Source organism: Lissotriton vulgaris, chromosome 7, assembly GCF_964263255.1.
Source record: "Lissotriton vulgaris chromosome 7, aLisVul1.2, whole genome shotgun sequence".
Lineage (NCBI taxonomy): Eukaryota > Metazoa > Chordata > Amphibia > Caudata > Salamandridae > Lissotriton > Lissotriton vulgaris.
In genome coordinates, this window is record NC_141695.1 from 597,904,841 (window position 1) to 598,049,019 (window position 144,179).

Consider the following 144,179-nt stretch of genomic DNA (forward strand, 5'->3'; position numbering starts at 1 on the left):
CCCAAGCCCTAGACCTGGGGTTCGAGTCGTTTCTTCATTCTCTAGTGCAGCCCAATCAATCTTATGCTCTCCCACCTCCCAGTCTTTTTCTTTGAGTTTCTCGTAAATACCGGCAGGCAGTAATACTTTCAATATTTTCATAATGTCGGGATAGGTATAGTCTCCCATAAGTAACATGTCTTTTATTTCACGGTGAAACCCTGCTGGATCTTTATCATGACTAGGTACTATTTTCTTCATTTCCAATAATTCCATCTTAGTTAGCGGAGTGTATACGAATACACGTCTAAGGGTGTCATCGGCATTCTGGACTGGATGTACTTCTCGTAAGGGATTCTGTCTGTCGAAGTAAAACATTTTCCTTTCCGGGGGTGGGGCTGAAACAAACTGTGGATTCAAGAAAGCACTATATCTGTGTCGCTGTTCTAGAATTACTTTAATTAGATCGGTACCTAGACCTCTCCATTTATTCATGAGTAGTTCTATTAGTACATCAGATAAGGGACCTGGATCAGAACGTTGGCATTTATACAACAAAAGAAGGTGTTGTATCATGTACATACCAGCTAGTCGCTGTTCGTCTGGGGACAGATTCAAAAAGGTTTGCGCTACTGTGTCATCATTATACATACTAGAATTGTCAGCCCATTGTAGTGCTGATCTGGCTAATTCTTGTTCATCCATAGAATTGAGTACATGGTACCCCATCTGATGTTGAAGTACTTTATCGGTAGCCTGAAATAGATGTTCAGGCGTTTTCGGATTTGACATAGCAGAGTGAAAAAGTCGCTTGCTTTCTGGGCGTAACGTTTTATCAAAGGATCTACCCTTACCTACATAGGCTAGCATGTCTCGACTTGCTAGTTGCGAAGTCTCTATTGTTTTCTCTGTTTCATCCTCTTCCTGGGAGGAGGCTAGATCGTCTGATTCGAGTGGCTCATCGGTTTCTCGACGAGCATGTATATCTATGATTTCTTTACGGATCTTTCTAACCATAGCATGTATACTTTTCTCTCTATCATGTTTACCCTCAGCCATGTTCTGACTCCATCTGTTCAATCTATCCATCTCACTTTGTGGGAATCCTGCCTGATCTTGTTCTCTTATCAAACAATTAACCAAAAATCGCATAATTAAACCTTTGTTCTCAACTTTCTGACGTGACATGCCGTCACCAACACTCTCGGGTCCTTCTCCTGTTCTAATAAAGTGATACATTTTGTCTAGATGTTCTGGCATTTCTGGTAACATTATCAGATAATCTGTAACTCGTCTTAAGCGTAAGGACGCTAACAACATGGGTCCTGACGTACCAGGCACAGTGTCATACCTACAATCTGTAAGCTGTTGTCTAAGCTGTTCTGCTGTGGCACCCTTAGGTGTCCGTGCCATTGCGAAATCTCTCATTGTCACTCGATGTAACTGCGGCGGGGTTCGAAAACCTCCTGATGCGCCTCCTGAGCCGGAGGCTTGACCATAACCTGTCGGTAACTGGGTTGGGACCTGAACTATGCCAGTCCCAAAAGGATTAAGCGGATTAATAGGGGGTGCAGGAAGCTGTGTAGGATTCGGGACAGGAGCCAAGGAGGGAATCTGCTGTTGCGGACCCGGGGGCTGCTGATTATGGGGTACAGGTACAGGTACATGTGGGACGGGTACACGAGCAAGTGCATTAGTATAAGCTGGAGCTACATCATCCAAATAGGAAGAAAGGAAAATCTCTGCAGCGGTCTTGTGACGTAATTTAGTCGGAACCAATGGTGAGGGCAGATCTTTCGGTACTTCCGGGGTCGCCTTAGGCAGGCCCTCGGCCCGAACTGGATACATGCCATTATTAAGCGTACTTAGTTGTCGGTCTACTTGTTCTGTTCGAACTCGTATACCTTCCTTGACTAATTCGTTTTCTCGAGTCTTTTCTGAATCTTCTCTATGTTTCTCTGCTTTTCTGAATTCTTTTTCTGTACGTCTATGTGATTCTTTACGCCATAATTCTATGGCGTCTTTCTGTGACTGTCGGGCTTTCTTTTTCAATAATGCTTCCTCTACTCTCATGATGCACTCGGCATCCCATGTTCCTGAAACAGGCCATCTATATTTCTCTTCTAAGTGTTTGGTATAATCGACCCACAAGTCTAAGTACAGTATGGCATCTAAGCCATGCTTGTGGTACATAAAGTGCCCTGGAGTGTCCCTAGGTGGAACAGGCACTGCTTCTTCTAGAATCCCTTTTCTAGTTCCTATCTGTCGTAACTTACTAAACAGCGGCATTTTCGGACTTAATTCTCAACACTTTATACTTACTCGAACTTGAACACAATGATTACAATATACACAGTAATGCGGATCAAACAATCACTCATACCACGATATTAAAACACATTTAAACATTTCGAACAGAAAACCACATATTAACTAGTAACATTTACTTGATGTACTGCTAAACAGCACAGATACACTGCTAAACAGTGCAGACCGGGTCTGTGTACCCAAACTCGTCTTGACCGGGGCAAACTAATGCACCCGTCTAGATGCGTCCCCAGCAACGGTACTCACCGGGAAGCACGGAATCGGAAGGCCTCGGAAAACTCGACACTGGACTGGACCCTGGACTGGACTCGACTCGCGACGTAGATACTTCGGAACTTCGGAACTGGTGGGCCTCAAGACACCTCGGACCTTGCACTCTCGGCTGGACTCAGGTTGGGATCCTCCGCACTCCTCACCGCCTCGTCTGGGTGTCGATCGCAGTCTCAGTCACCTCCGTTGGCCTGAGGGAGATACAGGAAATCCTGCGGATGCGCATGAGTGTCCGTCCGGCTGTGACAGGGGACTAGGCCTGCAACGCACCGCCGGCGCGTAAGGTGGGGGAGGGTCCCATCTGGGGTGCCAATTTATGTGGTAAATAAAATTACCTGGTACTTAATTTCTATGTGGTAAAGTTCAATAAAATAGCTTAATCAAAATAAGAGACACAGAGTCCGTGGCATCTGAGGTTTAAGGGGTTTTATTCCATAAAATGGAATTGGTTAACCAGGTAGCATGATCCATCACCACGAGGGTTCAGGAAGGGAATCATGGACATGTACAATGATTTATTAACAGTACACAGTATATATAGTCAACGTATTACAGTGGTGATGGGTGCAGAAGGCGTAACAGCTGAAAGAAACAAGATAAGAAACATGTGCGTAACAATATGTAATCAGAAGGCGTGCACAAGGGTGTACACGGAGGTGGGTGCCAGAAACGTCACATAGAAGAAAAAACATTTCAGCATTTCAGTCATAGAAGTGACGCAAGTGGGTGGATCCCTAGAAGAATCCTGCAGTGTCAACAGAAATATATGGCAGAGATGCGTGCGCAGCAGCATGACGTGTGACTGACGTGGAACTGGAGGGTGAAGGGGACTTGACATTTAGCGCTAGGATTAGAGACAGAAGTCTGGTGGGTCAGATCGACTTGTTCCTAAATCATATCTGGTATTTTGTGTTTGGAGAACTGTATTATCTAGAAGGAAAGGTCTCTCGGGCAGAGGCTATTCTATACTGATTGCTAATGCGTGCATATGTGTCTATGTGAAATGCGAGGGGCCATGGGCCTACCATGGTAACAGGAGCTATGAATTATTTACATGGAGACAGAAAGGCCGGGCCCTTTACTCTGCAGCTGGGGGAATGATTACCTAAACTACTGGACAAGAATGTATTTTCGAGGAGCGGAGCAGATAACTTGAAGGCTGAATACAGTTTTGGCAGGCAGTCAGGCAGAGCCGGGCATCACTTGCCACGCAGGAAGTAAGTCAAAGTTCAGGGATACAGATGCAGGTCCAGGCTGCAGTTTTTCAGAGGCAGAAGTCAGGAAAAGGCTCGATGGCAGAAATCAGGGCCTTCGCCAGAGCCATGAAAACATGAAAGTGCACCATGTAAAGACGGTGGCACGGCATACTTAGGAACTGAATTATTGATCCATTCATGGCGGATCTGAAAGAGGACATGTTAACGTTGGACGCAAATGTATTTGCGTCTTCATAGCGGGTTGTGGAGGGAACTCACATGCACTTTAAGCATGTACATGGAGCCGTTGGGGTATGTAGTAGGGGACACAATTGAGCATAAAAATTTATATTACCTCACGTCGCTTCTGATTCAGCGATCACTGTGCTGAGTAAAGGGGCAAATGAGGTATCAGCAGAATCCTCCATGCCATGCGCTTCAGTCGGTGAGAAGTGCAGCAGGAAAATATGCCTGAGGAGGGTCTTAACGGATGATTCCCTGCTCGGAAGGGCTGGAGCCTCACTCGTGCGCGGCCATCTTGGTCCAGCGCCACCTAGCGCCCCCATAAGGACATTCTTTTCAGGTGAATTTGTTTCCAGTCAGTTACGCGTTCATGGAACCTCTTTCTGTTTGTGTAATTATGCTTCATGTTGAGTGCACTCAAATGAACTCGATCTCTAATTTGTCTACCTGGTGATATTCCTTTCTCGTTGGCATGTAAGACGTTTATTAGCCATCTTCGAAATAAATTAATTCGGGATTTATTATTTAATATTTGGTCTTGAATACAAACAGAAGGAAAGAAAATAGGAATACATATTCTAAAAAACCTGTTCATACATTCTCTGTTGAAGAAAACTGATTTTCAAGTCCAATTGGGATCAAGGATTTAATTTTGTGATGTTTTTTATTCTTTTTTTTTGTTATCTCGTTTTTGTGTTTAGGAATAACGCGCTGAGTGGTTGGAATTGCAATTTATTTGATGACTGTCATAAAAACTCACATTTTGTTTTTCAATTGCTATCAGTCACCTACTTTGTGGATCTTGTATTTCTTAGGGTGACTCCAGCTAATATTGTTGTGCATGTTCTTTTTTATTGTGCTCCTTTTGCAGGTCTTCCTCCCTGCTGTGCCTAGCCTAAATCCCTTCCCCCCGTTTGGACACTCATTTTACTCGGGTATATATTAAGAAAGCCAGAGATGCCAAAAGGTGGGTCTCAGGGAAGGTACTGTTCCTGAGGACCCCATTTAGTTAAGACTTGACAGACCTAGCAACAACACATATTAAAAAATATCACACAATCCGATAGGAGGAGCACCATTAAAAAATTGATAAACGTAGTCGTGGTGGTGAAGGTGAAGGTGAGGAGAACTGGAGAACATCATCTACACTACAAGTCCAATCACTGTGGGAGGTGATGAGGAAGAAGAGGATGGCAACCTCATGCAAAGCAACCCTGTCCCCAAAAGTGTGCCAGCAGAATCATTCGCCTCTCTGACTTCACAATGGCACAAGAAGACTCAGAGTCAGACGGAGACACCACAGCATACAGTGACTGCCCCACCATGAGGCACACTGAGTCTACCACCACCTGCTTCTTAAAAGTTGCCTGTGTCAGTGGCCCCAGAAAAGAAGAAAAAACAGGGTACTGTTATAGGCATGTTTAGGTAGGAGGATCCTTATGACAGCAATCACCCAATGGCACGTTTGTACAATAGAAAGCTGGCAAAAATGTTACCATTGGACTGCCTCTTTTACTTTTGGGGAAGAATTGGAATTCTTAGAATTAGTGACAGCCATCTGCTCAAAATGGAAGGTTCCAATTGGACTTATTTTGCCAGAGTTGCTGTTCCAGCACTGAATCACGATGTGAAGCAATTGGTTGGCCAAGCTTTACAGCAAAGTGTTGTTCACACTATCCACCTGACGGCAGACATGTGTACCAGTTGTCAGGCGATAGATGATATGTGCATCACTGTACAGTGGATCTCTTTTGTAGGGGTAAAGCAAAAGCTATCTGCAGGTCTTGGCCCTGAAGAACTTTTTAAGAGTGTTTGGCAGCATGCAACAGTAGCCATGTTTGCCATGGAAAAATTGCATACAGCTGCAAACACACTGGACAAAGTTTACAGCAAGGTTTCTGAATGGCTGTCACCCAGAGGTCTCAGGATCGGATTTGTTGCTAGGAATAATGGCAATAAAATAGGCAATGCCATGGCAGACGGTGACTAGTTCAGGGTCCTGTGTTTGGCGCAGGGCATCAACCTGGTTGTGTAAGACTTTCACTAAAATGAAGACATTGTCGGCAACATACTGACCATCTGTAGAAGAATCTGCACTCATTTCAGCCACCCTTTTAAAGTTTGGAAACAGCTGTGGATTATTAATAGAGTGCCAGCTAAAGCCCTGATAAGGAGGTACCAACACGTTGGAACTCGACCTATTACATGTTGCAACATCTGTTTGAGCAATATAGACAGATCAATGACTATGTCATTCAAAGAAGAGGGGATGCAATTAGGAAAGATAAGATCATGAATGCAGACAAATGAGCCCTAGTCAAATGCCTGACATAGATGCCACTCCCTTTTGAGGTATTCACACAGGAAGTTAACAAAGAGGACAGTACAATGGGCCAACCTACCCCATTGTTGCATCTGCTACAGGAACAGCTAAAGAAGGTTTCTGAAAGGTTCGTACTCGCAAGTATGAACAAAAATACAGAAGCACACGCCTTGGTTGAGAGCTTAATCTTTCGCTTGAGCTTTCGCTTGTCTTGTCTTGTAATGCAAGGCTGCAAAATCACATCATCTTGTCCAAAAAGTACATCTGTGCCAGACTACTTGATCCATGGTCCAAAACAATTTTGCCCAATTTCATTCCCTTTTCTGAAGGGAATTCTTCAAAATACAAGAGGTGGATTGATGAGCAATCCGGGGAACTGGAAGAAGAAAGGCTGGAAGTTAGAGTCCCACTCTGCAGTTCTGGGGTGCCACCTTCAAATTCCAGCGAAGGCAGTCTTGTATCACAGCAGCCAAAACCAACAATCAAAACACTGGCAACAACAGCAACAGAAGAATTGGACCCAACCTCTGCATTGGCTTGGTTTGAAGCTGCAGGTCTTAAGTCCAGTGCAGAGGCAAAGGCAAAAGAGGGTGAGCAAGTGGCAGTATTAATGACCATTCAGATGATGTTCCAGGAGTATCTGGATGATCCAAAAGAGATCTATGTGGAACAAAACCCATTGATGTATTGGTATGGAAGTATGCGCCAATGGCCAGAGCTCAGCAGGCTGGCAATACAGTATCTGGTTCATCCTGTAGCCAGTGTGTCTGCTCAGCGTGTGTTCAGTGCAGCTGCTGCAGTTGTTCCAGTGAGAAGGACCAGTCTCTCAACTCAAAACGTGGAGAGATTGACCATGATCAAACGTAACCAACATTTCATGCCACACAATTACACCATTACTGAAACAGCGCCGAAGGAGGAGGATAATTAGTCAGAATCAACTGTGTTAGATGACCAATTTCTGGGTGAACCACTTGAGTTGATCTCGTAGCACATTCTCTATGATGGGAATCACTCACCTGCATTAGTTAGGCATGTGACCCATCTGTCCTTAGCAATTTGCCTAAGGTGCAAACGCAGCTCCAACATGTTAGGTAAAGGTTGTAGCATTAGACACAATTCTGAGATGTCATGATAGTGACAAGCACCTATCCCTTTATGGTGTGCACGCGTGCACCTCTCTGCCTGCAAGCACGCACTGATGTTTGGAGCGCGCGCACACACCATACATCCCGAGAGAGTTTGCGCAGTTGCTTTAAAAAAAGCGAACGGTGCGAAAAACTTCCTGGATGCGGCCGGCGTTTGAACTCCGGAGTGCAGGTAAGGCTGGCTGTCTGGCTGTCTGGCTTGGGGCTGGGGTTTGATGCTTGGGGCTGTTAGGAAAGCGCGGCACGGGGCATATTGTGCGCTTTGGTTTAAGTATTTATGTTAATCACAGCCCCTCACGAGCTGTGATTAACATGAATACTTAGACAAAGGCACACAATGTGCCCCACACTGCGCTTTACTTACAAGAGTACCACAAGTTTAAAAACACAGTGTGTCCTTTCAATTTATTCTGAAAGTACACACTGTTTTTTTTAAACTTGCTGTCCTCTTGTTAGAAAAGCGCTGTTCGGGCATATTGTGCGCTTTGGTTTAAGTATTTATGTTAATCACAGCCCCTCACGAGCTGTGATTAACATGAATACTTAGACAAAGGCACACAATGTGCCCCACACTGCGCTTTACTTACAAGAGTACCACAAGTTTAAAAACACAGTGTGTCCTTTCAATTTATTCTGAAAGTACACACTGTTTTTTTTAAACTTGCTGTCCTCTTGTTAGAAAAGCGCTGTTCGGGCATATTGTGCGCTTTAGTTTAAGTATTCATGTTAATCACAGCCCCTCACAAGCTGTGATTAACATTAATACTTAGACAAAGGCACACACAATGTGCCCCACAAACAATTGTTATTAATAATAGAAATTCTACACCACATGGTACAATATATTTCTAAATTATATTTAAGACTCCATATTTATGTCCGGCGATATTGCTGTGTATGATATTTTGCCAGACAACCCCCCCCCCCAAGCTCCACTTTCCTCAAAGCACTTTAAAAAAAAGGGACATTTATTTGTCTATCTAATTTTATGCGACGCAAGTGGTAGCCATTCTTAATGGACGGGAATGTGTGAGTCTGTCATCCTCAATGACAGTGTTACTGCACGCCGTGTACACAAGAGCGTTCCCTTTTCTTACATTCTTAAATGTCTGTGTCACTTATTTAAAATGTCTGTGGATCCAACATGAGTGGTAATATCATGTTTTCACTCTTGTCTCTAACTAAAAGCTTTTGTCTAAAGAGGTTACAGTAACCCATCATTTTTAAACAGTTTCTAAAGACTTACTCTGATTTTTCCCCTCCCTGCTACTTGAGGCAAACCCTCTCTCGACTCACTTTTCAACAACACTTACTCCAATCTCGACAGCCAATATCCTCTGCCTAGACATCTCTCACATTGCCAATGAACTTGCTTCATAATTGTTGTCTGCCCAGATAGGTCACCTCACATGTACACATTAGCAAACTCGTTTTCAAACTTCAGGTATAAATGATTGCCAAAATAATGTATTATCTCTGTTAATTGGATTGTTAAATACAACATAGATAGAAGTTTTACTGTCAAAGGGACTGCAGAGGGGACACACACCACATTTAACTATTAACTCAATCCAAACACATCACCTATTACTGTAAGTAATATCAAATATTCTGGGACTCTATATTTTAGGTGCTAGTACAAACGCTTCTTCAAAATATTGCCATGCGTGTGATAGGCCCAAACTCGCCATATTGCTGTGACAGTGCTGCTAATAATAAATCCCCTCGGAATAACATACCGAGCATGTCAGATTCGTCCATTTAAGCTTACTGCAGATTTTTTTTCTTCAGAAAAATCCGCTGTCAGTCTAGCCCTAGCTCGAAAAGCCCACAAACAGACAAAACAGTGACCTGACCTGCCACCTCTAGATCTGAAAGCATTGGTGGCAGAACAGCAACAAAAGAGATAGCTGCAACCTCATAACAGGGGGAATATCGCCATGGTCTCAGCTCTACCCTTCGTGCGCTAACAAAAAGCTTGAGGACAGTGTAGGCTTCATTAAAGCTCCGGGCAAACCACCCGTCCCGCGGCAAGTTAGCTATTGATTCTCTCATTGTGGCCGGTCCAGACACAACTCCTTTCACCCTCCAGCGCACAGGCTTCAGGAGGAGCGATCTGCTGCTCTCAGTGCTTGAATGTCTGCTGCAATTTTGTAGTGCAGGACATTGTGGTGAGGGTGGTCCCCAGGCGGCACCCGCTGGCAGCTTCAGTTTAAGCGGGGCCTAGGGAAGTAAGGGAATAGTGCGGCCCTCCAGCCATCTCAGGTCGCATCATCCGGGTGTGCACACTGTACTGCAGCCATGTCAGAAGTCTTGCGCAGTCTTGCCAGTCAGAAGCAGGCTAAACTTCACAGGCTGCTGCATTAGTCCAGGGGGCAGGGAGATTCACATGTGCCAGCCTGCAGGGTGGTAGGGCGCAAAAGAAATGCAGCCATGCCAAAAAGTTTGCTACCATTAGCAAGAAATTAGATGGGGAAGAAATACTTTGTTGCCAGCCTGCAGGGACAGCATTCCAGCTAGTTTCATTCAGCAGAGAAGCGCTACGGCTTAACTGCAGAGCCAAGCGCTATACCTAAAATTCGTGACTTTCCATTTCAGTGCGCAATGTGGATCACCACACTGAAATGCATTAGTCCCATACTTTCAATTTATTCTGAAAGTACACGCTGTGTTTTTAAACTTGCTGTACTCGTTTGTTTTGTTAGTAAAGCGCAGTGCGGGACACATTGTGTTGCTTTTGTCTAAGTATTCATGTTAATCACAGCTCATGAAGGGGCTGTGATTCAGCAGTGAACAATCAGGGTTATGGGTGGCAGAACGGAGCGGAGAAAGGTGGCGTTTCTGACGTAGTAAAATCTTATGATGCTACCACCGTTGGCGTCTTGTGCTTTTCTAAACCCGAAGTGTACATGTCTGTGTAACCAATTCATGTCATGGCGTGTTTATCCAATTTGCAAACCTGCTTTAAGACCCTTAATGTGGCGCTGCATGTGTGGAAATGCACCATCTTTTCACTTTTTTAAGTACACGTTTAGTGACATTTGGTGCTGCACACACACGCGGTTTAGTTCGAGGCGCACATAGCCATGGTTGCAGCGCACACAGACCCCCCACTGCCGCACACAGAGGAAAAAAATTAGAGGGAACATTGGTGACAAGCATAACATGGAAGCAGAGACCAGTTCAACTCAGTGTGAGATGCAACGTAAAAACTGTTTTCCCTCGTTGGTCTTCCAAATCTCCTCAGGCCCCCTTTGTGTATATATATATATATATATATGAGGTACGTAGCGCTCCCGTAGACTAACACAGCAAAATCAGCCGATCAGCAGTGCAGGAACCAGCAAGACCCAAGAGGTGGTGCAAATATTTTTTATTTAAATTTTAGCCCAGCACCAGCCCGCCATGACGCGTTTCGGCTAGAGATAGCCTTGATCACATCACGATATATATATATATATATATATATATATATATATATATATATATATATATATATATATATATATATATATATATATATATATCGTGATCAAATGCCACGGTTTCAGGATCATGTATTATGCTGATGATCCTCAGCTGATCATCACACTGGCCCAAGATGATAGTAGTGCTGCAGCTAATTTCAAGGTCCTTCTGGTGGACCTCCCGGCTTGGATTGACTCCAGCTGCCTGAGACTAAATGAGGGCAAAACAAATGTCTTGGTGATTGGGAAACAGCCGTCAATATATTGGTCCTCTGCCTGGTAGCCTAGTGAACTGGGACCACTCCGATTCCCAAACCTATAGGTAAAAATCTGGGTTTCACGTTTGACTCTTCACTATCTTTTGACAGTCAGATTTCTGCCACTGTTTTCACCTGTTTTGGAGTACTGAAGATGCTCCAAAGGATTCTGAGGCCCCTACATAGTCAGCCAAGAAGACGGTAATCCAGGCCCTGGCGGTATCCCGTCTAGATTATTGTAATTAACTTTACCTAGGGGTCTCCAAAGGCCAGCTGGGGATGCTTCAAAGGGTGAAAAATGCTGCAGCCCGTATGCTACAGAAAATCCTAAACACTCTTCAATAAGTTTAGGACTTGCCCAACTACACTGGCTCCCGATCAAGCACAGATTATGTTTTGAAAGTGTTCTGCTTTGCTCACAGAATACTCAACCAAAGAGGCTCAAGATATCTTTGTCATCTGATCGAAGCTTACATTCCTAACAGGCATCTCAGTCCCTCTGGGGCTGTGCTTACTGTGATGCCCAGAATTAACATTACAGAATGCGCTTTGGGGACAGCCCGTTCGGATTCCTTGCTGACAACCTCTGGAACGTCATGCCATTAGATCTGAGAATTGAGCCACCCGAAATTCGGTTCTGGAAAAATCTAAACACCTGGCTATTCAGGCAAAAGTAAGTATTGTTGTAGGCCCCGGTATATGAACACAACCTGAACAGGACAACAGGCCCTAGTGATGAAATCCTGTAATGTGGACACTCCATATGGAGTAACCAACGCTTTCCAAACTCCCTTTCAAAACAGAACATCCTGCCCCTGATCATCTTTCGAAAGTCGCATTCCTTGTTAGATTCCTTGTTTAGGTTATCAACATTTGTATTACCCCCTTATGTCATTAGTTTGGCTTTCCACTGCTGTGAGCTGGTGTAGTGTGTGTTTTTATTCTTCAGGCTGGAGTCTGGATTTCACTGTATTGCTGTGTCTAGTATGCTGTTGTGGTGGCACTCACACTTGTCAAGTATCTCGATGTTTGCACAGTTGTGTTACTGCCACTTATTCCAAATCTTGCATATTTCAAGAAGAGGGGTTGCTAAGCAAGGAAGAGGCACACCATATCTTGTATTCTTCACTCGCCACTTCCCGTTCTCGTTTTAAAGAGGGCTTCTTCTATTCCTTACACCACACTGCTTTGGCATTCGAAGAAAGTATGGCATACCCATTCTTTTGTGCCAATCAATGCTGGGCCCAGCTGGGGAAAGGAGCTCCTAGTTCGGGGCTGACCGAGAAGGTTGTGCCTCCTCCCAGCTACATTTCCAGGTCTGCTCGGTCCTGGTCTCATACACATTATCTGCAACAAGCACTTAAGTGTTCTCAGCTCTGCCAACTTTTGCTGTTTACCACCAGCAAACCACTGTCTGTGAGCTACTGCGGCAGAAGCAAATGGGCACAGCGAGAACTTCCAAGACATTCAACCTCCACAGACTAAATCGGTCCAAAGCTCAGCACCAGCAAGGAATTGTGTTTCGTGCTTTTTGTGCGCACTAAAGGTGAGAGAGAGCCTGCAGTCTTTATATTGTAGTAGTAGTATGACAGCATGCATTCTGTCCTATTATATATGTCCTAGAGCACGCCTGCTCATTGTGTTGGGGGCATACGGTATTATGGGCATGGGAGTTAAGGGTGCATTCATTACTGCACTTGTCGCTGCTTGACCCCTTTGCTTTCAGAAGATGGATAGCCTGGGAGGGTCCACCTGGAATTTTATTTTCCCTGTCTAATCTGTCCATGCTAGAAACCTTCCTTTAAGGCCTTTGTGCTAGTACAACAAAAATTACAACCTAATTCAAGGGAATCCCAGAATCTACATTTGCTGTGTATATAGCTTCACGAAACACACACAATCTGCAGTGGTGGCTCGTCGTGGGAGTGCGTCGGGCGGTGAGGCGGTGCGGGGGAGGGGCAGGGTGGTGGGGTAGTGGAGTCCGACAACCGATGGACAGGATTAAGGTAAGTAATTAAATAAATAAAACAATTTACCTTACGCAGGCTGTATCGCTGAGTTGTTTTCTTTAATACGGATCAAGGTCAGCCTGTCCTATAGGACAATCAGTTAGTGAGTGAAAGGCTGTCATACATTCCCTGATTGCATCTCTCCTGAGGCGGAAGCCGGGAGGCCAAACCCACGAATTTAAAAATTACTACCTGAATCTCACAAGCGCCGCTTTTTAATAGCGCTTTGCGCCTTTTAAAACACTCTCACTTGTTGTTTTAGCGTGTCACTGCTTACACTGTTTATAACTTGTGGCAGAAGTCAAATTTCACTTTTTGACCGTAGCGAGCCGCTTTCTCATGCAGAATAATTGCATGACTTGAAGCTTCTCAGGGCTCCCGGTCTCCCTTAGCAACACCCCTCGAGGCACTGACTCCACAGGCGCCATCTTTGAAGGGGGATTGGACAGCGCTCTAGTGGCTGGGCGACTTGGCCCCAACCACTACAAAAGAGCTTCCAACCAGTTCCTCTCCATTCCCTGATTGCATCTCTCCTGAGGCGGAAGCCGGGAGGCCAAACCCACAAATTTAAAAATTACTACCTGAATCTCACAAGCGCCGCTTTTTAATAGCGCTTTGCGCCTTTTAAAGCACTCTCACTTGTTGTTTTAGCGTGTCACTGCTTATACTGTTTATAACTTGTGGCAGAAGTCAAATTTCACTTTTTGACCGTAGCGAGCCGCTTTCTCATGCAGAATAATTGCATGACTTGAAGCTTCTCATGGCTCCCGGTCTCCCTTAGCAACACCCCTCGAGGCACTGACTCCACAGGCGCCATCTTTGTAGGGGGATTGGACAGCGCTCTAGTGGCTGGGCGACTTGGCCCCAACCACTACAAAAGAGCTTCCAACCAGTTCCTCTCCATTCCCTGATTGCATCTCTCCTGAGGCGGAAGCCGGGAGGCCAAACCCACGAATTTAAAAATTACTACCTGAATCTCACAAGCGCCGCTTTTTAATAGCGCTTTGCGCCTTTTAAAACACTCTCACTTGTTGTTTTAGCGTGTCACTGCTTATACTGTTTATAACTTGTGGCAGAAGTCAAATTTCACTTTTTGACCGTAGCGAGCCGCTTTCTCATGCAGAATAATTGCATGACTTGAAGCTTCTCAGGGCTCCCGGTCTCCCTTAGCAACACCCCTCGAGGCACTGACTCCACAGGCGCCATCTTTGAAGGGGGATTGGACAGCGCTCTAGTGGCTGGGCGACTTCGCCCCAACCACTACAAAATGAAGTCCTCATCTCGTCCGCGCAGCGGGCGCGCCGATGGCGCGCCGGAGGCGCGCCAGAGGCAAGCCCGTCTGGGCCCGTCCGGGCCAGGCCGGGCACAGGGCCATCCACTATGCCCAATTTCCATAATCAGCGAATCATCCATTCCCGGGACTACCTCCTACAATTTGACACAGCCTCACCTACCGTTACCCTTTCACCCCCGCCGCCGGGCCAACCCCCCCAGACAGCCACTTGCCACTCACCTTACCTTGTTAGCCTTGCCCTTCTCAACTGTAGATCCGCTTGCAAACACTCCCTAGAAATTAAAATCTTAATCCAAGATACCAATCTGGACATACTTTTCCTTACGGAAACCTGGTTTACACCCCATTCAGAAGCTGACATGGTGAATATGTTACCAAATGGTTACCTGATACAACATCTCAACAGACCAAAGGGAAAAGGAGGCGGTATAGCGATTGTTTACCGTAACTCCATTAATTGCAGGATACAAGAAGGAGGAATCGATGACTGCGAAAGCGCCCTCTTTTCCCTCCAAATTACTCCTAACAAATCCCTCTCGGGTACCCTCGTATACCGTCCACCTGGCAACTTAGGAAATTTTGCTGGGTCACTTCTTGACTTCACGACCTCATCCTGCACCACATCCTCCAATTTTATCTTGCTGGGAGACCTGAATCTCCACTTTGAGGACAGATCAGACAGCACCGTTAAGGACATTATCTCTGAACTAAAATCACTGGATTTACACCTCTTAAATTCGGAGGTAACCCACACCAAGGGCCATCTGCTAGACCCTACCTTCTCCAACCTGTCTAAAATAGAAACACGACCAACCCTCCCATTACCATGGTCGGATCACTTCCTCATCCCTTTTATTTGGCAAATTGACCCTAACACCCCCCTAACGTCATCTGCAAGAGAACACGACAGAATCTGGTCCAAACTCTCACTTGAGCGCTGGACCCAAGAATTGATAAGCTCTGCCCCCTCTGCTCTCTCTGACCCCATAAAAGCAGACGAAAATTTCACCAAATGGCTCACATCTACTCTGGATACAGTTGCTCCCAAAAAAAATATAACTAAGAAAAATACCACCTTCAAATCCCCATGGTACTCCCAAGAATTGAAGAACCTTAGGAAAATATGTAAGATCAAAGAGCGAAACTGGAGGAAAAATTGGGACCCCATCATTAAAGATGAATATAAAAAAGCAATGAGAACTTACAAATTAGCACGTAAATCAGCACAATCATCCTTCTTCAATGAAAAAATAAAAAATGCTTCCAACTCATCCAGAGAGACCTATAAAATCTTCAAAGAGCTACTCAAAATCCCTAATCCACCCTCCTCTGAGCAACCCACAATTTCCAGATGCAATCAAATTGCATCCTTTTTTCAGAACAAAATCATCAATATTTTACAAACCCTCCCACCCATAACGGATAATGAACCCCCTGAGGAACAGGTGCCTTTTACAACTGGCCCGACCTTAGATAGCTTTCACCAACTGTCCAACGAAGACTTCCTAAAAACTCTCTCAGGCATGAAAAGTGGCTCACCCATCGATCCTGCCCCTATCCGTATCCTCAAACAAATTGGCCCTGTCATTTCACACCTAGCAACAAATCTTATCAACGCCTCCCTTACTCAAGGAGTAGTCCCCCCAAACTGGAAACATGCGATCGTCAAAGCCCTTCAAAAAAAGCCAGGCCAGGACCCCTTAGACTTTTCGAACCTGCGCCCAATCTCTCTCTTACCAGGTATGAGTAAGATTGCAGAGAAACTAGTTAACCAGCAACTATCTAACTTTCTTGAAAGTAATAATCTCCTACGCCCATCACAAACAGGTTTTCGCCCCGGGCAGGGGACAGAGACCGCCCTGGTAAAGGTAGTCGAGGAAGCCAGATGCATCTTGGATTCAGGGGGATCGGTGTTACTGATCCTCCTGGATCTAAGCGCTGCATTTGACACGGTGGACCATAAGATCTTGATCCAGCGACTACTCAACCTGGGAGTGAGAGACAAGGCACTCAGCTGGCTTTCATCGTTCCTGAAGGACAGAACCTTCCAGGTCTGTGAAGGGAATATAAGATCAGACCCATTCCACCTCCAGTGTGGGGTTCCACAGGGCTCTTCATTGAGCCCCACACTATTTAACACCTACATGGCCCCCCTGGAGGATGTGGTAATTCCCTTTGGGATAACAGCTGTAACATACGCCGACGACACCCAAATGGTTGTGTCCTTTTCCCTTGAAGGTGAAAAAATAAAAAACCTCCATGATTGCCTTGAGGGAATCTACAAGTGGATGTCTAAATCAAGGCTGAAACTCAATGGCTCCAAGACCGAGCTCATGTTGCTGGGTCACCAATTATCACCTCTCCCGTCCGCCATGTGGCCCTCTTGCCTAGGTCCCCTTCCTCAGCCCAAGACGGAACTCAAGAGCTTAGGCTTCTGGATAGAACAGGATTTATCCATGAAGACACAGGCCCAAAAAACTGCCGGCACTTGTGTCGGCCTACTCCGCTCAGCCAGGAAGATTCTCCCTTTGCTCCCCGCACAATCTCAAAAACTGCTGATACAGGGACTAATACTATCGAGGTTAGATTATAGTAACGCCCTCTTCCTGGCAGCCCCAGAAGCTACCTTTAATGTTCTCCAAAGGACACAGAATGCCGCTGCTCGGATTCTGACAGGAACACCCCGGAGACTCTCTGCCAAACCAGCACTCCATTGGCTGCCGATTCGAGAAAGAGTCATATTCAAGGCCCTATGCACCACCCATAGGGCCCTGCAAAACCTAGGGCCACCAATGCTTAAGACCATGATCTACCCCTACAAACCCAATAGGCCCCTCCGCTCCTCTCAAAGGAACCTGGCTACGGTCCACAGAGTAAAGAAAGCCCGCACTGGAGGACGCCGCTTCTCGGTCACAGCCGCTACTCTTTGGAACGCGCTTCCAACGCAGCTCCGGGCCGAACCCAACTACATGAAGTTCCGAAAACTACTCAAAACGCACCTCTTCCCACAATAAACTCCTCTCCCTTCTTTTACCCTTTGTCCCCCCCCTCTTCCTCCCCTCAGCTGTATATGCAATCTCAGCGCTGGGACGCTCTCGGGCAGCCATGCGCTATACAAATCCTGTTTTCATTTCATTTCATTTCATTTCATTACTGACAGGTCAGTGTGTGGGTAATTTTTTGCGCTGTTTGTGGGACTGTTTTATGATCCACCAGGTGGATTTTGCTGTTGGTTTCCATGATATTACTACAAGCATTGATTGCAGCAAGCACACATGCATGCAGTTGTCCATATCTAATAATAGTATATTTTCGAGTGCTGTGTCTCAGCACATAATAGAACAGGACTGTCCTATCATTTTATGTGGGGAGACTTCGCACTAGTAAAGATACTACTAGTAGGTCCCTTTGTGAATATCAAATATTTGTAAACTTAGACAAAAGTGTACGTTTACCTTTGTGAATCAGGCCCTTGTCTATATAGGTTAAAAACGTCCCCAATTTGCAAACATGGGCCACTTTTTTAGCTTTGCATCACTGATGGGCAGGACTTTTATTTTGGTACCGAGCCCTCTTCTCTATCCCAGTCAATACTGATTAAGACATTTGTGCATGGAGTTATGTCATTGCAGCCTATATGCAAATTGTTTCTGGTAAATAAAAGAGCAAACAGCCTGCACACATCATGTCGAGGATCAACATCTAAGTAATAATTTTGCTATTATATGACAGCCCTAGCTTGGGATTGGGTCTGTGCATATGTTGGTTTTGCCAATTCACTCAGAGATTTTTTTTTGTCTTTTGGGGCAGTATTCGTTCATTTGAAACTGTCTAGGTACATTATGCTTTGCTGAGGCAAATGATAGTTGTGCTCATTTGAACCTTTTATGGGAGTTTGATTACTGTAGCTGGTCAATGATAGCTGTGATCCTAGACTCTCATAGATGTGCTCCTTTATTTTCATTACTGCCCCTGACATTGCACATCAGAAGACTAGTTAATATATGATTGTTATAACAAAGTTACTTTCATCTACTGAAATGTTCTTTTTCATTCATTTTGACCTATGGTAGTTTTTCTTTAACTTCAGTAGTGTCATTTCCTGTAATGCTGTCAGGGTCACTACAGGTGATGTAATCAGGGTCAATGGTCATAGGATCTCAATATCTGTGATGTCATTATATGGGGCATAGGGCATGTGATGTCACTTCTGCTACCCCTGGCATTTTGATTAACCATTATTCAATGCACACCCTAGAAAGATGAAAGGGTTGCTTAGCAAGAATGAGTTTTCCCAGCCCACCTCAGGCATTTGTATGATTTTTCTAGAATAAAGGTTCATCCCTGTCTGGCACATGATGTGGACTCAGGCCATACCAAGTGGCCAGTACATGTATTGGGCACGTTGCAAATTTTAATTAAATGAGCAGTGACTAAGGCCATTGATCAAGTAGAAGAATTTAGCTAAAATAAATGCCATCATTTACACTAGGCATTAACACGAAAATGCTTAATAGAAGGAAACATGGGAATTGTGCCTTTTCTTAAACATGCAAAATGAACGTGTAGCCAGATTTTTGCAACAGGCGTTGATTCCTATTGTAATTTCACTACTGGGCAGACGAGGCCTCTTCCATTCTCTTCCTTTGAGCTAATATTCTTCATTAATAAATAAATGCTTTTAGGAAATGCTGAACTATTCAACATGATTTGATCAATGATTCACATTTGACTTGTTTAACTGTGTCTTCTCTGTAGAATGTGCTGACTTCAAAAAAAATGTTATTCTCTTCCTAAACGACATGTTCTTATCATATTTAGTTAGTTTTCTAGCTTCCACATTTTCATTATGCTGAATGCTGAAAACAGTAATGCTTACATGAAGACATGAATGTCATGACTTAATCTCATAGGTTACAATTAGAATGTTTCTGCCTGAAGAATAATTCATTGTTATGCAGTGGAATACTGAATAGCTAATAGTATAGACTGCAGGGTTCTCGTGGAAACTCAGAGTGAAGTTAACGCACATGAATGGTTAGCAACTAAGTTGACACTTGTAGATAGCAACTTGCAGACTTTGTATGTTTACTGTGGGAATGAAGGGAGAAGCAGCAGACCATCAGACAAACTTTCTTCATTTGCTCAACACCAGCATGGATTGTTGCATATGTTTTTGTGTTTTATAATATATGTGTTCCTAGAATTAAGTCAGTCCAGGCAGTGCAGTCCAGTCCAGGCCAGGCCATTCTTCTGTGAACATCCCCTTTTTGCCATATATAGTATATATAGTTAGGATTTTTTCTCTATGGGATTTTTGAAAATTCTATGTCTAATAACTTTGGCGTTTGTGGACGGAATTGGCTGAAATTTTCAGGAAAATGGAACATTTTGTTTCTGAGCAGCCCCTGACAATTTGGGGGGGTTTCATCAAGGGGGGGCCGAGAAAAAAGGGGGGTCCCAAAACGCATTTTTCCCATGTTAATTTCCATAGGGCGGTTGGCCTCACTTTTAGCTCGAACGGCTGAATGGATTTGCACGAAACTTGGCAAAATTGTAGGGACTGTTAGCCCGATGTGCCTTTGCTAGGTCTCAATATATGTGCTCCAGTGGATTTTGAGTAATTTAGGTTCAAAAAAAGATATATATCTGGGCGGAGCCGAACCACACATCTGATCTGATTGGCTGTCAGCACTTCATCCAAGAAGTGTTGGCAGCCATCTTGGGACCAATATACATGATAGCACCTCATTAAAAAGCATTGTAGTTAATAGAGGGTTTTAGGACTTTAGTTACATTATAAATCATTTGTTGATGGTACCATACTCGTTTTAGGAATTGTGGTGGGTTCTAAGGTGATTTTACCATGTGAAAAAACCTTCTGCTGTGATATCATGAATATTGTTTGAAAGAAAACTAATATCTCATGATTTTCCCACAGTGGTTTGGAAGGGGATCTATAAGCTAAACTGAAAGCATATTTTCTGTAAATTCACATTATCTTTCTCAGTCATGTGAAAATGAAGTCTGACATTCTCAGTAAAACATGTACATCCAACAAGGACAGAGACTGTCAGTTGATTCCTTTGTGTTCTATTGCAGCCTCCTAGAGTGTTCTAAAGAACAACTAGAGCGCTAACAGTCCTACTTATTACAAAGGTATGGCACACCTGAAGCCATCTTGATTGGAATAAAGTGGTAACTCTTAAAACATTTAATTTAAAAAGAAACAACATGAGGGGGTATATTTTGCCATAGAAAGTATGATTAGTGCTGCAGAATGAAAAATTAGGGCACATTTTGAGTGACTTCTCAAATCCTTTTCTATTTCATTAAAACATTCTGACATGCAGTCTCCCAAAATGGCCACCAGAGACAAAAGAGCCCAAATGTAGCCCAAATATCACCCAGATGTAGCCCAAGTATAGCCCAATGACAGAATGTCCCAGAGTGTTCTAAAGAACAACTAGAGCGCTAACAGTCCTACTTATTACAAAGGTATGGCACACCTGAAGCCATCTTGATTGGAATAAAGTGGTAACTCTTAAAACATTTAATTTAAAAAGAAACAACATGAGGGGGTATATTTTGCCATAGAAAGTATGATTAGTGCTGCAGAATGAAAAATTAGGGCACATTTTGAGTGACTTCTCAAATCCTTTTCTATTTCATTAAAACATTCTGACATGCAGTCTCCCAAAATGGCCACCAGAGACAAAAGAGCCCAAATGTAGCCCAAATATCACCCAGATGTAGCCCAAGTATAGCCCAATGACAGAATGTCCCAGAGTGTTCTAAAGAACAACTAGAGCGCTAACAGTCCTACTTATTCCAAAGGTATAGCACACCTGGAGCCATCGTGATGGGAATAAAGTGGTAACGCTTAAAACATTTAATTTAAAAAGGAACAAAATGAGGGGTTATATTATGCAATAGAAGGTATTATTAGTGCTGCAGAAAGAAAAATTAGGGCACATTTTGAGTGACTTTTCAAATCCTCTTCTATTTCATTAAAAAATTCTGACATGCAGTCTCCCAAAATGGCCACCAGAGACAAAAGAGCCCAAATGTAGCCCAAATATCACCCAGATGTAGCCCAAGTATAGCCCAATGACAGAATGTCCCAGAGTGTTCTAAAGAACAACTAGAGCGCTAACAGTCCTACTTATTACAAAGGTATGGCACACCTGAAGCCATCTTGATTGGAATAAAGTGGTAACTCTTAAAACATTTAATTTAAAAAGAAACAACATGAGGGGGTATATTTTGCCATAGAAAGTATGATTAGTGCTGCAGAATGAAAAATTAGGGCACATTTTGAGTGACTTCTCAAATCCTTTTCTATTTCATTAAAACATTCTGACATGCAGTCTCCCAAAATGGCCACCAGAGACAAAAGAGCCCAAATGTAGCCCAAATATCACCCAGATGTAGCCCAAGTATAGCCCAATGACAGAATGTCCCAGAGTGTTCTAAAGAACAACTAGAGCGCTAACAGTCCTACTTATTCCAAAGGTATAGCACACCTGGAGCCATCGTGATGGGAATAAAGTGGTAACTCTTAAAACATTTAATTTAAAAAGGAACAAAATGAGGGGTTATAATATGCAATAGAAGGTATTATTAGTGCTGCAGAAAGAAAAATTAGGGCACATTTTGAGTGACTTTTCAAATCCTCTTCTATTTCATTAAAAAATTCTGACATGCAGTCTCCCAAAATGGCCACCAGAGACAAAAGAGCCCAAATGTAGCCCAAATATCACCCAGATGTAGCCCAAGTATAGCCCAATGACAGAATGTCCCAGAGTGTTCTAAAGAACAACTAGAGCGCTAACAGTCCTACTTATTACAAAGGTATGGCACACCTGAAGCCATCTTGATTGGAATAAAGTGGTAACTCTTAAAACATTTAATTTAAAAAGGAACAAAATGAGGGGGTATATTTTGCCATATGAATTATGATTAGTGCTGCAGAAAGAAAAATTAGGGCACATTTTGAGTGACTTCTCAAACCCTCTTCAATTTCATTAAAAAATTCTGACATACAGTCTCCCAAGATGGCCACCAGAGACAAAAGAGCCTAACTGTAGCCCAAATATCACCCAGATGTACCCCAAGTATAGCCCAATGACAGAATGTCCCAGAGTGTTCTAAAGAACAACTAGAGCGCTAACAGTCTTACTTATGACAAAAGTATGGCACACCAGAAGCCATCTTGATTGGAATGAAGTGGTAAGTCTGAAAACACTCAATTTAAAAAGGAACAACATGAGGGGGTTAATTTCGCCATAGAAAGTATGATTAGGGCTTCAGAAAGAAAAATTAGGGATCATTTTGAGTGACTTCTCAAATCCTCTTCTATTTCATTAAAAAAATTCTGACATGCAGACTGAAACATGCACTTTGAATACCAGCAGCAGACGTCCCTGGTGAGCAGTAGCTTTACTACAGTGATCTAATGTGCAACTAGAGTGCTAACATTCAGAATTTATAGCAAATGTGTGACACATCTGAATGCCTTCTTGATGGAACCAAAGTAAACAAGCATTGAAAATGCAATAGATCTCGCCCTCGTTTAAGTTAAAGCCATTCTGTTTGTAATGAGGTGGCTTTTTAGCTTTGCTTTTATTAGTGTTTTTTCAACTTTCATGTAAATAACATGCATCTGTATGCATATAAGTATATGTATGCATGCATTTATGTTTGTATTTATATAGATATACAGATGATATATGTTTATATATGTATGTATATATATATATATTCACTGAAAAAACCATAGGTTATAGACCATATATAGTTAGGAATTAGCATTTACAAAACCTTGAAAATTCACTGAAAAAACCATAGGTTATAGGCCATATATAGTTAGGAATTAGCATTTACAAAACTTTGAAAATTCACTGAAAAAACCATAGGTTATAGACCATATATAGTTAGGAATTCGCATTTACAAAACCTTATTTTACTCACACAAAACCATTGAAATTCCATATATAGTTAGTTGCACTAACTATATATCGCGCACCCGCAATCCACTGCTGATGATGTCACATATTACATCATTCATGACATGGTCAGTGACATCACTGATGACATCACTGATGACATCTCAAATGACATCACTGATGACATCACTGATGACAACATCCAGTGACTGTATGTTTCTGTAAAGTTAAAATATGTCTTACATATTGAAGAATGAGTGGATGTATAAGTGTCTGGATGAAGGATTTAGTAGGTGCATGACTGACTGTATGAGTGAGTGATTAAATGTGTCTCACTGAGTGCATGGGTTAGTGACTAAACTGTCTTAATTTGTGCATCATTATGTCTGTTGTTCTGTAAACTGTTGCATGTGTTGATAAGTAGCTATATGAGTAACTATATGGGTTATTGATTGGTTGCCCAAGTATTTGTATGGGAGACTGAGTGTGTGTGTGGGTGGCTGGGAGGTGTATGACTCTGTGCATAGATGTGTGAGCAGTTGATTCACTAGATGTATGGTTTCAAAAGTGCATGTGGAAACACTGTATGGGCGGTTGACTGTGTGCATGAGTGTATTGGTGAGTGAATGGATATCTCAGTGCTACATGTCAAAGTAAGTACATATGTAAAACACAGTACATGTGAGAGTTGACATATATAATTACTGTGCATAAGAGCCAGTGAATGTGTGAGTGGCTGTATGGATCATTGTGAACTTGTATCAGGGATTGTATAAGAGAGTAAATATGTGTTAGTATATGTTTGAATAAGTAAAGTTTGTATAACTGTATAGTTGAGGAAATGGAGGTGTGATTGATTCTTTGCATGACTGACTAGGTGTGTGAGTAACTCCATGGATGAGTGACAGTCTGTGAGTGTCTGTTTACACTGATTGTATCTAAGGTTATATTAGAGTCTGAAGAGGTTCATCGTATTATCACATGAATGATATCATCAGTGATGTGATCAGTAATGTCAATAAAAAATGGAAACAAGAAAATGAGGAGTTCGGCTTCAATTTGATTCTATTTCAATGCTCCTTTATATCTTGCTCTTTTCCAGAACGACTCTTTATGGGTTCTGGTAGGTAAGAATCTGCTTAGCGTAGAATAAGGATTCATTTCCGTTATGAAACAAGCTGTAATTTACTTGATTGATTCTAACTATGACTTTTATCGATATTTCTGAAAAATAATACTAAACTCTTATCGATAAATAGTGGTTTTCAAACTGTTCAGAAGTTCTCATCATTGACTGAACTAAATGACTAAATTTATGATGTCTAATAGATTTTTTTTATTGATGCTCCATTCTAAAACAGTGACAAAGGTCCATCACAGAGAAGAAGATTTGGTGCAGAGTTGGAGACTCCTATTGTACATTATGGGTTGAATTGAAATTATTAAAGAAAAAACGTTTCTACTGCAGCAATTTCTGGTAGCAGAGATATGGTTCACACCCTGAATGGAATTCTAAAATAAATCCAAAGTGAAAATAAAACTCAAGATTCCCGAATCCAGTGTCCAGACTTGAAAATCTGTCTGGCCCCGTCAAGCGGGAAGGTGGTTCTAGAAGGCCATTGCAGTTTGAAGGTGAGAGTATTAATAGGGCGATGCGTTGTACATGGTAGTTGTGTTTTGATTTAGTTAGTGGTGTTGTAAAAATGGATGAGTGAGAGACAAGAAGTGTTAAGAAGCTGTTGAAGAAAAGAGTTTGAAGAATTCAGGCTTTCTGTAGTCGAAAGGTCCTGGGATATATATATAGATACATACATACATAAAATCGAATAGAAGACTTGCTTGCAGGGTTTAAGGTGAAGTGTGTGAGGTACCTTCACCTAAACCATTGACATAGAGAAATTAAGCATTGTTGAAATTGATTAACATTGATCAGTGTTAGTGGAACCTAATAGCGCAAATGGGTGAAGCTGCATTGATATGGGTGATTTCATGCTGGTTGAGATTTCACTTGTGGTTGTGGAAAATACTTGAATGATTGTAATACTGTTTTTTCAGTAGTAGAAGCAAACAAGAAGGAGTTTAAAGCTTTATTGTTAAAGTTGTGTGAATGTGAGAGAGATTGTAAAGGAGGGTGAGCTGCTACAAGGAGTGATATCATACATCATATTGTTTAGCATAGAGATCAGTCGGTTGGTGTGCTTTCACCCTAGGATTGGTTGATGACATCAATGTGTCGTGCTGGGATTGGATTACAACAGTGTGAATAGCGTGTTTTGATTGATTTGATTTGACAAACATAAATTTGAAATATAGTAGTTTTAATTGGATTGGTTTAATGAAATTTGACGTACCCAGAACAAAACAATAACATTTGATTGAAATTTGCCTTGTCTCTCGTTGCACTGAAAATATTAAATGTTTTAAAGAAATTAAGAGTTTAGTAAGAGGGGATGCTATTATTCTGGTATGGAAAGGTGAAGAAGCACCTCCCAAAGGTATGCCTGAACATTTTATGACAACTGAGTATGGGTTGCCTACTTGTTTTTGGCTTCGCCAAGACGCCTCGGCAGTAGTGCGCTATACAAATACCGTCAGTCAGTCAACAGAATCACTGAGAAAGAAGAGGCATTGGGCTTTCCTAGATGCAGACATGTAATACCAGAATTCTTGATCATTTGAAGGAAAGTTGTGCAAGATGTAGCTACTACATAGACTCACTTAATGTGAATCTCTGAGTGTACGGGAAAAGGTTGCAAGGGTGAAGGAAAGGGAAAAATATCAGAGATGGACAAAACAAGTGGTGCAGAATGTAGTATTCTATACTGTGTCTTTAATTCATTAGTTCTTTCTCTTCCTCATTCTATCAGAATGTTTGGTATTCTCTGTTCTAACCCTGCCTTGTCAGACGGCTGTTGGTGATTGCTGCACTTGCGTCCTCTGTCTTGGGCTCCCTTTAAGGATACTTATAATACCAAGAATAAATACGGAAGCTTATTGATCTACGCTGTTTCCTGGACTCGTTCTTCGTCATTTCACTCCCACTACACAGAATTATGTGGATGCTCAATTGGATGAAGAACAGCATAAGTGGAGAAAGGCTAACAAGAACAAGATTATAATCAACTATTACTACAGATGCAGCTAAGAAGGTAAGTGAGAACGATCACCAAAAGAAAGATGAGATGGATACTGATTAAGGGGAGGAGTTTCTAGAGCAGATGCTAGCTTCAAGACCTCCTCCAAATACAACCCTTACTGACCACACAGAATCAAGTGCTGGTACGAGGGCCACAGTGGCAAATGCTCCTGAAGATCTAGATTTAGCACAAATTAAAAGACCCGTACAGATACTCCAAATTATCCCACCAGTTGTGGCTCGACCATAGGCTGAAGGTCCGACTAAAATTAATGCAATTGGAGTGCATACCATAGCCCATATAATGCCTGTAAATGCCCCAATATGGCCCAGAGTCATTGCAAATGCTCCTCCAAATGTGGATTTAAGGCCGGACGTTCATCAAGTCGCAGAGTTTGTTCTGACTTTACAAAATTCTTAGATTGTTGTGTGGAGACCCCCACAGAAAGTACAAGCACTAATTGATGGAGGGACATTAGTCTTCACAGCCCCTATTACTCCTAGTGACTTAAATGTTACTAAAGAGGGTTATATGCCAGGTTGGTTAGAAGAAACAGCGGGAATTAGAAAGACAGACGGTATAGAGGTGCAGGAGAGGTCAGACACGGAAAGGGAAAAACCTTTAAATGTTACTTAGTTGAAGGTGGAATTAGAAAAAAAATAAGGTGATGCTTAGAATTTGAACATATCGGGCAATCCCAAGGAAAGTAATTAATTTTCCTTTGTAAGGAAATTACACAAAGAGCAGCTTTATGGCATGACAAATTAACAGAATTGGTTTTAAAATACAGGATTGATATCACCAAAAAACTTTCACTTGCAGAAAAGTTATAGGGTCAAATTAGATAACCCAGCATTAGAGAACAAGAGAGTTTCAGGAATGCGTTTAAACATTAGGAAGTTAGTCAAATGCATTCGCAAATGGAGTGAGACTGAGAAACTAGAAATTAAATGGGCAAAGAAGCATGAAAAGAAAAAGAGATAAGCAAAATTATGGAAGCGAGGATGAACTGACAGCATACCCGCTCAGAGAATTAGCAGGAGGAATGTACGTACATGTTCCTTGGAGTAGAGATGATTTGGCTGCATTGACGAACAATTTCCCGATGAAATGGTATGAACAAGTGGAACGATTCATAAAGATTTCAAAGGTGTTTTGGACAGATTTTAATAAGTTCTTTGACATTGTAGAACCTGCTGATTTATGCGCTGGATGCGATACATGGCTGAAAGACGAACCTGTGAGGGAGACTAGGACAAATGCACCATCTCTTACAGTGATGGAGCAATATGAGGCAGTGATTACTTTCCTGAAAGGCAGAGTGCCACCGAGAGATTTGGCCTGGATTAAAATCAAAGGACCTACCAAAGAGCCAAAAGAAACAGTGTATACATATTATGAATGATTGTCACAGTTGTTTCAGCAGCACAGTGGAAAGAGTATCCTGAAGAAAAGAATATGGGGATTTTTGTGTCACAGTTTGTTTTAGGACTGAAACTGGAGATCTGTACATTTATTATTTAAAGTGAGATCTGATGGTAGAAGAAGTCGCTTGATGAAATCTTGAGATATGCCAACTACAGTAGTGACGAGCTAGACATGAAGCAGAAAAAGATTAAAGAGACGTTTATGTTGGCACTAACAAGTTTGGATCATAAAGGTTTTCAGAATCCTTCTTTTGCAGGACATCAATGGAACATGCAAGAAGTTGCAGTTCCAGAGGTTGGGTTTCAGAGAAATCAAGGAGGATTCATCGTGTCTCATGGTAGAGATAGAGGTGGTCCTGTGGGTAAAGGCTCTGTAGCAGATGTTGCAGCCATGAAAAAATTACTCCCTGTCACATCTGTCATAAAATTGGATCCTGAAAAGAGAATGTAGATGCAAATACAAAATGTGTCTACACAGCAAATGCAAATGCCTGTGCAAGATCAGGTCCCAATGATGCCTGCTCCACTGGTCCAAATGAAGTACCAAAATATGGAAAACCCTTGGTTATATTTAAATCAAATGCCAAAAATGAATACAACCTCTCTCCAAAATTCCATGCCATAATTCCAAAATACGAACCGAATTATTTACAGCAGTATCCCTTTTTCAAAATTGATAGTTCAGGTTCTGATAATTCCCAATGAAGGTTTCTGAGAGGGGAGGAAGAATGTGTGTTTGGCGCAGTCTTAGAGGTAGACCAGAGTGGTCCAAATGGGGACGCTGAAGTATATGCCACCCTGTATCATTTTTTATGGAAACAGGCGCTACCAGATCTGCAGTTAGAACAGTGGAAGTTCTAGATCTACCTCTCTCGGGGAAAACTTTCCAAGTTGCTGGAGTTACAAATAAACAGTTCATGAATCCTGTTTCAGAAAAGGTCCCAGTAAAGATGAGTTCATTTTAAGAAAAACGGCAGCTCGCTGTCTGTGACTCTAGCCCTATGAATCTACTAGAGAGAGATTAGCTGTGCAGGTTAAATTGCACCATTTACTAAACAACAGATGGTGTTGCTTTTCAGAACCCATGATGAGGATGTAGATTTTAAACTGATCAGACAACAAAACGAGAAAGGAACGTTCCCTTTATTTAGGATTACCTGATGATTTAAAAGAAGCTGTGAATGCTGACGTTCGGGATCTCACAGGGAAGTATATCAGAATTATATAAGGTGTAGAACCTGTCTGACTTACTGTAAAGGCCAACATGGTGTTTCCCAGATCACCCCCATTTTTATTTGATGCCAGAGGCTATTGCAGGAATAACACCAGTCATGGAAGACATGTTACAGAAGGAATTTTGAGGAACTTGATTGGAAGTCCATGTCACTCTCCAATTATGGGCTTGCAGAAGGCCATTGGAAAGTACAGAATAGTGCAGGACCTGAGTAAAATGTATGAAATCGTTTTCCCCTGTTGTCCTGTGGTACTGAATCCGGCTACAATATTTTTACAGATCCTGTGTACTGCAGAGTGGTTTACAATCATTTATTTATGTCAGGCTTTCTTCTCAGTGCCTTTGAACGAAGAAAGTAAATATCTTTTTTTCCTTCATGTTCCAACAGAAAGTATTAGCATGGTGTCATGTCCCACAAGGGTATACAAAGAGTCCGTCCCTTTTCAACCAAATCCTGAAAAGAAATCAGGAGACCATTACAACGTCCAAGTAAATCAACCCTTGTGCAAAATATTGATGAGTTGCTTGTGGCATAAGAAACACAAGACGCTTACACACTAGACACCGTTGCCTTATTGAATCACCTGGTGGAAATGGAAACAAAGGGTCTCCAGGAAAGCTACGGTACTGTCAGAAAGAAGTTTAAGATCTGGAACACATAAGTGTGAAAGGACTAGAAAGGTGTCACCAGATAGAGTGGAAGCAATCTTTCTCAAGATACATCGAGGATAACGAACTGTTGGACGAAGCCCAATTTGGGTTTCGCCCTGCACATGGAACCAAAACTGCCTTAGTTGCAGTTTTGGATGACCTAAGAATGCGGGCTGACCGTGGTCAGGCAGCCTAGCTAGTGCTGCTTGACATGTCAGCTGCGTTCGATACAGTCAACCATCAGATCCTGATTGAGGGCTGGAGAAATTGGGTGTTGTGGTGGGGGGCAAGAGATTGGCTGCTTTCTTATCTTTCCAACAGACAGCAGGCAGTGACGCTATCACCGTTTACCTCTCAATTTAGGGATGTTAAACAAGGAGCTCCCCAGGGTTCGGCCATCAGCCCAATTTTGTTTAAGGCCTATCTCTGCCCGCTCATCGGCTTAATAAAATCTTTTGGCATTGATGTCATCAATTACGCAGATGACACACATCTTGTCTTTGGGGTGGATGGCGATAATGCAGTCTCTTTGGAAAACTTTCATAACTGCCTGCATAGAACAGCAGCTTGGCTGAAGGAAAACTCCCTACAATTTAATGGGGAAAAAACTGAAGTAATGTGCTGTACGTCAGGCAAAATTCAACGCCCTCTTCCAGCAGACTTCTGGCCAGATCTGTCCAATAATCCCTGTGTACCTGCCAATAGAGTACGTAACCTGGGAGTGATGTTGGACAGTAATCTACAATTAGACTCGCAGGTGAGCAAAACAGTGAGTACATGTCTCTATTTGCTTAGAGCCCTACGGAAGATCCTCGAATTTTTGCCCACTTAGACCTTTAGTGGTACGGAGTATTGTCCTAGGCATGATAGACTATTGTAATGCACTCCTTCTGGGTGCCCCAGGCTCTTTGTTAAAGAAATGACAAAGAATACAGACTATGGCGGCTAAACTGGCATTGACCCAGCCATGTGGAGCCTCTTTGGCCTTAAAAGATCTCCACTGGCTGCCTGTTGTACAGAGAGTACACTTTAAGGCTCTCTGTATTGTCCACAGGGCTTTACACAAAACTGGGCCTTAAAAATCCTACAAAGAAAATTTGTATGGTATGCCCCCGCTAGATCCCTGCGATCTACCTCTGCGAACCTGGTCTATGTCCCCCGGGCAAAAAAAGTTCGAACGGGTGGAAGATCTTTGAGCTTTACAGCAGCCAAGCTGTGGAATGTACCACCCCTGCAACTGATCGCCTTGTCTCGGTTCAGGAAAGGAACTGAAAACGAGACTATTCCCCAGATAAGTGATCTTTTTAAGCGCCAGGATACCCATGAAGTGACAGTTGCGCTATATAAGTGCACATTACATTACATTACATCTTGCAGATGAATACACCATGAACTCATGTGTCAGATCCAATTCCATGGGACAATGATTGTTGAAAAGCGTTTCTAGAGTTGAAAGACAAATTGTGTTGTGCCTTGGCACTCGGAATGCCTGATTATTCATAATAATTCCCACTTTTTTGCAGTGAGTGAGATGGGTGCGCTCTCTCAGTGAGAGAGAGCACCCATCTCACAGAATTGCCCGAAAGCCTGTGTCATACTTCTCTACTACACTTGATCTCATAGCTGCAGGTCTTCCCATTTACCTAAAAGCGGTTGCCACGGTGAGTACTAGTCTGGAAATAGAGCGAGAATATAGTGATGTGTTACCCCTTAACTGTTAAGGTCCCACACTATATGGAGCTATTATTGACAAAAAATAATTCTTAGACCCTAGCCCATCATTTTTTGGACGCAATAGGAGCAGACTATTCTGTCCTGTGACAGTGTAGTTCTCAAGAGATGTCATGTACTTAAACCTTCAACTTTGTTACCTGTAAATGATGCTGATTGTCATGAAATTGAACATGATTGCCTAGATCAGGGGTCTCCATGCTTTTCTGTAATAAGTGATACTTCTGATCAGTTAAAATTGTCGTGAGCTACTGAAGACCAAGTAACTCGCAGATTGTTACCAGCCACCCCCTCGCTTAGCTTCATTGACTTTAAACCTAATGTCCATGGAGCCCAATACTTTAGTTTGAACAAAACACTGTGATTAGGAGGTAGCATGATAGGGCTGCCATGTGTGTCAGTGAGTGCATGGCCATTGGGGATGTATGAACATGTTTGTAAATGAATGGGATATATGTGTATGGGTGCCAGAGAGCTTGTGCCATGTGTACTTGTGGCATAGGACCTACCATTAATCATATGTGGTACCATTACATGCACAACACAAACATATAACCATTTTTTTAAATGGGAAAAATTGAAAGTGCTGAAAAGTTTTCTTAATAGGATCAATTTTCTGCACTTGAGGAATCATTTTTCAGCACATTTATAAATATGGTAGCGTGTCTGGGAGCAAGATGCCGGCTCTGTGTAAATGCAACACTTTGAAATGGGAGAAAATGCAACTGAAGGGTTATCTTTATGTTTATATGTATTACATAAAACTGATCAGTTGAATTGTCACCCATGTCAAAGTGCCTTTACAAACAGCAGGCGTATTACTTCCAGTGGCCTATAGACTTGGTGCCATATTACGAACAGGAAAATACACTCACTGGTTTAAATGTGAGGAATTTAAAGAGAAGAAGCATCCTTCATAAAACATTGGGACTTAATTGGATTAATTTAAAGTAGAGAAAGACGTTAAGACAATGTTTCATAGAAACACATGTCTTCACTTTAAATTTCTCCCATTTAAAAGAAAATTACTTTATTTTTCAGTTAAAACTATGGCACTGTATCTACCAAACACTGGGAACAAGATTCCTGCTGTTTGTAAATGTGACACTTTGAAAAGGCGGAAAATTAAAATGAAGAGTTAACTTAATCATTAAGTTAACTCTTCATTTTTATTTTTCTCTCATTTAAAAGCATTCAGAAATATCATTTTGTTCTCATGCTTCAATATTGAATAGAAAACAACTTTATTTTGTTTGAGTTAAATACCTCAGTGCGACTGTTCTGAACCTCTGAAACCAATATGGGTCATACATCTGAGTGGATCACTGCTCATTACCAGGCTCTGCTATCTGCAGCTTGATAATAATACAAAAAAATAGCTTTTCCTTAACTTGAAAGGAAAACGCAATACTTATTTATTGCAGTTCTTAGTTAAAAATGAGCTCAAGACTGAGTGCTACTATGTAGTTTTCTGCGAGCTACTGGTAGCTCGCAATCCACTGGTTAGAGACACCTGGTTTAGATGCGTTACCAATTATAACATCATAGAGACAGAAATGAAATGCTGAAACTGGAACAGGGTCAGTTGGAGACATATTTGGAGCAGTAATTCCACCTGTAGGCATAATTAGAAATGACAAGAAGCATCACAAAGTTGGCTACCGTTTTTGACAAGAAGGCAACAAACTTGCTTATAATTAACACTGAGTTAATTGCTATATGATCTATGGTACTTTAAGACCGACTTGCACTAGACATTTTACGCGCAGAGAAAGGCGGAGTAGTCAAAATGCTTAAATTAACTCACTGCTGTTCATACATACCTGATGTAAGTTAGGAAATAAAAAGCTATGCAAAAAACATTTCAGGTTTAGAACCTGAATTACATGAATGGGAAACACAAAGTGTTTTAAAAAACACTGGGAAAGGAGTTTACACAATTGGAAAATGATTTTTAATGGTGGGAAAGGGTATTTTGAAAGCTATTATAATGCCAATAATAATTATAGGGCTTTTTCTAATATTTCTTAATGGTTTGTTTGTGAGCTGTAGATGTATTTTATGCAAAAGGCAGGAAAGGATGCAACAAAAGTTATATGAAAAGAATTTAGGTTTGAAGGGAATCATTAATGATGATCACATGTAATCACTAAAATTTATAGGTCAGAAAAGGAAGAGATAAGAATCAACAAATGATGAGTATGCAACAAACTCACATGGGAAATCCATTTATGTGATGGTTACGATAACCATCAGATGTATGGGATTGATACAGTAGAAGATTTTAGGCAGAGGTCAGAACCCTTCTAAAGTAGGTCAGCCGACCCCTGTGACCTCAAAAACTACTGACCGATCTCCCTACTCTCCTACACAGCCAAATTACTCAAGAAAGCCATCACCTAAATGCTCACTGAATACCTGGAAATAAGCCATCTACTTGATGCCTCACAATCAGGATTCTGAGCCAACCACAGCAGTGAAACCACGCTGATTACCGCCACAGACATCAAAGCAATCCTCCTTGACCATTAGGAAACTGAGCCCTGATCCTCCTTGACCTCTTCTTTGCATTTGACACCATCTCACACCACACCCTCATCAACAGACTCCACAATATTGGCCTACAGAAAAATGACCTCAAGTGGGTTGCTTCTTCTCTTTCAGAATGCACACAGAGCATCCATCTACCTCCCTTTACCTCTGCACCCAGATGCCGAGTATCCCAAGGATCCATCCTCTGCCCTACCCTGTTCAACATCTACATGACCCCTCTCGCAGATGTTGTCAGATCCCACGGACTCAACATAATCTCCTATGCTGGCGGCACTCAACTCATCCTCTCGCTCACCAAGGACCCGCCCAACGCCAAAACCAACTTCTGCAACGCCATGACCGACGCAGCCTAATAAATGAAAGGTGGGGCGAAGCTTGCCTGGCTGCAAGATGGCCACCTTGTGAGGAGGCTCTGCCAGTCAGAACAGACATCCGACATTAATTTGCAGCTGGATGCGACATCGAGGCAAATATATACTTGCAACCCCTACCTAATGCCCTGGTGATCCCACTGTGGCTGCCCACTGGTTGGTTCACTGCCAGAGTATCTACATTGCTGCTACCACTGTGTGGAGGCATGTAGCCCATTTTGTTGGACAGCAGATGCTGCTGTGGGCGCGGGGGAGGGGACTACTGCTACTGTACATTACCCTGAGGATGCCCATGAGTGGTGTACTCACTGACGGCTCCTCTGCAGAGGTGGGACACTTTCCCTGGTGAGTGAATCCTCACTGGCCGCCGAACCGCCCCAGGATGTGATCGGCAGGGCAGGGTGAGAGGCTGTGTGTCTGTGCGGAGGTCGAGGGGGGCTCGGATCCGAAGCCAGATGTTCGCTCCATGTTTCTGGACCTCAAGCAAAGCTTGCATACTATTGACTCCAAAATAGGCTTACTGGCAGACCAATTTGATTGACATAAGGAAAACATGGATCAGCATGATGACAGACTGGACCAACTGGAACACTGCACCTTGGAGGTTACGGATGTGCACTCCTCGATGGTGAATGCCTACTTCAGATGGAGAAAGTCCTCAAAGTTATCCGGAACAAGAATGAAGATTTAGAGTCGCACTCTCGGTGCAACAATTTGAGGATTATGGGTGTGCCCGAGTCAACTGCCATGGGATGCATGGAGGATTTTGTGGAGGGGATGGTATGAACCCTCTTTGGTGACGGTCTACCCCCATGCTGTTCTTCGAGATAGTGCACCGGTCGCTTGGGCCACAAACTCCTCCAGGTACCCCAGGTTGCCCGATTATAGCAAAGCTCCTGAATATTGGAGACAGGGACAATGCCCTTTGTCGTGTCAGTGAGCGCAGACCGCTTCAGTTCCAGGGCAGCTAGATCTCTTTCTTCCCAGATTTCGCCATTGCGATCCAAGCTGCCAAATAGGATTTTATCCCGGTGAAACACACCCTTCAGAAAACAGCTGCCAAATACTCCTTGCTATACACTGCTAAACCATCACTCTGGTAAAACCCACTTCTTCAGTTTGCTAGGGGATTGCTACCAGCAGAGGAGTTCCCCCCACCTTCTCCTGTGGCTTTGGGCTGAAATCGACTCAGGGACAATGACTAAAAATGCGTGACTAACCAGGTTTCATGTGAGGAGTTCCTAATGTTGCTGGGTTCACACTTGCTTTCACATTGGCCACGCTGACCCCAGGGATCTCTAGTGATACACAGGAACCACTAGATAAAACGAAGCAGGTGCTGCTTTATTTTATCTCAGTGCTTCCTGTGCAAGCTAACTTTGTAACTATTTTACAACGGCGCTGGCAGCTTGCTGGCGCCATTGTAAAATAGTTGCATGGCTGGGCACAGGTCAGGTCTGCAGCTCACTCAAGGGACCCCTGCGCCCTTCGGGGCGATTGCATAGTAACACACACATGGTCGCTCGAACTAGTTGATGCTCAAATTCAGTGACTCATTCATTAGCCCAAAAACAATCGTGAGCGTCGTCGAGGCTGGACAGGTGTGCCTTCTTCCCAAATCTACCGCGGAAAATCAGCTGTGATGCTGGATAGGCTTTGCATCCTTGACTTTCACGAGCGCAATACCCGAGCTTCTTTCTCTTCATCTGCTGAACTGATCTTTCTCTGACCTTTTATTCACACAAGAGGCACATACCCTACTGGGCACATTGTGTTCGCACAGGTTTCTGCAAGTTCGCACGCCTTTTGTACAATTTCGCAATTTGCGAAATTGTACAAAACCCTCGCGAACTTGCAGAAACCCGTGCGAACATAAAAAAAAAATCCACAAATTCGCGGGAATTCGCGGATTTTGCGGATTGCGAAATCCGCAAAATTCGCGAACGCGAGATTCGCAAAATTCGCCCATACCTAACCTGATTTACTGGGTCTGAAGTTGGAACTTGTTAGGCATGCCCTTTTGTTGCCACTTCTGGCCAAATAATCTTCTCCTTCCGACCACTCACTCTTAATGTGCTGGGAGAGTGCAAGGTAATCTCCTCGCCCCCCTCGGGATGAGTCCCTATGTGATTCACTGGTTTGTGATTGTGGGCTTGTTGGGTGGGTGGGCTGATTATATTTGGCCGGATTTGGGGGGGTCAAAGTGGGTGGGTGTACTGTGTTGCAATTATGATTGCATCTGTTTCTTTGACTTTCCATCTCTTTGTCATGCTGCTCAGCCTCATGCAGCTCTCTTCTCCATGTTCTTTTCCTCTGACCCTACAGCAGTGCTGTTTACACCACATTTGATCCCAAATAGCCTCTGTTAAATCCCTGACCTGTAATATCAGGGGTATGAATAATAGGTGTAAGGCTAGGAGGGTCTTGTTTTATCTGCAGTGCCACAATGCAGAAAAATGTCTGCTGTAGGTGTTAGACCTGACAAATGTGACAATGTCACGCTTCGGTGGGAATGGGTGGGGGAGAAGCATGTAGCCTTCAAACTACACTAGGGGAGGGGCTGTGATTCTCCATGAGGGATTACATCTGGTGCACACGCTCTGTGCTTTGCAACCTGCAGGGTCTGTCCGACCTGCTAGCTGGACTCTTGCAGGGCCATCCACTGATACTGACATCTGGCGCACCCATCACATGAATGACACAGGAGGGACCTGCATCACCTCCTCTCACAATACGTGGTCTAGAATAGATTTTTGGCTTGACACCAGGGACGTCGTTTCCTGGACCCTCGAGGTTAGACACCTATCTGACCATGCCCCTGTGCTCGTGGAGATGCATACACCTGACGCTGCTCTTCGCACCTTCTCTTAGAGGCTCCCCTCAGGCGCTCTCTATGATCAGGTTTTCTGTCATGAAGTTAGGGAAGCAGTTGTTGGATACTTTAGCCCGAACCCGCAGTCAGTGGACTCCAGTTCGATCCTTTGGTAGGCACTCAAGGTGATTATACATGGGGTCTGTTTCGCTAAGCAGGCGGGGTGTTGAAGACAATTCAGGCAACCTTGTCTCACATAGAGGCAGTTATCCGTGCCCTAGAACTTCAGTACTTTGACTCTGGTTCACTGAACCTGCTTGCGTCCATCCACGACACACTTGCTATGTATGAGGAGTAGGCCCTGCGCAAGACCCACTTTGTGAGCCGGGAGCCCTGTGCTCAGCACTATGGGGAGGAAGAGAGGGTGGGTAGGACTTTGACGAGGTTGCTGCGCAGGCCTTGGGCGAGCCATTATATAGTTGACTTGCAGGACGACCACCACAATATACAGGCTGGGACTGAAGCTGTCCAAAGCACCATGAACGATTTCTATACCAACCGGTACTCATCTTCTCAGCAATTTGTCCCCCAGATCTGATCACCTACCTGAACTCCGTGATTTGATTTGATTTGAGTTTTCAATTTATATAGCGCGCGAATGCCCGAAGGCGTCTTGGCAACGCCTTTTCCTGAATGACCGTTTCACGATAGAAGAGATTGTACAGGTCATATCGGGGGGCACTGGGGATGGAGCCCCTGGCCTGGCCTGGCCTGGCTCTGCTGACAGGGGCCATCTACAAGGAGTTTGCGCCTTTCCTAGCTCCCCATCTTCTGGACATGTATGAGGAGTGTGTGTGCACGGGCGTACGGCACACCTCTGTGCAGGAAGCGCTCATAGTGACCATCCTAAATCCTGACAAGGACACAACCCATTGTGAGTCTTGTAGGCCACTCTCCATGATTAATATTGACAATAAAGTATTGGCTAAATTAATTGCTTTGCTACTTCTTTCTCTTCTTCCTCATATAATCCATCAGGATATATCAGGATAAATCAGGATAAATCTGGCTTTGTGCCAGTACGCTCAATGGCACATAACCTGAGCACCTACTTCGGCCTCCTCCACAATAGATCCAAATTTGCAGGCTGCCGAGGCATTTCTCGATGCCTCCAAGACCTTTGATTTGCTTGAGTGGCCCTATCGTTCCACCTTCTTGAACAGCTTGGTATGAGGCATAAATTCCTTCACTTAATCAGATTACTCTATACCTTACCTGTTGCATGGCTGCGAATAATAGGCATGATCGTGCCTCTCTTTGCGCCAGCTCGTGGTACACATCAGGGGTGCCTGCTCTCTCCTAATCTCTTTGCAGTGGCAATGGAGCTACTCATGGCTTGCCTGCGACAGCACCACTTGCATCGTGGACTGACCTTTCGGTCTCCATGTATGTGGACATGTCACCCTGTAGATCTGAAGTCCATCTGAAAATCTAGACCCTCTCCTTAGGGAGTTCATTTGGTTTGGGAGCACATGCATCATCATGAACTGGTCAAAGTCCATTTTATTCCCACTGACTGACCCCACACAGACTTTTACTTCCAACTTTCCCCTGACGTGGGCAACCGATTCTGTCCAATACCTGGGGATATGGCTTAATTGTAATTCGTAGGAGCTCTGGCATGACGACATTGGTAAGTTGATGACCTGGTTTGAGGAGCGTGCGGTGACATGGTCGAGGCTGCCTTATCCCTATCAGGTAGATTGGCTATCGCCAAAATGATTATACTCCCTAAACTTCTGTATCAATTTCTCAATTTATCTCTCTCCCTTCTGACTTGATTTCACCTGAAGTTGGGATCCAACCTTGTTTTGCTGGCCTGGGCTGGCAGACAACCCAGTGTTGCATGGGAAATACTCACACTTGTGGCTCTGGGACCCATTCAGACTGCGATTCATGGTCCTCCTCGTACGGTGCGTCGACAGGTCGATACGGTGGCATGTGTGGTCTTGGTGTGCAATGAGCTGCGCAAGAGAGCACGATTGGCGCACATCTTTGCACCTTCTGTAACGATTCACTGTCACCCACAGCTCCCTGGTGTCTGGAGCCAGAGTGCAGGCTTGCTTGCGCCGACTAAAGCTTAACTCCTTCGGAGCGAAGTACCCTGAAATTAAATCCATTAGCTACCAACAGGTATTACAGAACTCTCCGACTTCTCTTCTGGATGCCATGGCCTATTACCAGCTCAGAGAGTCCATGCGCACTCTCAATGATACCTCTCAAGCGGCCCCCCTGATATTTGTGGTGTTGCAAGAAATGCTTACCAACCCTTCGCCACGCAGACTTATTACACAACTTTAAGAATGCATGCAGCGGACAGATCCGATCCGTGCAGCCTCACCCCAGCAGACTTGGTCGGGTGACATCAATGTGTAAATTAACGAGGAACAGTGATCTTTTTGCTACACCCAATTTCGAGCTCTCTCTCCCAATTATAGGCTGTGTTGAATTTATTTTAAGTTTTTACACAAAATCTACCATACGCCGGCGTGGCTGTGATGGTTGGGCCTGGTGGAGGATGCATGCTGTCTGCGCTGCCTCGTGTGTGGACCTCCTGCATCTGGCTTGGAAGTGCCCTGAGGTCCGGGATTATTAGATGGAGGTATTCAGTGACATCGACAACATTACTGGCCATGTCCCGGCCATCATGCTCACTGTTGCCCCACTAGGCTATATCAAGGAGACCCATTCGTAGTCCTGTAGAATGATGGCAATGCTACTATTGCTTGCTAAGCGCAGGATTGCGATGCACTGGGGCAGATGTAGAGCCCCCACGAGAAATGACTGGTTGCGTGATGCAGCTCTGTGCCAGGAGATGTGAATGCATATTGGGAGCTGATGTCCGCTCGTTCTAGACCCAGAGATATCTGGACCCCTTTGACACACTATCTTAGGTAGCTAGACAATGATCTACAGCAGAGGCCTGACCCAATTTCCTCTCCATTAGACAGCATGAGGTTCTCCCATGACTGCCTTGCCAATAACAGCTTCCTTTATTCCCCGATTATTTAATGTCTTCCTTTAATTGAGTTGGCAGGTGAACTGAATCCCTCATGTGATGGGACGGTGGCTCCACAGAGTGGCGTGGCTGCTAGACACATTTTATTCTGTTTCTTCCCTTCGGCTGCTCTCTTTACTGCTTCCCTTCTTTCTTTTCATTCTATCGCTCTTCCCTCCTTTGCATTTCGGGATATTGAAGATCTATATGTCTATAGTTTTTATTATGTGATTTCTCGGATGAGAAATGATGAAAAATGGATGAGAGGCAGCCGCCTCAAACTCTACTCCAACAAAACAAAAGTACTGATCATCATATATAACACCTGCGCAAAGGACCATAGCTGGTGGCCAGCATAACTCGGACCAACACCCACACTGACAGACCATGCATGCAACCTCAGCATCATCCTTAACAGCCAACTGACTATGAAAAGACAAGTTAACGCAGTCGCCTCTTCTTGCTTTCTGAACCTTCATATGGATTCAAATCAACACGAGGAAGACCATCACACAGGCCCTCGTCACCAGCTGCCTCTACTACGGCAACACTCTCTATGCAGGAATTTCAACCCAACTTCTCAAAAGACTCCAGACCATACAGAACACAGCAACCAGACTCATCCTTGATCTCCTCAAATGGACCTGCATCCCCACACTCCTCAGAAACCTCCTCTGGCTCCTCATTCAGAAGAGATGCCAGTTCAAGATCCTCACACACACACTTAGAAAGCTCTACACAACCAAGCACCATCCTATATCAATCACCGACTAAACTTCCACCTGTCTACAAGACACCTGCGCTCCACCTCACTCATCTTCACACACACACACCCTTCATCCTTCGCAGCCACAGTAGGGCTGCTCCTTCTCCTACATCGTTGTCAACACCTAGTACTTGCCCCTCCACCTCCATACAGCACGCTCCCTGGCGACTTTCAGAAAGAAACTTGAGACCTGGCTCTTTGACAGAGACACAACACTTTCCGCGCCCAGATACCCCTAGGGGTGACAGTGCTGGGCTTTACAAAAACAAACTGATTGACTGATTGATTGATTGAATGTTTAGCATACTTTGTACAGTTACGGTGGGAATGAAGGAAGAAGCAGCAGAACATTGCATGGACTTTCCTCATTGTCCCAAGATGACCTAACACCAGCATGGATTGTTAAATATGTTTTTGTGTTTTATAATATACATGTTCCTCGTTAGAATTAATTGTGAGGATGTCGCGTGCACACCTTCCCTTCATCGATAAGTTTATGTATTCTTTAAGTGCCAAATGTGCATGCATGACAGCGCTGTGATCGCCCCAACACAGCATTTTCATCGAAAATTGGACCAGAGGGGTAACATTTGTATCCCTTGCTGCTGCACTGCGGAAATGAGGAAACTTTTCTCTGACAATAAACCAAATTTCGTCAAGTAGACCTAAGTAATCCATTTTAATCCAATAGAACTTTTTGAGACTGATACTCCAAATACTCCATTCTTTTTTGAAAATCACTTCAGAGACAGCCAGGTTGAAGTGGAATATTTTATTCTGCATTTTCAAATGCAAGATGCTGCAAAAAGCTTAAACATTGGCATGTGCTTTCAACCATCCTTAAGCCAGTACAGTAAATAAACCCAATGCATTTCGAACATTAGTTCTTCTTCAGGGGTATTGTAAATAAATTAAAAAGAACTGCATCAACGGTTATACCAAAGCAATAGACATTTCATTTCTACATAGTAAAGTTAGCTGCAATTTTATCCCAGTCTGCCATTAGATGTGATTACTCCCTCCCCTCTTAAAAACCTGTGTAGCTAAAGATATAATTACTCTAAAGATATAACAAAGAATTCCTTCACCCGAACTCCCTGTGATGTTATCAAACCACTTGTTTTTCTATTAATCATATTTGTAAACAATGCACGGTTTAAGTTCACTGGTTTTGATTTATTTTAATTCCTGATATATCGCTTTTGACTCGTAGGCAGATGCATTATGGGTTGGGTAGTTTCCAGTTCAGTTCACGAGCACCAAAGGACACAGTAGGGCCCCGGGATGCAGTTTAATCAAGGTCTGATGAGGAACACGTGTGTTAACAAAATTTAAGAAAGGGCCGAGGGAGGAGGAAAACTGATGGCATTTTTGTAAACGAGGAAAGACACGCAGATTTTGAGTTGCCGGTTTCACGAGGTAAATGGATAGTGTTTTAAGTGGTTTGATAATATCACAGGGAGTTCGGGTGAGGGAATTCTTTGTTATATCTTTAGAGTAATTATATCTTTAGCTACACAGGTTTTTAAGAGGGGAGGGAGTAATCACATCTAATGGCAGACTGGGTTAAAATTGCAGCTAACTTTACTATGTAGAAATGAAATGTCTATTGCTTTGGTATAACCGTTGATGCAGTTCTTTTTAATTTATTTACAGTACCCCTGAAGAAGAACTAATGTTCGAAATGCATTGGGTTTATTTACTGTACTGGCTTAAGGATGGTTGAAAGCACATGTCAATGTTTAAGCTTTTGGCAGCATCTGGCATTTGAAAATGCGGAATAAAACATTCCACTTCAACCTGGCTGTCTCTGAAGTGATTTTCATAAAAGAATGGAGTATTTGCAGTATCAGTCTCAAAAAGTTCTATTGGATTAAAATGGATTACTTAGGTCTACTTGACCGAATTTGGTTTATTATCTGAGGAATGTTTCCTCATTTCCACAGTGCAGCAGCAAGGGATACAAATGTTACCCCTCTGTTCCAATTTTCCTAGTTAGAATTAAGGCAGTCCACGAAGTGCAGTCCAGTCCAGGCCATTTTTCTGCGACAATACTGTTTGTCCTACGCACTTTTTACCCTATTCGCTGAGAGCTACGGCTGGCGGTGATTTCTGCACCTACTACTTTGTGGGTGTCTATTTTCATTAACGGTTATGGTTACTGCTGTGACTATTTTCTTAGCTTAGCTTTGAACATTGGTTACTGCGACTGTTTGCTGATGCTGATTTCAGAGAAGAGACTCGGATGAGTTTCTGGAATTACTCTTCATGAGGCGTTTGGCTTCAATCTGATTCTATTTCAATGCTCCTTTCAATCTTGCTCTTTTCCAAAAGGACTCTGTGGGTTCTGGTAGGTTAGAATTCACTTAAAGTAGAATAGGGATTAATTTCCTTTATGGAACACACTGAAATATACTTGATTGATTCTAACTTTGAGTTTTCTTGATATTGCTGTAAACAGATTAAACTGATCTACTAATCTAAAAGACAAAACAAATGCTAAACTCTTATCAATAAATAGATGGCCGACGGAGCAGGAGCTTGCTAAGAGCTCCCGGTGCTTGGGATCCCACTTGTTGGATTTATCCCTGTCAGCACCCACCGCTCCGTGGAAACCGACTACATAAGAGTAATAGGATTATAATCAGCATATTTTTATTTTTATTTTTATTCTTTCCACCTCGTACGACGGAGGGCTGAAACCTACTAGCACTCGTCTCTCAATCCGGATCGCCTCCATCGCGCTGCTGGACTGTGCAGCTGAAGCCCCGGGAGCCTGCCGAGCCCCCTTTTCCCTGCGGACTAGTGCTGCGACCGGCAGAGGAGCCCCTGCGGCGTCGGAGGTCAGAGAGGCCCCCTCCCGCCGCTTCATGGATGAGGACACAGGCTGTGGTGCCGGGAACCCGACCACCCCGCTGCACCGGAGCACTTGAGAGCTGTTTTTGGGCTAAGCGGCCGAGGCTTCTCAGGGGCCAGCCTGCAGGTCGATGGTTGGGCCCCGACGGAGGGTTGAGAGAGGCCCGCCCGCCCGCCTCAAGGCGCTGGTCGAGGCCACGAAGCCGGACCCCTCCCGCCCGCCCCACAGCACCGGAGGATCAAGAGAGGCCCCCCCCCCCCTCCCGCCCGCTTCAAGGCGCTGGTCGCTGAGTGCTCTGCCTGGCCGTGACGAGGCCACGAAGACGGACCCCTCCCGCCCGCTCCACAGCACCGGAGGATCGAGAGAACCCCTCTCCCCCCCTCCCGCCTGCTTCAAGGCGCTGGTAGAGGCCACGAAGACGGACCCCTCCCGCCCGACCCACAGCACTGGAGGATCAAAAGAGGCCCCCGCCCTCCCGCCCGATTTAAGGCGCTGGTCGAGGCCACGAAAACGGAGACGGACCCTGCCCGCCCGCCCCACAGCACCGGAGGGTTGAGTGAGGCCCCCCCCTCCCGCCCGCTTCAAGGCGCTGGTCGCTGGGTGCCTTGCCTGGCCGGAACCGCTGGGTGATCGATCGGAATGAGGCCATGACAGCGCCCCCGGAGGTGTGGCGCCACTGACCGGTGTAGCAGATGAAGTGAGCCCTGGGAAACGAGATCTAGGGGGCCGACAGGAGCCTGCCCCCACCGGCACCGGGCATGGATTCTCACTGAGGAGTCACCCCACCGCTCAGGAAACACAGGTTTGGAATTCTGGAGGTAGTCAGTTTGAGCTCACCCTGGAAGGTTTGGAGCCCTGCGGCAAAAAACGCACAGCTCACATATAACTGGCTTGAGACACTTGTCTAAAACACTGAATCTGCAAAACCCTGCTGGCAAGCCTAACACGCTTATGGAGGCATAAGGTATTTATTTCAGCCCACCCGACTGCTCACATTTTTAACTACCTCCTTGCTGCAATATGGCTGGGGCCATTAAACTGCACACATTTTTAAGATACCTCCTTTGTGCAAAATGGCTGGGGCCATAAAACTGTAGACATAAATCCCCTCCGGTATCCAGATGGCCGCGAGGCTCCCCAGTTTGCCTCCCCCTCGCATGACCAACAGAAATAGAGATAAGACTCCCTTCCAGCAAGCTATGAGCAGTGCACAATGTACACCACTTCGCTACTGACACATACTCACTACTGTCACTTTCGATTCAGGTTTTTTACTGCCTGCATAGGTATTTTATTTTATTCCTGCATATGATTAGCATTATACGTCCACTTTATTTTGTTGGTACCCCACATCGAATTTACTGCTATTCCTGCAATATACCAATTAATTCCTCATGTAGACTTGTCACATTGATGTAACCTGCACTCATTACACCGTTCCCTCCCGGACACACTGATTACTACTGCACATATTTTGGGTGCCCTCCGGTACCGCCCCTGCGCCAGGGAAGTTATTGTCTGCATCTATAGTCCGCTCCTGCTACAACTTTTATCCCTGTTTGCGTTGACGACTACCTCATATACCCTGGCTGTTACTTGTGTCACTATTATTCCCTGCAACCGGCGATTACTGGGCACCCACACGCCCCTACCTATTCCGTCACCCTAACATGGAGCTCATCGGCAAGCACACATATAGAATCAACTACCCACCCGCACTCACCAAAAACGCTGCAAAACGCTTTAAACACAATCTACTGAGGTCCCACCCTGAAACCCCCTTTGCAGACACCTACTTCTCACCGGTCAATGGTGCCGTAAACATTGATATCATCTTCCACACCACACGAAGAGCTCAATGGAGAAAAACGTTCCTCTCCTTACTCACCGTCTCCAATGCTAGGAAATCCGCTCATGGCCGAACACTCACCATCACACCTTCCCAACTCTTCCCGGGCAGAACCACCATCACTATCTATAACAACGGGATTGTCCTTATCCAATCCACAGACAGGAACCTGGAACTACTAGACAACCTGTTCCCCACTTTCATACAGCACCTCTCCAAACCACGGACCCCCACTCACAGCACTCACAGCACTCTCAGTCCTATCACCCTTGATTTCACAGCCCCCAATCACAACCATTCTCTCCTAGCTCAGCCCCTAAACGACACACACCTCTCCTCTACCCCCGTCACCACAGTCATTCCTCCACTTACTGTAGCCACACCACATTCCTCATTCACAGACTCAGACCTCTCCCCCTCACACACCAGCCGCACCCCCCCCACCAACATCTTGACCCCCACTCATACCACAACCATTCCGCTCACCCCTGACACCACTTCCCATACCAACAACGCCGCTAATCTAGCGCAGCCCCAAAACGACACGCACCTCTCCTATACCACCAGCACCTTAGCCATGCTCCCATCCACTGCTGCTACCCCACACCCCTCAATCACTGACATTGATCTTGGCCCCACATACACCAGCCGTACCCCCTCCCCCCATACACCAGCCCACATTCCCATTCTTTTCACCCATGACATCACAGCCCCCACCCACATCCCGCCTAATCAAGCTAGGCATCTGATCGACACGCTCACAGATAAACCCCACCCTTTATCCCCCCCCCATTCTCAGCCCTCACCTCCACTCATTAACCAACCACGCAGAACACGCCGCCCCTATCTCTTCAACTACGACTCCTCAACAAAGAACCACATACAATCCCACCTCCCCCCCATTCTCACCCCTCACTACTGTACATGCGCCCCCTTCACCACTAATAACCGCCCATCCTCCACCCTGCACTCTCCGCCTACCACCAATACTCTCATCCACACCACCAACATCTCCCCGATGTCACCCACGCCCGACCCTCCCATCCCCACCCCCAACACATCGCCCGACCCTCCCATCCCCACCTCCAACACATCTCCCACACTGGACTGCACTACGACCTCCCTCCTCCAGCTCAAAGAAGACATGCACATCATCAAACAACAACTACTCTGCCTATCACACTCCAGCCACCCCTCACCCAACACCCTCCACCAGATCAAACAAGACATTCACATCATCAAACAATTACTCAGCACACATCCCAGACAGCCCGCACGCACCTCCACCATCACCTCCCCTCCCAACTGGACCTCCACCCGGGCGGCGAACTCTCGCACTCGACTCCCACCGCACTGGACCACAATCCCTGTTCACAACCGCGAAAACCGCCCCCATCGCTCCTGTAATCCTCTCTCGGACCTCGACACAATCGCCCTCCTCCGCTCCTACGACCCAGCTCCCCATAGCAATACACCCAACACTCTCACTGCCGTTCCTACGATTCACTCCAATCCCCTTAGACCCCCCACACTGAACAACAGAATAGCTATCCATAGTAACCTGAGTAAAGTCCCCCTCGCTCTAGAACCCCCTTCCACCCTCGACACACCCCGTCTCAAATGCACTCTCCTCAACTGCAGATCAGCCGCAAGACACTCCTTCGCTATCACCGATCTCATCCTAAAACTGGATCTTGACTTAATCATCATGACTGAAACATGGCTAACAGAATCTTCTACACCTATAATGGACATTCTGGTTCCCCCCAACTACCACATCACTAGACTTGATAGGACTGGCAATAAAAAAGGTGGCGGAATCGCATGTATACACAGGCGCAACCTCTCTGTCCTGAAAGTAACTTCCCCCTCCCTACCCTCCCCAACCTCCTGTGAATACATCTGCCTCGATATTATCAGTGAGGGCAAACCGATTTGCACTCTTCACGGCGTTTATCACCCACCCGGCGACAACCTTACCTTCTCCCAGCAAATCATGGATATGATCTCAACCAACTCCGGGCGACAACTCACACAAATATACCTTGGTGACTTCAACCTCCACTGGAACGATCATAATGATGCGGTGGTAAAAGGTCTGAAGAATTTCCTTAACGCCCTTGACCTCACTCAAATCTGCAATAGTCCAACTCACAAGAAAGGCTCTATCCTCGACCTTATCATCGCCAAAGAAGCCTCTATCCAACTCGAATCTATCCAACCCTGTGACTGGTCAGACCATCATATTATCACATTCTTCATCAATGAAAAAGTTAAATTTAACCCTGTTCAATCCGCCAGGCCCAAAGTCTGGAAAAGAGACATGAAAAAACTAAACTCAAACTCTCTGCCCCCCAATAGCTGCAACTTACTACTTCCTCCTACTGGCGTTAAGGACGTCCAATCCTTGACTGATCACTATCTTAATACTATGTCCTCAATAATTAATGAAGTCGCACCCTTGCAGCTAAAAAAAGCCTCCGCAAAAATCTCCAATCCCTGGTACGACGGGAGTCTCAATGACGACAGACGCGCCATGCGAATGGCAGAGCGCACCTGGAGATCAGCTCCCTCTGCACTGAACCTAAAAACCCTGAAGAAAAAGAGAAATGCCTACTTCAGGAAAATAAAACGCTCAAAATCAGTCTTCTTCAGCCGTCAGCTTGACCTAGCCAAAAATCGTCCGAGAAAGCTGTTTGAACTTATCCGAACGCAATCCAAAGAACACCCCCAACCTCTCAACACTATGGGTGAAGCTCCCTCCTGCGAAGACTTCGCCTCTTTCTTTATCCAAAAAACTGACAACATAAAGAATGATCTACTCATGGATGCAAGCCGCTACCCCAAACCCCACTGCATAGCACCAACTAAACCAAAAAACAATGCCACCTGGTCAACCTTTGTCACCTACACGGAAGAAGAAATTGGCAAACTGCTCAGCACTCTGAAACCTTCCAATCACCTCACGGACCCCCTTCCTGCTAACGCTGTCAAAGTCCTTACCCCGTCGCTCCTTCCACTCTGGACTAAAATCATTAACGAACAAGTTACTTACCTTCGGTAACGATATATCTGTAAGAAACATTAGTTAGTGTTAGATTCCTTACCTTAGAATATCCCCAGGCGTCAGTCTGGATCCGGAAACTTTTGCGTAGCAGTACCCCTGCGCGTCGGTAGGCGTCGTCTGCAGGCGTCCCCTGCGGCTCCGCGTCCGTCGTCGGCGTCGTGCGCCGTGATGACGTCGCTGGAGTACATAGACGCCGCCTCCGCGCGCTGACGTCAGTTCTTTGCACACAGCTTTTCCGCGCCAGGAGACGCAGAGCCATGAGAGAACCAACACTGGTGCCATGTAAAAACTAGGGCCCTGAAAGGGATGACCTTAACCCTAGGTATCAGTTCGCAGAACGGGGAGGATGGGTGGGTTCGGTAAGGAATCTAACACTAACTAATGTTTCTTACAGATATATCGTTACCGAAGGTAAGTAACTTGTTCATCTGAAAGAAACACGTTAGTGTTAGATTCCTTACCTTAGAATACATACCCCAGCAATACCAACCCCGGTGGTGGGTCTGCGAACCAATACAAAACTACACCAGAAAGTCCTGGAGGACAGAACGGCCAAAGAAGCCATCCCTCCGGACTTGACTGTCCAGGCAGTAGTGCCTCGCAAAGGTGTGCAGCGAGGCCCACGTAGCCGCTTGGCAAATGTCCTGCAAGGGGACTCCCCGGCCCAGGGCAGTAGTAGCCGCCGTGGCCCGAGTGGAATGGGCCCTCAGCCCAACAGGAGGCTCCTTCCGAGCCAAAGAGTAGCACGCTTTGATGCAGAGGACGACCCATCGAGAGATGGTTCGTTTACAAACCGCCCGTCCCTTCTTCGCACCCACGTAGCCAACAAACAGTTGGTCATCCACCCGGAACTGGCGTGTGCGATCCATGTAAAATGAAAGCGCACGTTTTGGGTCCAGACGATGGAGCCGCTCTTCATCCTTTGAAGGATGCGGAGGCGGGAAGAAGGAAGGGAGGGTGATGGACTGCCCGATGTGAAAGGCCGAAACAACCTTGGGCAGGAAAGAAGGTCTAGTCCTCAGAACCACCTTGTCAGGATGAATGGACAGGAAAGGAGGTTGGACAGAAAGAGCCTGGAGCTCACTCACCCTCCTGGCAGAGGTGATGGCAACCAGGAAAGCCGTCTTTAAAGTCAGGAGACGGAGAGGGCAAGAATGAAGGGGCTCAAAGGGAGCACACATCAGGAAAGTTAGAACCAGGTTCAAATCCCACTGAGGCATCACAAACGGAACAGGTGGAAACATGTGAGTGATGCCTTTCAAGAATCGAGTTACAATCGGGGATTTGAACAAAGAAGGCTGATCAGGAAGCCTCAAAAAGGCTGAAAGGGCAGAAAGGTAGCCCTTGATAGTGCCCAGAGCAGAGCCCTGCTGGGCAAGAGAAAGAAGAAACAGAAGAACCTCCGAAAGAGGGGCAGAAAGAGGGTCCACAGCCTTTGCTGTGCACCATGCCACAAATCTGTTCCACCGACAGGCGTATACCGACTTAGTGGAGGGACGCCTGGCTGCCAGAATAACATCACAGACTTCAGGAGGCAAGTCAAATGGCCTCAACTGCCGCCGCTCAATCTCCAAGCATGGAGGTGGAGACTGGACAGGTTCGGGTGGAGGACCGTCCCCTGCTGCTGCGACAGAAGGTCCTCCTGAAGGGGCAGGCGGATCGGGGGACCGACTGACATGCTGAGTAGCTCGGGATACCAGTACCTTCGAGCCCAGTCCGGAGCCACAAGGATAACTTGGGCCCGGTCGCGCCTGATCTTCTTCAGCACTCTGGGCAGAAGTGGTATAGGCGGAAAGGCGTATAACAGACCGCAACTCCACTCGCGCCGAAAGGCGTCGCCGTGCGAGTGCCGTCTTGGAAACTCCAACGCGCAGAACTGATGACATTGCGCGTTCTCTTCTGTGGCGAATAGATCTAACCAAGGCTCTCCCCATTGCAGAAAGAGGCCTTGCGCCACGACCGAGTTCAGACGCCATTCGTGATCCATCGAGCACCGACGGCTGAGTTCGTCCGCCCTGGCGTTCAGAGAACCTGCCAGGTGTTGAACCGTCAGAGTCACGCCCTGACGTTCCAGCCATTGCCAGAGGCGCAGAGCCTCCTGGCAAAGGGTCCACGACCCCACTCCGCCCTGTTTGTTGCAGTACCACATGGCGGTGGTGTTGTCGGTGAACACCTGCACTACACTCCCGTTGACAAAGGGGAGGAATGCCTTCAGTGCCAGACGAATCGCCCGCAGCTCCAACAGATTGATATGGAGCCGGGACTCCGCCGGAGACCAGATGCCTCTGATCTCTGCCTCTCCCAAGTGGCCACCCCAGCCCTGGAGGGACGCGTCCGTCACGACAACGTGCTCCGGTTGGGGAAGGGAGAGGGACTTGCCCCTGACCCAATCGCGGTCCGTAAGCCACCACTGCAGTTGTCTCGCAGTGCCCTCCGAGATCAAGACGTGGTCGGACAAGTTGCCCTGATGCTGGGCCCACTGAAACTTCAGGTCCCACTGCAGAGCCCGCATCCGCCACCTGGCGTGATGCACCAGAAGGATGCAGGAAGCCATCAGTCCCAGCAGCCGCAGCGTCAACCTGACCGAGACTCGGGATAGCGGCTGAAAGATGGGAATCAAAGCCTGAATATCCCGAACCCGCCGTTCCGGAGGATAAACCCGAAACTGCGCCGAGTCCAGAACCGCTCCGATGAAAAGGAGCTTTTGAGAGGGACACAGGTGTGATTTCGGCACGTTGATGGAGAACCCCAGGTCGTGCAAGAGGTCTGCCGTCATCTGAAGGTGGTGGACGACTGTCTGGGGCGAGCCCGCCTTCAACAACCAGTCGTCTAGGTAGGGGAAGACTGAAACCCCTAACCTGCGCAGATGGGCTGCGACCACCGCCATCACCTTTGTGAACACCCGTGGGGCGCTGGTAAGGCCGAAGGGGAGCACGATAAACTGAAAGTGCTCCTGGCCTACCGTGAACCGCAGGTAACGCCGGTGGGCCGGCAGGACGGGGATGTGAAAATAGGCGTCCTGCAAGTCCAACGCTACCATCCAGTCTTGCGGGTCTAGAGCAGCCAAGACCTGAGCTAACGTCAACATCTTGAACTTCTCCTTCCGGAGGAAGCCGTTGACGTTCCTTAGATCCAAGATAGGACGTAGGCCCCCCTTGTCCTTCTTGGGCACCAGAAAGTAGTGGGAATAACAACCACGCCCTACTTCTGGCCCAGGAACGCGCTCGATGGCCCCCTTGGCCAAGAGGGCCGTAACTTCCTCCTGCAGAAGTGTCAAGTGGTCCCCCGACACACGGTGGTTCTGCGGTGGCATGGCTGGAGGAGAGGTCTCGAAGGGGAGGGAGTAGCCCCTTCGGACAATTTGCAGCACCCACCTGTCCGAAGTGATCGTGCGCCAGTGAGCGTGGTGATGGCGAACCCTGCCACCCACTGGCGTCACATGGGGCCGAAAGCACGGACTAGGAGGATTTTGGGGTAGATGCTGCGGGGGAAGGTGTGGTCTGACCCCGCCGTTGTCCCCGACCGCCACCACGGCGGTTTCCACGGCCGCCACCGCGTTGGAAGGATTGTTGCGGCGAGTGGCTGGCAGCACGTGTGGGGGCGCCCCTTCCTTGGCCACGAAAGGGACGAAACGAACCCGGTTGCTGACGCTGGGTCGAGAGACCCAAGGACTTGGCCGTGACCCTGGAGTCCTTGAAGCGTTCCAGCGCGTGGTCCGCTTTGTCACCGAACAGGTGACAGCCATCAAACGGCATGTCCATCAGGGTATTCTGGACATCAGCCGAAAAATTGGCGGATCTCAGCCAGGCGTGACGACGAATCGCCACCGTCGTAGACATAGCTCTGCCCAGCGAGTCGGTCGTATCAAGACCACACCGAATTGAATATTTCGCTGCATCTCGGCCCTCAGCCACAGCCTGACCGAGCTTTGCCCGCACCTCCATGGGGCATTCTGGCAGCAGCTCCGCGACCGTATCCCACACAGAGTGGGTGTAGCGGCCCAAGAGGCAGGCGGTGTTGCAAGACCGCAGGCCCAAACTAATGGACGAGAAGACCTTTTTGCCAAACTGGTCATATCTCTTGGATTCCCGGTCGGGCGGGGCCGACGGGAATGCGGACTGGGAGGTCGAGGCCTGGATCACCAGACTCTCAGGAGTGGGGTGGGTAGACAGGTACTTGGGGTCGTCCGGACAAGGACGGTGGCGCCTGGCCACGTTTCCGATCAACAGGCGCACCTGAAGCGGGCCTGGACCACGTGCCCAACAGAACGTCCGACAAGGCTTCATTAAACGGCAGCAGTGGCTCCAGTGGGCATGACTGCGGTTTGAAGACCTCGGTGAGGATGTTAGGCCTCACGGCCGCGACGGGGAGCTCAAGGTTTAAGGCCTTGGCAGCCCTCATCAGCACCACAGAATAGGCAGCTCCCTCCACCGATGCCACGGAAGGAGGAGAGATCAAACCAGGGTTAGGGGAGTCGTCCAAACCACTGGCATCCCCCAAGTCACCTGTCCAGTCTGGGTCATACTGGCACTCGCGAGCCAGAGGGTCCTCGGACCCCACCCAACCTTCACCGTACTCCTCATCCTCTCCGTATTCGGAGTCAATGATGAAGACCGGCTCCTCGGGGTTCATGGGCCCCATCGGCGCCGGGACCGGCGTCGAGCGACGCCCGTCCGGCGCCGCGTCCGGCGTCGGAGAAGGTAAGGGGACGGCGCCGCCCGGAGCCGGCGTCGGAACCCCACCGCCGGCCGGAACCGGCAGCGGAGAACCGGCGCCGCGCGGGGGCGGCGTCGGGGGTAACCCCGATGGCAACGGCGCCGGGGAGGCCGGAAGACCAGCCGGCGCCGATCCCGAAGGCCCCTGCGGCGCCGGGGTCGGAGCCGTCGGCGGCGCCGGGGCCGGAGCACCCGACGGCGCCGAGGCAGGGACACCCGAACCGCCAGGGCCCCCAGACGGTAGCACTGGGCCCGAAGGCGCCGTAGGCCCCGTCGGAGAAGCGAGCGCCCTCATGGCCATGAGGAACGCCTCGATCTCCTCAGGCGTCGCACCATGCCCAGGGACCGGAGGGTATGAGGCAGGCCGCGCCGGCGACTCTCGCGGAGCCGCGGGGTTGGGGTCACCCGAGCCCCCGGCCGCATCGCACGAGCGTCGGGGGGAGTCGGGGGTACGATGACGACGCCCCGACTTCTTGTGCTTCCTACCTGACGAGCCTGACGAGTGGTGTCGACTTCCGGAGCGCCCGGCGCGGCTCCGCGACCGCTCCCTCGAACGCTCTCTCGACCTCCGGCCGGACCGGGACCGCTCCCGGTCCCGACGTGGGGCCGACACCCGGAGCTCCAGTAGCTTGCGGGACCGCTCCCGCCTAGCCTTGTTGGTAAGGGCCCGGCAGTCGACGCAGGAGTCCACGTCGTGGTCGGGGCCCAGACACCGGAGACAGAGGCGGTGATGGTCTGTGACCGACATCGTGCGCTCACAGTCATCGCAATTCTTAAATCCAGGCATCCTATCAGGCACAATAGAGAAAAAAAAAAAAAAAAACAATCGAAAAACTTGGTCAAAGACCGGAGTACTGCTCTTCAGATCTGCGTCCACTGGCGCGGAAAAAAGAAGAACTGACGTCAGCGCGCGGAGGCGGCGTCTATGTACTCCAGCGACGTCATCACGGCGCACGACGCCGACGACGGACGCGGAGCCGCAGGGGACGCCTGCAGACGACGCCTACCGACGCGCAGGGGTACTGCTACGCAAAAGTTTCCGGATCCAGACTGACGCCTGGGGATATTCTAAGGTAAGGAATCTAACACTAACGTGTTTCTTTCAGATAGCTCACTTCAACAAGGGTCCATTCCCGACTCCCTCAAAGTTGGACAAGTCACACCCTTGCTAAAGAAACCTACAGCCGACCCCTCTGACCTCAACAACTACCGCCCCATCACCAACATTCCGACTCTTGCCAAACTGCTGGAAAAATGCGTACAAATACAATTGTCTAAACACATTACTCAGTTTGATCTTCTCAACTCTCATCAATCAGGCTTCAGAGCAAATCACAGTACTGAAACTGCTATGACTCACATAATCGATGACGCCCTCCAAATCCTAGATCATAACGATACCTGCCTCCTCATCCTCCTTGATCTCTCCTCCGCATTTGACACCGTCAAACATGAGAATTTACTCGAACTATTAAACACAAGAATGGGCCTATCTGGAACTGTGCTCAAATGGTTCACGTCCTTTCTGCATAACAGGTCGCAGAAATTCAAGAGCAACAACTTGATGTCCGCGCCAAGACCTGTATCGCTAGGCGTACCACAAGGATCCTCTCTATCCCCAACTTTGTTCAACCTAGTTATGGAACCTCTCACCACCTTGCTACAAGAATCCAATGTACACTTCCACATGTATGCTGATGACACCCAACTTTATCTCAAACTTCAATCACCCAATGACATCACGCTCTTGAACTCAACGATCAGTAGCACCCAATCCTGGCTGGCCGCTAATCATCTCAAACTCAATGCCCTCAAAACAGAGTTCCTTTTGATTTCACCTCCCGCGAAGATCACTACCGCACAAATGTGGCTTAAACACCTAACGGCACTCAATGTTCAACCCACCATCGTGGACTCAGCGAAATCCTTGGGCATAACACTCGACACCAATCTCAGCATGCAGGAACACATCAACAAAGCAACTAAGGGAGCAAATTACCAAATCAACACCCTTAGGAAACTTAAACCCTTCCTTCCAGCCAAAGACTTCCAAACTGCGGTACAATCACTTGTCATACCTCGAATAGAATACGGCAGCACCGCCCTCTGCGGTCTCCCCCTAGCTACTACGGCACCCATAAGAGCCTCTTTAAACGCCGCAGCGAGACTTATCACTGGATCAAAAAAACACTCACACATTTCCCCTGACTTCAAATCCCTGAACTGGCTGCCTTTTGAAGCCAGGATACACCTGAAAATCGCTTGTTTGACGCACAAGGCTGTCCACCTTAGCTCACCTAGATACCTCGCTCAGAAGCTGACAATTTCTGGAGGATCCAGAAACACTAGAGGCACAAACAATCTTTTGCTAAAGCCTAAAAGATTCCGCAAAGAAAAAACCTACAAACGCTCTTTCTCAGGAATGGCTCCCAGGATTTGGAACTCACTCCCCCCTGAAACCAGGCTCATCCCATCTACCATACTTTTCAAGAAAGAAGTAACAGCGATCCTCATGGCTAAATGCACTTGAACCACTACTGGGGATCAACTTCAAAGACTCAGTGTTCATCTGTACTACTTGTTCGAACCCTTTGCTTTTTTGTTTGACTTTGAAATTGACTTACTTGATTGTTTATGATATCATTTCACTGTACTTTTAACACTATAGATGTATCTGTGTATATTTGCTCTTCTCCTATGTAAAGCGCTCTGATATCTGCGAAGATCTTGTTCGCGTTATATAAAACTTTCAAAACAAATAAAGGTTTTCATACTGATCCAAACCCCTCACCATTGACTGAACTAAGGGCAAGATGTATGACCCTTTTTAGCAGTCGCAAACGGGGAAATCCGCCCATTTGCGACTGCTAAAAAGGTGTGTGGTGTGTAAAAACCCTATTTTGTCAGTGACCAATTACTGACTTGCAAAATAGGGTTTGTGATTCGCTATTAGGAGGGGGTGTGCCAAGGGCGTCCCTTCCTAATAGCGAGTCACACTGGTATGTACGATTGCTTTGTGACCTCAAATGTGTTCACAAAACGATCTCAATTATCACCTACTTCAAGTCGCAAATGGGAAGGGTCCCTAGGGGATCCCTTCCACTTTGTGTTGGGCAGCGAAAATATTTTTGAGAGCAGGCATCGGTCCCACAGACCACTGCATACTCTTAAAAAATGGAACAGAAACATTTCCGTTTTTTTTTAAATGCATCCTGTTTTCTTTTAATGAAAATGGGCTGCATTAAAAACTATTATTTTAGTTTTCACAGACATGGTAGTCTGCTGACCCCAGCAGGCCACCATTCTGTGATTGCTGGCCATTCCCAAAAGGTTGAAAATTGCAACCTGCCTCATGAATAATGATGAGGCAGGTCATTTGCTACCCCATCGTGAATTGCAAACAGTGTCTCAGACACTGTTCTTTTTTTGTGTTGAAATGTTTTATTAAAGTATTGAATAAAATACAAAGATAAAAGCAAAGCAGTAAAATGTCATAGTAAGAGAAGAAAATACACACAATAATAAATCAAATGCAAAATAGAACAAATATGAGAAAAGAATAAAGAAATGATTAATAGCATATGTCCCATAACCCAATATGGGATAATAATACAAAAGATGCAGACATGTCTTGGCATATAAGGCAGAGCAAATGAAAAGGAAAGAAAAATAAGAGACAAAAGAGAAAAGCAAAAAAAGAGGAGAAAAAGAAAACAAGGTAAATAGAGGAGAAAAAAGAAAAAGTAAGGGAGTACCAGAGTAACAATGGGGAAAGGAGCAGAAGCGGGGGAAGAGGGGAAGAAAGGAATAACTAAAGTAGAGTAATATATAGAGAGTCATTGAAGGTAAAAGTTAAGTAGATGAAGCATGAGTAGAAGAAGAAGGAGTAGGTGTAGATTCATCATCTACTGCAGTTTCCAAAAATGGAGCCCAAGTTTGAAGAAAAATGGAAGCCTGGTCTTGAAGATTGTAAATTGTGCATTTGTGTAAAGCTGTTTGCATCATTGCCACCAACCATTCCTCCTGAGAAGGAACTGAGGGAGATTTCCAATGACGTAAAATACAAATCTTGGCTGTGGCCAAAGTAGTATGAAGAAGGCGAGTTTGTGGCTTAGAAAGTTTCGGGAAACCTCGAAAATCATGTGGAATAATGGTAGCGGGTGTAAGAGGTAATGTTAATGACATCGTAGAATTTAATGTCTTTCCCACAAAGAGCCAAAAGGGCCTGGTACGTGAACATTCACAGATGATGTGCATTATGTCACAATCAGGAGCAGAACATCTCCAGCAAGAAGCATGTGATAATGATAATAACTTAGCTTGATGTAACTTAACAGAAGACCAATGCCATTCATGAAGAATTTTAAAGATACAGAATTTATGACGAGCTTCCCGAACACCTTTATGTAACCCCTCTAAAATTAGATCCCATTGAGTATTGAAATATGTAAGTGATAAACGGGATTGCCATTTCATCTGAAGAGTATATGAAAGTGGTTGTGAGAAGAGAGGATGTAAAAACGTTTTATAAAGACCAGAAGTCATTCTTTTAAAATTCCCCCACAACTGTAAATAAGACAAAATGGGGGATACTTGAAGCAGTCCAGGCGGAGAACCAAAGTGTTTTGTAAGACATTGCTGAAGTTGGATATATTTAGAAGACTGTAAAGGTGGGAGATGAAATTCCTCACAAATTTGGGAAAAGGATTTGAAATCACCATTGTGCAAAAGTTGACCTATGGAATAGATGCCAGCCTCTTTCCATAAAGGCCAGGACAATGTATGGCCACCCATACGAATAGCTGAATTATGCCTTGGGGGAGCTTTACTGTGAATTCGCGAGTTAGATTTCAGTATACAATGACCTCTCCGCCAAGATTTATGCATTGCAGACAAGATAGGGTTAGTAGGATCAGCAGAACTAGTCCCTGTGCCGTATAAAAGAGACAATCCAAATCTTGAGCCAAAAGGTGACGTTCAATGGGTACCCATTGAGGAATATCTTTAGATTTGGGTAGAAAGGATGAGAGTTGAGAGATATGAAGGGCAAGTGAATAGTACTCAATGGAGGGAAGACCCAGGCCCCCATATAATTGGTGAGCTTTCAATTTAGCAATAGCAAGGCGCGGTTTAGCCGTACCCCAAATAAAGAGTTTTATTTTGGAGTTAATGGATTGAAGAGTAGTCAGAGGAATATGAAGAGGGAGCATACCTAAAACATAAAGAAATTGTGGCAAAGTGACCATCTTAATCGCTTGAACTCTTCCCCAAAGAGAAAGGCCCAAAGTTTTCTATTTATCGAAGTCCCTTTGCATTTGTGTGAATAAAGGAGTCAAATTATCGGTGACCATATTATCCAAGCCTCTATTGATTAAGATTACTAAGTACTGAAGACGGGACTGTTGCCAATGAAAAGGGAATCCGGAAATTGCTGTCTTCGTAGTACCAATTGACATGGGTAACGCTTCACTCTCATCCCAATTTATTTTATAACCTGAAAAAGAGGAGAAATCATTGATAATTTGAAGTAGGGCGGGAAGAGAACGGGGGAGGTCAGTAAGAGTGAGAAGAATATCATCGGCATACAAGTAAATTTTGGAATGGCCAATTGGAAGAGGAACTCCTACAACTTCATTGGATTGTCTTATTGTCGCAGCCAGAGGTTCCGTTGCCAAGAGAAATAGAAGAGAGGACAACGGGCAACCTTGACGGGTGTCTCTTCGAATAGGAAAGGGAGTAGATAAGAAACCACCACAGTTAACTTGAGCTAACGGACTATCATATAGCAAGCGTACTTTATCAATGAATTGATCGCCCAATCCAAATTGTTGCATAACTGTAAAAAGATATTCCCATTCAATGCGGTCAAATGCTTTTTCAGCATCAAGGGAAAGAAGCAAAGCATCTTCCGACAAGTGTTTAGCTGACCACAAGGCATGGGATAAAGTGCGGAGATGATTCCGAGATGAAAGACCCGGAACGAAACCCACTTGAGAATTATGGTTTAGGGAAGGTAAAACTTTGCGAAGACGAGATGCAAGAATACTAGCTAGTATTTTAATATCAGAGTTCAAAAGAAATATAGGCCGATAATTGCCACACAGCAAGGGGTCGTTGACGGGTTTTGGTAAGACAGCTATAATTGCTTTGTTAGAAAGAGATCCTAAAGAGGATTCCTCATCAGCTTCTAGAAACGCGGCATGCAAAGTATCGATCAGTCAATCTATAAAATTTGGGAGGGAAACCATCCTCTCCAGGGGCTTTATGATACGGTAAGGCAGTTATAGCCAAAGAAATCTCATCTTTTGTTATAACACCATCAAGTAAAGCTCTACCATCATCTGAAAGTCGTGGCAAAGTTACCCGATCTAAGAAGTTGGACATTTTAGTTTTATCAATGTGATCCTCGGGGAGTAAATAGATCTATAGAAAGAAGCAAATTCGTCAACTATTTCTTGGGGCCTAGTAAGTATAGCGCCATGACTAGACTTGACAGCTGGAATCGCCATAGCAGCCTCTCTCTGACGCAGTTTGGCAGCCAGTAGTCGACCAGCTTTTTCCCCCTGTTCGTAATGTCGCCCTTTCATTTTTTGTAAAGCATATTCGGCCTTAGATGTAAAAAGACTGTTAACAGACATTCATGCCTGTTCCAATAACTTACGATTCTGTAGGGTAGGATTTGAAATATACAAATGGGAAAAGTGTTGAATGTCTTGTTCAAGTTCTATTTGTTTGGCAGCATTAGTTTTGTTAATAAGAGCAGCATCGCGCATTCATTGACCTCTGATGGTCGCTTTAGCTGCTGCTCAGACTGTTCTCTTAGAGGAGATTGAGTTCTCATTAATAGTGAGATAATCTTGAAGGTGCGATTGTAAAAGAAGTTTGCCTGCAGGTGTCTTATATTTGTGTATACTCATTCTCCATGGTTTGCTACCTGGTCTAGAAAGACCTAAATCGAGGGACAGAAGAACAGGAGAGTGATCAGATATGGCTGCTTCTAAGATTCTCGAGTCCGTAACTAACTGAACTGCCTGTTGAGAAAGGAGGAAATAATTTAGATGAGAAAATGTGCCATGTACGGAAGAAAAGAATGTGTATTCTTTATCTTGTGGATGAGGAAGCCTCCAATGATCAACTAGACCATTGTCGGCGAGATTATCTTGCAAAATGGCTCTATCAGAAGCGTTAACATTATCAAAGCGGCCTGTCTTGTCGAGGATGGGATCTTGAAACAAATTCCAATCCCCTCCAATGAAGAATTGAGAATCATTGATTTCTGTAAGAAGACGATTCCAATCTCAGAAAAAAATGTTTTTTAGCACCAATTGGGGCGTATATGGAACCGAGACAAATGAAAGAGTTTCCAATTTTCAATTTAACAAAAACATATTGACCCTCTGGATTAGACCATGTCTTTGAAATCGTGAGGGGAAGTGACTTTCGGATAAGGATGGCTACACCACATTTACGAACAGGGTTAGGGTTGGTGGGGTCAGGCTTGGAAACACTACTATGAATAACCTTTCCAACCCAGTCTCTACTGAGTTTATTGGATTCAACATCATCCAAATGAGTTTCCTGCAGTAAAGCAATGTCCACATGTTTAGAATGTAAATATTAGAGAACTTTTTTTCTTTTAATATACTGGGTGAGACCATGAACATTCCAGGAAACTACAGATAAAGGATGAGTGGGAGACATGGTAGAAGAATTCAAGATTAAAATAAGAAGAGAGGAAAAAAGGGTGCACAAGGAAAAATGGAAATAGGTGTTACTCCGGGTAGAAAAAAGACAAAGTATGTAAAAGTCTAAGAAACTGATAGAAGAAAAAATAAAAAGGGGAGGAAAAAGAAAGAATAAAAGGGGTGTGAGAAATTTAGAAAAGCAAAGTAAATATTCTGTATAGAAAAAGTAAAAATAAAATAGAAGAGATAAAAAGAATAGGGGAGATAGAAAAAGAGGAGAGAAAAATAAAATAAAAGGGTAGATAAGGAACCGAGACTGTTAACCGCGGGCCTGGGCGCACTAGAGCAGCGCCATGGGACAGGATCCCATCTGAAGAGAGAACGATACGGATCAAATAACTGAAGGAGAAGATGGAATATATTAGAAATACCAGAATGTAAAGTATTCAATGCAACGTAATCAGACCCATAATAAACTATGACATATAACAGTATAATATAAGTATGTGAAATAGAAATACTCAAAGCTTCAATATGATGATAAAAGAATAAGAAAATGTCGCAATAAGTAAGGGCAAAAGGTATTGGAAAGGCAGGAATCAATGAGACATAACAAAGGAAATACGAAAAAGAACATCCATGAATTAGCAAAAACAAAATAGTGAGACATAGGAATAGTCAAGAACAAACAAAAGGTAGAGAGGCATAAAAGACAAAATACAAGAAGAGAGAACAAATTGCAGAATGGAATATATAAAGTAAGAGGAGGGATAGAGATTAAAAGGGGAAGGAAAACATATATAATGAGACATTGGAACATAGAGATAAAGGAGACAGCAAAGCTTACCTTGAAATACATAAAGCAATAAATAGCAAGACTAACTATAACTCTTGAATAACAAAGAATATTAAATATACAGTGCCAAAGTAAATAATACTAATATCCCCAAAAGGAGGGGATCAACAATGAGGAAAAAGACATGCAAGATGGTAATTACTATAACCTGAACATGCAAAAATCAATACAATAGTAGGGAGGTATGCGCTTCAAAAACAGAAAACAGTGCTTACGCGAAATTACACAATAGTAGTAGAACAAATTCTGCAATATGAGATAGGAAGCAGAGGTAACTACATTATATAATACAACAAAGCAACAAGATGAACAATTGAACAGTACGGATTGTATCAGTCAGCATCTACAGTGCTAGTTAAAAGTTACATCAAGAAATCACAGAAGTATGAAGGTGAACAGGAAAAGAGTATTCAGTCAGCATCTGAGGGCTTTTTAAGAGGAGATCTAGATTTGTCCCTCTGCTGTGCATTAGTAAGAGTGGAAATGGAGTGCAGAGCAGAAACCCTATCATCTTGAGAACGAGTCAGACGATTGAAATCTCTACCACGTTGCCTGAATTCACTAAAGGTGCTTGTGTGTGGTATTGGCAGACTTGGAGATGGAGAGGTAGACGATTGAGGCTGATCACAATGAGAAGATTGAGTTTCCATGTCGTTGAATTTGATGTCATCCAAAAATTGTTACAGAAGTGCAGGATTGTAGAATTCCTTGGACTCTCCATTCCTGGTAATACGAAAACGTGCAGGTTCAAACAGTCCATATTTGATGTCCAGTTGACGCAATTGCGGCCGCATGGAAAGAAATGCCTTACGTTGTTCGTTTGTCTCTTTCGAAAAATCTGCAGCTACATGAATAGTATGACCTTGAAAAAGAAAGGAGCCTCGGGAGCGGGCCACAGACAAAATGTGTCGAATTTGTTCATGTCGAAGAAAACAAGCAATAATTGGTCTTGGCCGCACAAAGGCATCTGTACGTGGAGGACCAAGTCTGTGAGCGCGCTGTTTCTCAAGAGGAGGAGCAAAGGAGATACCAGTCAGAATTGGAAGATTATCGCAGAGAAATAACTTCATGTCTTGTTTTTTTATGTTTTCTGGATATCCAAAAAAGCTGACATTGTCTCTACGGCTGCGGTCTTCCAAATCAATGATTTTGCTATGCAGGAAAAGAAGGTCTTGATCCGAACTATAAACTGAATCCAGTCGGCTCTCCATGTCCAGTATTTTAGAATCAAGATTGTCAAGCCTTGTATGAAAAGTGTTGAGATCTGCTCTAATTGATTTAGTTTCTGCAGCCAGGGATGTGATGGTGACATCCAGCACCTCCAACCGGCGATTGACTCCAGAAAGCTCCTGCAAAATTCGTTGCATAGTGTCGGATAATGTCTTGTCACTTTGAGGTGACAAAGCTTGGGACGGAGGTGGTGATGAAGACATGGTACCTTTCGCTGGCAAATTAGTAGATTGTTTTACCACTTCAGTAAAAAGTGGTTGTTTAGGTGTTCTACTACCATTCCTGTTATTAGACATTGTGACACACAGTTGCACAGGTGCTCTACAAAAGCGAATTGATTGAATATTGCTATGTGAAGCAATGGTGAAAACAATGCCGCGTTAAATGACAAAAAAGGAAGGAAAGCAAGTTTCAGGTTAAGAATAGCACAACATATGAAATAAATAAATGTTCTATATAGGCTTTAACCTTGCAAGTTGGCAAAATGAAAAAGCACTTTACTGCTATCGCAGGAATAATTAACCTAGTCACAGAAACAGGCTCAATACAGAGAGAGAGCGTTGCGCGCCAAAAGAACACCATGACATCATGGCAAAAGGAACAGCAAACTCAGCAAATCTAAATTAAGACAAGAAGCAGCGCGCTAGTGTCACAATGAGGAGAGCTGCAAAGTTCCGGTGTGTACATGAAAACGGTGTCACAATACCAGAAGAGAACGCATGAAAAGCATGGAGACATAAAGAAGCTGAGGAAGTGCGCTCTTAGAAAATGGGGAGTCATCACATGGAATCAATAAAGAGAACAGAGGCATATTCGACAAAGGACCATGTAATAAAACAGCAGAATAAAATCAATTATGGTGAAAGAAGAGCATATATAAATAGTACAGGAAATACTGGCCATGAAGAGAATATAAACACACTTCCAAAACTATTTGTGCTGCGTAGGCACCACGAGGAGACAGTCTGAGGTATCATACGGGAGGGAGTAATAATGAATATGATAAAATTGTCCTTCCTGCACAAAACGTCATGCAAGGCAAATATATTTATGTTAGCAAGGCACAGTTTGAAAAAACAAGGAGCAGAAATAAAAAATGTGAGGTTCCTGTGTGCGTCATGAAGGCAGTTAATGTCGCTTTGCCATTAAGTTCTTGAAAAGACTCTGCCAATAACGTTGAAAAGAAAGCCTCTCTCTATGTGAGCAGGAGGAGGCGCTGTGAACCGACGATGCGTGCATGGTAGACAAGGCGCGGCCTCGTTGTGTGAGGAGGCGCGGCCTACGGTGATGAGAGGCGCGGCCCTGGAGTTGTGGAAGGCGCGGCCCTGCGCTGTGAGGAGGCGCGGCTACGTCGACACACAAGCCCCGAGGAGCGTAGCAGGGTGAGACGGTTATCTCACCGTCATGCCGGAAACCAGGAAACACTGCCGCTTTTCGCCGAAAAAAGCTACCGGAGCAAACTACATGGTCTCCGGTGTCGGCGGAACACGAAAGGAGGATCCGGCTGCACAAGGTATGTGAGGAAAGTCCGTCAGGGGTCCATCCCACAGCGGAGCTCTTCCCTCAGGCGGCCATCTTCCTGTGTGGCCAGACCGCGCCCTCTCAGTCACTGTTCTACATTCCATTTTGCGAGTCGCAAAAAATTGCAATTTGCGACTCACAAAATGAAATGGTTGAACATCTGGCCCTTAATGACTGAATTGATGATGTCTATTGAGATGTTTTTTATTGATGCTCTATTCTAAAATGGTCGATTTACAAAAGGGGGTGGTGATGAACAGAGTGTCTGAATTGAGCAGACCACTCTTACCCAGTCCAAAGATCAGGGCTTGATCCATCACCGTTATTTATCTCACTGCCCCATCCCAGCTCAGAATCTGGCTATATGCAAATCAGTCTGTCCCTGGCCCAGTGCATCATGGGAACAGGGCAGACTAAACTACCAAGCCAATTCTTTACCAGAAAGGAGACAAGCTACCGGGGACCGGTTTCTGGCATTTCAGCCTCTTCGGCCCGGCTTGCTTGAATCCTGATGGAGCAGTGAGAAAGGGACTCATGTCTGAGTATACCTTGCCACACCTATAGTGGCCAAAATCGATTTACAAAAGGGGGTGGTGATGAACAGAGTGTCTGAATTGAGCAGACCACTCTTACCCAGTCCAAAGATCAGGGCTTGATCCATCACCGTTATTTATCTCACTGCCCCATCCCAGCTCAGAATCTGGCTATATGCAAATCAGTCTGTCCCTGGCCCAGTGCATCATGGGAACAGGGCAGACTAAACTACCAAGCCAATTCTTTACCAGAAAGGAGACAAGCTACCGGGGACCGGTTTCTGGCATTTCAGCCTCTTCGGCCCGGCTTGCTTGAATCCTGATGGAGCAGTGAGAAAGGGACTCATGTCTGAGTATACCCTGCCACACCTATAGTGGCCAAAATCGATTTACAAAAGGGGGTGGTGATGAACAGAGTGTCTGAATTGAGCAGACCACTCTTACCCAGTCCAAAGATCAGGGCTTGATCCATCACCGTTATTTATCTCACTGCCCCATCCCAGCTCAGAATCTGGCTATATGCAAATCAGTCTGTCCCTGGCCCAGTGCATCATGGGAACAGGGCAGACTAAACTACCAAGCCAATTCTTTACCAGAAAGGAGACAAGCTACCGGGGACCGGTTTCTGGCATTTCAGCCTCTTCGGCCCGGCTTGCTTGAATCCTGATGGAGCAGTGAGAAAGGGACTCATGTCTGAGTATACCCTGCCACACCTATAGTGGCCAAAATCGATTTACAAAAGGGGGTGGTGATGAACAGAGTGTCTGAATTGAGCAGACCACTCTTACCCAGTCCAAAGATCAGGGCTTGATCCATCACCGTTATTTATCTCACTGCCCCATCCCAGCTCAGAATCTGGCTATATGCAAATCAGTCTGTCCCTGGCCCAGTGCATCATGGGAACAGGGCAGACTAAACTACCAAGCCAATTCTTTACCAGAAAGGAGACAAGCTACCGGGGACCGGTTTCTGGCATTTCAGCCTCTTCGGCCCGGCTTTCTTGAATCCTGATGGAGCAGTGAGAAAGGGACTCATGTCTGAGTATACCCTGCCACACCTATAGTGGCCAAAATCGATTTACAAAAGGGGGTGGTGATGAACAGAGTGTCTGAATTGAGCAGACCACTCTTACCCAGTCCAAAGATCAGGGCTTGATCCATCACCGTTATTTATCTCACTGCCCCATCCCAGCTCAGAATCTGGCTATATGCAAATCAGTCTGTCCCTGGCCCAGTGCATCATGGGAACAGGGCAGACTAAACTACCAAGCCAATTCTTTACCAGAAAGGAGACAAGCTACCGGGGACCGGTTTCTGGCATTTCAGCCTCTTCGGCCCGGCTTGCTTGAATCCTGATGGAGCAGTGAGAAAGGGACTCATGTCTGAGTATACCCTGCCACACCTATAGTGGCCAAATCGATTTACAAAAGGGGGTGGTGATGAACAGAGTGTCTGAATTGAGCAGACCACTCTTACCCAGTCCAAAGATCAGGGCTTGATCCATCACCGTTATTTATCTCACTGCCCCATCCCAGCTCAGAATCTGGCTATATGCAAATCAGTCTGTCCCTGGCCCAGTGCATCATGGGAACAGGGCAGACTAAACTACCAAGCCAATTCTTTACCAGAAAGGAGACAAGCTACCGGGGACCGGTTTCTGGCATTTCAGCCTCTTCGGCCCGGCTTGCTTGAATCCTGATGGAGCAGTGAGAAAGGGACTCATGTCTGAGTATACCCTGCCACACCTATAGTGGCCAAAATCGATTTACAAAAGGGGGTGGTGATGAACAGAGTGTCTGAATTGAGCAGACCACTCTTACCCAGTCCAAAGATCAGGGCTTGATCCATCACCGTTATTTATCTCACTGCCCCATCCCAGCTCAGAATCTGGCTATATGCAAATCAGTCTGTCCCTGGCCCAGTGCATCATGGGAACAGGGCAGACTAAACTACCAAGCCAATTCTTTACCAGAAAGGAGACAAGCTACCGGGGACCGGTTTCTGGCATTTCAGCCTCTTCGGCCCGGCTTGCTTGAATCCTGATGGAGCAGTGAGAAAGGGACTCATGTCTGAGTATACCCTGCCACACCTATAGTGGCCAAAATCGATTTACAAAAGGGGGTGGTGATGAACAGAGTGTCTGAATTGAGCAGACCACTCTTACCCAGTCCAAAGATCAGGGCTTGATCCATCACCGTTATTTATCTCACTGCCCCATCCCAGCTCAGAATCTGGCTATATGCAAATCAGTCTGTCCCTGGCCCAGTGCATCATGGGAACAGGGCAGACTAAACTACCAAGCCAATTCTTTACCAGAAAGGAGACAAGCTACCGGGGACCGGTTTCTGGCATTTCAGCCTCTTCGGCCCGGCTTGCTTGAATCCTGATGGAGCAGTGAGAAAGGGACTCATGTCTGAGTATACCCTGCCACACCTATAGTGGCCAAAATCGATTTACAAAAGGGGGTGGTGATGAACAGAGTGTCTGAATTGAGCAGACCACTCTTACCCAGTCCAAAGATCAGGGCTTGATCCATCACCGTTATTTATCTCACTGCCCCATCCCAGCTCAGAATCTGGCTATATGCAAATCAGTCTGTCCCTGGCCCAGTGCATCATGGGAACAGGGCAGACTAAACTACCAAGCCAATTCTTTACCAGAAAGGAGACAAGCTACCGGGGACCGGTTTCTGGCATTTCAGCCTCTTCGGCCCGGCTTGCTTGAATCCTGATGGAGCAGTGAGAAAGGGACTCATGTCTGAGTATACCCTGCCACACCTATAGTGGCCAAAATCGATTTACAAAAGGGGGTGGTGATGAACAGAGTGTCTGAATTGAGCAGACCACTCTTACCCAGTCCAAAGATCAGGGCTTGATCCATCACCGTTATTTATCTCACTGCCCCATCCCAGCTCAGAATCTGGCTATATGCAAATCAGTCTGTCCCTGGCCCAGTGCATCATGGGAACAGGGCAGACTAAACTACCAAGCCAATTCTTTACCAGAAAGGAGACAAGCTACCGGGGACCGGTTTCTGGCATTTCAGCCTCTTCGGCCCGGCTTGCTTGAATCCTGATGGAGCAGTGAGAAAGGGACTCATGTCTGAGTATACCCTGCCACACCTATAGTGGCCAAAATCGATTTACAAAAGGGGGTGGTGATGAACAGAGTGTCTGAATTGAGCAGACCACTCTTACCCAGTCCAAAGATCAGGGCTTGATCCATCACCGTTATTTATCTCACTGCCCCATCCCAGCTCAGAATCTGGCTATATGCAAATCAGTCTGTCCCTGGCCCAGTGCATCATGGGAACAGGGCAGACTAAACTACCAAGCCAATTCTTTACCAGAAAGGAGACAAGCTACCGGGGACCGGTTTCTGGCATTTCAGCCTCTTCGGCCCGGCTTGCTTGAATCCTGATGGAGCAGTGAGAAAGGGACTCATGTCTGAGTATACCCTGCCACACCTATAGTGGCCAAAATCGATTTACAAAAGGGGGTGGTGATGAACAGAGTGTCTGAATTGAGCAGACCACTCTTACCCAGTCCAAAGATCAGGGCTTGATCCATCACCGTTATTTATCTCACTGCCCCATCCCAGCTCAGAATCTGGCTATATGCAAATCAGTCTGTCCCTGGCCCAGTGCATCATGGGAACAGGGCAGACTAAACTACCAAGCCAATTCTTTACCAGAAAGGAGACAAGCTACCGGGGACCGGTTTCTGGCATTTCAGCCTCTTCGGCCCGGCTTGCTTGAATCCTGATGGAGCAGTGAGAAAGGGACTCATGTCTGAGTATACCCTGCCACACCTATAGTGGCCAAAATCGATTTACAAAAGGGGGTGGTGATGAACAGAGTGTCTGAATTGAGCAGACCACTCTTACCCAGTCCAAAGATCAGGGCTTGATCCATCACCGTTATTTATCTCACTGCCCCATCCCAGCTCAGAATCTGGCTATATGCAAATCAGTCTGTCCCTGGCCCAGTGCATCATGGGAACAGGGCAGACTAAACTACCAAGCCAATTCTTTACCAGAAAGGAGACAAGCTACCGGGGACCGGTTTCTGGCATTTCAGCCTCTTCGGCCCGGCTTGCTTGAATCCTGATGGAGCAGTGAGAAAGGGACTCATGTCTGAGTATACCCTGCCACACCTATAGTGGCCAAAATCGATTTACAAAAGGGGGTGGTGATGAACAGAGTGTCTGAATTGAGCAGACCACTCTTACCCAGTCCAAAGATCAGGGCTTGATCCATCACCGTTATTTATCTCACTGCCCCATCCCAGCTCAGAATCTGGCTATATGCAAATCAGTCTGTCCCTGGCCCAGTGCATCATGGGAACAGGGCAGACTAAACTACCAAGCCAATTCTTTACCAGAAAGGAGACAAGCTACCGGGGACCGGTTTCTGGCATTTCAGCCTCTTCGGCCCGGCTTGCTTGAATCCTGATGGAGCAGTGAGAAAGGGACTCATGTCTGAGTATACCCTGCCACACCTATAGTGGCCAAAATCGATTTACAAAAGGGGGTGGTGATGAACAGAGTGTCTGAATTGAGCAGACCACTCTTACCCAGTCCAAAGATCAGGGCTTGATCCATCACCGTTATTTATCTCACTGCGTGGAAGGGTATTCTCAGATGTGAGACCCTTGCTCATTGCACCATCAGGATTCAAGCAAACCAGGCCGAAGACGGCTGTAATGCCAGAAACCGGTCCCCGGGAGCTTGTTTCCTTCCCAGTGTAAGAATTGGCTTTTGTAGTTTGGTTTGTCCTGTTCTCATCATGCACTGGGACAGGAACAGACTAATTTGCATACAGCCAGGTTCTGAAACTGGGATGGTGCAGTGAGCTAAAAAACGGTGTTGGATCTAGCCCTGATCTCTTGACTGGGTGAGAGCTTTCTGCTTAATTCAGAGACTCTGTCCCTCACCACCCCTTGTTGTAAATATTTTTGTCCACCCTAAGCGTGGAAGGGTATTCTCAGATGTGAGACCCTTGCTCATTGCACCATCAGGATTCAAGCAAACCAGGCCGAAGACGGCTGTAATGCCAGAAACCGGTCCCCGGGAGCTTGTTTCCTTCCCAGTGTAAGAATTGGCTTTTGTAGTTTGGTTTGTCCTGTTCTCATCATGCACTGGGACAGGAACAGACTAATTTGCATACAGCCAGGTTCTGAAACTGGGATGGTGCAGTGAGCTAAAAAACGGTGTTGGATCTAGCCCTGATCTCTTGACTGGGTGAGAGCTTTCTGCTTAATTCAGAGACTCTGTCCCTCACCACCCCTTGTTGTAAATACTATTCTAAAATGGTGGCAAAGATCCATTGCAGAGAAGAATTTGGGGCGGAGTTTAAGACACCTATTGTAAGTTACGTGTTGAACTGAAATTATTAAAGATAAACGTTTCCATACCAGCACAATTATTTTTTATATAGGTAACAGCACAAATTGTGTAATTGCTGCAAACTTTACATAAAATGGGTTCCAGTATTATTATTATTATATTTAAGTTTATAAAGCGCTCAGCTACCCGAAGGTTTCCCGGCGCTAAAACCAACTAATAAAGAGGGGAAGTCAGAGGGGAGGAGGCTACATGTTGAATAACCAATTTTTCACCTGTTTGCGAAAGCTAAGGTAGTTGGGCTCTTTTCGTAACTGAAGGGGAAGAGAATTCCATAGTGAAGGGGCTAGCCAGGCAAAAGAGCGGCCTCCCATTCTGGCTTTTCTGATTCTGGGCACTGAGAAAAGGTATTGGCTAGATGAGCGCAGAGTGCGGGGGGGGGCAATGGTGGTGAACCAAGGATGTCAGATAAGGTGGGGCCCGGCCAGTGTTTATTTTGTGCATGAAACAGAGAGCCTTGAATTTCGTGCGGTTTTCGATACGGAGCCAGTGTAGTGAGCGGAGGGAATTAGAGGTAGGAGAAGTGTTGGGGAGTTTGCAGAGCAGTCGTGCTGCCATATTCTGGACTGTCTGCAATTTGCGAGTCACCTCTTTGCTGGCACCCAGAAGAAGAATATTGCTGTAGTCCAGCCTAGAAGTGATTAAGGCCTGGACTACAGTTTTCTGGGTGTCCGCAGGCAGCATCCAGATGATCTTGCGCAACCACTTAATGATTGTGATGCAGGTGGAGGAGGTTTTGACCACATGGTTTTTCATTGACAGCTGGTCGTCAAAGATCACGCCTAAGTTGCGTGCTGATTTAGAAGGGGTAGGAGGAGTGCCCATTTGAGTGGGCCAGTGTTGGGGTCCCCATAGAGTGGTATTGTGGCCAAACAGCAGAAGTTCTGTTTTTCCACCGTTCAGTTGCAGTTTGTTGTCCAACATCCAGGCTGCGATGTTTCTCAATCCTGAACATAGAGCGGATGAGGGGGCAAGAGAGTCAGAGGAAAGAGAGTAGATGATCTGGGTGTCATCTGCGTAGGAGTAAATAGTGAGCCCAGCTTGCTCTGCAACAGATGCCAGAGGTCTGACGTATAAGTTGAAGAGCAAGGGACTCAAGATGGAACCCTGTGGGACTCCATACGCAGATGTAAAAGTTTGGGAAGCGGATGATGAAGAGAAGACTTGGAAGGTTCGGTCGGATAGGAAACTGACAAGCCAGTTAAGGGCTGAACCGGTGATGCCAGATGATCGGAGGGCGTTGACAAGAATGGGGTGGGAAACCGTGTCAAATGCGGCGCTCAAGTCCAGCAGAATGAGTGCCACGGTTTCCCCCCTGTCAACACGGTGACGGATGTTTTCTGAGACTCCCAGCAGAGTGGATTCCGTCGAAAAGCCTGATCGGAAGCCGGATTGTGACGGATGTAGGATTCCCCTTAGCTCAACGTGGGTGGACAGTTGAGAATTAATGTGCTTTTCTAAGATTTTAGAAAATACCGGAATAAGCGAGATGGGACGGAAGTTGGCTGGAATGCTGGGGTCGGCATTAACTTTTTTTAATAACGGCATAATCATCGCGTGTTTCCATGCGGAGGGTACAATAGCTTCTCTAAGGGAGGAATTTAGAAGGTCCATAATGGGTTCTAGGGAGGATTTGTCCAGTTTTTTTAGAATTTGAGGGGGAATAGGGTCCAGTGGGGAACCGGATTTCATTTTACTGATGATGTCGGAGAGGGTCTCAATATTGAGCGGATCCCATGTGTCGATCAGCTGAGTGACCGAAGGACAGGTATCAGATGGGGGCCTAAGGTCACAGGAGGGCGTGGGTGGAGAGGGGGGGATCGATGAAAAGTGGATGGGACTGTTGTCCTCTGGTGTCCCTAGATCGGAAGATGAGATTGTGGCAGGTAAGTTGGGTAGAGAGGGAAGGGGAGATGAGTTCTCAAAATTTGAATAGATGTTATCAATTTTGGCGACAAAAAATTCGGCCAGTGAGTTACACTGTACCTTGTTGAGACATGGAGGTTTGGGCTGACACAGTGCGCCCGAGAGTTTTTGTACTGCCTTGAAGAGTGCCTTTGGACGATTTTTTGCTTCAAGGATGGTATGATTGACATGGTCAGCTTTAGCAGTTTTACATAGGAAGTGATATTTTGTTAAGGCAGCTTTATAGGTTTGCTTAGAGCAGGAGTCATATTTTATGCGCCATTTGCGCTCCAGGCTTTTGCAGATGGTTTTTTCTTTTTTTAAGGCTTCAGTAAACCAGGGTGCAGGTGGATGATGAAAATTGTGCCTTTGCATGCGCAGGGGTAGGCATGCGTCGGCAGCCTGTGCAAGCCAGCTGTTTATAGCGGCAGAAGTTGCAGTACTAGTATCTTCCATGAAAGGTCTAGTTTTCTCGAGACAGGAATTAAATTTGTTCAGGTCCAATTTGTTCCAATTTCTGGATAATCTAGGTTCTGTAGGGTTAGAGGGAGTGGTCGATTTCTGACCTAGTTTAATAATAAAAGACACTATGTAGTGGTCAGACCATACGATGGGAGACGGAGCCTTACAGTCAATGGCCTCTAGATTAGAAAGGATAGGGTCCAAAAGGTTACCTGCTTTATGCGTAGGGCCATAGTTGTGTAAAAGAATGTTTAAAGCAGCCAGATCTTGTAAGAGATTGCTACTGATAGTACATGAAGGATCATTCAAGTGTAGGTTGAGGTCGCCGATAATGGAAAAATTTGTAGAGCTCTGGATTAGCGGTGCTATATACTCCGGAAGGGAGGCTGCCCAAGAATTCGCTGGGCCCGGGGGGCGGTAGATAAGCAGCCCAGAAAGAGTAAAATTGGGAGAAAGTGAAAGCTTGAACAGACCTGCCTCACAGTTGGGTAACACAAAGTCTTCCCATTTGCAGGAATATAATCTGTTGTACACTATGGCTATACCTCCACCTTCTTTCTTGGGCCTATTTTTCCCAACATAAGTATAGTTGTCTGGGAGAGCGGCGGCAATATCCGGGCCAGAGTGGTCTTTTAGCCATGTCTCTGTGAGAAAGAGAGCTGCAGGTTTCTCCGAGACCAGAAGATCGAATATCTCTCTCTTATGTTTGCCCAGAGATCTACAGTTTAGATTGATCAGTGTTCTAGTTGGGGTCTGGTCAGTGACTGTAGTTTTGGGGCGTAAGGGAGGGAAGTTCGAGGCGGCTATGTTGGTTGTAGAGGGGAGAGAGGTAAGAGGGAGCCCGCAGATAGAGCAGGCACAAGGGGCGCAGTGAGGTTTCAAGGTAGTGCAGTGTTCGTGCTGGGGAGGCATGAGATTGAGGAGGGTTTCCCTAGAGTAAATGTAAGATAGCCCTGGGAGTAAAGGGGCAGGGGCCGTCAGCCCTAGTCCCGGCCCGTCGCGGACGGGCGCAGACGGGCTTGCCTTAGGCGCGCCTTCGGCGCGCAAACGGCGCTCCCGCTGCGCTCGTCCGCTGCGCTTCCTAGGGTTGCACATTTATATATGTGTGCCGGAAAAAGGGTGAGGATATGGAGGGGCGTGGACTAAAAAGTGGGCGTGGCTAGCGGCCTCGCCGCTGATGGCGGCGGCAAGAGTGCAGGGTGGACACAGGTCCCCAGACAATAACAGGTACTTTTTAAGATCAAATACAAGTTAAAAAAGAGTGTACAGATGCTGAAGAGCTTCCTCCCGGCTTTCCGCCTCAGGAGAAGTGATTTTGCAGAGCACTCGCAGTCAGCGCAGTTAAAAGCTTTTTCGGCGGGGGCGTGGCCTAAAAAGTGGGCGTGGCTAGCGGCCTCGCCGCTGATGGCGGCGGCAAGAGTGCAGGGTGGACACAGGTCCCCAGACAATAACAGGTACTTTTTAAGATCAAATACAAGTTAAAAAAGAGTGTACAGATGCTGAAGAGCTTCCTCCCGGCTTTCCGCCTCAGGAGAAGTGATTTTGCAGAGCACTCGCAGTCAGCGCAGTTAAAAGCTTTTTCGGCGGGGGGCGTGGCCTAAAAAGTGGGCGTGGCTAGCGGCCTCGCCGCTGATGGCGGCGGCAAGAGTGCAGGGTGGACACAGGTCCCCAGACAATAACAGGTACTTTTTAAGATCAAATACAAGTTAAAAAAGAGTGTACAGATGCTGAAGAGCTTCCTCCCGGCTTTCCGCCTCAGGAGAAGTGATTTTGCAGAGCACTCGCAGTCAGCGCAGTTAAAAGCTTTTTCGGCGGGGGGCGTGGCCTAAAAAGTGGGCGTGGCTAGCGGCCTCGCCGCTGATGGCGGCGGCAAGAGTGCAGGGTGGACACAGGTCCCCAGACAATAACAGGTACTTTTTAAGATCAAATACAAGTTAAAAAAGAGTGTACAGATGCTGAAGAGCTTCCTCCCGGCTTTCCGCCTCAGGAGAAGTGATTTTGCAGAGCACTCGCAGTCAGCGCAGTTAAAAGCTTTTTCGGCGGGGGCGTGGCCTAAAAAGTGGGCGTGGCTAGCGGCCTCGCCGCTGATGGCGGCGGCAAGAGTGCAGGGTGGACACAGGTCCCCAGACAATAACAGGTACTTTTTAAGATCAAATACAAGTTAAAAAAGAGTGTACAGATGCTGAAGAGCTTCCTCCCGGCTTTCCGCCTCAGGAGAAGTGATTTTGCAGAGCACTCGCAGTCAGCGCAGTTAAAAGCTTTTTCGGCGGGGGGCGTGGCCTAAAAAGTGGGCGTGGCTAGCGGCCTCGCCGCTGATGGCGGCGGCAAGAGTGCAGGGTGGACACAGGTCCCCAGACAATAACAGGTACTTTTTAAGATCAAATACAAGTTAAAAAAGAGTGTACAGATGCTGAAGAGCTTCCTCCCGGCTTTCCGCCTCAGGAGAAGTGATTTTGCAGAGCACTCGCAGTCAGCGCAGTTAAAAGCTTTTTCGGCGGGGGGCGTGGCCTAAAAAGTGGGCGTGGCTAGCGGCCTCGCCGCTGATGGCGGCGGCAAGAGTGCAGGGTGGACACAGGTCCCCAGACAATAACAGGTACTTTTTAAGATCAAATACAAGTTAAAAAAGAGTGTACAGATGCTGAAGAGCTTCCTCCCGGCTTTCCGCCTCAGGAGAAGTGATTTTGCAGAGCACTCGCAGTCAGCGCAGTTAAAAGCTTTTTCGGCGGGGGCGTGGCCTAAAAAGTGGGCGTGGCTAGCGGCCTCGCCGCTGATGGCGGCGGCAAGAGTGCAGGGTGGACACAGGTCCCCAGACAATAACAGGTACTTTTTAAGATCAAATACAAGTTAAAAAAGAGTGTACAGATGCTGAAGAGCTTCCTCCCGGCTTTCCGCCTCAGGAGAAGTGATTTTGCAGAGCACTCGCAGTCAGCGCAGTTAAAAGCTTTTTCGGCGGGGGGCGTGGCCTAAAAAGTGGGCGTGGCTAGCGGCCTCGCCGCTGATGGCGGCGGCAAGAGTGCAGGGTGGACACAGGTCCCCAGACAATAACAGGTACTTTTTAAGATCAAATACAAGTTAAAAAAGAGTGTACAGATGCTGAAGAGCTTCCTCCCGGCTTTCCGCCTCAGGAGAAGTGATTTTGCAGAGCACTCGCAGTCAGCGCAGTTAAAAGCTTTTTCGGCGGGGGGCGTGGCCTAAAAAGTGGGCGTGGCTAGCGGCCTCGCCGCTGATGGCGGCGGCAAGAGTGCAGGATGGACACAGGTCCCCAGACAATAACAGGTACTTTTTAAGATCAAATACAAGTTAAAAAAGAGTGTACAGATGCTGAAGAGCTTCCTCCCGGCTTTCCGCCTCAGGAGAAGTGATTTTGCAGAGCACTCGCAGTCAGCGCAGTTAAAAGCTTTTTCGGCGGGGGGCGTGGCCTAAAAAGTGGGCGTGGCTAGCGGCCTCGCCGCTGATGGCGGCGGCAAGAGTGCAGGGTGGACACAGGTCCCCAGACAATAACAGGTACTTTTTAAGATCAAATACAAGTTAAAAAAGAGTGTACAGATGCTGAAGAGCTTCCTCCCGGCTTTCCGCCTCAGGAGAAGTGATTTTGCAGAGCACTCGCAGTCAGCGCAGTTAAAAGCTTTTTCGGCGGGGGCGTGGCCTAAAAAGTGGGCGTGGCTAGCGGCCTCGCCGCTGATGGCGGCGGCAAGAGTGCAGGGTGGACACAGGTCCCCAGACAATAACAGGTACTTTTTAAGATCAAATACAAGTTAAAAAAGAGTGTACAGATGCTGAAGAGCTTCCTCCCGGCTTTCCGCCTCAGGAGAAGTGATTTTGCAGAGCACTCGCAGTCAGCGCAGTTAAAAGCTTTTTCGGCGGGGGGCGTGGCCTAAAAAGTGGGCGTGGCTAGCGGCCTCGCCGCTGATGGCGGCGGCAAGAGTGCAGGGTGGACACAGGTCCCCAGACAATAACAGGTACTTTTTAAGATCAAATACAAGTTAAAAAAGAGTGTACAGATGCTGAAGAGCTTCCTCCCGGCTTTCCGCCTCAGGAGAAGTGATTTTGCAGAGCACTCGCAGTCAGCGCAGTTAAAAGCTTTTTCGGCGGGGGCGTGGCCTAAAAAGTGGGCGTGGCTAGCGGCCTCGCCGCTGATGGCGGCGGCAAGAGTGCAGGGTGGACACAGGTCCCCAGACAATAACAGGTACTTTTTAAGATCAAATACAAGTTAAAAAAGAGTGTACAGATGCTGAAGAGCTTCCTCCCGGCTTTCCGCCTCAGGAGAAGTGATTTTGCAGAGCACTCGCAGTCAGCGCAGTTAAAAGCTTTTTCGGCGGGGGCGTGGCCTAAAAAGTGGGCGTGGCTAGCGGCCTCGCCGCTGATGGCGGCGGCAAGAGTGCAGGGTGGACACAGGTCCCCAGACAATAACAGGTACTTTTTAAGATCAAATACAAGTTAAAAAAGAGTGTACAGATGCTGAAGAGCTTCCTCCCGGCTTTCCGCCTCAGGAGAAGTGATTTTGCAGAGCACTCGCAGTCAGCGCAGTTAAAAGCTTTTTCGGCGGGGGCGTGGCCTAAAAAGTGGGCGTGGCTAGCGGCCTCGCCGCTGATGGCGGCGGCAAGAGTGCAGGGTGGACACAGGTCCCCAGACAATAACAGGTACTTTTTAAGATCAAATACAAGTTAAAAAAGAGTGTACAGATGCTGAAGAGCTTCCTCCCGGCTTTCCGCCTCAGGAGAAGTGATTTTGCAGAGCACTCGCAGTCAGCGCAGTTAAAAGCTTTTTCGGCGGGGGGCGTGGCCTAAAAAGTGGGCGTGGCTAGCGGCCTCGCCGCTGATGGCGGCGGCAAGAGTGCAGGGTGGACACAGGTCCCCAGACAATAACAGGTACTTTTTAAGATCAAATACAAGTTAAAAAAGAGTGTACAGATGCTGAAGAGCTTCCTCCCGGCTTTCCGCCTCAGGAGAAGTGATTTTGCAGAGCACTCGCAGTCAGCGCAGTTAAAAGCTTTTTCGGCGGGGGGCGTGGCCTAAAAAGTGGGCGTGGCTAGCGGCCTCGCCGCTGATGGCGGCGGCAAGAGTGCAGGGTGGACACAGGTCCCCAGACAATAACAGGTACTTTTTAAGATCAAATACAAGTTAAAAAAGAGTGTACAGATGCTGAAGAGCTTCCTCCCGGCTTACCCGGCTTTCCGCCTCAGTATTGTTCAGTCATAGAATGTTTTATATAGATTGAGCGAGACGTCAAAAGTTATAAGGGCATGGGTGCCCTTTTGAAAGGGGGTATACAAAATACTATAGTAATTTTGACATAGTAAGGACACAAAAACGAACTTAACACATTTTTCACTTGTATGTAGGCACTACTGTTTTCAGTGTACTTTTACAGATTTTATGAACTTCTGATCATAATTGTTACTGTCTTTTGTTTTTAACAGAATATCTAAATGGAAGCGAAAAAATTCTGAGAACATTTGATCCTCCCTGGTGTTCGAGCAACTGACATTTGTTATTCAGAGCTCTCTTAGTGAACCTTTCAAAAACATCCAGGCGTATGGCACAAAACGTCTAAAAATAGCCTTAACAGAGACCTGCTAAGTGTTCAAATGGTAGAGCGGACAGGATGAAAAATGGTCACATTTTCAGTGAAAAGTGTCCTCTTTTGTACCAAGACTGATATAATACACTACCATCTGGCGGCTAGCAAAAGGTTTTTTCTTAAAATAACACTATCTGTAGTCAGGTACAGTTATATCGTTATAAAATGTTCAAACCGATTATGAGACATTGAAGAATGTTATGATTAGATCTAAGTGCTTCATAAACCACGCCCTGTCCATCTGCAACTCAAAGAATTGTATATTTTGTGATCTTTTGGGAGGGGGGTGACAACAACTAGGCACCTGATGAATTTTAAAATGATTAAATCTGTGATGTTCTCTTATTGTGGTCTGCCATACTGTGCGTCTCTATGCCTCACTACAGTCCATTAGTGCACTTTCTCATGAGCATAGGAGGTGTGGGGGACACAGGCCATATATCCCCCCTACCCCAGATTTTGGAGCGGTGAGGACAAGGTGAGGGGAGAGGGCGGGCGATAAGGATAAAAAAGTCTTTGGAGCATTTCCAAGGCTAGCAGGGCCATTTCTCCTGTCGCTCTCCTCTCATATGTCACTGCGGGGTGGAAGGTCATTGTTTTACAGGGGGTTTACAGACTTCCTTGCTGTGCTGCAGTGGCTCAGTGAAGCAGCACAGAGGGTGTAAAGAGAGGCAAATCAGTGTCGAAGAAGACCCTCAGCTGACGTCTTACCTCAGGAAACGTTTCCTTAACTTCAAAACAAACTTTTGAAAGGAAGGAGAGGGATGTTTTAATGAAAACACATTTGCACTATTTTCATTTGAATTATAACAGAATTTGGCAAAAATGTTATACTATTTATAATTTCAAAGAAAGGCCATGTATATTTTCTTTTTAGTTCTATGCTGTAAAAAAAGTCAATTGTTTTTATTACTGCTATGCCTCTCTCCAGATTGCAACCATACTGAACATAGAGTCAGGCAAGCTACTAGCTGCTGAAAGCTCGAGCCAGATGCCTGCCTCTGGCTCAGCTCGAGGTCCTCTTGGAACCTGGAGACCAAAATGAGCCAACGTTGACAGGAGGCGATGTAAGCCCACAGCTACAGCTGCAGACCATGTATCACTAGGACCTAGCTTCAAATCCAAGCCTCGGCTACGTCCTGTGAACCCAGGAAATCAATCTGTGCTGAAAACAAACGTGGTTTGCAGTCTAGCTCTGATGAAGTGCTCTCACCTCCTCTGGCACGGTTTGTGCAATGTGAGACTGCCTGCTACCTGTGCTCCAATCTCATCCTCCAAGATTTAGGGGCAAAGCATTAACCTTCGATGTCAGAAAGAGATACCCATCTAGTGGCTGAATTGCAAAGTGTGGGAGTGCCCTATGCATCTGATGACTGAAGAAGAGGAGGAAGCTGTCTGAAGCCTGACATGAACGAGAACAGGACCTCCACACCCCGACCACTGACTGACAGGCCAGGGTTTAAGTTATCTTGTGCCCAGGCCCTTCTCAGCAACATCCCTGCCTTGCTTCCCAGGTCCTTGCTCTATTAGCGGTGCCAGGCCAAGTTTTTTTCTTTGAATTTTGGGACTTGCAGTTTTGTTTATTCCATTAATAAAACCCAAATTTTAAGTCCCGGAATTCAAAGTAAAAAAACTTGACTGGAGCAGCTCATAATGCACGGACCTGGGAAATCTGCCAGTTATGCATCCCAACTCTGTTTGCCGCTTCAAAGCCGAGCTTCATACAGAAAAAGAGGAAGATCTGTGGCCCGCCCTGCCCGACGCCTGCAGGCTGCCACTGACAGGTGAAAGGTTGTGGAAGCGTATCAATGTGCACTCCAACAACAACAGAGACAATAACGCAGTCCCGGTTTAAACTCCACTCATTTGTCAGTGCATGGGAACTGTGATCCTGACTACAATGGAGGCTGGGGTGGAGATGTGGTGAAAATAACAAATTGTTATTTAATCATTTTGCTGGTGTGTCATTTATAGCTACATTCAGTTTTATGTATACACCCAGTGGACCTTTTACCCCAATGTCAAGGTTCTTTCTTTTTCTGTTTTATTAAATATTTAATAAATATATTCTAATTTAACCTCATGTGTGCTAGCGGAATTCCGCTCCTGCGCTGAGATTTTTTAAATCGCATGTTACGTGACGAGCTGGGCTCGTCATCAGCGTGCGAGGAGGCTACGCCATGACGAGCCCAGCTCATCATCAGCGTGGAAGGGGTTAAAAATTGAGGAGCTCAAGCCAAAAACAACTTTGTACATCCTTTAATTAATCATGTTAATTCCTGACCTAAACTGAGCATGTGTTTTCAGCATACATTTTGGGCTTACTATAGGCTGGACAGGCAAATAATATGTGTATCGCTGATTCAATCGAATTCGGGCAATGTGGGCAATTACTGCTGATCGAGCTACACCATTTACTGGTAAATGCGTTAGTAGGGAGTGAACCCACCCTAAACTGATGATACAGTTTCCTATCTTTAGGGATGGTAATTAGATCCCAGTAGCCTTCATACTTTACTTCGTGCTTGAAATCAAGGAAAGCTTTAGACAAAGAGGGTACAGTAAGGGCCGCAAATCGCCTCATAGTTATCAATTTCCAGTATGCTACCTTGAGCTCTGTTTTGGATGGAAAGACAGTGTCGGCTGGGGAAGTACATAGGCGGCTCAGCCCCATGTCACTGAGTGTAGTTCTAACGCACCTTAACCATGGAATTTTATTTGCGACATCCACCTCTTTTACATCTTTTAATGCCAGGGCATTGTGTGAAAGCTCGGGGGTCACCCATAGCCTTCTCCAGTATGCAAATGGCCTATAGTGAGCCACGTCCCTAATGGAATAACAGCTCAGATCCAGGTATAAGGGTAGTAAGGGTCTGGACTGCGGGAGGCCAATTAAGGACCGCAGGAACTTGTTTTGTGCTTTCACCAACTATTCCAAGTTGGCATATACCCATACCTCGGCCCCATAAAGAATCGAGAAGCCAATTTTGGTGTGATAGATTTGTAATACAGGAGCAATGGGTTTAGTATATGAAGATCTCTGCTCTTTGAGCAATGCACCCGACAATTATGCATGCTTAACTGTGAGCAATTCTATTTGGGGCTTCCAGCTCAATTTGTTATCAATGGTTACCCCGAAATAGGAAAAAATCTCAGTTTGTTCCAATGTACCTCCCTTCATTTCGTCTCTACCCACAATCTTCTTATGTTTGTGCAGGACTATGTACTTTGTTTTGTCCACATTAACAATTAGTTTGTGGTCCTCTCAAAACTTCTCAAATCTAGAAAGGGCACATTGAAGGCCCTTTCTTGTTTTGGAGAGGATGAGGGTATCGTCTGCAAACATAAGTAACCTGTGCCCAGCTAGTGATGGGGCATCAATAGGGAAATTCTTAAAATAATTCACCACCCCATTTATGTATAGAGAGAAGAGGGTGGGTGCTAGAACGCACCCCTGTCTAACCCCTTCTCTACAGGAAACTTTTGCGTGGTATTTCCCTGCGCATCCCATCTCACCTGCGCGTAGTTAGCGGCATGTAACTTGACCAGAAGTGTCAGAATGTCTAACGGCTTTAAAAAAGTGCACCACATCTGAGTTCGCGGAACGATGTCAAAGGCCGACTTTAAGTCAACGAAGGCTGCATAGATGGTGCCTCCCCCTAGGAATACGGCACGCCAGTAAATAAGGATAAACCTGAACATCTGGTCGATGGTGCTAGTACATGACCGAAACCCCACTGGGAGGTGAGACAGGATGTTGCATTCCTCCATCCAGGCATGAATCCTACTTAGTACCAACCTTACCAATACTTTTTGTATACAATCGATAAGGCTTATGGGCATATAGTTCTCTGGTAAACTGCGATCCCCTTTTTAAAAAATTGGAAGAATTTCAGCTCCTGCCCAAGTACCGGGCATAAGTGCTCCACTAGCTATGGCATTCACTAGGAGCTGAATGTATGATGCCCAGTTGGGTAAATCGTGAAGGGACAGATCAGCTGGAATGCAATCAGGCCCTGGTGCCCTGCCTATTGGTACTAGCTGAAGTGCATTTTCCACCTCTTTCTTAGTAAAATGTAGGGTGGATGCTGGAGGTGGCATATCATGAAAATCATGCATAACGCCTGCACATGCAAACTGAGTTTTAAAATGAAAGACCCACCGATCGGGCTCCACATGATTCTGAGGGACCTTATTAGGGGCCCCACTACCCCACTTCACCAAATGCCAAAAAGCAGTCATATTTCTCCCTAAAGAAGTTTCGAGCAGTTCCGGCCAGTGCTGTTCATCCCAATCCCTTTTGGCACAATATTGCACTATCTTGTATTTTGCCCCGGCCTTATGTATTGCTACCCTATTCCTTGACCTAATTGCTGATGCTAGGGTTCTGTATGCCAGGTGACAGGAAGTGCTGTACGAGGCGGCTCTTTGGAAGACCGGTTGGGTCATAGGTTTTTTGGTTTTCGTAATAAAAAAACTTTTAAGCTGTATAAACAGTTCCTCATGGACCTGCACAATTTTGACGTTGAGCTCTTCCTGTGTTACACAAGACTGTAAGATACCTAAAGCATTAGCTACTAAATTACTAATTTCTTTCGTATGCTCTTCCTTTTTAAGCACATTCGCCCACTTAACACTTCTGGTATCGTTTGTCAGTTGGGCCTCCACGTAATCTATACGTGGTCCTTAACTGACTCCACATAATATGGACGTGGGTAATATGGAGAGCAAAAGAGGGTTGTGGACACTCTCGGGTCTTTCGCAGACCTCCATATCCACAAGTTTGGACCAGAACTTCTCATGTTATTTAAAAACAATCTATTCTACTAGTACGCAGTCCATTGCTAAAGGTATATGAGCCTAATTTGTCGGAGTTGGATCTTCTCTTTGCAGCCCTTACCCCTTGTTCCAAGCAAAACTTTTAATTGGAGTGCTGCACACCACCATTTTTTTATTGCAGGAATTTCTAACAGGGTAATGGACCACTGAGCATTCTCCTCTACGCCAAAGTTTATGTCATAACTGTCCAGAGGTTTGAATGTACAATTAAAATCACCAGCTATTATGACGTTGTTATCACCTCTGTGTTCTAATAAAAACATATCTAAAGAGGCTACAATGGGGGGCAGCTTTCCCACCTTGCAGGCCTCTTGAATAAACATTAATAAGTAACATATCAGGGGCATTTGCCAGGAATAATCTTAATATAAGGATGTCCCTACAATTGATATGGAGCTCCTCTACCGTGTACTGATCACTTTATCTAACCCAAGTGGTCAAACCCCCTTTGGGTCTGCCACGTTGCCCTTTTTCCGCAACTTTCGCAAAGTTACATAGCCTTGACAAAGTACTAAGTCTGTTGCCCAGGTCTCTCGGAAAAACAGTATATCAGCCTGCTCGATGAATTTAGACCATTCTGCAGAGGCTGTTTTGTATAAAAGCCCTGAGATATTCCAGGAAACAAGCTTGGATCCTCCTACATCACTTTTGTTATTACCATCACCTGGCTGACGGCATACATCAATTGTCAACCCAGGATCGGAAGCCCCTTCACACATTTGATTTTCTACAGTCCTCATGCCCTTGTCACTTCCCATGCCCATCCTGGATGAACCCACAGACATTTTGAACTCCGACCCATTCAGCGGGGATTGGGGAGGGCTTCCTAGAGTAATGGGGCCTGAGGCCCTGCCACCCACTCCCGAGACAGACAATGGCTGTAGGGCCATACTACTCTTCAATGTAGGACGTAGTCAGTCGATGTCCTCCAAAGTAGAGAGGAGATCTAATCTGTTTAGTGTTGGGACTACGTAGTTGTAAGGACCTTGTGACTGGACTACGTCCCTTGATCTAGCTCTATCTGATGTTTATGGTGGAAGTGTGCAATTAAAAAAGCCTAATGGCAAGATATGGATATTGTCCCTAGTCAGATACCTAGACCCTGCCCTCTATAGGACAGTTTGGACGAGCAGTGGGGACCCAAAACTCAACACCACACAATCACCACTAAAGGATTTCGGGGTTTTCCCTACCCAAGCAACTCTGCGTATCATTTTAAATTTGTGGAATAGGGAATTACTCAACCCAGTTCTAGTATTCAACAGTTTGAGGGCTTTGTTCTTTAATCACATCATTGCTATTGTATATTCCTGCTGTGTGCTGAAATTTTCAAAATCCTATTGTTTGTGACAAGGTCAACTCGTCATAAGCACAGCGCAGGTAACACCCATGACGAGTTGACCTTGTCACAAGCATCGAAGGGGTTAATGACGCCCAGTGTTCAACACCACCCGGAGAAAGAACTGGCACGTTAGAAAGTATAATGGTATACGGTGTGGCTTCTGGCGGCAAGTTGAGACATTTACTGGGAACCTCATTAACACCATGCAACGTCCCTAGATCGTGGCGCCCCAGGGGTTCACTGCTGTGGGCAGCATTAGCTTGAATAGTATGTGAACTACTTGGGTTTACATTAGAGACTGGCACTATGATATTAGCGCTACTGCCTGCCTCATTGGTGGATTTACTTGTACTGTGCGCTGATGCCAATCTAGATTCAATGGAAGCACCATTCTTTCCCTTTCTCAGGGTGGATGCTGGGGGAGAAAGGTTGTTATGTTGTGCTTTCTTTTATTATTTGCATATTGCTTTAAGGCTCGCGTTAGAGCGTGCCACCATGTAGAATGTCAATTACTGTTCTTGCATTCTTGTTCCATGAAGGGTCAGTTGAAGCCTTCCTCTGCTGCTGTCAGTTGTGCTTCCTGGCTCCACCTGTTTTATCATTTATCTCAATAAACCTTATGAGATACAACAGCCTCCTTCTCTACTTTACAATTGGCGACGATCGGGATCGACACCCTGCAACCTAAAACCTCGGATTATTTTTTTTTTTCTCTTTTTCATCGCCATCGTCTACAAGGGAAAAAGAGAATCGCTTTGCAAAGAATTTACTTTTATATCTACTATCACCTGAGCCATTTACATTCGAGGGATTCAAAAGCTGGTTCGTATATTTTTCTTTACTATAAGGAGACTTACTGACTTGCAGGCTCCGGTTGGTCGCGCATGCCGGCATCTTTCAATCGGGAGCCGGGTTCCAAACACCACCTGACGACGCGCGACCACGGATGCCTTACGTCAATCACGCGCGCCTGGGTTAATCGCGTGATGACATAATCGCGCTAGGTCACGTTGCGTGACCCTGCGTAGCGGCCATTTTGGGTTGGTCGAAGGAATCTCGGAAGTTTCAATTACCGAGGCTCAGTCACCGAGGCAGTTTAAAAAAAAACAAAAAAAAAACGAACTTTATTTAACCAGCGCTAATCCATCATTGGCTCACACCATTGAATAACGTTTCTGTCTACCAAGGAGGATAAAGATAAACAGGTGAGACTGTCGGGGCACTTGCTAATTGTTAATCAACCAAGTGTTGTGTTTTAAACGGGATTACTGCACAAAATCCTTGCATTGTTTATATACATATATGAATTCTGGGGATCAACTCCACAGTGAAGATATTTCTGAAATAGTAATGGCTCAACAAAGCTTTGTCATTAGCCCCCCACAACCCTTTTGGGCTACTGGATCACAACCAGACATGAAGTGGGTGGAGTGGAAGGAGTATTTTAATAATTACATCTGTGCTATTGATGAAAATGCTAAAATGAAACCAGAGCAAAAGAAAAGAATACTTCTACATTCACTGGGTCCTAAAGGATTAAAAACATATTCACGTATGCAAAAATTAGCTGACGCTGATTCAAGTGAATTTGATAATGCCATTGCTGATATGGATAGATATTTCGCACCTAAAGTGTGTATAGGTGTTGTGAGACACAAATTCTTCCAAAGAAAACAAAAAAAGGATGAATTAGTAGACGAATGGGTTGATGACCTTAAAAAACTGGCTATTGATTGCAAATTTGGTGATTTACACGACGAACTTATTCGGGATCAGCTTGTGATGCACAATGATAATTCTCCTATTCAAGATCGCCTTTGGGTTAATGGCGATGCACCTCTCGACGATGTACTCGCAATAATGAGGAAATCAGAGATGTCGGGAAGATGTGCTACTGTGATTAAAGATACTGTTAAAGATTCTGACAAGGCGTCATCGGCTGTCTTCAAAATCCAAGGGACACCAAAATATCAGAACAAGCAATCTTATAACAAAGGGTTTAGTCAACCTTACAAGAACCAAGGAATGGATAACAAGTTGGAAGACAAAAAGTGTTACCGCTGTGGTAGCAAAGAGCATATGGCTTACTACAAGTCATGCCCTGCTTTACGAAAAAAGTGTGGTATTTGTGGTCTCATTGGCCATTTCAGCAAAATGTGCCGTAGGCGTACTAATGTCAAATGTATTTGGAATGAGGATGAGTGTGTTGATGGAAGTAGTGATGATGAAAGTGGTTGTGTAAAGAATATAAGAGGGAATTACATGTTGAACATTACTGAGGAAGGCAATTATATGTTAAACCTTACTGATGAAGCAATGGTGGGCAAACCTATCTGTGAAGTCTCTTTTGGCGGTGTTAAAGTTAAGGTATATGCAGACTCGGGGTCTCCATATACGATTGTCAACGAGGAGATATGGAAAAAGAATTTTACACAGAAAATAGGGGATAAATTAAATGCCTCAGATGTTAGTCCAGTAAGTTATACTGGTGGTAAAATTGAACTTTTAGGGTTCAGATGGCTTACCTTTATATTTAAAGGCAGAATGGCTAGAGGCAAATTATACATTGCAAGAAAAGGACCTTCTGTTCTGGGGTGGTATGACCAGAAAAGTCTCCATATCATCTTAGATCCGAATAGCAAAGAGAAGGTGCTAGTCGTAGATGAGGGCAGCAAATTGGAAGATATTTTAAAGCATAAATTCACCAACGTAGTAAGTGGTCAGCTAGGCAAGCTTAGGGGCTTTGAGCATAGAATTATGCTCAAACGCAATGCACAGCCTAAAGTGCATAAGGTTAGGCCTATTCCCCTTTTGATAAGAGATGAAGTCAAGAAGGAAATTCAGGGTCTTTTAGCCAAAGGTGTCATCGAGGAGGTAGACTCTTCGGAGTGGATTAGTCCAATAGTCGTAGCGAGGAAACCCAACGGAAAAATCCGTTTGTGTATTGATTTACGCCATCTTAATCAAAATATTGTGATTGAACGTTTTCCCTTGCCCAAAATTAACGAAATGGTTTCTTCCTTAAGGGGAGCGACTTGGTTTTCCACAGTGGACCTTTCCGCTGCATACCACCAGGTAGTTTTAGATCCTGAGTCTAGGCATCTAACAGCCTTCATCACACCATTTGGCTGTTTCCAATTTATAAGGATGCCATTCGGCCTTGCATCAGCCGCGGCTGTTTTCCAACGCCTAATGCACAGATTGTTTGGTGACATGGATGGCATTAGTTTCTTTCAGGATGACGTTCTAATTGCTGGCAACGATAAAGAGGATCATGACACCAAGTTGTGGGAAGTTTTTACCACACTTAGTTCTGCTGGTTTGACTGTTGAACTGTCTAAGTGCAAATTTGGAGAAAGAAATGTCTCATATCTGGGTCATATAATTAGTGAGGAGGGCGTCAGACCAAAAACTTCACTAATAGAATGTATTGTTAACTCACCTGCACCTGATTCCAAAGAAGGAATCAAATCTTTTTTGGGTATGGCTGAGTATTGTGCTAAGTTCATCAAAGGCTTTGCTTCAAAGGTATACAACATCAGATCCCTATTGAAGAAAAATGTAAAATTTGAATGGTCTAAAGAGTGTGAGAATGAGTTTGTGGAAATCAAGCGGGATTTGCAAAAGGTGAGCGCCTTGTCTAGCTTTGACCCTAATCTAGATTGTTATCTGACAACGGACGCAAGTGACAAGGGTTTAGGCGCAGTCTTATCACAGGTTGATGAGAAGGGTAAAGACAGAATAATTTTGTTTGCATCCAGGGCCCTGTCACCTGCTGAAAGCAGATACCCGATTATAGAAAGGGAAGCCTTGGCTTGCGCTTGGGCCTTAGAACATTTTCGTGCATTTGTTTGGGGGAAAATGGTTCACATTAGGACTGATCACAAACCGTTGGTCCACATTTTATCCACTGATGGCACAGCTACTGCTTCGGCCAGGTTGGCAAGGATCTCTATGCGAATGAAGGAATACATTTATGTGATCACATATGTACCTGGTAAAGACAATGTTGTCGCTGATTGTTTGTCTAGACTCCCTTCTCCTCTGGAAGAATGCGTTGATGATCCTTGGGGAAACATTAGTATAGCATTCATTCATGATTCTGGTTTTCCAGCCATTAGCAGGGAGGTTTGGTTAAGAGAACACAATGCTGACAAGGATTTAGTGGAAGTTTCAAAGTTTATTTGTCACGGCTGGCCGAAAGAGAGATTTTTGTCGGGCACTGTGAAGCCATTTTGGGAGGTACGTTCTGAATTATCTTTTGAAAAAGAGGTTCTAATGAGGGGGGACAGGATTGTCCCACCCTCTGGGCTGAGGAAAAAAGTCTTAGAGTTATGTCACGAGGGGCATTTCGGTATTGTAAGGACTAAGCTAGCGGTTAAAAATTTGTTTTGGTGGCCCAAAGTTGACAGTGAAGTGGAAACCTTTGTCAGAGGTTGCTCTGTTTGCAATTCTGCAGACAAGTCTTTGAGGACTCTTAGACCAGCTATGAGTGAGGGACTCATTCCTAACATGCCTTGGGAAACCATCGCAGTAGATATTTTTGGCCCTGTAGGTGACCCAAGGGAATACGGGCTTGTTGCCATTGATCTGTTTACCAAGTGGCCCGTAGTTAAGTTTGTGGACAGTGTGGATACTCAGACCGTGTTAAAGTTTTTGGATAAAATTTTTATTGTGGAAGGTCTACCTGTTAACATCCTAACGGACAATGGTGTACAGTTCTTGTCCAAGGTTGCCCAAAACTATTTTGCAAAATGTGGTATCACACACAAAACAACCTCTTTGTACAATCCCAGTGGGAATGGAACTGTTGAGCGTTTCAATAGAGTTATTAAGGGGATTTTGCAAGCTGCAAATTACAAAGGTTTAGATTGGAAACTGGAAATACAAAAAGCTGTATGGTCTTACAAGGTGACTTTAAATAACTGCACTTGAGTTTCCCCTTTTGTGATGATGCGTGGTAGATTACCTAGGTGTAAATTCAACCCTGGTTGGGTATTCAAAGATAACGTCCAGCAGTGGTCACCTATTGAGGTCAAGAAAAGTTTGGAATTGGTGCATGACAAGAGTAAAGCCTACTATGATCAGCGCCATGGCGTGAAAAATATCATTATAAAAAGTGGTGATTGGGTCAGGATTAAGAAACCGTACAGGGTTTCGAAGGGGGAGAACAAATTTGATTCGCCTAAACAGGTTCTGGAAGTTCTTAGGAACTCAGTCAAGTTAAGTGACGGGAAGGTTTGGAACCTGAAGGATGTGGCTTTGGATATTTGTCAAAACCATGGTGCAGATGAGATTGTAAGTGACAAACTAACTGATTTTGATTGGGTTGAGGATTACTTCCAGGGCAGCAGTTTGCAGTCTCAACTTGCACCTAATGGATCTCTGCCTCAATTAAGGGAGGGGGATGGGGTAACCGATTCTCCTGTTTCTCATGATTGTCAGACCAATAAATCCTCACGTAAACCTGACAGTATTGAACAGGAACCCAACTCTGTTGATACTGGTCATGTACATGACAACGTACCTTCCTTTCCAATTGTAACTTCTCCTGCTGTTAATAATGATGCTGTTTCAGCACCCACACTACCTACAGTTAAGGTTTCTAATAGGACACGAGTGTTGCCTTGTTGGCTTAAGGATTATGTGAAGTAATTTATTATTTCCCTTTTTGTCCCTTCCTCCTTTCCCTTGTTCCCTTGCCTTTCCTCTGCTGTCCCTTTTGCCCATTGTTGTGACGGAGGGGGATGTGTTATGTTGTGCTTTCTTTTATTATTTGCATATTGCTTTAAGGCTCGCGTTAGAGCGTGCCACCATGTAGAATGTCAATTACTGTTCTTGCATTCTTGTTCCATGAAGGGTCAGTTGAAGCCTTCCTCTGCTGCTGTCAGTTGTGCTTCCTGGCTCCACCTGTTTTATCATTTATCTCAATAAACCTTATGAGATACAACAGCCTCCTTCTCTACTTTACAAAGGTGTTGCTCGATTTTGGACAATCTCCTATCAATTTCCGACAGTTTAGTTAATAGGGGATCTAGCATAGCTGCAATGTTTTCTCCTAATTTATCTAAGATGGAATCTTCAAACTAGCTGGACACCTGTCTAGTGTTGTTCACATCCCTATCCCTGTCACCTATAGGGCTAGAAGTGCCTGGGGCTAGGACAACTTTTGGACCTCCCTCGTTCCCTGGGCAATTCCCCTTTGTTTTAGCCACCTTGCTAGCCTGATGCGAGGTTTACGGCAGGCCACGTGCCTTCCGTTTTTTTGTTTGGGCCTCCCCGACCCTTTCCTGCACAGTTCTCTGTTGTCATGTGAGGATCTTAGCTGGAGGAGAGGGATCAGGGGATAAGTTACTAGCTGACAAAAGTGAATCATTTAGTTGGGATGATTGTAACTGAGTGGTCACCGGTGGCGTGCAATCTACTGCTGGGTCAGGAATAAGTGGGAGACTGGATGATGGGATCCGATGGAGGCTCTACGAGGATCTAATGAGAGTTTCCTTTCGGTAAGCTCAATCTCGTGGATGAGAACCAACTTCAATAATTAGATAATAGCTGCCGATTAAACAATCAGGGAGATGAGAGATCCCTATAAATAACCCGAGCCTCCGTCCGCTCTCATTCACCCACGGGAGAGAGGTTGTGTCGGACGCAACGCGATATAGGCAAAAAGGTAAGGTGTATGTGTGAGGGAGGCGCAGTCGGGTAGTTTGGTACATGGAAGGGATGGGGTGGATAAAATGAAGCAGAATGCAAGCTAATTGTAGGAGCTTGTTTTGCTCTTAAAACCACCCACGCATTTGGGTCATTGACCCCAGTAGAGCGTGACCCTATTAAAATAGGAGGGATTGTCTGAAGTAGCCTACAAAACTCTGGGACATTGCTACAGCAATAACAGGTATGTGTTTGCTGCATTAGAATAATAAGGGTATCGCCATTAAATGCGATCTCCTTCTTAGACTTCACTTTGCAAGAAAATTTAAATGAGCAGTACAAAACACAGGAATTATACTGCGCAAGGGGGAGAATACGATGCCCGCAATGTATGTCTTATGTCTAGCAATAAAATGTGACGCTACGTGGGGTACAAAGCACGGCAACGTAAGGCGGCAATAATCGGAGTCACCTTGATGTCGAGCATGAATCACCACAAATTCATAGAGGGGGTGGTCACGTAATATTTTAATTAAAGGATCCAAGAGGACAAGACGCGCATTGAGTATGCTTCTTGTGCCTATGTGACCACTGGAGGAGTAAGAAGCTCAAATCGTTCGATTAAGGGTAAAGAGTGAAACACCCTAAGGATGAGATAGAAGCGTAAATAACCCTGCATAAAGTTCTATCGAGTGATCGCACATATGACTCCATCGGTATGTATTTGTATGTAACCCGATTTTGAAAATAAGAGGGGTATTCAAATATATTTAAAGATATAGATGGAAACAAACAATATGATCCCTTAAATTTCACAGGCATCATTTAAGCCCGCGTTGAAATGAGACTCTGCGCAGATTGAAAATCGCAAGAACGAAATTAGACACGAGGAATACTAGTCTCCCCGTCTTTAAGTAAGTGTGAATAAAGATAATTTACTTTTCTGCCTATAATTGACAGGAGGTAGTATCAATAAACAGTTTACCCTCTCCATTATAGAAGCTGTGGTATACACATATTATTAGTAACCACGAAGAGGACTAAGAATATACATTTTCTGAATGGTCCAGAACCTCAAGTGAAAAGACCGATGGCAAAATAATCTAAGTAAGATTGTCTTTCGATATAATACAATTAAACTAACTATATTAGTGACACGGTACCAAACATGCACACAACTAGATAGAATGCACTTTACTCTCGATCAGATAAATGATACTAATTGTATGTATTCGTTTTTTAGAATGAAGAAATATTGTTTTTAAGTAAAGCTCTGTCCTGAAGACGGTGTTATAACAGCACAAAGCACTGAAACGCGTCGACAAAGGACTTTTTTCTACTATTTTATATTGATGTTATGATGATATTTTTAAATTTGTGATTTATGTTTAAAATTATTTACTATGTATGAATTATTTACTCTGGGGTAGGAATTGTAAAAGGAATTGTCATATGAAGTGGAGAACTTGTACCAGAGTATATGATTGCAAAAATGTCATGTAACATGTGAATTAAAAAATGTTTTTAACAACATTTTATAAAGAATAAAACTTGAGAGACGAAAGTAACTTCAGTGTTGTGCAGAAATAATTATCCGTGTCACTACCTAACACTAAAAAGGTGATATTGGTGTGTAGGCTTATTGGTCAGCAACAGAAAGTCATTAACACAGAATGGAATTCTTTTTGATATTGTTTGATACCCAGTCCTTTCTGGTTTTCTGGGAAACTCTCTATTTTGAAAGTCGTGTGAGGATCTTAGCTGGAGGAGTGGGATCAGGGGATAAGTTACTAGCTGACAAAAGTGAATCATTTAGTTGGGATGATTGTAACTGAGCGGTCACCGGTGGGGTGCAATCTACTGCTGGGTCAGGAATAAGTGGGAGACTGGATGATGGGATCCGATGGAGGCTCTACGAGGATCTAATGAGAGTTTCCTTTCGGTAAGCTCAATCTCGTGGATGAGAACTGACTCAGCCCGTATGAGAAATGCGTCCAGGGTGCCCACAACCCCTGAGCCGCCTACCCCCTTGCGATTGGCCTAATTCATGCTCACTTAAGGGGGTTTGGAAGAAGCACTATAGTGTTACAGTTTTATACAAAAGCAAATGAAAGTATGAGTGAACAAAAAACTGATCAAAAGCCTGGGGTGCAGGAAGTTCGTTGAAAGAGAGGTGGCCCAACTCTGCCTCTTCCTGACTCTGACGGGTGCCGCACGGAATGCCGGGAGATGTAGTCCCTGGGGCTCAGGCGGCAACGGCGGTTCTGCTGTTAGAAGGCAGAGTCAGTGCTCGTGTCGGTCGGTGGCGAAAATCCTCAGGACACAACTGTGCAGGTATGCAGAAGGTTAAACAATGGGCTCCTGCCCCGCGGGAGTCCTGGCCCCCTTTTTGAGCACCTCCTGGCTCTTGACGGTGCGGTGTGCGGCATGCGCGTTGCACGGAATGCCGGGAGATGTAGTCCCTGGGGCTTAGACGGCAATGGCGATCCTGCTGTTTGAAGGCAGAGTCAATGCTCATGCCGGTTGGTGGCGAAAATCCTCAGGACACAACTGTGCAGGTACGCAGAAGGGTCGTGTGTTGGGTTTGCCCAGTTTTGAGAAAACAGGTTTACCCCCTGTTGTTCTGGGCCCTGTGATAGCCTGGGGCTTGAGCTTGTCAGCCCGGCTGGGTTGGCCGGGGGGAGCTGATGCCTTGGCTAGTTAGTTCAGAGGCCCAGACCAAGGTGACTATTATGTACCTGATGTGCCCCGTAATGCTCCTCCAGTAACCCCGCTAGTCTGTGTTGCGCTCTTCCTGTCTTCTACTTAGTGCTTTCCTCTACCCTCTTTATGTGTCTCTGTGTCTTTGCGGCAGTGAACTGCGAGTAGAGCTCTCCTCCTCTGTTGTTACTACTGGATTTTAGGAGAAAGAAATGAACTGTTCCCTTTTCATTGTTCCCTGATCAGTCGCGGCTGGTGACATTTAAGAGTGGCGGGGCGTTAAAGTTGTGGACGGCGCACTGTGGCGAGCAAGATGAAGGAGTCCTAAATGTCAGAATGTCACGTCTCTAGAAGCAACCCGTACAACAATATAATGTTTATCAGACATCATCTAAAGAGATATCCGACGCTAACTAAACTAATATAATTTGTATTCGATTCGTTTCAGACAACACTTCCTGTTCTAATGTGTGCTATCAGGCCAGCTATACGAACATCCCACACCCTAAACACTAAGCATTGGTTTCTAGGCGTGGTTCTCCTCTACCTAGACTCAAAGACAAGAGTTTAGAGAAATTTGGCCAATGGGAGCCTCTCAGTTTAAGGGCCCGGTGGGGAGCGAGCGTTTAGTGTAGAAAAGACTCTGTGTCCATAGGGAATCTGGCTCTTTCAAGGCTAGGACTGTATGAAATGTTTGTAAACCCGCAAAGTTGTTCAGTGTTCCTGATTTTCACCATCAGCAAAGTTTACAATTCCTGACAGGAACCGAAGCTCACACCGGCTGCAGACTTCGCAATCAGGGGCGTTACGTAGGCATAGTCCTTTTAAAGGTAGGGGTAAAGTCAATAAACTTAACTTACCTTCCATTTCCGCCTTCAAGTTCCGACTCCAGACTCCCGAGTCCCGACTCCTGCCGCCGTCCTGTTCTTGAATTTCCCATGGTGCTCATCGTCACGCTCACGCAGGCAGCCTCCCTCCCCTCCACCACCACACACAGCACAGCCCTGTGATTTGTTTGGCCAGCTGCCCCAACCACGTCATTTCTCTCTGTATGCTGCAGCATACAGAGAGCAGGGAGAGTGGGAGGGGTTACTCGAGGGCAGGGGGAGCGGCTTGCCCACTGTTCTTAATACAGTTAATACTGTCTGTTTGGACAGCCTCTCAGGCTGCCCAAACAGATAGTATTAACAACAGTGGGAAAGCCACTCCCCCTGCCCTCGAGCAACGCCGCCCACTCTCCCAACCAGGAACTTCTGCTTTCTTGCCGTGGGAGAAGGCAGAAACAAATGGTAGTTATCTACTATTTGGTTCTGTCTTCTCGCACGGCGAGAAAGCAGTAGGGCGGCGCCCAAACGCCCCCATGGAGGATCCGCCACATTTGCAAGCATTAGAGGTCGCCCCTCGCCGGGTAGCAGATAATGGAGGGGCGGTCAGAAAGCAGAATTCAGGGACCAGGGAGCTGATGGACCTGATGGCGCTGATGGACCTGATGGCACTTATGGAACTAGTGGGGCTGATTGAAGGAGTAGGGCACGTGAGGTGCGCAGGGTGGTCAGAGGCTGCCCACCTCCCTTGTCCCAACAAGGGCGCCACCCTGTGCTTGCTATGTGCTTATATGTGTGGCTTCGCTTGCTAAGGATCCAGAGCTATAAGGCAGGCTCACCTGTGCTCCGCAATCTGTGCTCGCGATGCACTGTGATGCTCCCAAAGTTTCCCTGCAGGGTAAGAATGGGGCCGCGCTCATTGGGTTGTGACTCCCCGCGGCGTCTTCCTCCTTAGCCCGTATTCTGTACACTCCTGTGCACCACCTGCTAAAAGCTGTTGCCCCTGTGTGGGGGGGCTGCAGTCCGAGTGACTCTGAGTCAAACAGAGTAGGAGCTTTGGGGCCCACCGCCCGTTACTGCAGCTCCTGTGTGGAGAGGCAGAACAAGGAGCAAGGATCGAGCGGCAACATAAGTGAATAGGGTAATTAGGCAGAGGTGGCAAACAACGGCGCTCGGTCGCGGCTGCACTCAATGGTGGTCCGAGGCCTTCAGTTGGGCAGCTGTTAGGTCCCGGGTCTACCCGCAGAACGAACCCTGAAAACACCAGCGGGGAACTCGGCGGGGGTGCCGGGGCCAGAGCCTTAGGCAGTTTCGGCGTCCTCCCGCTCGCGTCCTCCGGCTCCGCTGTGCTCTGCTGCAGCTGCTGGGGTCCATTAGGAATTGCAAACATGTCAAAATAATGAAGTTATACCATTACAAAATGTACTGCATTTTGCCTCATAATTCGCTTTTTATTGTTGAGCAATTTAGCCAGCCTTGCCATTTAATTTGGTCCTCTTCACCATATAATAATTCCAGTGGCCCTGATGGTGGGCGATAACTATATGTAAAACATAATGCAGACACCTTAAATGAAAAATAAGTGCAATATAAACTATCTTGCGGGAAGCACCTTGTTCTGGTAGGAAAGCTTAGTGTTCTAATGATGACTTCAGAAATCTTTGTGGATAACTGATGGGCGCATTGGGGAGTAGTGACTCTTGTGCTTGTATAACTATGAGGCCCAGCCTGGGAGAGAAGGCATTGTCAATATGTAGGTTACTTAAAAAAAGTATTACACACAGTGTATGATATGCTGTACACTGTGTAAAATTCGCTGCCGCAAAATTAACAAAAACACTTGAGCGGTGAGCAAAGTGTTGTGTTGGGATTTATTTTCCAACACAAATTCTAATTTGCATTGGAAAGTTGCCTAACGTAAAGCAAAGTAAAGCAATGCGCAACTTTTCATCAAACGGACGTTCAATCGCTTGTATATGGGCATTCTCTTGCAAACACCCATGGTTTTTAACCAAAGCACTACTGAGAAAAGTAGACATGACTTTGTGCCAAAAATGCATGTCTCCCGGAGGCAGGCATAAAGTTTTAGATAAGTTTTCTTTTCTCTCAGCTTTTCAAACTATGCATGCATTTTACAGGATACCTGCAGAGTGGTAAAAACCCTTAAAGGGTACCTTTCCCCTACAGAACCTATGCTTGACATCACAATCCACACTTGCATTTATGTAGAATTTAAAACTGTGACGATATGCCTGCCTTTGTATTTCACTTCAGAACTATGCAATTGTCTATGTTTATAGGAACCTAAGGCTTGGAGACCACAGGCACTTTATGTAGGGTCAATGGAAAGTTCTCATGCCTGTCTCTGTCCCCCCCCAGAAATTGTTTTAATCTAAACATATGTTACGGGACAGCCTCCTGGTTTGTATGTGGGATGGGAAAAGTGATTGATAATTAAAGCTTTCATTGGGGTGTGCAAACCACTTCTCCTTCTGTGCCTCCAGCCCCGTCCCACCCGAACCCAGCTCCGAACCTGTCAAAAATAAAATGATATTAACTGCGTTATTATCATTTCTTTTTTCCTGATCAAAGAGCAGTGGGGTAACGCTCTTCCACCTTAGCGGAGGAGCCACCCGTGAACACATAAGTAGAAGACATTAGTCATTTACAATGTAAATATAGCTCTAACTCAAGCAAATGTGAGACCAATTGCATTTCCCATGCTTGTTTATTTATACTTTTGACGTAGCTCCTCCATTGCGCCAACACCCATCTCTGCTCCTTGCTGCCTGTTACCCCACACCTGCTCCTCTGTTACTTTACCCCAACTTGCGTTCCTTTTTTAAAAAAAAAATCAGTTTTGTTTTTACTTTATAAAAGGCTACTCCTTTTGTTAAATGTGCATTTGCGACCCTTTAAAGAAAAAATTCTTCTGCAAGATGGGCATATGCCATCTTGGAACGGTAAATAAAAAAAATAAAAAATGGGCGCCATGTCATGAAGCCTGCGAGTGAATACGTCATCATGCTGGGGCACCGTACAGTCATGGGCATATGTATCATCGCACTGACGTTTTTTTTGAAAATGCCTGTTTTGCAGCATTTGTATACAGCAGAAATACTGTACGAGGGGGCATATTTACAAGCCCCTATCACCTCCGGAGCTTCACTTTTTTTGACGTTCCGGTGGCATAGCAGCATTCCCCATATTTACAAGGTGGCACTAAGCCACTTAACGTGGCCTAACGCCATCTTGTAAATATGCCCCTTTCCGCCACAGTCCTCAGCGGCTACAGGGGCGTGCAATGGGTGTTGCTGTGGCTATTCCACCACAACACCCATTGCTTTTTGATGCTGCTCCAGATTTACAAGGCAGGGACAATGCTAAAAACTAAAGCCAGGGAATACCTGGACTTAGAATGGCGATATGAGCTAAGTTTTTGCTCTTTCTCAGTGTGCTGCATTCTGCATCATACATAGAAAGAGCAAATCACTGTTATTGATTGCTTATGTGCAGGAAGGTGTCCCTGCAGCACAGGCACCCTTGCAACCGCGCGACAGGGTGCCTGCTCTGGCGCTAGGCAGCCTTTTTGGCGCTAGGCAGCATTTTTGGCACAAGGGTGCGCCATATTCTTGTGAATACGACGCATCTCTGCATTTTAAAAATGTCAGAGCTAGGCATTGCCTAATTTGGGGTAACACATTTTTTTGTAAATATCCCACAATGTGTGTGTTTTTGTTGTGTCATTGCTATCGCGCAAGTCGAGGAATGAGGCAGAGGCCCAAGGAAAGCATTAAAAAACCCAACAGGACTGGCCCATTACGAATGGGTCTTGGGCAGGATTGGGGGATTCCATGCCTGGGTCAGTCTAACCCACTGGCTTAGATCTGTCTCTCGACCTCTCCATCCTACGCCCGCCAGTCTCACCGCTGCCCACGTCTCCGTCACAGCACACCTCCCTTCTCTCTGGCTCCCATTTCGAGTGTCTGTCTATCCGTTTTTACCTTTCATCAGTCCACTGTCCTCTCTTTCTCATTACATGAGGAGAGCTGCAACAAATATCCCTCTCTTTGAAGTTTCTCCTTGGCTTTCCTTCCATGCATTACATTTTGAGAACAAAAGGCACGCGGATGCCTAAAAATGAGTCTAAAACCAGATAATGTTACGGAGAAAAAAGCCAGGGCTGAAAAGGAAGGCGCACAATCATACTATTAGAGTGAAGAGAGCGGAGGGAATTTTGTTCATATCAGAAAAAAAGTTATTCAAACAAGGCAGAGCATTAGGCGGAGGGCCGAGTCAGGTCGAGAGAGTTAATGAGAGCCGTATGAGGAAGTGGAGAGCACTGCACAAGGAAGTGAAGCTGCACATACAGATTTCTAGGCGCTTTTTCTTAGTAAATAGTTTGTGTGCAGTCCTGAAATGGGAGAGTAGGTGAGCGTGTGTTTTTTATCATTCACCTTTTCTCAAAATAACTTAAATATGGAACGTATAAGATAACAGGATGTTCTGCTCGCTGGGCCTGGCAGACCCTTTAATAGATTCCGGAGTGAAGGAGGTGAGCGTGGTTCAAGTTCAAGTTCAAGAATTTATATAGCGCACTACTCACCCATAGGGTCTCAAGGCGCTTGGGGAGGGGGATCATTATTTATCAAATATCCAGGTTTTAAGTTATTTTCTGAAGGAGATGTGGTTCTGTGTAAGGCGGAGGTGAGTGGGGAGGGAGTTCCAGGTCTTGGCTGCCAAGTAGGAGAAGGATCTACCTCCCATGGTGGATCTTTGGATACGCGGAATTGCGGCAAGGCCTTGACTGGAGGATCTTAGTTGGCGGGTGGGTGTGTAGAAGGATAGTCGAGTGTTGAGGCATTCGGGCCCTAGTTTGTAGAGGGCCTTGTGTGCGTGGGTGAGGAGACGGAATGTTATTCTTTTGTTTACGGGGAGCCAGTGGAGGTCTTTCAGGTGGCTGGTAATGTGATCTTGGCGAGGGATGTCCAAAATGAGTCTCGCTGATGCGTTTTGGATGCGTTGGAGTTTTTTCTGTAATTTGGCTGTCATTCCGGCGTAGAGGGTGTTTCCGTAGTCTAGTCGACTCGTAACCAGTGCGTGGGTGATGGTCTTTCTTGTCTCGGTGGGGATCCAGTGGAAGATTTTTTTGAGCATACGGAGTACGTTGAAACAGGAGGATGAGACGGCGTTGACTTGTTTGGTCATCGAGAGTGAGGAGTCTAGGATAAAGCCTAGGTTGCGTGCGTGGTCTGTGGGTATGGGTGCTGAGCCCAGATCCGAGGGCCACAATGAGCCATCCCAGGCAGAGGGCGATGATCCTAGGATGAGCACTTCCGTTTTGTCTGAGTTAAGTTTTAGGCGGCTGTGTTTCATCCATATGGCTACTTCTTTCATGCCTTCGTGAAGATTGGTTTTGGCGGTCTTGGGGTCTTTGGTGAGGGAAAGGATCAGCTGGGTGTCGTCAGCGTAGGAGATGATGTTAAGGTTGTGTTGACGCGCGATGGAGGCGAGTGGACTCATGTAAACGTTGAAGAGGGTGGGACTGAGTGATGATCCTTGTGGTACACTGCAGATGACTTCGGTGGCCTCTGATTTGAAAGGGGGAAGTCAGACTCTCTGAGTTCTCCCAGATAGGAACGAGATGATCCAGTCCAAGGCTTTTCCTTTTATGCCGATGTTGCTGAGGCGTTGTATGAGGGTGCTGTGACAGACAGTGTCGAAGGCGGCCGAGAGGTCGAGTAGAATGAGGGCCACTGTTTCTCCGTTGTCCAGTAGTGTTTGGATGTCGTCTGTTGCTGCGATGAGGGCGGTCTCGGTGCTGTGTTTGGCTCGAAATCCGGACTGTGAGGGATCGAGGGTATTGTTGGATTCGAGGAAAGCGGCGAGTTGGCTATTAACGGCTTTCTCGATGACTTTGGCCGGGAATGGGAAGAGGGATATGGGGCGGTAGTTTTTAAGTTCAGAGGGGTCAGCTGTGGGTTTCTTCAGGAGGGCGCTGACTTCGGCATGTTTCCAGCTTTCTGGGAAGGTAGCAGAGTTGAAGGAGTAGTTGATGACATCACGGAGATGGGGTGCGATGATGTAGTCTGCTTTGTTGAAGATGTGGTGGGGACAGGGGTCGGTTGGCGAGCCAGAGTGGATGGAATTCATTAGGCGGATAGTGTCTTCAGTGTTGATTGGGTTCCAGGCGCTGAGGTTGTTAGAGGGCGGTTTAGGTTCAGAGGGGGGTGGAGAGGATTGTTCGTTGGAACTGTTTTCGAAGCTGTTATGTATGTCGGCGATTTTGTTGTAGAAGAAGGAGGATAACGAGTCGCAGAGGTCTTGGGAGGGAGTGATGTCGTTTGAGGCTGCGGTGGGGTTGGTGAATTCTTTGACGATGTTGAATAGTTCCTCGCTGTTATGTGCGTTGTTGTCGAGTCGATTCTTGAATGCTGATTTCTTGGTGGATCGAATCAGCTGGTGGTGTTTGCAGGTGGCTGTCTTGAAGGTGGTCATGTTGTCAGTGGTTGGGTTTTTTCTCCATGTTTTCTCAAGAGTACGGCATAGCTTTTTGGATTTCTTAAGGTCATCGTTGAACCGATCTATTGTTTGAATTTGATGGCAGCTTGGTTTGGGTCCGATGAGGGGACGGGTGGGTTTTGGTTGAGCGATGAGAGGAGTTGGTCGGTGGTGATTTTGTTCCATTTTCTTCGGGGAATAGGTTGTGGGGGGTTGTGGGTCGAGGTGGTTTTGAAGCTGAAGTGAACGCAGCTGTGGTCCGTCCAATGGAGAGCTGTGGTGCGGTCGAAGGAGATGCGTTTGCTCGAGGTGAAGATTGGGTCGAGCGTGTGTCCGGCCACATGGGTGGGGGTGTCAACAAGTTGTTTGAGGCCGAGATTGGCCAGGTTGTCAAGAAGGGTGGTGGTGTTGTTGTCGTTTGTCTTTTCTAGGTGGAAGTTGAGGTCTCCTAGTAGAATGTAGTTCTCGGAGGCGAGGGCATGTGGACTGATGAAGTCAGTGATGTCTTCGCTGAATTGTTTACGGGTTCCTGGAGGTCTGTAGATGAGGGAGCCTCTGAGTGTGGTCCTAGGCCGGTGTGGATTTGGAAGTGAAGGTGTTCGGCGTTTGCAAGGTTATCATCGGAGCTGGTCGTGATTTTGATGGAGTTCTTATGGACGATGGCGATTCCTCCTCCTGTTTGGACGGTGCGGTCTTTTCGGATGATCTTGTAATTGTTTGGGATGGCTATTGCGATGTCGGGTGTTGATGATGCGTTCATCCATGTTTCAGTAAGGAAGGCGACGTCCGGTGACGTAGTGTCGAGTAGATCCCAGAGTTCGGTGGCGGGTCTGTGGATCGAGCGGGTGTTAAGCAGGATGCACTTCAGGTGGTTAGAGTCGGAGTTGTGTTTGGGGTTGGTGGATGTGGTATGGGTCTTGATGCTGGTAAATTTGCAGGAGCGGCAGGCGAAGGGACCGTGGGTACGTCCTGGGACAGCTTCGTAGCATTGTGATGTGCGTCCGGTGTTAAGGGCTAGGAGGGTGGCGGCGTCATACGTTATACGGGAGGAGTGCGGTTTGCGGGGGCCAGGGGGTCTGGCGCTGGGCGCGGTCCAGGCGCGGACGGGCGTAGTGGTGTTACAAGGAATCTGGGTAAATAGTATTTTGCTCCTGGAGAACTCGCGCAGCTTGTTAGAGCTGCGTGAGGTGTGTGTGCCCCGTCTTAGAAGCCACGACATCAGTAAACAGAGGTATAGACTGAAACCACGCAGTACCTTAGCACGACACCTCAGTAAGACATAACCGCAAGGAATCAAGAAACACTAAACAAACATGTCTTTATTGACTATAACTAGGTAAAGAGACATTAGAGCGAGCAAAGTAATACACAATGAAGGAAAACGGACACAACAGGCCTAATGAACTCGGCCTCATAATGGAGTGAGCTCCAAACCAGCTATCTAGTCCTGCTGGTTCGCACTTGGGACCCATGAAGAATGTGACGTTACTAAGCAGAGCTGTAGGATCACGTGAGGAAAGGCTGAATGCACAGTGGGTGTGTATTGGCCCCACCAACCCTTGAGAGTGGTGTAGCATAGAGACTGGGACAGTGGAGGAAAGCACAGACAGGCCAGCAGCCATAGGATGAATGGAAAAGACTGCTGCCTGGGGCCTTGCAGGAGTTCAGAAATAAAGAGTCTGGCTCAGCACAGCAGTCCCATGCAGTCAGGGGCGTCAGTGAGATGGATGGAGGGTGGGGAGGAGGAATCTCACATTTTCCAACTCAAAAAACAGGGGGCTGGAGGGGTTAGATAACCAATGTTATGGGTGAATTGTTACCTTGAAGAACAGGGTCAGTACTAATTTGCATTCAGTGGGCCTCTGTCTAGAGAGGCACAGTTGGCAAAAAACATTGGTTTGGAATGCTAGTCACAGGGCTTAGCAGTGGTTAGACTATTTGAAAACATTCACCCAACCAGCTTGCCAATGTTTGTGAATTTCAAAAAGTAGTACATTTGCACCCATTCAAGGAGTACTTCTATGGGTGCAGATTTACTTATTTTTTTGGTAAACCGGTCACTATAAATATTTAGACCCCAATCCAAAAAAATCAACAAATTAAAATCTCTTAGTAAAATGAGAACACTGAGAAAAACAGGCATAGCAGACCCGACCCAGGGCCCCCAGCCTCAACTATCAAACCAAGAATGCATTTGCAGGGGTCACACCCCAAACACTGTCACTGAAGCAACCCTCATACCACTCCCACCTGACCACTGCAGTCAGGTAGATTTCTCTGTGAACTCATGACCATGGTCATGTCCAAAACAATGGCCTAGAGTCCTTGTCCTGGGATCACGTATTTTAAATGTATTTTCACTGCACACACTCTTCTTTATCTCTGCTACAAGAAGCCTTGATGGTGGAGGTGTCAAATCAGTGCATGTGGGCAGGGTGCCATGTTTCTAAATTTATTTTATCAATTTACTGATGGCCCCATACTACTAAGCCCCATATATACTAAGTAGAGGCACGCAAACTAATAGGCCAAGCCCATCCAGAGGTAAGCCATGGGTTGGCACTAAGAGTCAGTGCACAAGCCAAACTATGAAAGCGTTTGACATGTATATTGTGCAACAAAAGTAACGTAAAAATATGGTACCATCTCTTCTGATTTAAAAATTGTTCCTTGAATAAATGCAATACCCCATGATGAGAAACAATACAATGTATATGTATTGGCGATATATCTGATGCTACACGCCGACACCCCGGTCTTACAGAGCACCCCATGCCGTGAGGGCCATACCCCACCAGTTTTGAAAAAGCATCAGATATATCGCCAATCCATATGAGCTTTCATCTGGCCCCCGGCTAATATAAATGTGATCCTAATCTCAGATCAGCAGCCTAGATTCTAGGTTCGTCTTCCATATACATTTTATTGTTTCTCATCATGGGGTAATGCATTTATTCAAGGAACAAGCACTACCTATCCTCATCATAGTTTGAAGAGACACGAAGCTCCGACGAAATATATGTTTTTAAGCCAGTTTTTCCTCTCATCTTGAGCATTTCATTGCAAAAGACGGGCCACCTGACGAAGGCTGCCAAGCCGAAACGCGCGTAGTGTGTGCCATCTACCGCTTTGCTTCCATCGTCTCTTTTGTCTTATGCTCAACTGTGTCTATGTTATATGTTTTTATGAACTATTCTGAATATAATGCTTAAAAAAGACTAAATTATTAGAAAAACATATCAGTTTGTACCAAAAAAAGTTTATATTTATACTTTATACAAAAAGAACTATCAGATATAAAAATATGTGTCTTTGAATAATAAAACTAAAAAACTGATCCATGTAGTTGGTGAAAAGTCTTTGTCATAGTGGGCTATAAATGATAACTCATAATGTATTTACCAAGTTAGGTTTATTTAATTAATGGTTTACTAGCTATAGACCTTTTCAAACCAGTTAGTTTTCACTATGTATAGCTAGTGCATTCGTATATAGGGGTCCCCAACTTCCCAAACAAAAGATGCAGGGAACCTCTGCCAGGGTGAGGTCGGAAGAGCGGAGGTTCCTCTTGGGTACGTGGAAGGATATTCTCTCGTTGAGGTATCTGGGTCTGACGCTGTGTAGGGATTTGTAGGCATGAGTGAGGAGTTTGAAGGTGATCCTCTTCTCGACAGGGAGCCAGTGGCGGCCTCATAGGTGTTGGGTCATGTGCTCCTGGCATGGTGTCACGAGGACGAGTCTGGCTGCGGCATTCTGGATGGTCTGGAGTCTACGCAGGAGGGTTTTGTTGATTCCGGCGTAGAGGGCGTTGCCGTAGTCTAGTCTACTGGTGATGAGTGTGTGGGTGACAATCCTTCTGCAGTCGGAGGGGATCCACTTGAAGGTCTTACGGAAGATGCAAAGGCAGTTGAAACTGATGGAGGCGAAAGCGTTGATCTGGCGGTTCATGGAGAGGGAGGCGTCAAGGATGATGCAGAGGTTCCGAGCGTGGTCTGTGGAGGTGGGTGGGCTTCCGAGGGTGGTGGGCCACCAGGTGTTGTCCAAGGCGGAGGTGCAGGGACCGAGGATGAGAACCTCGGTCTTCTCTGAGTTTAGCATCAGGCAGCTGTCCTTCATACAGGCTGCCACATTCTTCATGACTTCTTGGAAACAGAGTCTGGTGTCTTCGGGATTCTTTGTGAGCAAAAGGATGAGCTGGGTGTCGTCGGCGAGGATATGATGCTGAGCCCATGCTCTCCGACGATGGTGGCGAGGTGGGCCATGTAGATGCTGAAGATTGTGGGGCTGAGTGAAGATCCCTGGGGTACTCCACAGTGGATTTCTGTGGGTTTCGAGAGAAAAGGAGGGAGCTGGATCCTCTGTGTTCTGCCAGAGAGGAAGGATTGGATCCAGCCGAGGGTGGTTCCTTGAATTCGTGTGTTGTGAAGTCCCCAGACCCAACTCAGGGCCCTAGACCCAACTGCTAAGCCAAGAATGCATTTATCTGGGAGTGTCCCACCCCAGGATCCTCCTCACCCTCGAAGCTACACCTCTGGTTTCAGTGACAGTCCAAATAATGTATAGGGTCAAAAGTAGTTTGATAGTCTCTGGCACTGCCTTCCAGGGCTGAGGACATATGATCTATTCACCTGATTGGAGATGGTAAGTGGCTCTATTTGGGCCCTCCCTATTCACTAAGAATACTCTTGATGATCTGCAACTGGAGGCAGTCTGGATTTGTAGGGCAGCATACACAACAATACAAGTTGTATAGTGAAGCTGGCAGGTTCTGCGATTCCCACCAGAAGGGGTACAATGAATAGCTGCCCCCCTCCAATTCCAGGGAACTTTTCTCCTCTGCAGGCATCCTTTTGACTGGCAGCATGATGTAGGCCTCCAGCCCAACAAAATGGCCAGCATATGAGTACTGATTTCCTTTTGTATGAGTCCTTTGAAGAGTATGGCCAGTGATGTCGAAGGTGGGCTGCTGAATACTGAGGCCGCGTTCCGCCTCGTGCCTATTTCTTCCACCACCAGACACTCAATGTCTTTGTAGCTCACTTTTGCATGCTCTTTTTCATCCGTGTATTTTCCCTTTGTCACTGTATTTCTGTCTTTCCCCTTTTCATTCTTTCCCCCTTTTCTGTTTTCGTTATTGTGCTCTGGTCCGTTGAGGAAAAAAGTAAGTAAGTGCTGGTTTCCTAAAATGAGTGCCGGTGGACCCCACCTGCAACCACTGGCTCAGGTTAAGCACTGTGAGTGCCATTTACATACATATATAAATACATACATACATATATAAACCGTTAAGGCAGTGATAGGTTTAAAAGTACCTTTTTAGGTAAAGACAGCTGCTCAGGACAGGGGACTTTTCCATTGCTGCCTGGCAGTTATAGGACGTTGAAGGAAAGGGAATTTGAGGAAACGTGAAATGCTGTTGGCTGGAGAGCATACATGAATGTTTCCAATAAAACTGCAGAAAACACAAGAACAAAGACAAAAAAGAATTATTTTCTTTAACAGTGAACTTCTTATTAGGACCATCCATCTGAAGGCTGTACTGAGAAAAGATAAACATGTCACATTCCAAGGGGGTAACGCTAAACAGTGTTCTCAAGAACTATGCATTGTTAAAGTGTCTCAACTGCATCTTACATCATTATATTATAAAGAAAACATATGTGTAGTCACTAAAAAGCAAGGGAGCTTAAGAGTCACAATATTGACCTGCATTGCAAATGTATGCATCAGAATACATGAATCATAAATACACTGATAATATAGAAACTTCAAAGAGGTTGGCAGCTGTCAGAACTCAGACACTTATGTGGGAGCAGAATGCAACCACTCGTCACCCTTGTCTTTGTACAGCAGCCACAGATATTTCTAAATGGCGAACTGTGGCAAAACAGAGGGGAGGGGGTTAGTGAACTCAATATTGTAATTGAATTAAAAAATATTCCAGTGAAGTGTTATTTTAAGTCCCTACCTCCAATATATTTTTTCTATGAGAGGGTGTTGGAGTACCAGTAGATGGCCATGTAGTGTTGGACGTACTAGAACAGTGTAAGCTACTGCAAAATTGCAGTTTGTAAATACTGAAAAGTAGTAAACTTACTCAAAAGTGTACACTGTCTCAAAAGTGTAAGTTACATTTGTGAATCGGGCCCAAAGTCTTTTTCCCTTTTTTGTTTCTCCAAAATCAAGGGGCACTGATGTTTCTCACAACTCCCATAATAACTGTCTCAGGTTGCTACAATACAAATTAGCATTGTCTCACAATTACGTTTCTACGATTGACTAATGACTTTTTACTACTGCAGGGCAAATCCAAACTCCTTTGAATCTTTTGACATGCATTACCTTAATCTTTGGAGTCATTTTCTAGTGGAAGGGCTTACCTTGCCTTAAGGCAAACCTGTGGCCTCCTTGCCCACCACTGCACCATTAGATTTCCAGTCCTTGCAGGGAAAAACACACTGTCCCAAGAGATTGCCAAATGATGCTCCTGCACCGGCAAACTACCCTGTTGACTCGCGGTTAGTTTCAGGGTGAGGCCTCTATGGCACAAGCCTCTGCCGGTGTCAGATGAGGGCCTGGTAAAGGCATCCTTTTGTGGGGGCTCTGGTGACATCATTCTGGATACCTTATTCTGCATGCCATTCTGCAAAGGACGGATGGTCTTGCGCTGGGACCCCCCTTCAGAGGTGGATTCCTGACAACTACATAATTAGAAATAAACAAGAATGGGTGTCCCGAGGGCTTTTTAAGACACTAAACTGTTTTCCACACCCTTTTAGACAGGGGGTTGTACTCTGAGGGATAATGCAAAGATTTTTGTTTCTCTAGGCAAAAAGCATGTAATGGTACCCCAAGGCAGCATCCTTACATGGCCTTACAGCAGGCCAGGACTTAGCCACCACATTATGACCCCTGGGTCCTGCTTTTGTGCAGTACCTATAGATTACATGTGTGCTCTTCAAGGGATAGACCTACTGGCCCTGCGGTGTATAGTCCAGAGGGCACCCTAGTATTTGGGATCCATTTTCATACCTGGGTGATTACGAATAACAAAATGATTGTGAGCAAAGTGCTGGTATCAAACACTAGATTTAGTGCTGCTAAGGAATGATCCTAGCCACTAGCAAGGATCACTTTTTTGGTGTTTCCCAAAGATGACCACAAACCTAAGGGCCTATTACGTTTGCGGATTTCCCGCATCCTCCGGGCCGGCGGAAGCCACCGCCGGCCCGGAGGATGTGGGAAAACCGCCGCGGATGGTTGAAAGACCCACCGCCAAATTAGGATGGCTGGTGGGTCTTGGAATCTGTCCGCTGCTTTTCCGCCTCGGTCGCCTTCCGACCGCGGCGGAAAAGCATTAACATGGCTGGCAGTGTCTATCAGACACCCCCAGCCATATTATGATGGAGTAGAAAGTATGCTTTTCCACGGCGGCTTTTCCGACGTGGAAAAGCATACGGACCTTTACTTCGGGGGCCCGTTGCGGGCCCCCTGGGTGAAGGGGGGTGGGGGGTGCACATGGGGGGTACCTATGGTACCCCCCTGCATTTGTGTGAACAAAGCGGCAGACACCGCGCAGTGCCTGCCGCTTTGTGCACGCAAATGCCGTGCATGCATTTTTAACATTGCGGCGGGTGCAGCTTGAAGCTGCACCCGCCGCAATGTTAAAAATAGAAGATGTGACCGCCACCCTGGCGGTCACATCCTAATCTGCACAGAGGGACCGCCGCTGCCCCTGCGGACAGTCCCTCCTACTCTATGATGGCGGACGGACTCAGGTCCGTCCGCCATCATAATCGGCCCCTGAATGTGAGCCTCGAATGGAGGACGGATATGTCAGCATTTCCAATGTCAGCTCCGTAGGAATCTCTATGGTCACGATTAGGTTTGGGATGGTTACCTGTGCTAATAGTCTTGTAGGAATGTGAATATCGGCTGCTCACAGTAATTATATATTTGAGGCATGTGCACACTTTACTTGTATCTGCACTTTCGTAGATATATGGTTTCCCATAAATGATTTACTCATACCGCACTTCGATCTATCCAACATAATCCTATACTCAGACAAAATGGATGCCATGCTGAGACATAAAAGGAGAAGGTTAAGCTTATCCAAGATGGCGGATACATTCTCCCAATATCACCCGTCAAGAAATGGGAATGATGGCGACCAATTCAAGTTTATTTACAGACACAAAGAGTTTGATTACTTCCAGTTCGTTTAGCTTCTTGCCCTGTCCATTGCTTTTGGAACCTGCTGAGATGAAGCTTTCAGATCTTGTAGCTGTTTTCACTCGGAGTCTTGGATGGATCGCTGTAGTGATAATGTCTTGTTGTTCATAGTTTACCTGCCTAACTTCTCACAATACCAGCACTGCAATTCATCCAAGTTACTGAGACCTTTCTTTCAATGGAGTTCCTGCACTCTGAACACAAAATGGTCCAGTATGATGTCGCTTTTCATGTTTATTGGATCAATGGGGTTAACTCAATTAATCACAGGACCTGGGTAACAATTGGTATATAAAAACAAAGTGGTCCTTGATATAACTCAAGACACAATTAATGTAAGTCTTATTGTTAACATAAACAGATTAAATCTGTACCTGAGGAGATGTATAATTTGCAGACGGCAATCTTAATTGCAACAAACCCAACACATATAGACCAAAAGCCAGACGTAATTGATCTCATTTTTATGTCACAAGTTTATTTACACAATCCTAAAATAAATATTCAAGAAAAACTGCAAGATGCAGTGGACAGAAAGAAGAAATTAAAGGGGTGCTCAAGTGAATTGAGAGGAAAATGAGCTCAAATTGCAGAGTTAAAATGATTCAGTACAACTAAAAACCACAGTTTTTCAGTTGAACGAACAAAGGCCTACCCATACATTTGAATATACATCAATTATAACAAACACTGTGGGGAGGGGAGGCATGGAAGAAAAATAAGGTGTAGGCCTTAGGTCGGGGGGATAGCCGTCGACGTTTCGACCCTGGCGCAAGAAAGGGGCAATTTCAAGGCCTCTGCTGCGGGTCTTCTTCAGGACAGGGATGGGAGGGGTGGGTACCGGGGTCTGGACCAAGGAACCAAGGGTAACATGAAAGGGTCACGTCAATATAATTGGACGGGCCACCTAATATAGATGTGTCAAGAATTCCAAACGAAGGAAGTGATGATTATTCCGGGTGTGATTAATACTTTTCCACGCCTGCAACCACAGACGTCTGAACGGAATTGCAGTCAATTAGGGAGGGGAGGGTGGAGGGATGACCCCAACCGAAGCACCAAGGCTGATGATTTTAGCAGTCCTTAGTCAGGTTGCTCTATGTAAAGTCTTTCTTAAAGGCGAAGTAACTGGAACCCGTCCGGTGAACTCTAATCCGCGTTCTTCAGTTCAAAAACTCTGCGTTCTTCAGTTCAAAAACTGAACTGAAGAACGCGGATTAGAGTTCACCGGACGGTTCACTTCGATTAAGAGAAAGGTTCCAGTTACTTCGCCTTTAAGAAAGACTTTTTGGTAGTAAACGTTGCTTTTTCCCAATGCCGAACTGACAAGTCCTACCGGGAAGGTTCACTGTGTGGGGTTCACCCAGACGGAAATCACAACTGCTGCAACCATTGGGGCTTTGAGATAAGTTTAAAATGTGAGTACACGTATCTCTCACAGGGCAATTAAGCTTCCTTAAGTCATCAATTCGAGAATAGTAACCATGCCTACCTACCTTTAACTTTCTAGCAGGGGACTGGATGGACTGCGGAGCAGCGGCCCTTGCCCCTGGCGCCGTCCAAGTACGGACGGGTGCATATTGGCTTGGCTTTGGCGCACCAGCGGCGTAGCCGCGCAGCAGCTATGAATTCGTAGCCCGCCACTAGGGGAGTGGTTACGGTCCGACTCCGACTCCAGAGTTCGGAAACAGCTACTGGTGCGGCAGGCAGGCAGGAAAAGAGCAAGCTTGAACTGCAAAGCAGCAACAAGAAGCAAAACTCACAAGGTGGGATACAATAAAAAATATGCAGTCAAATATTATTTGTTTGTAAATTATTTACAAAGCTTTTGAGCACAGGGAACACTAATAGAAGAAGGGTAGTACAAGAGACAGGCACAGCTGTGATCATATTATGTAGAATAATTCCTACAGGCATAGGACTGATTCTAAATCTTCTCTTTTATATCGTAGGATTAGATGTAGTTTTCGCTAAGCAGCAATTGAAACCCTCATTGATCCAATCAGAAGACAGCTATCACTGATGGGGTTTCTTTCCCCAATTCTTCTTTTTGCCTAGGATTCTCAGGTGGGCAAATTATTGCAAACCTAAAGGGCAGAGTGGCCAAGATGGAGCAGCTTCAAATTCCTGACATTCCTGCAGACTGGTTGAGGTGTGACAGAACAGGAAGCGCATGCTTTCTTTCCACCTGAATATCATGGATCTAGGTTTTTCCTTCTGGATACATATAGGACTGAGGTTTGGTGGAAACTAGAACTATCAAAACAGAAGCTACTGTTAGTCTTTTCTTCTAGTGTGAAAAGACCGGGAGAGCTTACTGGTTCCACTGGAATGATTTACTGCTTCTTAAGTAAGTTAGTAGACTTATAATTCTAGAAACAGTCTTTGTAATTTTCTGTAGTAGTTAGCAAGACCTATTAGACTTCTTGGTGTTTCTTTGAGATACGAAGGTTCATTCCAGTATAAAAAGGCCTTAACTTATTGTCTATAGCTATTCCTTCAGCAGAAACCCCAAAACAGTGGCGTGACAAAGGCTCCTGCAGCTCCGGCTGTGAAGGGGCCACCAAGTTTACCCATACTATTTGTGAATGTGAGGGACCCCATCAGTATACCTTGCACATTTTGTTATGCCACTGGCGAAATCCCAAGATATTCTACAGATGTTTGGTCAAACAGGCATTTTTTACGTTTTGTTTGAAGATTCTTCTTTTTTGAAGCATTTTTAAAACTTCTTTGATGTTTTCTTCATGTAGATAAACCCTCTTAAAACAAGTCAAAATATCACTGTGGTGTGAAGTATTAGATCAGATATAAAGAAACCATAAACCATTGGAAAATTGAAGGGGTATTAGATAAGCCGAATGGCAGAATCCGATAATCAGAGTGCCCTAATGGGGTTCAGAAGGCCATTTTCAACTCGTTCCCTTCCTTGATTTTGAACAGACTGTATTCGCCTCCCAAATCTAACTAGAAGGAATTAGTAAGCCTTTTTGAAGGTTTGTTATCTAGATAGTCCTGAAGGCCCTTTCTTTCATTTGGAGAAAGTCCAAGGGTAACAATCACACTGGATTCCAGGTCAATGGAATAATCGAAGTTTCAATGCAGTGGTAAAGCTTCCCCTTTGGCATCTTCAAAAATCTCTTCATATACTGCATATTTTTCTGCAGTGGAATTCACTAAGGCAGTCAATTTTGCCTTCACTGTCCATTTTTTGCTGCACCCGTTTTTGTTGGCATTAGGACTCTGTAAACTTTACTCCTACTAACCAGCATTAAAGTGCTTGCGCGCTCCTGTCCAACGACTATTCAATCGGTATACACCCCTTTTTTGCACCTTTAATTTACTTATATGGCCCTAATAAATGGTGCTACATGTGCCCAGAGCCTGTAAATTATATGCTACAAGTGACCTGAGCACTCATTGTGCTACCCACTAAAGTAGCTCTGTAAAACATGTCTCAGGCCTGCCACTACAGCCTGCAGAGCAGTTTTAAACTACCAGTTTGACCTGGCAAAATAAATCATTTGCCAGGCATAAACCTTTCTTTTTCGTTTTATTATTAACATGTCAGCCCCAAAGGTAGGCTCTAAAGGCTCATAAGGCAGGGTGTATGGTATTTAAAAAGTAGGACATGTTTACTTAAGTTTTACATGTCCTAACAGTGAAAAACTCCTAAAGTCAATTTTCACTGTAGCAAGGCTACCTCTCCCATAGACTAACACTGGCTTACCTTATAATAATACCAAATAATACCAGTATTTGTATGGGGCAAATATTTACCCAATGTCAAGGCCCTGGGAGCCATCAGGAAGATTAAGCAAGCTATTGCCCAGAGTCACATGTTGCTGTGCTAACCTGCTGCCGGCAATCGAACCGTGAGCCCCCATGTTCCGGAGTCAGACGCCCTGGCCGCTGTGCCACTCCTCTTCCCTTATTACATTCAATAAGTGATATAAGTGATAACTTCAGTTTGGGAGCAGATAGAGCAATACTCCTTTCACTCTTGAATTGTAATTTAAAATCATCTTTAATAGTATAGTCTGATTTTAATGGGGTCATTTCAATCCCGGTTGGACCGCAACCGACCGGTCGTCTGTTGCGGTCCGACCGAAATGTACCCCTGAGGTCTGATCTCCACAATACGATGCTGCAGTCAGACGCAGTAGGCGGACGGCTGACCGTTGCATTTCTGACGGGCCCCACAATAAGGACATTGCCTGCCATCAACATCATTTGCGATACCTGTGTGATTGTGGTCGCTATCCCGAACCATCCGAGAGGGTATGCATGTGATCTCAATGATCAGGAGACACAATACCCAGCAAGGATTGCCAAATGAGAATATTGATCTTGTAAGACTTTGATGGGAATCCAAACAACTGGGGTGACTCACGATTACAGGGGTCTCATTTGTTGGCGATTTGGTCTGTTATTCATCCTGTGTATTCCTATAGTACTCATTAGACATAGGTCTTACATTGGCAAACACTTATCTGGTTTGGCTCTTAGACCCCTAAGTTTATTGTGTATAATTCAGTCTTTTGGGGACACTACTTAGGCATTGGTCTTTAAACGTCCCTTTAGCCCTCCCCTACTGTTTGTTTTTTCTTGCCAAAGAACAGCAGCCAAAACGGTATAAGCGCATGCAACACGGGATACAATATTGTGATACGCTGAGCCACAATTCAGGTTTGCTTGAAAAGCCTGCGGTCACAGAATACCCAGGAAAATATATCAGTCACGTTGGTTTGGGTTTTCTGGATATCTGAAATGCAAAAGAGTTATCTCCCCCAAGGCCTGGAGTTAATAGGAATTAAATACTAAGGATCTGGGAGGCACAGGCTTCACAGGAGAGCGCATATGTATGTGAAAAAGTCCCTCATTACCCAACTGGTTTCTGGGCTCACGCCAAGTCAACACATGCAAGGAGTGCAGCTCTCAACTACTCTGTATCCCCTAACCACACCGGACCAGGATCACTACACGAATGCCTGAATACACAGACTGCACAGAACTAGGCGGTAAAAACAAAACACCGTTTTGCGAGCCAGAGAGATTGCCACCTCCACCTGACGCTAAATAGATGGGAGCGACTTTAACAGGAGCACAGAGATTGTAAGGATTACAAATGATCACAACAACAACGTCTGAGGAAGATCACACCTTTTTTAATCCATCTGCATCAAAAGTGGGTCAACAAGCTGACACACAGGCTGTAGATTGGTTTCAAAATTTTGCTTCCTGCAATCACAGCTACATCTGTGTTAATTCCACCCCAGGTTCCATTGGCTTCCACCAAAAATGATTTTCTAGTGATCCTAATAAAATAGGACTATTCATTATTGAATGCTGTCTAATTCGTTGTGCTGCCCTTCGGCATTTCCAGCCCAGGATGCTGAGGTAGCCTTTATGTTGTTGTTTTTTGCAGGAGAGGCAGCAGTATGATGTATGTGTTTATTAACTCAGAATAGTCCTCCATATCATTGAAATATTTAAGTCTTAACTCCATCATATATTCGATCAAAGCTCAGCTGCAAAATCTATTGATTTGGAGTTATTAGGTTTAAAACAAAGCAATGAAGAATTTCTATCCTGTCTAACTGAATGGCCTACAGAACAAGCATTTACAATGCAACGGTCTCGTCTTTGTTAAAGTTAGAGCTATTGGCATTGCTCATGACATTATTTTTGTTTTTAAAACATAAATAAATAGCGTTGTCATTTGCAATGCCAATAGCTTAATCTCTCGCAAATGCGAGACCTATTGCATTTGCACCCACACACACACACAGAGCCACACACAGAGCCAAACGCACCCACCCACACACACACCGCCACACACACAGAGCCACACACACAGAGCCACACACACAGCCCAACACACACACACAGCCCAACACACACAGAGCCCAACACACACAGAGCCCAACACTCACAGAGCCCAACAAACACAGAGCCCAACACACACAGAGCCCAACACACACAGAGCCCAACACACACACACACAGAGCCACACACAGAGCCCAACACACACACACACAGAGCTCTCTGCCCAGTAACGCCCCAGGGAACAGAGGCAAGAAACTTCTGACAAACAAAATGTGTATGGAGTTGGTTTATCTCCGCTCTATGTGTTAGTCTTATTGATTTTATGTGGTCAGCACTGCACCAGGGGCGGCCTTAGGCATGTGCAAGCTGTGCACCGGCACAGGGCCACCAAACTCCAGGGCCCACCATGCCAATATATATCCTTACTATAATAATCCTCTGAGGATGGATACATATTTGCGTGGCGGCCCCTGGCAGGGATTTGGTGGACTCTGTTCCACTTCCAAACACCCTGACCCCCCCCTCTTCACTGGCCTCCGCGCTCCGCTCCGCTCCGCCCCGCCCGGACCCCCTCTTCCGGGGTCCCCTACCTACTCTCCTGCCCAGGGCCGCCATGAGCCTAGAGCCGCCCCCGACTGTACCTTGCACTTTAGTGGAGTTGGCTCCTGACAGAGTCGAGTGCTGCTGTATCTACTGAATGATTAAGCCATGAATTATTTTCCCTTTATTGTGGTTTTTATATTGTGATGGTTTTAAATAACTTGAAAGAATAAATCTATCCCAAATGATGAGCAAATCCCTGCATGGTGTGTACACCAGTGATGTGTATATGGAATTTACACTTTCCTGCGCTGTGAAAGCTTTGGACTTTGTACATTAAGTCGAAATCGGTACTCAGGCATCCTGTGCTAAGAAGCAAAGGATGTGAAATCACCAATGCTGTGAACTAACCAATAATGCACATACTGTTCTATTATAAACACTTCCTTTGGGCTGTACTCTGACCAATAAAGTGTAGTAATGAATTGGGAGCACGCTCATCACTTATATGTACATATGACAATTATGAAAAGAACTCTCCAATTATGCAGTGCACAATGACCAATTATTCGCACATGAACACACATTTATTGTATTCATGCAACAGACCTTTATACATACACCCAGAATTGGTGTACATGCCCCATTACAGTGCACATTCGCCAATAATTTGTCCAAACATTCATGCACTGGCTCATAATGAATGTGCATTCTCGTGCATTTAGTGCAAATTCCGCAAGGATGTGCTCACTTATGCATGCAATGCACTTCTCAAAGTATCTTCTCCCCAGTGGTGTGCACAATCCCCATGAAATATACTGAACACAGAGCACAACAAACGAAGGAGTGTATGTTCGTGTGTTCTATGCAAATCTGTCAGTTATCACACTCTTTTACACTCTGTGCACAAATGTCTTTGATTGGGCACTTCCTATAAGAATATGTCAATCATTTGTGGTGTGTGCACACTCCTGACATACAGGTTCCTGTATTGTCCAAACTCCGGCACTCATTCATAATGCGCATGATTGTCAATTAAGTTAATTCATATAGTCTGGGCAGGTAATGTATTCACTCATGACTGAGGACACCTGTACATGTCGTGCACGCTTAATTACGCTTTTAGTAGTCACTTGTTGATCACACTCCTTCCCCTTGAACTGCTACTCTTCAATGGTGTGCACGTTTCAGGCAGTTTACAAGCGTGTGCCGTGTAAATTCTTGCATGCTGTGTCATGTATGTATCCACCTGCCATCTACGTGCACCCGTCTGTGCAGTGTACGCACAGACAAAGGGCATATTCAAGTATTGTTTACATGTGCCGACTGTGTAGAAAGGAGAGCATGTTGTGCACTTACTAATGAAGTGAACAGTGGTACATGTGGAGTCATTAACCCTATGGCTTCAAAGTGTACCCTCATACACACTATCATTGCACCCAGTGTACAAGACAACGGGTGATCCCTCGTGAAATACCTACTTAGCAGTGATTGTGCAAACAGCACATGATGTTAACATGTATCCATGTTGAGAAAACAATTGCTTACTACATGGCTCCTGTATTCTACTCACACACGCCAATGTGTGATTTGGTGAATGCAGGTCAAATTCGCCTAATAATGTACAAGCTAATGAATGTGCCCACTGTGTGCAAATTCGTGAAAGCTGCGAGTATACATCATTTACATGGACATAGCCATGACTCGCGCCGTGCACGCTCCTACGTCTAGTGCTCTTTCATCAACAGTGCACACACTTCAGAATGATGTACAGCAGCTAATGTTGCACTCACCAGTCATGTGCAGTCATGGGCGGCGTGCAGGCGGCGGTGTCTGGGCTGGGGCTGCTGGTCCTCATGCTGCTCTCGGCCGGGGAAGGGGGGAAGAGGTACCGGTGGAAGGCGGGCGAATGCAGCGGGGGAAGCCTTCTCTGCTCTCTGCCGGGAAAGGGGGGAGGAAGAGCCGGCGGAAGGCGGGCGCATGCAGCTCACACAGGCACCCGCGCAAATTAAATATTTAAATAAAACTTTAAGTCGCGGGGTAGGCACCCGTGTAAATAATTAAAGGAGCGGGGTGGCGCCCGTAGAGTGTGGAGAGGGGACTGGTGGCGGGATTAAAGGGCGCGCGCTCACTGGAACGGTGGTGTCTGAGGGGGCTGGTGAGGGAACAGCCCGAGCCGGCAAGAACGACACAGAAACATGGACCGGACCGGGGTAGACCAGGAATAGAATTTTTTTTAAATTAAATAAAAAGAAAGGAAAAAAGATAACGTGCTGGCTTACCTTAAAACAGCAAGGAACCCAAAAAAAAAGCCTGATAAAAAAAAACAATAAAAAAAAATGTACATAAACAAAACGTCCACCAGGCACAAAGCTAAAGCCAGAGAAACAAACCCGATAAAAAAAATGTAAATAAACAAAACGCCCACGAGTCACAAAGGGACGGGTTAAAGCCAAAGAAAGAAACGCAAAAAAACACGCCCCTTAATCCGAAACGGACGGGGCTTAGCTACAACAAATGACGTCACAGAAACCTCTTCTCCAATGTCTGGGCGCCGTTTAGGGAGCCAGCCAATGGAGAAGAGGGGCGGGTTTAAGTCTCGCTACTCTGAGACATAAGATCTCGCCAGCAAGACTGCGCATGCGCAGCCTATGCTAGCCGAGACCTAAAAAGGGCAGCACACTTTTGGAAGACTTAAATAGAAAGACGGGTTAACACAGGTTCCTAATAGATCTACTAATAGTAAAGAGTTAATTGAGTTGGATTTACAAATGAACCATCAACTGACTGAAACAAATGGTTAAAGCGAAGCATAGAGAATGTTATTATAGGACATGGAAAAGATTCTGTGCCAGATGTACGACCATTTTTGCATGCGCAAACGGGTTTGAGCACCCGTTTGCACATGCAATAATGGAAAGGGGTATGTGCAAACTCTCTATTGCGACTCGCAAAATAGGGTTCTGCAACTTGCTATTAGGAAGGGGGTTATCCCTTCCTAATACCGAGCACAACTCTACGTACAAATGTTTTGTGAGCACCAATTTAGGTCGCAGACCTCTAGCAAATTACCACCCTCTTCAAAAGGGTGGTAATAGGGTCGCAAAAGGGAAGGGGTCCCATAGGGACCCCTTCCCCTTTGTGAAAGCAGGGGAAAATATTTTTTAAGGGCAGGCAGTGGTCCCAGGGACCACTGCCTGCCCTTAAAAAATGAAACTAAAACGTTTCATTTTTTCTTTTTAAATGCATCATGTTTTCCTTCAAAGGAAAACGGGATGCATTTTAAAAGAAAAAATGAAACGTTTGCATTTGAAAAAAAAAAACCACTGCATTTGGAAAAAAAAACTGCTTTATTGAAAAGCAGTCACATACATGGTGGTCTGCTCTCTGTGAGGCTGGCCAATCGCAATGGGGTCGCAAATTGCGAGTGGCTCATGAATATTGATGAGCCTTACATTTTGCGACCCCATTGGAATTCGCTAACAGTGTACATTAGATTTAGCACCTCGCAATTTGTCGCAAATTGCAAGGCGTTAAATCCAATGGTCGTACATCTGGCTTTCTGTCTTGAACCGACATCAGAAAAGGTTAGACACCTTTCTCCTTAGCCCATGCAGGTTGGTAGCTGACGTTCATTTTTATATAACAAAGAAATGGAGCATAGACACACCATGAATTTGAGTATATAATGTGTTATTATATTTTCTATTTTTTTTATTATTAACATTTCTGATAGCAACTTACATCTGTATCTATAAATGACATAATTTTGGTTACATTTTACATTTTCATAACTTATATGTGTCTGTTATCAATAAGCATTTGCCTCCAAAGTGATCCTCGTGATACGGAGCGCTCTGCAGCAGGTGCTCTGCATGGGGGCCGGAGCCTGGCCCTGATTCAATTTTATATTACCAAGGACACGACACTCAGAGCTGGCTTATACTCAATTTAATCTTGGTATGACACTCCAACCAACGAGTTTCATGGTTAGTGAGTCCTTCTAACCATAAGAAAAGCGGTGGGAGGGTTGAAACGAGTTGGTTGGAGTGTCATACGAAGATTAAATTGAGTATAAGCCAGCTCTGAGTGCTGCGTCCTTTGTAATATTAAATATTATCAATAAACATATTTAACATTCTAGAAATCAGATTTTTCTTGTTGGAACAATATTGTCATTGTCACCCTGATTGATACAGGTCAGGTTAATCATGTGGCCTACTATTCTAAGAAACCGAATCGGACTAAGTTGTACAATTACAGGCAAAAAAAACTCCTAGCAATTATAAGAGCCTTCTCAGAATGGAAACATTGGGCCATTTGTATAATTCAAAATTTCGATCGCAAATGCCGAAATTCGCAGAATTTCGGTATTTGCGGTCGCAATTCGGCTTAATGGTATGTATAAAAGAAAACTGCCTCGCAAAATAAGGAATCGCAAAATTTGCGATCCCTTATTTTGAAAATGCATTTAAGGAATCTCAATTTGCGGTTCCTTAAATGGAATGTATGAGGCACCCAAGTTGTGTGAATATGGCATAAGGAATCGCAAATTACCACCAACTATAGGTTGGTGGTAATTTGCGATTTCTTTTAAAAAATTCAAATTTTTTAATTTTTCAAAGGGGCATGTGACGCACACACAAGCACCCATGCTCATTTTAGGGGTGCAACAGGGTATCCTTTTGACACCCTGGCACACTTGAAATTGCATTCTCAATTTGTGATTTGCGATTCTCCAATTGAGAATCGCAAATTGAGAATGTCTTACCATTCATTCCTACGGGCCTCTAGGACCATAGGAATGAATGGGGAGGTATTCCTTAATTGCGAATTGCAATTTGTGATTAGCTTTAAGGAATATGTAGGATTCGCTTAATTCATTGCAAATCCTACATACATAGAGTTTTGCGATTCTCAACTAGCAATTGCCAATAATTTGCTATTTGAGAATCGCAAAACCTAACATTGATACATATGAAATGAAATGAAAAATTATATTTATATAGCGCGCACATACCCTAAGGCCTCGCGGCGCTTGAACTGAAAAGTGTGGTGAGCAGATAGCAAGGTTAACACATTTTAGCGAACAGGTAAGTTTTTAATGTCTTCCTAAAGACCATCAAATTGCTGATTTCCCGCATGTTTGGCCCATTATCTTTCAGGTACCAAACACTCAATGACAATTTCTAGAGATCATTGTAGTTTCATGTTCTTGAAATCATTGGAGTTACTATGTGCACATCATATTAGATGATCTCTTTTCCTTTCAGAATAACATTTTATTATCTCTTGTAACCAGGACAAAAGAATGGAAAAGCAGATGTGTAACCCATAAATCAAGCCCAGTTATCTGATAGTATCAAACAATAGAATGAATGCATTATTGCAGCAAATCAAATCCTTTGTGCATACACTAACGATAAACAATTTGAGTTGGAAGAACAAAAAGGCATTGACTCCTGCGGTGACGCAAAGGTGCGTGACAGAATATCCAAATGCAATGTTTGGACTTATCAAAAGTAGTCCTTTAACTACCAAAACCAGTAAACTGCTTTTACACCATGTATTTCTTCTTCTTGGTTTACCTGTAACTATATTTCTGATAGAGGGTCTCACTTTTTTCCCATTTTTCAAGTCTTCTATATATCAATGGGTTCAGAAATCCGACTCTCCTAAGCTTATCACCCACAAACCGATGGCCAGACTGAATGCGTATGTAGGAAATCAGGTTACTGTGGGAGGTGAAAACTTCTCTCAGGCAATAGCCACAATATGTATACCTGGTGCCAGCCTTTGAAGTGCGCAGGATTTCCTATACTACCCCCACATCAGGTTGTGGAGAGTCTTTCTCTTCCCCTGTCAAGGCTCCAAGTTGTTTGGGGTGACAAAAGACTATAGTCAGGTTTCTTTGTGTGTGCTGGAGGCAAGCCATTTAAAATGTAAGTGGGGCTGAGTACAGCTCAGCCCCAGCCCTCCTGGCAGGATAGCCCATGCTGTACACACCTAATCTCCATTTGTGTCACAGTCTGGAATGAATGCAAAAACCCCAGGAGCAGAGCCATTCACACTCATGTGACACAGGATACTGGAGGAGGTACACATTGTTAGGACAAGAAAATGGCAACTTTTTAAAAGTGGGATTTTTAGAATTGTGACTTAAAATTAAACTTTGCCTTTGGAGTGTTTTTTAAATTACAATTCTTTTGAGTCTAAACAGCTCCCAATCAAAATGTATCACTTATTAAATGCAATAAGGTAACACCGTGTTAGTTAGATGCAGTATTGAAAAACGATTCTAGCAGTTTTTCACTACCAATACATAAAAAAATTAAACCCACACATTCTACTTTTTAGTTGCAATAGACCCTGCCCTATGAGTCTTTAAGACCTACTTTAGAGGTGCCATATATATATTAAAATGAAGGTTTAGGCCTCACAAAAGGTTTATTTTGCCAGGTTTTTTTGTGTGTGCTGGAGGCAAGCCCTTTAAAATGTAAGTGGAGCTGAGTACAGCTCTGCCCCAACCTTCCTGGCAGGATAGCCCATGCTGTACACACCTAATTTCCTTTTATGTTACAGTCTGGAATGAATGCATAAGCCCCAGGAGCAGAGCCATTCGCAGTCATGTGACACAGGATACTGGAATGAGGTACAAATTGTTAGGACAAGAAAATGCTAAATTTCTAAAAGTGGCATTTTTAGAATTGTGACTTAAAATTCAACTTTACCATTGAAGTGGTTTTTAAATTATAATTCTTTTGAGTCTAAACAGCTCCCAATCAAAATGTATCACTTATTAAATGCAATAAGTTAACACCGTGTTAGTTAGATGCTGTATTGAAAAACGATTTTAGCAGTTTTCACTACCAATACATATAAAACTTAAACCCACACATCCTACTTTTTAGTTGCAATAGACTCTGCCCTATGAGTCTTTAGCACCTACTTTAGAGGTGCTGTAAATGTCTTAAAATGAAGGTTTAGGCCTCGCAAAAGGTTTATTATGCCAGGTCAAAAAGGAAGTTTAAAACTGCATTACAGGCTGCAGTGGCAGGCCTGAGACAAGTTTTAAATGCTACTCCAGTCTTCCACCTATAGGTTACCATTCTCATTTGATATCACCATGTTTGTTGGATGTTATTTCAGTCTCATCTGTGAAAGAATGTCTGAGATTAATGGTGGATCAGCACAAGGTAAAAAAGCATATTCTACAGCATGCTAAAGATTTGCAGAAAAGACAGATGGATAAACACCATTGAGTGGCCCTTGAATGTCAGGAAATAGATGCTGTATGGCTTTCCTCTACACATCTGAATTTACATAGAAAGATTAATTGGGCCATTTTCAATGTATTGTATTGTAAGTGAATTTTACCGCAATGAGGAGTTGAAGAGTTCCATGGCAGGTAGAACACTACAATGTGTCCCAGAGTTAGAGATTAATCCAGAGGTTATTAGTTATTTTTGTGTACTGTTGGTTATTTGGTCAAACCTGTGCTTGAAATTATTAGAGGCATTTGCTAGTTTCTTGTGGTATATTCGGTGAGTAGGAGGTAGGTGAAATTATTAGTGAGCGTTCATGCAAGTTAAAAATTCGATGAGTAGATATATGCTGGAGAATTTTGGATAGTATTAGATAGCAAGTAAACATTACACAGAAGGAGCGGTGAGTGAACCTGGGACGCGTAGATAGGCTGGCAGGGTTGATAATCATGTGACAGAGTAGGCTACACTCTTAGACATTGCAGTCGTGCAGAGGATGGACTGTAAAGAAGGGGGCATGCAACAGAAAGGAAGGAGAGATAACATGGACATCATTTGAGGTCGCCAGGGGCCGCAAGGGTGACATCATACAGCTCCCCTGCAATCCCAAGCAATTGCCTTGCGGCCACTTGCCTCTGAGGGGAAAAGACAGTACCAGGAGCAGAGCAATAAGGAAGTTTTACTGAGTAAAATGCTCCTGAGTTCAGAAAACAGGACCTTATTGTGGTAGCAGCTAACTTGAGATTGAACAGTTGCAACAATTACAAGTCAGCGAAAAAGCGGACGAGTCACCTAGCAGCATGCTCCTTGGGCCGCACAGGTCACAGACTGCCCCATGCTTGAGGTATGGTTGTCCTGGGTTGCTTTTACTATCAGTGTGAAACTCCACTGACCGATTGTCTGCACGGTAGAAGTTCAGGTGTTTGGAGTGGACCATTGATGTCCTTGTACAAACTTCTTAAGTGCCACAATTCCGGCAGACAGCCACAGTAAGTCCTTCATTTTAACCGGTGGTTGCAGGTGGGGTCCACCGGTACTCATTTTTGGGAATCGAATTTTTTTTTAAACTTTATTTATTATGCGTTTCAATATTCATATTTGGGAATCGAAACTTATTTTTCTTCATCAGACTTTGGCCCAGAATAATAGAGAGAAGGGCAGAAAAGGGGAAAAGAAAGAAGAGAAAGACAGAAAAACAGTAAGGATGGGCGAAAGAAGGGAAAAAAACAACTCTGCAAGAGTTTGATAAAGTGGGAGGGACTGTCTGGTGGCGGACGAAAGAGGCATGGGGTGAAATCAAGACTACACAGCCTTGGTGCTCCGCAAGCCAGACATTTTACAGCACTGGCTGCATGCTACTGAGGAATACTTTTTGCAAATTAATTTACAACTGAAGCACTGGCCACAGTCAGTGGTGCTTTAATTTACTGTTTAGATCAGTGCATGTTTATTTTACCATTGCTGTAGCATTGCATTGTTTATAACACTATAGTTCAGCAGTGGTGTGGCACTTACAAAGGACTCTAGTGCAGGCAAGTGAAATGGACCCTCTAACTGCTGGATGAGTGGTAAAGTACAGCTCACCTGCTGCACAAAAGATGACTATGCCCCTGCTTTTCAGACATTTTTGTTCCCTTCTTCCCTCTCTCAGTATGAGAGAGTGGTGCCTATGACTCACACCATCACAGAGTTGTGGTGCATCCTTAAAATGCAGAATCGGTCCGGCCCACTTACAAGAACTCTGCTAGTCACACTTCTACAGGGCGTCAGGCAAGTCTGATTCAATGAAGTGAAAGTCTGGCTTTCAAACTGACTCCTGTCGTCCTGTCCTGCAAATGATTGCTTCAGGAGTGAGTGGCTGACAGCTGTCAGCCTTTAAAAACAGAGAAAATTCATTCAGGGCCAGTGATATGGCAATGTGATATTGTTTTATTTTTGGCAAAGATTATTGCCTCGTGCTTTAGAAGTGAGGGTCAATGAAAAGTCTGGAGAGGGGATGAACTGAGACATTGAGAGGAAGGTGGGACTCTGCCAACAAATGCTGCATAGGCTCACCATAGCTGAGTTTAATGTGAGACACTCATACTAACCCGCCACTCTTCCTTGGCTGCCATCTCATTCTCAGTCCGGGACTGCAGTACTCTCCGCAACTTCATGTGTTAGAAACAAAAGTTGTTTGTCTGTGCACACATGATTACAAAAGTAACCAGTACACTTTAATTTGCATTGTTGATTGTTAAGAGCGGATTGCTCCTTAACGGAGCCACCTTCTACAGTAGCCTACCCTACGCATACCCTAATACTAAGAACCCTGATAATGCAAAATACAGGCAGCTGTCATGTGTGATACCTTCAGTCAGTTGAGACGTTTTGGCCAACCAACCATTCTTGCAATGATGGTAAGAAGAACTACATCAACCTGAATGCAACAATATATTAGTTAATAAGACAATACCGGCAGACAATGTCACATTATCAGGTCACTTGACAGCTATGACAAACAACAGCGTGTTCACCTTGTCATGACTTCAGGATGCTGCACTAACAGCCAAGAATCAATTTTTGGAGCATGTAGTACCAGCTTTTGGCCAAAGACTTTGGCTCAATTGATTTATATTATTTTCTTTGATTGTATACTTTAGGTAGTGTTTAAAATTGTTACAAAAATATAAATGTCATCATTTTGGACAGGTATCCAGTAGCAGCCAATTGTATTGCTAAGTGGTGGGGTGGGGGCGAGGGGGAGACACAAAAAATGGAACTATGAATAAAGAAAATAAGACTTACCTGCTCCAATGGCAGCCACATTTCTTCAGATCCTCGCGCCCCATCCAGGAACTGCTGCACACTGCGCAGGCTCCCAGCTCCCAATACCAGCACTGGTTAAAACTTGATAATGCATAGCTAGTTAGTTACACGCATAGTTACATACAGGCACTCACACACATACTCCCACATGCAGATCAACTATCAAACATCCATTTACTTGCATATATACATAGTTAGTTCAGCTAACTATAACTTGCGTGCCCGCAATGCACTGCTGATGACGTCACATATTACATCACTCATGACATGGTCAGTGACATCACTCATGACATCACTGAAGACATCTCAAATGATATCACTGATGACATCACTGATGACATCATCCTTGGCAGTGGCAGACCTCCTCACACCATAATATAACCTTTGATACATACATTCAAAAATAGAAACTACAATTTTGAAAAGAATGGAGATACCAATACCAGTTACAACAACCTGTTCAGTAATTCCACCATCTACATACACATCCACTCATTCACCAACAGTTCTATATAGTCACTCATACATGTACTCACTCATTATATGTAGTCATACACATATACATCCTGTTACACGCCGATACTCATGCATACAGTTACTCACACACATACTCCCACATGCAAATCAACTATCAAACATCCATTTACTTGCATATACAGCTATACACACACCACTACATTTACTTTGACAGAACCTTACACATATTTAATCTCTTAAACAATCACTTATAGAAACACATATTTATTTATACAGGAACTCTGCCATTCTCTCACACTCTCACATATAATCACTTATATACATCAACACTCACATATAGTAGATTAAAACATGTGTAGTTACTCATGAAGATACTATTGAGACAGTCATTCACTCACTAACACACCCATGCACACACTCATCCGCCCATACAGTCCTGCACAATGCTGTCTTCAAAACACATACAAACAGTGAGTCACTCATTCATGCATCTATGCGCTAAATAATACTCCACACCGAACCATACAGACACTCATACTGATACTGAAAAAGCCAACTAATAACTCTTACAGACACTCATGTAGCTACTCACCAACCCATCCAGCCACTTATAGACAAAGTGAGACACTGATACAGTTATTTACATATTTAAACATTAGTCGCTAATACATGTATTCACTGAGATACACTTAATAAGTCAGTTATGCAATCATTTTTATTAAAAAAAATCCATTTAGACATTTATTTACCCATTTATTTTTCCAACAACCTTTAGATTTACATATATAAAAAATATTTATTTTTCATTAAGACACACATTTACTGGATGATGTCATCAGTGATATCATTTGAGATGTCATCAGTGATGTCATGAGTGAAGTCACTGACCATGTCATGAGTGATGTAATACGTGACATCATTAGCAGTGCATTGCGGGCACGCGAGTTATAGTTAGCTGAACTAACTATAACGGGGGAATTTCAATGGTTTTGTATGAGTGAAATGTCCAGCTAACTATTACATGTGTAAAACCTATGTTGGTGAATATATATTATTCACCAACTTGCCACCAGCTTTTACCAAAGCACTCGACATTGCTCTGCCATCCAGCCTTCATTTCACAAGCATGCCTTTCTGCTTCACATGAATTGGTTTGCCTGACGCGTTTCAGGGTCAAAGACCCCGTCTTCAGAGGCTGCAAAAATGACACTTGGAAGTCTCTTTACTTTTTATTTCCGGCGCTTTAATTAACAAGCCCCCCCAGTGGGCGTTGGCTCAGTGCATCGTCACGCTGGTGATTGATGGGACTTGTAGGCCATAAAGAGAGGATTAATTGTTTCTTTCAGTAAGTCCAAGTTTTCATTTCATATTATGCTTTAAAAATACCTTCGTAGGTTGTGTCACACTCGAGCATGCTGAATCACTGTGGAGCTCTGTGCCATGTAATCCAAAATCGTTTTTAGACTCAGGCCTCGCACTGCTGCATACAGTTTTTCTTCCAGGAAGAAAAACTGTATGCAGCAGTGCGAGGCGTCAGGCAAACCAATTCATGTGAAGCAGAAAGGCATGCTTGTGAAATGAAGGCTGGATGGCAGAGCAATGTCGAGTGCTTTGGTAAAAGCTGGTGGCAAGTTGGTGAATAATGTCTGGACGGCAGCCCTGTCGTGACCAAAGCACCATCGCCTGCTGGAAGAAAAACTGTCCATATAATTAAAAAAAAAAAAAAAGAGAGTGAGTAGTACCGAGTAGTAGAGTAGTAGAGAGTGAGTAGTAGAGTAGTAGAGAGTGAGTAGTAGACAGTAGTAGAGCGTGAATAGTAGTGAGTAGTAGAGAAAGGGTGATAGAGTAGTAGAGAGTCAGTAGTAGAGAATAGTAGAGAGTGAGCCCTTGGGGCTTAAATCAGAGTGAGGAACTCTATGTACACTTATGACACACTAGACACTTTGAGACCTGTTGTAAATACGGAACCAATTTCTTTGCAATGAGAAACAGAGTCCAATAGTAAACATGCTAAAAATGCTAAACGTATTATATGTATGAATGTGGGAAGGGAATGAATTATTAAGGAACAGCGTACCCATTGCAAAAGAATCATGATCTGATAACTGGCAAAATTAATTTGGGCTTAACATACTATTTCGACCGAAAGTGAAAATGGAAGGCATAATTTTAATTCAAATAAAAGGGGGTAACCTTGTGATGTCCATTAGCCCACTGGAGGGCTAAACTGAAGGTGCAAAATTAGCATATTTGCTCACCAGAGAGCTCTATTAAATATGTCACATTGGATGAATTGGCCCACTTAGTGGGCGTCCATACCCCTGTCAAATGTCAAATTTGATTATTGCCGTCTTACTGTGTGTGTACCTTCACACGAGGAGGTCACATTTCACTAGCAATGTCCACCATAGTTGTAATTGGAGAAGTGGATGGCCAAGTTATAATGTTCATAAGGATAAATTGTGACATCAGACACCTTACAAGAATGGGTTTGTCAAAACAGCGCTGTTCCTAACCCAAATGCTTACTTTTATTTAAAAAAAACTACATTTCCCAGACCACTTCCTGTCGTGGGACAGGAAGTGAGTTCAATAGAATGTTTGAGGCGTTTTTTTTCTAAAATACAAAAGTGAATGGCAACATTGTATCCCTACCGTGATCAAGCAACAGTGGGTTGCGAAACGCGTTGGTGTTGTGCGATGTATGCTGCTATCTTGCAATAAATCGTGAACTTTGGGAAAACTACACCCTTGTTGAGTGCTGACTTTCGCTATCGGCTGATAGCTTTGGATGACTATAGAAAAGCGGGGCTCTGCTTTGTAGTCGGCACCGGTGTCAAGAGCGCCGTTGGACTGCGAGTGTTGGAGCCATTTCTGTGGATACAAGGAGGTGGTCCTGGTGAACGCCAACCCAGTGAAATTGACTGACAGAAAAGAGGGACGTCTGGACGAGGGAAACGCACAGAACCCGGCGGACCAACATCGAAGGGTGGAGGTAAGCACGGGAAACTGTGGCGCGGTACTTCAAACACGCGTCTTTGACAGATTATGCCTTTGATAAATCAGTAAAGGGTTTGGCTACATTGTGAACGGAATCGTCAAAAGTACTGAACAAACAATACCGCACTGGTTTGTGTACAATACACATAAGCGGAATTAAAGGATACACAGTAACTTTAAAGTACGTTTTTTTTTTTCTCACACCAAGGGTTCCCAATTACTCCTACACGAAGAAGGTTAATAGGAGTATAATTAAAGTGACAAGAATAGAAAGAAACGGAGAAAAGTACGCCGGTCCTTTTTCTCTGAAGCAGCCTTAACACAATTGTTTTTTGGTGATACAAAAATGGATAAACGTGACGCCGAGAGAACTGAACTATTGGACGCACGTTTCTTTGAACAAAGAAAGATCGAAACGGATAAAGAGAAAAATAAAAATAAAAATAAGGAGGACAAAACGGATACAAAAAGTAAGCTTAAGATGTGGGAAAAACTAAGTAAGAAAGAAATCAATAAATGGTGGGAGTTAATTACACTGAAAAAATACATTGAAGTTAAAAGAGTCCCAAGAGGACTAAGGATCTCACTAATGCCTAGCCAACAGGATGTATCGGATGAATTATTAAATGAATGGGGCGAATTCATTTTGGAATCATCTCTGGGATTAATCAAAATCCTTATAAAACATCTAGAGGTTGCGCTCACTAAAATAAAAGAGGAATTGGCGGAATTGGAAAAAGAACTGGCAGCTTTGGAACTTACCCCAGAACAAAGTAAATTTAAAGAAGAGTTGGAAAAATATGTGAGCAAACATGAAGAAGTGGTAAGAAACCGAAAACAATCTAAATTCCTAAGAGATGAGGAGGACTATACCAATGGATGCATATTCACATATGCCAGAAAATTTGATATTTTCAAAAAACAAAGCAAAGGTTTCAATAAACAAAGCTCATCAAGTGCAACATCATTGACGTCTACTGGAACAAGTGAAGATGGGGCACAAAACCCAGACCCAATTAACAAGGATTTTTTAGGGGATATGAGACTGGTATTAGAACAAAGGACTTGGGAGTTCAGTCAAAACCAAAGTACCAGAGGAAGAGGTCGAGGACGCAGATGGGTACCCAGATCAGGAACATCCCAAAAAAAACAACCAGAAGGGGACAAAGGGGAAAAAAATGGATCAGAAACCATAGGCACGGAAACGAGATCGATGCGTCAGAAGAAGGGCAAATAGACAACACAATGCAAGATGAATTGGTGGTTTTGAACTTGTCTCATAGAAATATCACTGAATATGAAACATCTTTACTAAAAAGAGGAATAACATTCTGCCCATCGGAATCAATGGATATAGCACAGACGAGAATTGATATATACAAATATATCAGGAAGATAAAACTTATGAAAACCTTTGAAGAAAATGAAAAAATGGCAACATATGCAAAAAATAGAAAACAAAAAACAACAGATACATCCAGCATAGGAGAGAGACTAACAACAGCGGATCTACCAGCATTAACATTACTCACGAATATGGATACAGACAATGAGGGAGATTTTATCTCTGAATCCCAAACAGTCCAACAAAAAGGTGCGGGGTTAAGTGGGATGAAAGCACCCTCAAAATTCTATCCCCAATTGCCTCAAGGGAACAAAATTGATCTATTCCAAGAAGCTATTGTCAAAGATATTTATAAAATCAAAGGACAAAAGTACAAAGACAACCTATCCAAAGATGAAAGAACTGCTCTGAATAATTTGAAAGATGATAAAACAATAACAATAAAGTTCGCCGACAAGGGCGGAAATATCGTCATCCTGAACACGATTGATTATGTGGCTGAGGCACACCTACAGTTGGACAACAAGAAATATTACAGGAAATTAGAAACAAATCCAACGAAAATCTACAAAGAAAAATTAGATCTAAAACTTCAATTGTGGAATAATCAAAATCTAATAGACACAGATGAGAAGAAATTTTTGTGTACAGATCATCCTAAAATGGCTACAATTTACTTTCTACCGAAAGTACACAAGAACCCACTAAAACCACCAGGGAGACCCATTGTGTCATCGAAAGGGTCCCTCATGGAGCCAATTGCAAACTATATTGATTTTTTCCTTATGCCGTTCGTTACCAGCTTAAGCTCATACTTACGTGATACAACAGACCTCTTGAAACATCTAGATGACTTACCATGGCAACAAAACTATCTATTGGTGACAATGGATGTCGTGTCTCTGTACACGAATATTGACAACAACATTGGTCTGAAGGCTTGTGCATCCTTTTTGAAAGAACGGAAAATTCAATTCAATCAACATAATCAAATGCTGATGGACATGGTGGAAATGTGCCTAACCCAAAATGTTTTTCTTTTCGGAGAAGAGATCTACCAACAAATCCATGGCTGCGCCATGGGTTTCTCATTCAGTCCAGCATATGCATGCCTCACAATGGGGTGGTGGGAACAACAAATCGCTTGGCACACGGAGAATGACTTTTATGTGGAGAAAATCGCCAAATGGGTAAGATATATAGACGATCTTCTGATAATTTGGGAAGGTACAGCTTTGGAATTTGAGAACTATTTCCAGATTCTCAATTCCTCTACTTCAAACATCCGCTTTACATACCAGATAAGTAAAGAAAGAGCTATTTTTCTAGATACAGAAATCTACATACGAAACAACAAGGTGGAAACAACACTGCATAGAAAAGACACAGCAACCAATTCAATTTTGCACTATGACAGTTTCCACAAACCCTCAATCAAGGAAAACATACCGTATGGGGAGTTTCTAAGAGTAAGAAGAATATGCTCGGAAGAAAAAGAATGGGAGTCAAAAAGCAAAAACATGGCTCAAAGATTCAAAACCAGAGGATACCACAAAGCCATCATCGAAAAAGGGTGGCAAAGAGCAAACCAAAAGAAACGAAAAGATGCCTTGATAACGAAAAAAACAGTAGTGAACACCACCCAGGAAAGAGCGCCTAATGAAAGAAAAGTGAGACTAATTTTGGATTACACAAGGGAATCAAAACAAATTGTCAATACTCTGAGAAAAAATTGGAAGTTATTGCAATTAGACCAAACAGTGGGGAAAATAATGGGCAATCATCCACTGGTCACATACCGCCGAGCCAAAAACCTAAGAGACAGATTGATACAGAGCCACTTCCAAGATAAGACAAAAAAGAAAAAAGGAATCCAATGGATGAATACAAAAGGTTTCATCAAATGTCAACGATGTAAAGTTTGCCTAATTGCCACAAACAAAAAAGAAGTAATGCTGCCCAACAAAAGAATGTGGAAAATCAACCAACTAATAGACTGCACAAGCACACACGTGGTTTATGTAATTGAATGCCCATGCGCAATGAAATATATTGGAAGCACGAAAAAACAATTCAAACTACGCATCCTGGAGCATATCAGAGCCACAGTAAATAAAGACAAAAATAATGCTGTTGCAAAACACATGGAACTAATGCATAACAGTGATTGGAAACTTTTAAAAACATATGCACTGGAATGTGTGTTACCACATGAAAGGGGTGGAGACCAAGAAAAACAACTGAGGTGCAGAGAATCCAGGCAAATTCTAAACTTTCGGACAATGAGCCCTTGGGGCTTAAATCAGAGTGAGGAACTCTATGTACACTTATGACACACTAGACACTTTGAGACCTGTTGTAAATACGGAACCAATTTCTTTGCAATGAGAAACAGAGTCCAATAGTAAACATGCTAAACGTATTATATGTATGAATGTGGGAAGGGAATGAATTATTAAGGAACAGCGTACCCATTGCAAAAGAATCATGATCTGATAACTGGCAAAATTAATTTGGGCTTAACATACTATTTCGACCGAAAGTGAAAATGGAAGGCATAATTTTAATTCAAATAAAAGGGGGTAACCTTGTGATGTCCATTAGCCCACTGGAGGGCTAAACTGAAGGTGCAAAATTAGCATATTTGCTCACCAGAGAGCTCTATTAAATATGTCACATTGGATGAATTGGCCCACTTAGTGGGCGTCCATACCCCTGTCAAATGTCAAATTTGATTATTGCCGTCTTACTGTGTGTGTACCTTCACACGAGGAGGTCACATTTCACTAGCAATGTCCACCATAGTTGTAATTGGAGAAGTGGATGGCCAAGTTATAATGTTCATAAGGATAAATTGTGACATCAGACACCTTACAAGAATGGGTTTGTCAAAATAGCGCTGTTCCTAACCCAAATGCTTACTTTTATTTAAAAAAAACTACATTTCCCAGACCACTTCCTGTCGTGGGACAGGAAGTGAGATCAATAGAATGTTTGAGGCGTTTTTTTCTAAAATACAAAAGTGAATGGCAACATTGTATCCCTACCGTGATCAAGCAACAGTGGGTTGCGAAACGCTTTGGTGTTGTGCGATGTATGCTGCTATCTTGCAATAAATCGTGAACTTTGGGAAAACTACACCCTTGTTGAGTGCTGACTTTCGCTATCGGCTGATAGCTTTGGATGAATATATATATATATATACATATATATATATATATATATATATATATTATTCACCAACTTGCCACCAGCTTTTACCAAAGCACTCGACATTGCTCTGCCATCCAGCCTTCATTTCACAAGCATGCCTTTCTGCTTCACATGAATTGGTTTGCCTGACGCGTTTCAGGGTCAAAGACCCCGTCTTCAGAGGCTGCAAAAATGACACTTGGAAGTCTCTTTACTTTTTATTTCCGGCGCTTTAATTAACAAGCCCCCCCAGTGGGCGTTGGCTCAGTGCATCGTCACGCTGGTGATTGATGGGACTTGTAGGCCATAAAGAGAGGATTAATTGTTTCTTTCAGTAAGTCCAAGTTTTCATTTCATATTATGCTTTAAAAATACCTTCGTAGGTTGTGTCACACTCGAGCATGCTGAATCACTGTGGAGCTCTGTGCCATGTAATCCAAAATCGTTTTTAGACTCAGGCCTCGCACTGCTGCATACAGTTTTTCTTCCAGGAAGAAAAACTGTATGCAGCAGTGCGAGGCGTCAGGCAAACCAATTCATGTGAAGCAGAAAGGCATGCTTGTGAAATGAAGGCTGGATGGCAGAGCAATGTCGAGTGCTTTGGTAAAAGCTGGTGGCAAGTTGGTGAATAATGTCTGGACGGCAGCCCTGTCGTGACCAAAGCACCATCGCCTGCTGGAAGAAAAACTGTCCATATAATTAAAAAAAAAAAAAAAGAGAGTGAGTAGTACCGAGTAGTAGAGTAGTAGAGAGTGAGTAGTAGAGTAGTAGAGAGTGAGTAGTAGACAGTAGTAGAGCGTGAATAGTAGTGAGTAGTAGAGAAAGGGTGATAGAGTAGTAGAGAGTCAGTAGTAGAGAATAGTAGAGAGTGAGTAGCAGAAAACAGAGTAGAGAGTAGTAGAGAGTGAGTAGTAGAGAGTAATAGAGTAGTAGAGAGTGAGTAGTAGAGAGTGAGTAGTAGGGGATAGTAGAGAGTAGTAGAGAGTAGTAGAGTGAGTAATAGAGAGTAGAGTAGAGAAGAGAGTGAGTAGTAGAGTGAGTAGTAGAGAGTGAGTAGTAGAGATTAATATAGTGAGTAGTAGAGAGTAGAGTAGAGAGTAGTAGAAAGTGAGTAGTCGAGAGTAGTAGAGAGTGAGTAGTAGAGAAAGAGTAGTAGAGAGTGAGTAGTAGAGAGTGTGTAGTTAAGAGTGAGTAGTAGAGAGTGCGTAGTAGAGAGAGAGTAGTAGAGAGTGGGTAGTAGAGAGTAGTAGAGTGGGTAGTAGAGAGTGAGTAGCAGAGAGCGAGTAGTAGAGAGTAGAGTAGAGAGTAGTAGAGAGTAGTAGAGAGTGAGTATTAGAGAGTAGTAGAGAGTAGTATAGAGTGGGTAGTAGAGAGAGAGTAGTAGAAAGAGAATTGTCTTGCGCAATCTAGCGAGTTTAAAAACTGTCCATCGACTTCTGGGTTGGGCTGTTCCCGCTACAGGCACATGCCAGCCTGGTATTTGGTCACGGGAACCGAGACAAAGTCCAGGGCCGGACTGGGAATTGAAAGCAGCCTTGGCGAATTTTGGCAGACCAGCCCCTGTCCGGCGCTTAGCGAGTGAGCGCAGGGTGCGAGCCCGACCGCTACTAGGGAGGTTTTGGGGGGTTCTCCCCCAAGAAAATGTTGTAAAACGACAGATCAAAATGGTGAATTTTACAGCACATTTTTCATTACATATTCAATTGAATCAACTTTCACCTTAAAGAGCACCAGGTTACCCACCCAGTCATATGTACCCATATACATTATTTCAAAGAACACCAAAAATAGACACAAGAAGTGAATCAGAGAGAACAAAGTAAAAGTGAGACCAGCCCCCCACATGGTGTGTAGCCAGGCCAGTAAGCATGGAAATATCACACAGGAGCCTCAAGCTCCAGGTCACTGAGGCCAGAAACTATGGAAATAGCACACATAATTAAGCACCCAGGCCAGAAAGCATGGAAACGTCCCACATAACCACCCAGGCTGACAGAAGGCATGGAAATGTCTCAAATGGCATGGCACCCTGGCCAGAAATGATGACAAATTAACACAAAGGCCCTGGCCTTGACATGACACATCTTTAAATAGCCTACTTAAGTGGGTGGCACAATAAGTGTTGCAGGCCCACTTGCAGCATTTAATGTACAGTCCCTGGGTACATGTAGAACCACATTTCTACAGACTTACAAGTAAATTAAAATTGCCAATTCGGTGTAAGCGAATTTTACCATGTTTGAAAGGAAAGAGCCCAAGCACTTTAGCACTGCTTAGTGGTGCCCTTGGGCACTCGTGGTGGCACTGCCCTTGTTGGTTTCTACCCCTGCACCAGGGGTAATGAAGAAGGCAGGAGCAGAAAATAAACTAAGGAGGGTTTTAAAGGGCCTATTAGTGTGTGAAGTGCCCCATACCCGACGACTTCAAAAACTTTTCACTCTATGAGAGAGGAGGAGGGGGCATAAACAAGGAGAGGTATAGCTAGCGAGTAGCCTGAGAGCCACACACCTCTCTCTCCCCTAAAACTCTAGCAAAAGCTTCAGTTGCTACCACTAATTTCCTAGGGAGGTTGCAACCCCTGTTATGGAAGTCAGCAATGCAGAGCCTCCACACACAAGCTGGGAGGCTGCTCTGTGCAAGGGTTTCCAGCTCACCTTGTCTAGCACTATGATAATAGCTCTTCCTCACCATGTGAAGGGAGCCAATAGTGTGACACAAGCTCACACCATGTGAGGTAGCAGTTCTAGCTTCCACATCAGATCTTGCCCTTGCACCCCTGGGCCCTTAGGAGCAAGTAGGAGGCTGTTGAAGGGCTTGGGCTGGGATCAGCGATCAACTCTGTGATGTCATCAGAGGATTGGTGATATCATTTGCCTAGCACTGCACCTTCTGTAGCAAATTTTTTACAGATTGAAATCAATGCATGGCAGACCCAACCTTTTCAGCTTTGAGGCCAAAAAACACGAATACTATTCTGCTGGATATTCTGTTCCTTAGACATTGAAATAGAAACACCATAGAAAACACAAGAATTGGGTATTATGAAACAGGAAGTCTCTTTCAAAAACTTCTGTCACATTGCACACTGAGAACTGCAGCTACCATCACTGTGGCCCGATTGCATCTTTTAAAAGTGAACCATCCGCTGAACAGTGAACACACAAGTGCGCACTTTAACAGCACAAACTCCTTTCTTGTGAAATCCTGACTGAAATCCGAACAATTTTTAAAAATGTAGGTCACGAACCAACTGAGCCAGCGTCAAGGGGACGCACCAAGGGCTCCTAAAAATGTACACGTTAGCCTAAGCGGCAAATGCCAGTGGCAACACCAGTGGCCAGTGGAAAACAAAAGGACTCACTTGTGTAAAAAAGAAAGAACAAAAACACTAGAAAGCCCTGTTGTCTGCTTAAAATATATTTTTCAGCACAAGCCCCAAGTTGGGGCATGTGCTGAAAACTTTGCCCCAGTTACAGCTCCCAAGAGTCAAGCAGCACAGCGCCAGCAAAGGGAGCACACAACATGTATCCTGCCTGCTGGCTGCTGGCTCTGAACATTTCAGCTGGCCTGGCTCTGCTCAGAGTCTGACACAGACACAAACAACAGACAACACCTAACCCTGACAAAAAGAAAACACATTTTTACAGAATCTGACCTGAGCGCATCAGGGTTTGCGGTCATTGCTGCACTTCTGGGGGCAGCGGGCGGCCCGTGGGCTGTGGCAGGAGCAACCAAAGCAGGCAGGCCTGCTCACAAATAAATCCACACGTATGCTCCAGGGCACTAGTGCGCTGTGCGCCTGTGCAGTACCGGGCCAGGGACTAAATAAAAATGTATAGGCCAAGGCCCAGGCTTGGCCTTAATTGAGTGTTAACATGCATTTCCGCCTCAAATCTCTGTTAACAGATCACTATCTGCTTTCATGTCATTTTGTCTACTCCCATTCTGCTTTTTTGCCTATTCTAATGGGCCACCCAAGGAAGAGGAACAAATACGGTTTTATTTATCCAGTTCGCATCACTAAACCGCACCAACCTTATGTAACCATTTTAGAATGCTGTTTTTTGTTGACGTCTGATGGGGATCTGAGACCTATCTTGACATCATTTCCTGGACTAAAATATTTACAACAAGGGGTGGTGAGGGACAGAGTCTCTGAATTAAGCAGAAAGCTCTCACCCAGTCAAGAGATCAGGGCTAGATCCAACACCGTTTTTTAGCTCACTGCACCATCCCAGTTTCAGAACCTGGCTGTATGCAAATTAGTCTGATCCTGTCCCAGTGCATGATGGGAACCGGGCAAACTAAACTACAAAAGCCAATTCTTACACTGGGAAGGAAACAAGCTCCCGGGGACCGGTTTCTGGCATTACAGCCGTCTTCGGCCCGGTTTGCTTGAATCCTGATGGTGCAATGAGCAAGGGTCTCACATCTGAGAATACCCTTCCACGCTTAGGGTGGACAAAAATATTTACAACAAGGGGTGGTGAGGGACAGAGTCTCTGAATTAAGCAGAAAGCTCTCACCCAGTCAAGAGATCAGGGCTAGATCCAACACCGTTTTTTAGCTCACTGCACCATCCCAGTTTCAGAACCTGGCTGTATGCAAATTAGTCTGATCCTGTCCCAGTGCATGATGGGAACAGGGCAAACCAAACTACAAAAGCCAATTCTTACACTGGGAAGGAAACAAGCTCCCGGGGACCGGTTTCTGGCATTACAGCCGTCTTCGGCCCGGTTTGCTTGAATCCTGATGGTGCAATGAGCAAGGGTCTCACATCTGAGAATACCCTTCCACGCTTAGGGTGGACAAAAATATTTACAACAAGGGGTGGTGAGGGACAGAGTCTCTGAATTAAGCAGAAAGCTCTCACCCAGTCAAGAGATCAGGGCTAGATCCAACACCGTTTTTTAGCTCACTGCACCATCCCAGTTTCAGAACCTGGCTGTATGCAAATTAGTCTGATCCTGTCCCAGTGCATGATGGGAACAGGGCAAACCAAACTACTAAAGCCAATTCTTACACTGGGAAGGAAACAAGCTCCCGGGGACCGTTTTCTGGCATTACAGCCGTCTTCGGCCCGGTTTGCTTGAATCCTGATGGTGCAATGAGCAAGGGTCTCACATCTGAGAATACCCTTCCACGCTTAGGGTGGACAAAAATATTTACAACAAGGGGTGGTGAGGGACAGAGTCTCTGAATTAAGCAGAAAGCTCTCACCCAGTCAAGAGATCAGGGCTAGATCCAACACTGTTTTTTAGCTCACTGCACCATCCCAGTTTCAGAACCTGGCTGTATGCAAATTAGTCTGATCCTGTCCCAGTGCATGATGGGAACAGGGCAAACCAAACTACAAAAGCCAATTCTTACACTGGGAAGGAAACAAGCTCCCGGGGACCGGTTTCTGGCATTACAGCCGTCTTCGGCCCGGTTTGCTTGAATCCTGATGGTGCAATGAGCAAGGGTCTCTCATCTGAGAATACCCTTCCATGCTTAGGGTGGACAAAAATATTTACAACAAGGGGTGGTGAGGGACAGAGTCTCTGAATTAAGCAGAACGCTCTCACCCAGTCAAGAGATCAGGGCTAGATCCAACACCGTTTTTTAGCTCACTGCACCATCCCAGTTTCAGAACCTGGCTGTATGCAAATTAGTCTGATCCTGTCCCAGTGCATGATGGGAACAGGGCAAACCAAACTACAAAAGCCAATTCTTACACTGGGAAGGAAACAAGCTCCCGGGGACCGGTTTCTGGCATTACAGCCGTCTTCGGCCCGGTTTGCTTGAATCCTGATGGTGCAATGAGCAAGGGTCTCACATCTGAGAATACCCTTCCACGCTTAGGGTGGACAAAAATATTTACAACAAGGGGTGGTGAGGGACAGAGTCTCTGAATTAAGCAGAAAGCTCTCACCCAGTCAAGAGATCAGGGCTAGATCCAACACCGTTTTTTAGCTCACTGCACTATCCCAGTTTCAGAACCTGGCTGTTTGCAAATTAGTCTGATCCTGTCCCAGTGCATGATGGGAACAGGGCAAACCAAACTACAAAAGCCAATTCTTACACTGGGAAGGAAACAAGCTCCCGGGGACCGGTTTCTGGCATTACAGCCGTCTTCGGCCCGGTTTGCTTGAATCCTGATGGTGCAATGAGCAAGGGTCTCACATCTGAGAATACCCTTCCACGCTTAGGGTGGACAAAATATTTACAACAAGGGGTGGTGAGGGACAGAGTCTCTGAATTAAGCAGAAAGCTCTCACCCAGTCAAGAGATCAGGGCTAGATCCAACACCGTTTTTTAGCTCACTGCACCATCCCAGTTTCAGAACCTGGCTGTATGCAAATTAGACTGATCCTGTCCCAGTGCATGATGGGAACAGGGCAAACCAAACTACAAAAGCCAATTCTTACACTGGGAAGGAAACAAGCTCCCGGGGACCGGTTTCTGGCATTACAGCCGTCTTCGGCCCGGTTTGCTTGAATCCTGATGGTGCAATGAGCAAGGGTCTCACATCTGAGAATACCCTTCCACGCTTAGGGTGGACAAAAATATTTACAACAAGGGGTGGTGAGGGACAGAGTCTCTGAATTAAGCAGAAAGCTCTCACCCAGTCAAGAGATCAGGGCTAGATCCAACACCGTTTTTTAGCTCACTGCACCATCCCAGTTTCAGAACCTGGCTGTATGCAAATTAGTCTGATCCTGTCCCAGTGCATGATGGGAACAGGGCAAACCAAACTACAAAAGCCAATTCTTACACTGGGAAGGAAACAAGCTCCCGGGGACCGTTTTCTGGCATTACAGCCGTCTTCGGCCCGGTTTGCTTGAATCCTGATGGTGCAATGAGCAAGGGTCTCACATCTGAGAATACCCTTCCACGCTTAGGGTGGACAAAAATATTTACAACAAGGGGTGGTGAGGGACAGAGTCTCTGAATTAAGCAGAAAGCTCTCACCCAGTCAAGATATCAGGGCTAGATCCAACACCGTTTTTTAGCTCACTGCACCATCCCAGTTTCAGAACCTGGCTGTATGCAAATTAGTCTGATCCTGTCCCAGTGCATGATGGGAACAGGGCAAACCAAACTACAAAAGCCAATTCTTACACTGGGAAGGAAACAAGCTCCCGGGGACCGGTTTCTGGCATTACAGCCGTCTTCGGCCCGGTTTGCTTGAATCCTGATGGTGCAATGAGCAAGGGTCTCACATCTGAGAATACCCTTCCACGCTTAGGGTGGACAAAAATATTTACAACAAGGGGTGGTGAGGGACAGAGTCTCTGAATTAAGCAGAAAGCTCTCACCCAGTCAAGAGATCAGGGCTAGATCCAACACCGTTTCTTAGCTCACTGCACCATCCCAGTTTCAGAACCTGGCTGTATGCAAATTAGTCTGATCCTGTCCCAGTGCATGATGGGAACAGGGCAAACCAAACTACAAAAGCCAATTCTTACACTGGGAAGGAAACAAGCTCCCGGGGACCGGTTTCTGGCATTACAGCCGTCTTCGGCCCGGTTTGCTTGAATCCTGATGGTGCAATGAGCAAGGGTCTCACATCTGAGAATACCCTTCCACGCTTAGGGTGGACAAAAATATTTACAACAAGGGGTGGTGAGGGACAGAGTCTCTGAATTAAGCAGAAAGCTCTCACCCAGTCAAGAGATCAGGGCTAGATCCAACACCGTTTTTTAGCTCACTGCACCATCCCAGTTTCAGAACCTGGCTGTATGCAAATTAGTCTGATCCTGTCCCAGTGCATGATTGGAACAGGGCAAACCAAACTACAAAAGCCAATTCTTACACTGGGAAGGAAACAAGCTCCCGGGGACCGGTTTCTGGCATTACAGCCGTCTTCGGCCCGGTTTGCTTGAATCCTGATGGTGCAATGAGCAAGGGTCTCACATCTGAGAATACCCTTCCACGCTTAGGGTGGACAAAAATATTTACAACAAGGGGTGGTGAGGGACAGAGTCTCTGAATTAAGCAGAAAGCTCTCACCCAGTCAAGAGATCAGGGCTAGATCCAACACCGTTTTTTAGCTCACTGCACCATCCCAGTTTCAGAACCTGGCTGTATGCAAATTAGTCTGATCCTGTCCCAGTGCATGATGGGAACAGGGCAAACCAAACTACAAAAGCCAATTCTTACACTGGGAAGGAAACAAGCTCCCGGGGACCGGTTTCTGGCATTACAGCCGTCTTCGGCCCGGTTTGCTTGAATCCTGATGGTGCATTGAGCAAGGGTCTCACATCTGAGAATACCCTTCCACGCTTAGGGTGGTACAAAAATATTTACAACAAGGGGTGGTGAGGGACAGAGTCTCTGAATTAAGCAGAAAGCTCTCACCCAGTCAAGAGATCAGGGCTAGATCCAACACCGTTTTTTATCTCACTGCACCATCCCAGTTTCAGAACCTGGCTGTATGCAAATTAGTCTGATCCTGTCCCAGTGCATGATGGGAACAGGGCAAACCAAACTACAAAAGCCAATTCTTACACTGGGAAGGAAACAAGCTCCCGGGGACCGGTTTCTGGCATTACAGCCGTCTTCGGCCCGGTTTGCTTGAATCCTGATGGTGCAATGAGCAAGGGTCTCACATCTGAGAATACCCTTCCACGCTTAGGGTGGACAAAAATATTTACAACAAGGGGTGGTGAGGGACAGAGTCTCTGAATTAAGCAGAAAGCTCTCACCCAGTCAAGAGATCAGGGCTAGATCCAACACCGTTTTTTAGCTCACTGCACCATCCCAGTTTCAGAACCTGGCTGTATGCAAATTAGTCTGATCCTGTCCCAGTGCATGATGGGAACAGGGCAAACCAAACTACAAAAGCCAATTCTTACACTGGGAAGGAAACAAGCTCCCGGGGACCGGTTTCTGGCATTACAGCCGTCTTCGGCCCGGTTTGCTTGAATCCTGATGGTGCAATGAGCAAGGGTCTCACATCTGAGAATACCCTTCCACGCTTAGGGTGGACAAAAATATTTACAACAAGGGGTGGTGAGGGACAGAGTCTCTGAATTAAGCAGAAAGCTCTCACCCAGTCAAGAGATCAGGGCTAGATCCAACACCGTTTTTTAGCTCACTGCACCATCCCAGTTTCAGAACCTGGCTGTATGCAAATTAGTCTGATCCTGTCCCAGTGCATGATGGGAACAGGGCAAACCAAACTACAAAAGCCAATTCTTACACTGGGAAGGAAACAAGCTCCAGGGGACCGGTTTCTGGCATTACAGCCGTCTTCGGCCCGGTTTGCTTGAATCCTGATGGTGCAATGAGCAAGGGTCTCACATCTGAGAATACCCTTCCACGCTTAGGGTGGACAAAAATATTTACAACAAGGGGTGGTGAGGGACAGAGTCTCTGAATTAAGCAGAAAGCTCTCACCCAGTCAAGAGATCAGGGCTAGATCCAACACCTTTTTTTAGCTCACTGCACCATTCCAGTTTCAGAACCTGGCTGTATGCAAATTAGTCTGATCCTGTCCCAGTGCATGATGGGAACAGGGCAAACCAAACTACCAAGCCAATTCTTATACTGGGAAGGGAACAAGCTTCCGGGGACCGGTTTCTGGCATTTCAGCCGTCTTCCGCCCGGCTTGCTTGAATCCTGATGGTGCAATGAGCAAGGGACTCACATCTGAGTATACCCTTCCACGCTTATGGTGGACAAAATTATTCAGAAAAGGGGGTGGTGATGAACAGAGTGTCTGAATTAAGCAGACCACTCTTACCCAGTCCAAAGATCGGGGCTTGATCCATCACCGTTTT